At 40.1% G+C, this 123542-nt stretch overlaps 1 protein-coding gene, 46 non-coding genes and 21 pseudogenes across 48 annotated transcripts; 67 read left to right on the forward strand and 1 right to left on the reverse strand.

Moving 5' to 3' along the window:
* The first annotated feature begins 12535 nt into the window (after positions 1-12535).
* LOC139942928 (aldehyde dehydrogenase, dimeric NADP-preferring-like) lies at positions 12536-43901 on the forward strand. 2 transcript variants are annotated; one of them, XM_071939750.1, is made up of 15 exons: positions 12536-13046; positions 14785-14854; positions 16024-16167; positions 20709-20804; positions 22684-22819; positions 25349-25434; positions 27943-28106; positions 29301-29478; positions 31081-31133; positions 32603-32729; positions 33798-33868; positions 35471-35586; positions 36229-36358; positions 39006-39141; positions 42921-43901. In XM_071939750.1, exons 1-15 carry the CDS (start codon positions 13042-13044, stop codon positions 42930-42932), a joined length of 1524 nt encoding a protein of 507 aa, XP_071795851.1. In that variant the 5' UTR covers positions 12536-13041; the 3' UTR covers positions 42933-43901. The 2 variants fall into 2 exon arrangements, with proteins under 2 accessions (XP_071795851.1, XP_071795852.1); XM_071939751.1 differs by lacking the exon at positions 12536-13046 and adding an exon at positions 13053-13251.
* Positions 43902-66231: 22330 nt separating this feature from the next.
* On the forward strand, positions 66232-66350 carry LOC139943564 (5S ribosomal RNA). The gene has a single exon (XR_011786858.1). It is a non-coding gene; the product is annotated as a 5S ribosomal RNA (ribosomal RNA).
* A 77-nt stretch (positions 66351-66427) lies between these two features.
* Positions 66428-66546, forward strand: LOC139943562 (5S ribosomal RNA). Its single transcript, XR_011786856.1, has one exon. It is a non-coding gene; the product is annotated as a 5S ribosomal RNA (ribosomal RNA).
* A 77-nt stretch (positions 66547-66623) lies between these two features.
* LOC139943544 (5S ribosomal RNA) lies at positions 66624-66742 on the forward strand. Its single transcript, XR_011786839.1, has one exon. It is a non-coding gene; the product is annotated as a 5S ribosomal RNA (ribosomal RNA).
* Positions 66743-66822: 80 nt separating this feature from the next.
* Positions 66823-66941, forward strand: LOC139943555 (5S ribosomal RNA). Its single transcript, XR_011786849.1, has one exon. It is a non-coding gene; the product is annotated as a 5S ribosomal RNA (ribosomal RNA).
* A 77-nt stretch (positions 66942-67018) lies between these two features.
* LOC139943549 (5S ribosomal RNA) lies at positions 67019-67137 on the forward strand. The gene has a single exon (XR_011786843.1). It is a non-coding gene; the product is annotated as a 5S ribosomal RNA (ribosomal RNA).
* An 80-nt stretch (positions 67138-67217) lies between these two features.
* LOC139943508 (5S ribosomal RNA) lies at positions 67218-67336 on the forward strand (annotated as a pseudogene).
* A 79-nt stretch (positions 67337-67415) lies between these two features.
* On the forward strand, positions 67416-67534 carry LOC139943546 (5S ribosomal RNA). Its single transcript, XR_011786840.1, has one exon. It is a non-coding gene; the product is annotated as a 5S ribosomal RNA (ribosomal RNA).
* Positions 67535-67611: 77 nt separating this feature from the next.
* LOC139943537 (5S ribosomal RNA) lies at positions 67612-67730 on the forward strand. Its single transcript, XR_011786832.1, has one exon. It is a non-coding gene; the product is annotated as a 5S ribosomal RNA (ribosomal RNA).
* Positions 67731-67807: 77 nt separating this feature from the next.
* On the forward strand, positions 67808-67926 carry LOC139943507 (5S ribosomal RNA). The gene has a single exon (XR_011786818.1). It is a non-coding gene; the product is annotated as a 5S ribosomal RNA (ribosomal RNA).
* An 80-nt stretch (positions 67927-68006) lies between these two features.
* Positions 68007-68121, forward strand: LOC139943520 (5S ribosomal RNA; annotated as a pseudogene).
* An 80-nt stretch (positions 68122-68201) lies between these two features.
* On the forward strand, positions 68202-68320 carry LOC139943538 (5S ribosomal RNA). The gene has a single exon (XR_011786833.1). It is a non-coding gene; the product is annotated as a 5S ribosomal RNA (ribosomal RNA).
* A 77-nt stretch (positions 68321-68397) lies between these two features.
* Positions 68398-68515, forward strand: LOC139943577 (5S ribosomal RNA; annotated as a pseudogene).
* Positions 68516-68595: 80 nt separating this feature from the next.
* On the forward strand, positions 68596-68714 carry LOC139943566 (5S ribosomal RNA). Its single transcript, XR_011786860.1, has one exon. It is a non-coding gene; the product is annotated as a 5S ribosomal RNA (ribosomal RNA).
* A 77-nt stretch (positions 68715-68791) lies between these two features.
* Positions 68792-68910, forward strand: LOC139943559 (5S ribosomal RNA). The gene has a single exon (XR_011786853.1). It is a non-coding gene; the product is annotated as a 5S ribosomal RNA (ribosomal RNA).
* An 80-nt stretch (positions 68911-68990) lies between these two features.
* LOC139943511 (5S ribosomal RNA) lies at positions 68991-69109 on the forward strand (annotated as a pseudogene).
* A 79-nt stretch (positions 69110-69188) lies between these two features.
* On the forward strand, positions 69189-69307 carry LOC139943554 (5S ribosomal RNA). The gene has a single exon (XR_011786848.1). It is a non-coding gene; the product is annotated as a 5S ribosomal RNA (ribosomal RNA).
* A 77-nt stretch (positions 69308-69384) lies between these two features.
* On the forward strand, positions 69385-69503 carry LOC139943550 (5S ribosomal RNA). Its single transcript, XR_011786844.1, has one exon. It is a non-coding gene; the product is annotated as a 5S ribosomal RNA (ribosomal RNA).
* Positions 69504-69582: 79 nt separating this feature from the next.
* Positions 69583-69701, forward strand: LOC139943568 (5S ribosomal RNA). The gene has a single exon (XR_011786862.1). It is a non-coding gene; the product is annotated as a 5S ribosomal RNA (ribosomal RNA).
* A 77-nt stretch (positions 69702-69778) lies between these two features.
* LOC139943551 (5S ribosomal RNA) lies at positions 69779-69897 on the forward strand. The gene has a single exon (XR_011786845.1). It is a non-coding gene; the product is annotated as a 5S ribosomal RNA (ribosomal RNA).
* An 80-nt stretch (positions 69898-69977) lies between these two features.
* LOC139943509 (5S ribosomal RNA) lies at positions 69978-70096 on the forward strand (annotated as a pseudogene).
* Positions 70097-70175: 79 nt separating this feature from the next.
* On the forward strand, positions 70176-70294 carry LOC139943547 (5S ribosomal RNA). Its single transcript, XR_011786841.1, has one exon. It is a non-coding gene; the product is annotated as a 5S ribosomal RNA (ribosomal RNA).
* Positions 70295-70371: 77 nt separating this feature from the next.
* Positions 70372-70490, forward strand: LOC139943556 (5S ribosomal RNA). The gene has a single exon (XR_011786850.1). It is a non-coding gene; the product is annotated as a 5S ribosomal RNA (ribosomal RNA).
* A 77-nt stretch (positions 70491-70567) lies between these two features.
* LOC139943540 (5S ribosomal RNA) lies at positions 70568-70686 on the forward strand. Its single transcript, XR_011786835.1, has one exon. It is a non-coding gene; the product is annotated as a 5S ribosomal RNA (ribosomal RNA).
* Positions 70687-70766: 80 nt separating this feature from the next.
* Positions 70767-70881, forward strand: LOC139943521 (5S ribosomal RNA; annotated as a pseudogene).
* Positions 70882-70961: 80 nt separating this feature from the next.
* Positions 70962-71080, forward strand: LOC139943539 (5S ribosomal RNA). The gene has a single exon (XR_011786834.1). It is a non-coding gene; the product is annotated as a 5S ribosomal RNA (ribosomal RNA).
* A 77-nt stretch (positions 71081-71157) lies between these two features.
* LOC139943578 (5S ribosomal RNA) lies at positions 71158-71275 on the forward strand (annotated as a pseudogene).
* An 80-nt stretch (positions 71276-71355) lies between these two features.
* Positions 71356-71474, forward strand: LOC139943567 (5S ribosomal RNA). Its single transcript, XR_011786861.1, has one exon. It is a non-coding gene; the product is annotated as a 5S ribosomal RNA (ribosomal RNA).
* Positions 71475-71551: 77 nt separating this feature from the next.
* Positions 71552-71670, forward strand: LOC139943560 (5S ribosomal RNA). The gene has a single exon (XR_011786854.1). It is a non-coding gene; the product is annotated as a 5S ribosomal RNA (ribosomal RNA).
* Positions 71671-71750: 80 nt separating this feature from the next.
* LOC139943512 (5S ribosomal RNA) lies at positions 71751-71869 on the forward strand (annotated as a pseudogene).
* A 79-nt stretch (positions 71870-71948) lies between these two features.
* LOC139943576 (5S ribosomal RNA) lies at positions 71949-72067 on the forward strand. Its single transcript, XR_011786869.1, has one exon. It is a non-coding gene; the product is annotated as a 5S ribosomal RNA (ribosomal RNA).
* A 79-nt stretch (positions 72068-72146) lies between these two features.
* On the forward strand, positions 72147-72265 carry LOC139943535 (5S ribosomal RNA). The gene has a single exon (XR_011786830.1). It is a non-coding gene; the product is annotated as a 5S ribosomal RNA (ribosomal RNA).
* An 80-nt stretch (positions 72266-72345) lies between these two features.
* On the forward strand, positions 72346-72464 carry LOC139943517 (5S ribosomal RNA; annotated as a pseudogene).
* Positions 72465-72543: 79 nt separating this feature from the next.
* LOC139943565 (5S ribosomal RNA) lies at positions 72544-72662 on the forward strand. Its single transcript, XR_011786859.1, has one exon. It is a non-coding gene; the product is annotated as a 5S ribosomal RNA (ribosomal RNA).
* A 77-nt stretch (positions 72663-72739) lies between these two features.
* LOC139943575 (5S ribosomal RNA) lies at positions 72740-72858 on the forward strand. The gene has a single exon (XR_011786868.1). It is a non-coding gene; the product is annotated as a 5S ribosomal RNA (ribosomal RNA).
* An 80-nt stretch (positions 72859-72938) lies between these two features.
* On the forward strand, positions 72939-73057 carry LOC139943526 (5S ribosomal RNA). Its single transcript, XR_011786821.1, has one exon. It is a non-coding gene; the product is annotated as a 5S ribosomal RNA (ribosomal RNA).
* An 80-nt stretch (positions 73058-73137) lies between these two features.
* LOC139943525 (5S ribosomal RNA) lies at positions 73138-73256 on the forward strand. Its single transcript, XR_011786820.1, has one exon. It is a non-coding gene; the product is annotated as a 5S ribosomal RNA (ribosomal RNA).
* Positions 73257-73333: 77 nt separating this feature from the next.
* On the forward strand, positions 73334-73452 carry LOC139943569 (5S ribosomal RNA). Its single transcript, XR_011786863.1, has one exon. It is a non-coding gene; the product is annotated as a 5S ribosomal RNA (ribosomal RNA).
* Positions 73453-73529: 77 nt separating this feature from the next.
* On the forward strand, positions 73530-73648 carry LOC139943557 (5S ribosomal RNA). Its single transcript, XR_011786851.1, has one exon. It is a non-coding gene; the product is annotated as a 5S ribosomal RNA (ribosomal RNA).
* A 77-nt stretch (positions 73649-73725) lies between these two features.
* LOC139943574 (5S ribosomal RNA) lies at positions 73726-73843 on the forward strand. Its single transcript, XR_011786867.1, has one exon. It is a non-coding gene; the product is annotated as a 5S ribosomal RNA (ribosomal RNA).
* Positions 73844-73923: 80 nt separating this feature from the next.
* LOC139943515 (5S ribosomal RNA) lies at positions 73924-74042 on the forward strand (annotated as a pseudogene).
* A 79-nt stretch (positions 74043-74121) lies between these two features.
* On the forward strand, positions 74122-74239 carry LOC139943516 (5S ribosomal RNA; annotated as a pseudogene).
* A 77-nt stretch (positions 74240-74316) lies between these two features.
* LOC139943548 (5S ribosomal RNA) lies at positions 74317-74435 on the forward strand. Its single transcript, XR_011786842.1, has one exon. It is a non-coding gene; the product is annotated as a 5S ribosomal RNA (ribosomal RNA).
* Positions 74436-74512: 77 nt separating this feature from the next.
* On the forward strand, positions 74513-74631 carry LOC139943513 (5S ribosomal RNA). The gene has a single exon (XR_011786819.1). It is a non-coding gene; the product is annotated as a 5S ribosomal RNA (ribosomal RNA).
* Positions 74632-74711: 80 nt separating this feature from the next.
* Positions 74712-74830, forward strand: LOC139943529 (5S ribosomal RNA). Its single transcript, XR_011786824.1, has one exon. It is a non-coding gene; the product is annotated as a 5S ribosomal RNA (ribosomal RNA).
* An 80-nt stretch (positions 74831-74910) lies between these two features.
* Positions 74911-75029, forward strand: LOC139943552 (5S ribosomal RNA). Its single transcript, XR_011786846.1, has one exon. It is a non-coding gene; the product is annotated as a 5S ribosomal RNA (ribosomal RNA).
* A 77-nt stretch (positions 75030-75106) lies between these two features.
* On the forward strand, positions 75107-75225 carry LOC139943570 (5S ribosomal RNA). Its single transcript, XR_011786864.1, has one exon. It is a non-coding gene; the product is annotated as a 5S ribosomal RNA (ribosomal RNA).
* Positions 75226-75302: 77 nt separating this feature from the next.
* On the forward strand, positions 75303-75421 carry LOC139943558 (5S ribosomal RNA). Its single transcript, XR_011786852.1, has one exon. It is a non-coding gene; the product is annotated as a 5S ribosomal RNA (ribosomal RNA).
* A 76-nt stretch (positions 75422-75497) lies between these two features.
* On the forward strand, positions 75498-75616 carry LOC139943553 (5S ribosomal RNA). Its single transcript, XR_011786847.1, has one exon. It is a non-coding gene; the product is annotated as a 5S ribosomal RNA (ribosomal RNA).
* Positions 75617-75696: 80 nt separating this feature from the next.
* On the forward strand, positions 75697-75815 carry LOC139943510 (5S ribosomal RNA; annotated as a pseudogene).
* A 79-nt stretch (positions 75816-75894) lies between these two features.
* Positions 75895-76012, forward strand: LOC139943523 (5S ribosomal RNA; annotated as a pseudogene).
* Positions 76013-76091: 79 nt separating this feature from the next.
* Positions 76092-76210, forward strand: LOC139943541 (5S ribosomal RNA). Its single transcript, XR_011786836.1, has one exon. It is a non-coding gene; the product is annotated as a 5S ribosomal RNA (ribosomal RNA).
* A 77-nt stretch (positions 76211-76287) lies between these two features.
* Positions 76288-76406, forward strand: LOC139943542 (5S ribosomal RNA). The gene has a single exon (XR_011786837.1). It is a non-coding gene; the product is annotated as a 5S ribosomal RNA (ribosomal RNA).
* A 77-nt stretch (positions 76407-76483) lies between these two features.
* LOC139943563 (5S ribosomal RNA) lies at positions 76484-76602 on the forward strand. The gene has a single exon (XR_011786857.1). It is a non-coding gene; the product is annotated as a 5S ribosomal RNA (ribosomal RNA).
* Positions 76603-76682: 80 nt separating this feature from the next.
* Positions 76683-76797, forward strand: LOC139943522 (5S ribosomal RNA; annotated as a pseudogene).
* A 78-nt stretch (positions 76798-76875) lies between these two features.
* Positions 76876-76994, forward strand: LOC139943534 (5S ribosomal RNA). The gene has a single exon (XR_011786829.1). It is a non-coding gene; the product is annotated as a 5S ribosomal RNA (ribosomal RNA).
* Positions 76995-77074: 80 nt separating this feature from the next.
* On the forward strand, positions 77075-77193 carry LOC139943543 (5S ribosomal RNA). The gene has a single exon (XR_011786838.1). It is a non-coding gene; the product is annotated as a 5S ribosomal RNA (ribosomal RNA).
* A 77-nt stretch (positions 77194-77270) lies between these two features.
* Positions 77271-77389, forward strand: LOC139943573 (5S ribosomal RNA). The gene has a single exon (XR_011786866.1). It is a non-coding gene; the product is annotated as a 5S ribosomal RNA (ribosomal RNA).
* A 78-nt stretch (positions 77390-77467) lies between these two features.
* Positions 77468-77586, forward strand: LOC139943580 (5S ribosomal RNA; annotated as a pseudogene).
* A 77-nt stretch (positions 77587-77663) lies between these two features.
* On the forward strand, positions 77664-77782 carry LOC139943561 (5S ribosomal RNA). Its single transcript, XR_011786855.1, has one exon. It is a non-coding gene; the product is annotated as a 5S ribosomal RNA (ribosomal RNA).
* An 80-nt stretch (positions 77783-77862) lies between these two features.
* Positions 77863-77981, forward strand: LOC139943514 (5S ribosomal RNA; annotated as a pseudogene).
* A 79-nt stretch (positions 77982-78060) lies between these two features.
* LOC139943536 (5S ribosomal RNA) lies at positions 78061-78179 on the forward strand. Its single transcript, XR_011786831.1, has one exon. It is a non-coding gene; the product is annotated as a 5S ribosomal RNA (ribosomal RNA).
* An 80-nt stretch (positions 78180-78259) lies between these two features.
* LOC139943579 (5S ribosomal RNA) lies at positions 78260-78378 on the forward strand (annotated as a pseudogene).
* Positions 78379-79338: 960 nt separating this feature from the next.
* LOC139943312 (uncharacterized) lies at positions 79339-81483 on the reverse strand (annotated as a pseudogene).
* A 20467-nt stretch (positions 81484-101950) lies between these two features.
* On the forward strand, positions 101951-102068 carry LOC139943518 (5S ribosomal RNA; annotated as a pseudogene).
* A 70-nt stretch (positions 102069-102138) lies between these two features.
* Positions 102139-102257, forward strand: LOC139943524 (5S ribosomal RNA; annotated as a pseudogene).
* A 77-nt stretch (positions 102258-102334) lies between these two features.
* Positions 102335-102453, forward strand: LOC139943572 (5S ribosomal RNA). Its single transcript, XR_011786865.1, has one exon. It is a non-coding gene; the product is annotated as a 5S ribosomal RNA (ribosomal RNA).
* Positions 102454-113848: 11395 nt separating this feature from the next.
* LOC139943485 (uncharacterized) lies at positions 113849-117426 on the forward strand (annotated as a pseudogene).
* The last annotated feature ends 6116 nt before the right edge of the window (positions 117427-123542 follow it).

Raw genomic sequence — 123542 nt, forward strand, 5'->3', positions numbered from 1 at the left:
TTGCTTCTACGGTTACATATCATCAGTTGTGATCCATCGATAGGGGCGACCTTTATTCAATCAATCTAACATTTATTTCCACATTTACATGGAGGCATCATCCTAAACGCCAAGGCTTGTGGTGGATGTGCCCGTTACAACAATATAAAACCAAACGGTAGATACTGTTACGGTAGATAACTGCATGCATAAAGGCTAACCATGGTTAAACAAGGTATATATAACGCCATTGTCATGTCAAACCCGCATACATCAGCAAATCTAGTACGACAACCTTTAATAAAATCAACAAGAAGGGTGTGATGGTTCTATATAAAAACAAAACACTTCAGTCTGAATCTTCAATCCGTAAAAAAAAAACCAAGATTGTGATAGGCCTAGAGTATTAATTATCTAGTCCACAACGAACGGTGTATTTTTGTGTATTTAACATTAATAGCATCGTTAACTTGTCATAATTGCTATGCACAGGTGCTTGCGAAAATCCCCCGGAAAATGGCCGAATTATTTGTTATATTATAGTCAATAATTTCATTAAGGTCCATTTGTTGTGTATTTCCAACAAAAGTCACAACTTGTCCCTGGGACATGGACGCCAATATTTTGAACATGTCACGTATTCAAATAAATTGACGTTTATACAAATGTTCCAGTTTCTCTGCAATGAGCCACACCCCCATAACCTCGGTTGCTAATAAGGGAATCAATGTGTGGTGAAGAGGTTTTCAACTAGTGGTTTAAACCCGCCGAGGCCTGGTTCTTGGTAATTTTACCGAGACGAAGTAAATTATCAAGAACCAGGCCTCGGCGGGTTTAAATCACTAGTTGCAAACCGATTCAACAAACACACTTTGATTCCCATTCATAAATACCTTTTCGGTCAAAAAACATCAACACTTTTTGGTAAAAAAGTACAATGAATGCAAAAATTATAATTATTCAATGAATTCTTTCAACACAACACCCCTCCAGCTATGAAAGGGTAAGGCCCTCGGGTAAACAACTCCTTATAAGGAGATTGCTGTGCGCGTCGCGCGTATCGCGTGATGTGGCACAACTGTTTCAGCCATTTCTCTCGACCAATAGGAATGAAGAAACTGTCTTATCAGCACATACACAGGTGCAAGCTCGCGTGTCACGCCCATGTTTCAACACTTTTTACCGGTGTTATATCATCCGTTCAAACACCCCCACGTGATGCCCTCTCGCCCAATCAGAATGGATAAACTGCTTTATTTATTAATGTTTTTTTATTAACTGCAGAAGATCTGGTCTCCATGGACTTATAATGTGTTGGATACCTCAGTCGGCATGTCATTATAACCCATGACAGAAACACCTTTCTTCCTCAAACCATTCCGCCAGACTATTACTTCATAACATGGACATTTCTGAATATTGCCGTATAATATGATATAAAAAAAACCAGGACAACGTAGGCCTAACTCGTATTATGATACGGTTATAGGTCTCCGTGACTACTTCTGCTTTTATAAAAATTCAGTTATGTGCACATTAAATAGATTATTTTAACCGGGGAGCGGGGCAAGTATATAGGGCTGTTATAATGTATGAACCATTTGGTGTTTTTATCTTATTATATAGGGAGGGGTACGAAGGGGGAAAGTTTTCTAAAAAGGGGGGCTCCGCATCGGCTCGCCCCGCTGGTTATGCCACGTTGGGCTGTCTGCTTTCAAATTGGCTTGTGACAAACAAGAACAAAGAAAAGAATATAGCGGGGAATGGTAGTGTTTCACTGCAGATGATTGTTCCTGACAACACAAACCAGACATAAAAGTAGACTTTGTTGAACTAATTTATATTAAACATTGCTTTTCATTTAACATTAATCGTGTCTGTTTTTGGAGGCGCTTCTTGTCTAATTGTAACGAAATTTCCGCTTTTTGACAACCCCCGTCCGTTAGTTCGTCGTTCTGTCACCGTCTAGTTGAGTGCTTTTTGATTTAAAGGCAGTGGACACTATTGGTAATTGTCAAAGACCAGTCTCCTCACTTGGTGTATCTCAACATATGCATAAAATAACAAACCTGTGAGAATTTACCAAACGTGTACCTTCCCTTTAAAAGGAACAGCTTTATTGGAATCAAATTACATACAAAGTAAATAAATAATAAATGCAAAGAAATATCAGTGTTCATTTTATTATAAACTTGTCATTCTTGTGATAAACTAATGTAAAAAGATAAGCTTTTAAATACAGTTTTAAAAGGCCAAGCATCAAGTGTGTGGCCACGGCATCTTGAGCCTGTCCCGTGCCCAGCATGCAAGAATACAACTACTCGGTGCTGGTCAAGCCAGCGGCTCAAAGGGGCTGTCATTCTTCTGAGCAGATTTTTTATCTTCCGGCCACCAGGATGGGTATATGACAGTAAAGGTCCTTTCAGAACTACAAGTCTCCCGAGTCCTGAAAAATCTACTCCGGGTTATAATATAAACAATGAGATGTTTGTGTTACTCCGATTTGACTAATACACACATGGGAAAGGTAGTCTCAAAATACGATTTCCCTGTCTCGGTATGTCAAAATTGACTCGGCTACGTATTAGCCTAATCAATATAGCTAGTTATTTTACAGGATACAATTGTCTATAGCTTCATTCCACAATAACCCGGTTTCAATTCCTGCGAATGCGATGCGTATTTGACGTGAACTTGACGTCACAACTTTGTTTTCGCTGCGATATTCGCAAGAGAGTTGATAGTAGACCAGCCAAACTTTAAAAAGTGCTCTAGAAAAAAAAACCACGGCATAGTTTGTTAATGGCTGGCATCCATGCTAGGTGTATGGAGCATGGGCTCGGGAAGACGATTGGGGTGGATGCCCAGCTTGATTTTGAATTTTAAGGTCATTTTGGGGTAAAAAGGTCAAAAAACGTCAAAAATCAATATTTTCAAAATTTGCGTCAAACGTGTTCACATTTGATAGATCTATCCATAAAAATGTATTTTTAACTTTATGTTGATACTACAAACCTATGTAATTAACGTATACACTTTGACCTTGTGCACAAACGTATAGCAAAACGAAGTGTAAAAGTGTGATTATCTTGAAAAGGGTACATTTTGAGTACACCAATTGTTTTTGCACTCCCCTTCCCCATTGGTGCATATATTGGTTTCAAACAACTTTTTATGAAAGGTAAATATACCCAGGCAGTTTTTGAGAAAAAAAAAACAATTCAAATACCACCTTCATGTGGGGTCTTTACGACTCATTTTAAGGTCAAAATTTCAAATTAGGCAAAAAAATTGCATTTTTGAAATTTTCACAAAATTTGACCGCAAGTAATAGATCTATCCATAAAATGTATTTTTAAGTTAATGTTGATATGCCAAACGTATGTAATTAACGGATAAACTTTGACCTTGTACACAAACGTATCGCAAAGCAAAACGTTAAAGTGTGATTATCTTGAAAAGTGTACATTTTTAGTATACCAGCTTTTTGTGCACCCAATGGTGCATTTATGTGTTTCAAACAAATTTTTTTTTAAGATAAATGTACACAGGCAGTCTTTCGAGAAATAAAATTCTCAAATACCACCCTCGTGTAAGGTCATATTGAGGTCAAAAAGTGCCAAAAATGTCAAAATTTAATTTTTTTATTTTTTTTTTCGCAAAATTTTACCCCAGGCGGCAGATCTATCCATAAAAATAGTTTTATCATCAAAATGACATGCCAAGTCTGTGAAATTATGAGTTAATCCTTTGTCTTGTACACAAACTCATAGGAAAATTAAATCTGAAATTGCAATTTTCTCAAAAAGTGCGTATATTGAGCATATTACAGTGTTTTTGCACTTTCTATCCCAGCAATGCATATAAATGTTTAAAAACAACTTTTTGGTGAAAGGTCAATATACCAAGGCAATCTTTAGTTTAAACTAAATTCATATTACACCTTCCTCATTGGTCAATTGAAACAAGAAATGCGTATGCTGATTCATGCAATTACTGTATAGTTTGACTTGCTCAAAAAATGCGTGTTTGTATCAAAGTTATTTTAACACTCCTAATCTTTCCAAGTACATGTCCGCAGTTAAATACTCAACTTTTATTAGTGAATTTACAAAGTTGAACATTCTTTTTGCAGTTAATTGTTGTTTTTTCCTAGGTAGGCCTATATATTGTACCTACGATGGGGGTATGGGGTATCGTGCAGTGATACATTGTATACTTTCTTATATGGAGTGCCATTATTCAAAGCAAACTCCAGAGCTACATGTAACCAGGCACACCGAAACCACTACAGCTTGACATACTTTTATGCCAAGTTTCTTTGAAGAAAGAATTCTCACTACTCTTCAGGCACTAGCAGACAGCAATGACAATCTCATCACTTTGATCAATCAGTTTGTGGACATAACACAGGTCAGAAACATTCCATCATCACAGTTGCCCGGCCACTACATGTATACACCTCAGGAAGAAATGAACTTAAACGGGCAAGTCCAAAGTTTGAGATTTAAATCTTTTTCAAGGGAGGACTATTGTCTGCTTAAACAAATTCAACAAGCACTCCAGAATTCCAAACTCCCAACTGTGGTCTCATTACATTGTGATGGTGGAGATTGAGATCCAGGACTCGGAAAGACAGATACTTGATCACCAATCTGGGAGCTTTTTCCGCAATGCTGCCGTCCCCATCATCTATGACCACAGTAACTTTGATCGATAGGGATGTGTTCATCTGGCAGATATGAAACTCCTCAAGAAGACAGAGATGTTGATGATATTTAGAAGCTTCCATAAGAAACCGTAAGATTTGATGTGTTCCGACTAAACCAAACCTTTGCGAAGACGATGACACAGACTCAGATACTGTGAGAGAGATACCACTGGTATCTTTGACAACCAAAGACATTGCACCAGTTGATGAGGTAAAGTGATCTTCTAACAACTCCAGATCATGGAACGCAGTATATAATAACCATCTGGAAGCACCGTCTGCTTCAAGAAACTGATGGTTTTAGTGACGCCCTGAAGAAAACATTACGCAAAAACTTTCTCTGATCTGTACAATGCAAATGTTTCAACCAAACGAATTATGTACGGTACAAAAGCCTATCAAAACGGACAGAAAGTTACTGCAACAATTGCTCAATGCTGCCACTGGAACCTACAACCTGGTCTTGATCGCTAGATTGGAGAGGGCTCCACCAAGGCAGTGACACTGTCAAAGAGACTGGGAAAGAAAAAGCCAATTCGAAAGTTCATCGATAGACCGGGGTTCCACTCCTACACGTCATGTATGGGCTATTGAACAAACCTAATCTCAAGTTCTTGTCAGACGTTTTTGTAGAAAGGGCAAGGGTCTACTGGAAAGATGAGGAATAGTACAGGCGGGGGTTCCTTTATGTTACAGAAGCCATGGTCCTTTAGGAGAGATGACGTTTTTCAGGTGGAGAAATGTCACTTTAGTGTGTTCAAAAGCGTCAGAAACTTGGAAAGAAATGCACATTAATTACCCAATACTTGCAGTAACTGAGAGACTTGCCAACCTGTAAGGCAGCTTACATGCTCTCACATGCCTCTTCTACATGACAATTGGGAAACGAAAGTCTCCGAAAAGCAAAGTTAATATGTGTCAAGGGAATCGGCCGTAATTGAGAACTTGTTCTCATTGAGCAGTTTGGTAACACTTGTGCACCTTGGTATAAAATTATCAACCTTGTCAGGCTCCAACTCTTTGGTAAATAAGGCGAAGAAGTGTCTGGAGATGTTACCGCCAACAAGAGATGCACTGAAACTTCACATAGCATAAACAAGGAATACATGGTGCACAGACACACATGAGCTTAAAAGAAAGAGTGGGGTTACCTGCAAGACTACCCCTATCTCAGATGCTTGATTTGAGCTAGTTTTATAAGTGTGCAAATCTTGGAAAGATTGGGAGTGTTAAAATAACTTTGATACAAACATGCATTTTTTGAGCACGTCAAACTATACAACTACTATATCAAACTAATTGCATGAATCAGCATACGCATTTCTTGTTTCAATTGACCAATGAGGAAGGTGTAATATGAATTTAGTTTAAACTAAAAACTGCCTTGGTATATTGACCTTTCACCAAAAAGTTGTTTTCAAACGTTTATATGCATTGCTGGGATAGAGAGTGCAAAAACACTGTAATATGCTCAATATACGCACTTTTTGAGAAAATTGCAATTTCAGATTTAATTTTCCTATGAGTTTGTGTACAAGACAAAGGATTAACTCATAATTTCACAGACTTGGCATGTCATTTTGATGATGAAACTATTTTTCTATGGATAGATCTGCCGCCTGGGGTAAAATTTGGCGAAAAAATAAAAATACATTAAATTTTGACATTTTTGGCACTTTTTGACCTCAATTTGACCTTACACGAAGGTGGTATTTGAGAATTTTATTTCTCGAAAGACTGCCTGGGTACATTAACCTTTAAAAAAAAATTGTTTGAAACATATAAATGCACCATTGGGTGCAAAAAAAGCTGGTATACTAAAATTGTACACTTTTCAAGATAATCACACTTTTACGTTTTGCTTTGCTATACGTTTGTGTACAAGGTCAAAGTTTATTTGTTAATACGTTTGGCATATCAACATTAACTTAAAAATACATTTTATGGATAGATCTATTACTTGCGGTCAAATTTTGTGAAAATTTCAAAAATGCAATTTTTTTGTCTTATTTGAAATTTTGACCTTAAAATGAGTCGTTAAGACCCCACATGAAGGTGGTATTTGAATTATTTTTTTTCTCAAAAACTGCCTGGGTATATTTACCTTTCAAAAAAAGTTGTTTTAAACCAATATATGCACCAATGGGGATGAGGAGTGCAAAAACAATTGGTGTACTCAAAATGCACCCTTTTCAAGATAATCACACTTTTACACTTCGTTTTGCTATACATTTGTGCACATGGTCAAAGTTTATACGTTAATTACATAGATTTGTAGTATCAACATAAAGTTAAAAATACATTTTATGGATAGATCTATCAAATGTGAATAAATTTGATACAAATTTTGAAAATATTGATTTTTGAAGTTTTTTGACCTTTTTACCCCAAAATGACCTTAAAATTCAAAATCAAGCTGGGCATCCACCCTAATCGTCTTCCCGATCCCATGATCCATACATCTAGCATGGATGCCAGCCATTAACAAACTATGCCGTCCAAAGTGTAATTTTACACTTTGGCTGGCTTACTATGAGCAGCTCAACTCATGCGAGTTCGAGTTATTTGTTGGGAATTTGTGATGTGATTTCAACATTCGTATATCTCATTTGCATTCGCAGAAAGTATGAACCGGGCTTTAGAAGAAAATCGTTCCCTCGAAATTTTTGAATTGTTCCCTCGAAATGGATAATCAGCTGGGTATTGTTTCATTGAATACAATACACACATGATTCTTCTGTATCGGATTAATGGAGACACAACTCTGTATTTGGTCCAGACTGCCTTTTCAACTTCTGGGGAGTTATATCTTGACTTTGGAGAGGACGTCACCATCGGCATTTGATGTGATTGAAACGTCTGCTTTGGTTGGCTTGCCCGCAAATCCCCCATCCCCCACCTGCCGGCTGGATCCGGTCGGACAGAACATCACCTTCAATTACGTGGAAAGGTAAACCAAACCAAAACATTTCAATTAATAAGACTGACAGAAAACTGACTAAGAGGCAAGTCCATCTTTTTTAAAGGCTTAAGCCCGGTTCATACTTCCTGCGAATGCGAATGCGAAGCGAATCTTGACGTCACAAATTCGCAACGAATAATTCGCAGCAGTTGCCCTCTGCTCTACTCCCTTGCGAATAATCGCTGCAAAAGGAGGGTGTGACGTCAAATTCCTGTCAAATTCGCTTGGCATTCGCGTTCGCATGAAGTATGAACCGGGCTTACCAGTGGTTTTTATTATTTCATTTACCAGCCCAACCTCGACGCTCGGCAATGACAACATTAAACAAAGCAAAGCAATGGCCTCACTAAACAACAAGGACGGAACGTTTTCCTTACAATCCTTGCGAGGCTAGCTTTGATAAAAGTGTCGAGATTATAATTCTATAGCGACTCTTGAGTGGAGTTCAAAAATAGCATAAAACAAAATGTCCTTTCTGTTGAAGTTAAAGGTATGTCCGCCACTACGTACTTTCGTTGTTTGTGTCGCTTCCTATTATGTATATTGCAGACTAATTTGATTTGTAGTTCATGGTCCTACAGACACATTGAGATATACAATTATTCTCGAAAGAATGAACACAATCATGATTACTATTCCGTGTGTTCACAGTACTGGGGTACTCTTATTGGACGTTTATTAATGAACTTTTGTTAGATTCTTTTGTTCAATTTGCATATAAAAGTACGTTCTCTGATATTGTTTTATAACTTCATGTGTGAAGCTCTAATTGAATCAGAAATTATTCACTTAAAGTTATACAAATAATATGGCATTGGATGCTTGGAAGTGAAAAAAAAAATTCATAAGAGAGTTTTAATAATTTTTGTATGGTGTTTGCCCGGTACTTTTGGCAAGTTCAGCTATACACACACTTTGATATTTTTGTTTGCTCTATCTAACTAAACGGAATTGCCCTACAATATTGTCATTGAAGTAAAAAGCACACATTAATACAAAATACATTTTTGTTTGTCCACATCAGTTCCGGGTACTTTTTATTACTGGACATTAGTTTGTTTAGATTGCTAACAGCTTTTGAAAATTAAAAGATGTTAGCAATCAATTGTCTGTAATTGCCGTGAATTTTGACAATGGGTTAACTCAGTGTATCGAATCATTACAATGTTGTTATTTAACGTAACGCAAAAACAACCTAAAATGGATTTCAATTTTTAAATTGAAATCCATTTTAGGTTGTTTAAAAACGCTTCTTTTATTTCGTCTATTGAGCATTAAAAAAGGTTTGTATAAAAGCATAAGAGGTTATTTTTGAAGTTCATTTATGCTTTTTCTCAGCGGAATTTTCAAAATTCGAAAAAGGGAATGTGACTTTCCTTTCATGATAAACAGGGTATTAAAATCTGCATGAATTTTCAAGCTAGCCAACGACGGTAGTTCAAATACTTTGACTGAACAATGTGAATATTTTCAAAACTCACTTTTAAATATATACTGGATGTTTCTATGACAGAATAAGACGAAGGGGAAAATAACACTAATATATATAATAATACTAATGATAATGATGAACGAGCAATGAAATTTAAATAAAATGTATGATAAAATAGTATAGGATTAGCTTAATAATAGCCTGGAGGTGTACTTTTTCTTAAATTTTTACCTGTGTTTATTTCTTAGGGTATTTCGTATTGTTATGCGGCCTTGAAAAGCTTGCAAAGAGAGCGCAATATAATTAAAATAAATTATTAGTAGTTTTATTTTTAACACTAAGTAGACATTAATTTTTGAAAGAAAATAATGAAGAATAAATAAAATAAAAAACAGCCACATAAAAGTACCGCTCAATGTTACACCGTCTTTGAAGCACTGTGGAGATTGATTTCGGGTCGAGCTATTGGAATTATCTGATCCGTGAGTTCACTGTGCAGTTGCATTATCCAATTGTTGGCCTTGACTTCTGTGTCGGTGAGTTACGCATTATGTGATAACCATCATCTTTAACAATTCGGCAATTTACGATTGATTCCAGTTCAGTAAGTGGTTTCAAGTTACATGGATTAGGGATTTTCCCTTTGAATGCCAAAATATTGTGCAGAGGGGCCTACTCGGTCTCCGTGACATGGAGTTCTCCGGGATGAGAACCAATTCTTTCAGACTCAGGCAATGGTAAGTGAGCCTCTTATACACATGTCTCTGGAAATAGTTCTCAGACAAAGAAGATGAATTGGAAATCGGACGACTGGTTCGTTCAATCGTTTAGGGCCGGAGTATTCTATAGCTTGACACCTAGAAATTTACACCAGGGAAAGGAAAAATTAATTGTGTGAACCCGGCATAAGGGCAATCCACATGACGTTATCATGAAGAGGAAAACAGAAAGCAAGAACACTACATTGGTAAGAAAAAACTCATCCAAGTTCATATTTTCATAAAACTTACAATATATGTCTGAAATGTCATTTAAATAATATTAGGCATAATAATAACAATAATAATATGCGTTTAAAGCGTTTATAATACCTCGACGCTGAAAGAAGAATGTACATTGGGATTTGTTTAAATCTCTGGCACGAGAGGGCGCTGTTACAGTTCTATTTCTATTAATTTATTTTGATTATGTTGTCTATATAGGCATGGCGAGCCAGAAACAGTTCATGGTCTAGGCTATATAACATGGTTTGTAACGCAAGTATAACCACATTGGTTGGCCTATACGGACTTTCTGTGAATCAACTGTGAGTGATTGTAAAAGTTGTCTGGCATGGATTGTTGCTAATAATGGACATTATTTTGTTTCCTGGCCGAGGAAAATATTGTTACAAACGCCCTGAAAAAAAATGTATCTTGGATGTTTCTCTATTACAGGGATAGTATTTTCAAGTTATTGTAAAATGTTTTGACAAGTCTAATTATTCATTTCTAGATTTTTGGCCGCGGTGCGGATCGCCATTTTTCATCAAACTTGCAAACACCACCCTAAGGCAGGGTGCTGCATTTTATTGTGACTGTCTCGCCTGCCGGTGTCAAGGGATTTCTCTTCGCCGGAGACTCGGTGTTCCCCCCCCCCTAAAAAAAAAAATTGCGGTAACATCGCGGACCAGTCGAAACACAAAAATATGGAAAGCTTACCCCCGGTCAACTACTTTATGCATGTACGGTATACATGTCGTATCTCTATTGGAAATGAATGTAGGTGAAAGGTGAAGCAGTATCGATCCACACACCTGCAATTAACCTATACATCCCTACATTGGGAGATTGATTGCAGTATCGATCCAGATACAACACGGCTGGAGGTCAGTCTCTGGCGTTATTCAAGTGTGACGTCAGACGTTCAGGCTAGTCCCCAGTGGGAAATGGGAAAACGTAACATTGGCTGGAGGAGGAGGATTCACAAGAGGGCGCATCAGAAGAAGTGTGTGGAGAGTTAAAGTTGCACAGTTTGCCTTAGAGGAGGGGGGGACACAGAACCTCCTGATATTCATCTCACACATGCTGTATTTATTTTGTGCAATACCATATCTAACAGTCCGCACGCTGATATTGGTGATAACCACACTCACAGTTGCATAGTTTGGTTCAAGCCCGCGGACTGCACAGCCTCCAGAGTTATAGACTTCTCAAACATCGACAACTTTTGCCACTATGAGGGGCGGTGCACCTTCACCCAACCGTCACCCAACGGTGCGTCGTCGACGAGGCGTCGAATCGTGAATTGCACACAAGAAGTTCTATAAAACCGATCCCTCTCAAACAAGAAAATATTTGTTGACGACAATATCACTGTAAGGGCAGAAACTAGCTGAAGATCGTCCAAACATTCGCTTTACATTTTTTATTTCAATATTGGTAATACTCAAAACAAAAGCATTAAAAATTACTTGGTACGAGCAATGAGGAGCTGTTGATAATACAAAACATTGTGAGAAACTGCTCCCTCTGAAGTAACCTAGTTTTCGAGAAAGAAGTAATTTTCCACTAAAAGCACACAACTTCGTGAGACAAAGCTAGGTGTTTCTTCCATTTATTGTCTCCCAACTTCGACGACTAACTGATTTCAGTTGATTGATTTATTTTCAGTTGATTGTTTAATTGTTTTATTTGCTTCATTTGCTTCATTTATTTCTTCAAGTGCTTTCCCAAGTATGCCTACGACTCATTCTCCTCGGGCTGGAGGAACTTATGTGGTGCCCCAAATCTCATCCGTTGATCGCTGTGTGGGCCGAAAAATGTGATCAACTGCTGGGAAATAGTGTGATGAGTGGTCGATTTGAGTGATCAATGAATGATCAACGCTTAAAAGGAAACGTTGCTTAATGGATCGGACGAGTTGGTTTATAAAAGGCGTGAAACCGTTTGTTATAAAATGCATATGGTTAGAAAGATGTTTTTAAAGTTGAATATAATGATCCACACAAGTATCACTCAAAATTGCACGGTTTCCTTTACGCCGCGAACTAACAGGATCGGCCATTAATATGGGACGATTAATGGACGACCGTGTAAATCGACGAGTATAAAGAAAACCACGCAATTTCGAGGCATGTTTGTGTAAATCATTGCATTCTACTTTTACAACATCTTTCTAACCATATTCATTTTATAACAAACGGTTACAAACGCTTTCAAAGACCGAATCGACCGACCCAAGGCAACGTGTTTCTTTAAGACCTATATCGATTCGAATGTACAATCAATGTCTTGATGCGGAATTTATGCCTCCTTGGCGTTCCATCGCATTGACTGCGATTATTATTTTTTTTGTGCGTAATGTATGCGGATGTACATGTACATATGGAATAATGTACATGTATTAAATACGTTTTGGGGACTCTCCTCGGCTCCAGCCAGCCAGAGTGCATGCAGTGGTGGGATACGGGAGCAAAGCCTTCCCAGGGGTCGAAATTAAGTGTATTTCCATGGTAGTCAGCAGGGCTAGTGACCAATAATTTTTAGTAGCCCTGATTAGATTTTGGTAGCCCGAAAGACACATTATGTCCCGCGTCACGGCTCAAACTTTACAATACACCAATAACATAGTTCTTTATTGTTTGTGATGATGATTTTTGCATTATTTTTCCACTAGCCCGTCGGGCTATCAAGCTGGAAAAATGAGTAGCCCGGCTGTAAATCTGGTAGTCCCGGGCTAGCGGGCTAGTGGCAATTTCGACCCCTGCTTCCCTGGCTGTTTATTAACAAATTAACTGTCAACCCCTACTGTGTGTATGCATAGCTTGCTGTCTCGTTGTTTTCAGTACACTGACCTTTGCCCCTTCGAGTACCAGCAAATCGACCATCAAGAGCATGATGACGTAACACCAACACTCTGTTTATTGTGGGATTAAAGTATGTACCCCTGGGATTATACAGAGCAGATGGAGCATGCATGAGGTTGGTATCAAGTTATGGCGGAACAGTAGTGTACTGTCTGAATCAAACAAACTAGCAGTAGAGTGCTTGAGTGACGGTCTTCTCTCCCCCTCCGAGTTGTAAAGAAGGTAGCTAGCTCACCACACCACTGTCTGTCGTCCTGACCATCGGGCGACGTCGGCATCCCAAACTCAATTTTGGCGGATACGGAACAGAAAGTGTAACTGTAAGATTAAGAAATAAGAATAAATGTAATTTGTTTTGTTGACTGAACTTCACTTGTTCCGTTTTTTTTTTTCATTGCATAAAAATGTTTGTTCTTTCTGTATGATCACAATGACAATCAGTAAAAAATCACTTAAAAAAATTAATTACTTAAATTAAAATAATTTAATTTGTTAATATGCTCATAAGCAGTTTTGCTGATGTGATCATAGTGATATATGTGTACTGATGGAACACTACAGTAATAACACTTAACAGACAACCGGCTCGGCTAGATCCATGCCACCTCCATGTTACTTGACGTCCAGCCCATTATGAATGAATGTTCTTTAGCATGTGCAGGAAAATTTTCTTTATCCTGCCACAACACTTGTAACTAAGCACGAGGTCCTAATCCTGACGTTGTAAGTGTAATTCAACGAGTCGCAATCGTGTCATTTTTTACTTTTAATAAAATAAAAATTGAAGAAGGATGAGTGAGGATGGTCTGTACTTCTATTATTGCTCCCTACAACTTCTTCACTGGACACACTGATTGGATTGATACAGTTTTCGAGTGATCTTAAAGGCAGTGGACACTATTGGTAATTGTCAATAACCAGTCTTCTTACTTGGTGTATCATCATACATAAAATAATCAACCTGTGAAAATTTGAGCTCAATCGGTCGCCGTAGTTGCGAGATAATAATGAAAGAAAAAACACCCTTGTCATAGAAGTTGTGTGCTTTCAGATGCTTGATTTTGAGACCTCAATTCTACTTACTACTTACTACTTACGGTTTTAATGGGTATATTAATTAGGCATAGCCTTTGTGACCCCATATCCTATCTTTTCCTCCTTCCAGTGAGTATCCAGTTTTGACTTGAATCTAGCAACTGTTTTGGCATCCACTATAGCTTGTGGAAGGGAGTTCCATGTTTATTACTCTTTGGGTGAAGAAATTTTTCCTGCATCCAATGTTTTTCTTCAGGGATGGCTTGAAGAGCTTGAGAAAGTGACCTCTCATTGTGGTTATGTCTGCTGTCCACCTTATTGATGCCTTTTAACATCTTGAAGGTCTCTATAAGGTCTCCTCTTTCTCTTCTCTTCTCCAGGGAATACAGATCTAGAGCTTGCAGTCTTTCTTCATATGGGAGCTCCCTTTAGGGCTGGGACCAATTTGGTGGCCCTCCTTTGAACTTTTTCCAAGATAAGCTTATCTTTTTCCAGCCATGGGCACCATGATTGGACACAGTATTCCAAGTGCGGTCTAATGTATGTTTTGTATAGAATCCGGAAGCTGTTGGTATTGTTGTATTTGAACTTGAGGTCTCGAAATCAAATTCGTGGAAAATTAATTCTTTCTCAAAAACTACGTCACTTCAGAGGGAGCCGTTTCTCACAATGTTTTATACCATCAACCTCTCCCCATTACCCGTTACCGTTTTATGCTGATAATTATTTTGAGTAAATACCAATAGTGTCCACTGCCTTTAAAGCATTGAAACAGTCCGAGGTTCGCATTAATGTGTTAATTTTTGTTTTACCCTCAGACTAAACTTCAGTGTAGTAAGACAACCATCTATACAGGGAAACACAATGTCAACCGCTGAAGCACCCGTGGTAATTTTAAATTATTACTTTCTAGTGGTTATTATAATTTGCTTGTCGGTCCAGGACTACCATACAGCTTAATCAATGGTTCCGCAAAAACCTGATTTCGAGATGCCGTCAGAATACACAGGCTCCGCCCATGGCGCACGTGTGAGCAAGAACACGTAAACCTCTGTCCAATGCGCGTGTGCACAGCTCTGACGCATGCGCCAAGAATGTTTTATGCGCATGCATGTCAGACTTTCTTTGTCAGACTTTTGGTTTTGCAACGGGTTGTGATTGGTGAATATGCAACGGGGCGGAGCTTAATGGATCGGTCTGTTGGTGCACAATGGCTTCATGTGCGCATTCTTATGGATTGTCAATTGGATGGATTTTCATCTTTTAGAGGGCAAGTCCATTTTCATTTTGCCATTGGACACAGATTGGGAAAAAAAATTATACAAGTATAGGAAACTTTTGATGGGGCACCAAGGCCCATTGGGCAACATGGGTCATGGCCTCTCCATTGTGTTGTACATAACATTGTACAGCATTCATAAACCCTGTGCCAGCCAATTTCACAAAATAAGTTTAGGACAAGTAACCCCTCCTACCTTAGGATGGGTTCAATGCGTCCTACGTCTTTGGATGCGGAACTTTACTCGTCCTAAGTCCTAAGATTAATCCTAAGTTAAGAAGAGTTTGGTGAAAACGATGGCAGGGCACTTAATGTAAAAGAAGACGGGGTAACTCAGTTTATTAATATTAGATTACATGTACATGTTAGACTGAGGCTTTATCTAGTCGCCTACATATTCAGGGATTTTTTTGTAATAGTAACTTTCGTATATAATGTGTACCTTTCACACAAACCCTCAGAGCAAGATCACAGAAGATTGAGAGAGCAAGATCGCAGAAGATTGAAAGAGCAAGATCGCAGAAGATTGAATAAGCACTGCTGAAGTTATTCATAATTTGCAATCATTATGTTTTTTGTTTGGCACATTTAATACTTGCTGTTGGTTCAAGTGAGGCAAAATTGGCCTGGTAAGATAAACACAAAAGTAAAATAATTGCTTCATGGTCAACCCCTTCATTGAACTAGAAGTGGGTGACCTAGAGTGAACTAGAGTGAACTAGAGTGAAATTGGGAGTGATTGACCTGTTAATTACGTACTTGATGTTATTTTTGTTAGGTTGTGAAGCGAGCCCATGATGCCTTCAGAGCAGGCAAGACTCGATCCTTGGAATGTCGTAGGAAACTCTTAGAAGACTTACTTCGCATGATTACAGAGAAAGAGCAAGACTTTGTGGAGGCTATGCGTAAAGACTTAAATAAGGTATGTTCTTGAGGTATAAGACACTGAACACTGGTAATTGTCAAGCACCAGTCTTCTCATTTGGTGTGTCTCAACATATTCCATAAGATAAGAAACCTGTGAAAATTTGAGCTCTATTGATCGTCGAACCAACTTGCGAGATAATATTGAAAGAAAAAACACCCGTGTCGCACAAAGTTGTGTGCTTTCAGATGCTTGATTTTGAGACCTCAAATCTAATTCTGAGGTCTCGAAATCAAATTTGTGGAAAATTACTTCTTCGTTACTTCAGAGGGAGTCGTTTCTCACAGTGTTTTATACTATTTACAGCTCCCACGGTGTTAGGCCTATATACTACTAACAGCTCCCTATTACTCGTTACCAAGTAAGGATTTATGCTAACTGTTATTTTGAGTATGTCCACTGCCCTTCAATCTGAATACAATTAGGGCCAAGTAAAAATGCACAGTACATGTTTCTCGGCTTTGTGGATATTGTTTTTCACATTGTCAGATGATCAGCAGAAAAAAACGCAACTCCCTAAAAAAATTGTTTTTGCTGATCTTAAGTTTTGGACATTGACTGGTGATATGGACAAAGGGTGACTGCTCTATATTCCGACATCCCTATGTTCCGAAACCCCTATATTACGACACCCCTACATGTATGTTCGGACACCCCTACATGTACATTGTATATTCCGACACCCCTATGTTCCGACAACCTGTGTTAGCCATTTTTGTTAAAGAAAAACAGTGCGACTTAAAGAAACTACACCTGGCCGCAATTTAGTCTGTACTGGTACCGGCAACCTATCTTTATGTAGTCCCCAATAGAGTTAAAAAGTGTTTTTCTGCTATTAAGAAATAGCAACTTTGGACTTGTAGGACTTACTTATTTATTATAATTAATTGTTTAATTTTTATTTTACTCTTTTTTTGGGGGGGGGGAGAAAGAAATTACACATCGGCGCAATGAACGCAGGAGAGGGTTGGAATTTTATTAATTGAAGGCTCATGAAATGTTATCAACACGGACACGCATCTAACAATAGCAATGTACCAAGAATTTTATTGCCAGCTAATTAACTCAGGGAGCCGCACTCGTGTTTTATAACCACAAAAAAATGAAATGCATGGGTGATTTGGTTATCTTTATTTGATTCTATCACTTTTCAAAACAGTACAAATTCATCTTATGAATGTTCAAACCTTATCCCGGCCGATATTCACCGGGAAACCTGGCTGTAATTCAAGTTGTGTTTTTGTTATTGATCAACAGAGTAATAATTAATGTGCGAAAACAACTTGTCGGAACATAGGGGTGTCGGAACATAGGGGTGTCGGAATATAGGAGTGTCCGAACATAGGGGTGTTGGAATATAGGGGTATCGGAACATAGGGGTGTCGGAACATAGGGGTGTCGGAACATAGGGGTGTCGGAACATAGGGGTGTCGGAACATAGGGGTGTCGGAATATAGGGGTGTCGGAACATAGGGGTGTCGGAATATAGGTTCAGTTGTTGGAACGTAGGGGTGTCGGAATATAGGGGTGTCTGAACATAGGGGCGTCGGAATATAGGTTCAGTTGTTGGAACATAGGGGTGTCAGAATATAGGGGTGTCTGAATATATCATGTAGGGGTGTCGGAATATAGGCTGAATTGTCGGAACATAGGGATGTCGGAACTTGGGGGTGTCAGAATATAGGTGTGTAACCGGTCAGAGCAAGCTTTTTTACTATTCAGTACATTTATTTCAATGCTGTCATACAAACATAATACAATAATGTACATTTATGTTGAAATCAAACAAGTAACATAGTATGAGGTATGATTGGTTGGGTACACAATACTTCAAAAATAAGCAGCAATTTAAAGACAACTCCAAACAAACTTTCCTACTCTAATTCCTAAAAATACATGTTTACGCAATGAAGACTGTTTACATTTGTGATCTTATCATAAGCAAGCAGTTATCTGAAGCGATTATCTCGTCCTCTAGACCAGTTTTGCCAGTCATTCTTGCATTGAAATTGGAATTTGTACCGAGCTTGTCAGCTGGCCCAGTGGTACATGTGGCTGCATACTGGTCTGTCTACCAATTTGTGTATTTACATGATGTAATTGTTATTTCTGTGCTTCCAAAGAGCCTTATTTTCCCATCAATAATGCGGTTAGTATCCCTTGTTACAATGAAATGCAGAAAGTGAGCATTAAAAAGGAAAATTATTGTTTGTTTATTTAACAAGTAAGAACTTTAATCAAATTGTACTGCCGAGTGAAACACAGTTTGAACTCGATCAAGAAAATTATGCTGTAGGCCTATTGTTACAGGATGTAATAAAACGAGGTTACCTTCAAAGTGATTACACTAAAAGTTTTTATTGAAAAAATCTTCATTGAAAGAAATCAGCCAGCAACCTTTCGTCCATACCAAATGGAAAACAGACTGTCCAATCAATTCTGCTGATAGTATCCCTTAATACAATTAAGTGCAGAAAGTGAACCAGTTACCTTAAAAAAAAGGAAATTATTGTTTGTTAATTTAAGAAGTTTGAACTCTAATCAAATCTTACTGCCCTGTGAATCATAATTTGTACTAAATCGGACCAAGTTAACTCAGATGCAAGTCTTTGTTGCAAGATTTAACAATGCAAGGTTATCTGTAATTGCCGCCTGGTTTTATTCCATAGAGATTTTTCAATGAAAAATTAAAGTGTAATCACTCTTAAGATTTGTTCAATGGTAATAAAGTATAATCAGTGTAAAGTGATTACACTTTAATTTCCCATTTAACAAATATCCATGGCATAGAACCAGGCAGGAACCCTGTGTATACAAAACAAACAACAACAACTTTCAGTATAAATCCAAACAATTAGGCCCCTACTAAGAACACCATTCTCGTCTTTGTACATTATGGTCATTCCAAAGATATACCCAGATAAATTTACTTTGCTATTGAAACTCCTCTGCCTCGGATGAAGTAGTTGTATGGGACAGAAGCTCATGCATTATTTTTGGTAATTTGTTTAGTCTTCTGCGATTGTATAGAGCCTTCGTTTTTGCACTGAAAGAGTTTTTCATAAATACCTCACACAGTTTCGCTATTCCTATTGGTGGAGAGCACATCTTGTGGTTGTGTATAAACCTTTGTTTATGACCAGTAAAAAGTGTTGAAGGGCGTGACACGGAGCTTCGTTTCGGTAAAATTATCAAGAACCAGGCCTCGTTGGGCTGAAACCACTAGTTGAAAACCTCTTGTCCACACATTGATTTCCTTATTTAGAGCTTCAACTAATATGGATTCAATGAAAAAACAAGAAAGTTTTAGAGAGGGGGAAAAAGCCTCATTGGTGTACAGTGAGTATCATACGTACAATGTACGTGTCATACAGAGTAGCATTTCGTCATACTTGTCATAGCCTTAAACAATGTTGTACAGTGTTTATATCGGGGATTACAGAAATAGCTTCATTTGCATACCATGATTAAGTGTGTTCAAGAACGTGCAGATTGTCTCTTAAACACTGTGTACAATCATGGAGGTTAAAATCAAGAGAAAATATTAGTAAGACACTGGTATAAGGTTTTAAAACATGTGGCTTCTTTGGTTATCAAGCAAATGATCATTAGGGAGCAGTTCCAAGTTACATTTCATGAAATTTTAAACAATGTGAGTAATGCTCTATGGAATATTTTGCTACAAACTGCAATAACCCAAAATGTTGGGAAAACTTGTGTAAATAATTTTGTAAACATAATTTTCTTCATATTTTGTTGAGTAATGGGGATCCAAATGTTACTGACATGCCACACTTTGAAAACAAAAACAAACAACTTCCCTCGATTTATTTATTTATTCATGCCATGTATTCAGGAGATGACAGGGCCGTTATAGATAAACCTCTTAATTCTTGCCCCTCCCCCCCTCCCCCCTCCCGTTATTAAATGACAAGTTCCTTCTGAAGGCTCTTGCGCATGAACCCAATGAGGACCAAAAAATAAAATTTCATGTGTGTCAAATCATGTGTCTCTCACTTAAGATTGAACATAATTGTTAATTGATGGCAAAACTGAATTTTTATAATCAAGATCTATGGGTTCGAAACGAGGCTATGTTTTGATCTTTTCATCCATTGTGGTATTAAATCACAGATGAATTATCTAGAGCAAATTTTCTTCAATACTTGGCACTTGGTTGTTGTCTTGGCACCCTTTGAATCTATTTATTTTTCTCATAAAGTTAGCCTAGAGACGATGTGACCTATGTTTACATTCAAACCGCCCTCTGTTGACAAAACTCTGTTTCGCCGGGCAAAAAGACGCGTAGTCATGGTCAGATTGCATGTACACTTTTTAGCTGGCTGCCAAAACACAAAGGTTTTGCGTGGCGGTATGCTATGGTTATGGTTTTCGAGTGACGTCAGAGGTCACATCGTCTATACTGAGTAAAAATATCCCTCTATGCAACTAGCCTCAATAATAAAGAAGTATTAGGTACAGTGTCCAGTAGCATATAATGGTTGTAAATTGTGTTTCTTTTTTATTTTCTACTCCAGCCTGAGTTTGAGAGTGTTTCTTATGAGATAGACTTTGCCAAGAATGATATCATCGATGCACTGAATAACCTGGATAACTGGGCAAAACCACAGCAGGTAATTGCTATAATTAGTAAATGGTGTTTGAAGCTATGCATTGTGTGAAGAATGAGAAGTAATAACTATAAATAAGGGAATAAAAGGGTAGCGATGAGTTATTAAACGGTCGTTTAAAACCGGCAGGATCGTTGCCGTGTGATTGAGGCCCGAGCCGAAGCCGGGGGCCTTCATCGCATGGCAATGACCCTGCAAGGTTTTAAATGGCAGTTTAAGAACTAGTCACTATTTTATTTCCATTCGTTAATGCTATTTTGGTTAAAAGGCGTAATCAAGTAAGATATTCTGAAAATCATCCGTTTTCCAATGTGCATGAGCTTTGTTTGTGCTTGTTGCAACGTTATGACTGAGACAACAGTTTTCGGATCAGTTCGTGCCAGAGTCTTGTTGCAAGACGATTCTTGTTTCCTTTCACACACAGCGCACCAAGACTAGCGCATAGTATCCCAAAACAACCTTTTATAAACAGAGCTCCAGCTTGTCATACTCAACCATTTAAACACCCCCACGTGGCGTGCTCTCCACCAATAGGAATAGCGAAACTTTCAATAATACCCCAGACAGTTTCGCTATGAGAGCGTATCATGTGCTCAGGTGTTTAAACAGTTGATATTGACCAACTGGAACTGTTTATAACCGGTTGTTTTGGGGTTTTCATTTGTGTGGGTTAACCCACAACCTCGTTCCCAGGGATGATTGAACTCCCCGCACCATTTTAGCCCATTATAGCCCATGGACACAAGGATGCATTACGAGCACAATCCGAAAACTGTCTCATAAAAATGCACCACACGTACAGCAGAGTTATGCGTCAGGAAACAGATATGTTTTTACAGAGTTTCTTCCTTTATCATCCTTTTAATCCAAGTTGGCATTTATAAATTGGAATAAGGATAGTGACTCATTCTTAAACGGCTTTTTAAAATCTTGCAGGGTCGTGGCGTGTGATAAAAGTCCTCGTCTTCAGCTCGGGTCTTTATCACACATTCACCACCTTGCCGTTTTTAAACAGCCGTTTAAGAACGTCGCTACCCTTTTATTCCCTTAATAGTAAACTTGCGCATAAAACCATGTATAATACTCTTTGAGGGAGTGTTTTGGCTCTGAAAAAAACCCGGTGTGGTCTCAAGGTTTCAAACAATGTACTCTGCTTCGTCTTCAGGAGAAGACGGTATTCATGGTTGTACTTCCAAGTTTGCTACAGTTAGTGTTTGTACAGTGTACATTAAATCAACAACTCCAGATAATATACCATGATTCAAAATAGTTCTAAGCTGGAAGAAAAGTGAAACAACAAAATGATACTTTGTTCTTTTAAAGTTGCCAACTAAATGCACTCCTAGAAGTTATGTACATTAAGTATTTATCCAATCTCTTTATACAATCACATTCAAGAGCATAATGGTCTATGACATTGAACCATGGAATCAAATAGAAAGAAGGAAAATGTGTTGCTAAGAAAATAGTTTATGTAGCTGTTGAACTAGGCCTGTAACAGTGTAAAAACCGGCTTCACAGCGTGGTAAAACTGCCACTGTTTTGAAAGGTCTCTTAAAAATATCTGACAGATTGACTTGAGCGCCACATTGCATCTTTGCGCACTGACACTAAGTAAAGGCCCGGTCCCACTGCAGCGATAACGAGACTGATAAAGAAAACGACGCAAAGAGAATGCATTCTATTGGTTGAATGAGCTTGTGCGTGTTCTGCGTGGAGCAATTCAACCAATACAATACGTTCTCTTTGCGTCGTGATCGTTATCATTTTTGTTATCGCTGCGTTGTGATTCGGCCTTAATGAGGAAGAAATATATGTGGCTTTTGTGTACCATTGGTGGCTGTTGTTTGTGTTTGAGAGCAACTTTTGTTTTGTTCTTTAGGTTGAGAGACCGCTTCACATGATGGGCACTCCAGCATACATACAACACCAGCCCTATGGAGTGGTGCTAATCATTGGTGCCTGGAACTATCCATTCCAATTGACTGTGCTGCCACTGGTGGGAGTTATTGCTGCAGGTATGTCAAATACTTTATACAATATTTGGTATATTCAATGATAAAATGTCTTACCATCTGAAAAATAAACAACTAGACCTCAGGTAGTACCAACAAAAGGCAAACACTGATGGGTGACGCCACTCTACATATTTATAACCGCATTTTGACAAAATACACGATCAAATTAACAATACATTTTGGGGCATGGTTGTCTTTTGCGCAAAGCGCTCGCCTCTAACCAAGGTGACCCTGGTTCGAAACCCGGCCATATGTGAGTTGAGTTGTGAGTTGGTTTTCTGCTGAACCAAATGGGTTTACCAGACCATCAAGTTTTCCTCCCTCGGGAAAAAAACAAATATGTTCTCTCTGCTGTGCTCCATGGTCATAATGGGTTGATGTGGCTGGCTGCCAAAGGCGCCCTTGCATGCCTGCTTCTCATCCTTCGCAATTCAGCTATTAGCTGGGAGTAAGGATTATTAGCCTCCCTATTATTATTACTATTATTTAATATTTTGGTTGCACAAAAAATACTGGCAGCTAACTTTATGCAGTGCACATGTATTACTTAGGGAATAACAGTTTGCGTACCCGGTTTTCACTGTGTGGTAATGACCGGGTTGGTGGCTGGTGCTGTTAACGGACCGAGCCGTCGGCTCGGTCCGTTAACAGCGCCAGCCACCAACCAAGGTCATTACCACACAGTGAAGACCCGGTCCGAACACTGTTATTCCCATTAATAAATACCTTTTTTAGGGAATTAAATGGCTAAAATTGTCCAAAGTTTATGACTTTTCTCTCGGCGCTACTTTCAGTCATATTCAGGGGCCATAATTGAGCTTTTGATGGTTCCCATCTCTTTCGTGCGTTAATCACATTACTGATCTTTGAGACCAGTGACTCTTTTAAATAATGATCTGTTCAGCGCCTTCACTGGGGTCAAAGGAGGCAAAAGATTGGACGATAGCTGTTCTTTGTGCAATAAAATGCGCGCATGAGCTCAGCGTCATCAGTTTATACACGTGCACCTGTTACACGCGCGCACTCAACATTGATACATTTTCCACGGGCGTACGCGCAAGTGCACAAAGTTGCATTGAAACTAACATGGATATAAATAAGCATACGATACAATGCAACGCGCAAGGTTTACACAATGTATGCTGATTTAGGGGCCACTTATTCGCTATTTTCCAAAGCCGGTCTTTATACCACCGTTAACACTCCCAAACGTGACCGGGATTTGACCAATCAGAGACTTGAAACCGTCCAAAGTATTTATTAATGTATTCTAATGACTCAAATGGTGGTATGGTGCACATATGTGCTTCATATCTGTGGATCAAGTCATTAGTATTCTCACACAAGGTTTCTTCTCTCCCGTTATACATGTTATACTGCATACATGTACATACAGCTCTCTTGTATGGTCAGTCCAGCATACTTTTGTCATAGCAACCAATTCTAACAAGAAAACATTTACAAAAGTCAGGATTGGCAGTATGTTTTTTGTAAATGTTTTCTCGTTACCTGTTTGTCTTGTCTCCTTGTTTGTAGTTTGTCTGTCTACACGTAGATCATCTTCTACTAGCCTCGCCCTAACCTGACGGCCTCATACTTGTACTCTCCTTATTTGGAACATGCTTAGTTAAAACATAGATTAACCACTTTTCCTCCATCTTCTGGGCTTATTTTTTTGCCTAGTAGTATTAAATAAATGTTGACTTAACTTGACTGCTTGAGTTGAATGCACTCAAAGAGCTCTCTATAGACCGTAACATCATGAAAGGTGCCTTTACTCTGGCCAAATTTAAGGTAAGCAGTACAACGGGTGACTGGCATTTTTCTGTCCAAAGCTATCAAGAATCTTTCCTAGACCATCCAATGGATGGCTTGCTGCGTTCAGTTCGCAAGACATAAATTAAGCGTTCAAGATCATTTAATTCAAGATTCTTAAAGGCAAAGATCACCTTTGGTTTTTGGGACAGTTTGTTTGGTTTATAACCATAAATAAAACTAACATGTGTCATTTCAAAAGGTCACGCTTTTGAGATATCCCCGGAAAATAGGGAACGATAATGTCCATGTTGAAAGAATAATGTTCCTTAAAATGCTTTTTACAGTTGAAAGCTGGTGAAGGATTCTAACCACAAGTTTCTATTGCCATTAATTTTCAATGTGATTGCCAAACGTAGGCCTATACCTTCCCTTCTCAGACACTGGACACAAAGGTAATTGTGAAAGACCAGTCTTCTCACTTAGTGAGATAATAATGATAGATTACCCCATGTCACAGGAAGTTGTGTGTTTTGAGATGCTTGATTTAGAGATCTCAAAATCGAATTCTGAGGTCTCAGAATCAAATTCATGAAAAATTACTTCTTTCTCGGAAACTACGTTACTGCAGAGGGAGCCATTTCTCGAAATGTTTCAGCTATCAACAGCTCACTTGTTACCAAGCAAGTTTTTATGCTAATTATTATTTTGAGAAACAACCAATGATGTCCACTACCTTTAATGTCAGCTCTTATTTATTTGTTTGTCTTGTAGGTAACACTGTCATCATTAAGCCATCTGAGATTGCACAAGAGTTTGCAACAGTATTGGCTAAAGTAGTGCCTCAGTACTTGGATAATGTAAGTTAAGCATACACTATTCAAGTCCTTCTTAACAGAAGATTTAAACTAGACAGTTCTGTACAAATGGTTTATACTTGGATTACAAAATCTTAAGTTATACAAAAATGAGTTACAAATGCGTTGTAATACATGTATCCTTGAGCCTTTTGTGTGAAAGCAAGTTTGGACATTTTGTAATTTATCCAGGCATCCAAGTAAGAGCAAGAAACTATGTGATTGTGACTGACCAAATAAAGTGATGTTTTTATTCTCTCTGAAAACTTGCTTTTTAAATGGTCACACCATTTTCGAGACAAAAACATTGGAAGTATTAAAAAAAATACTCCATACTTGTTGTGCTAACCTTAGCGAAATCCCAAACAAACTGTGAAAAAAATGTGATAACAGTTTCAAAGGTTAATCCTAGTGCTTTAAGGCAGTGGACAGTATTGGCAATTATTCAAAATAATTATCAGCATAAAACCTCGCTTGGTAACAAGTAATGGGGAGAGGTTGATAGTAAAAAACAGTGTGAGAAACGGCTCCCTCTGAAGTGACGTAGTTTTTTGAGGAAGAAGTAATTTTCCACGAATTTTATTTCGAGACCCTTAAGTTTAGAATTTGAGGTCTCGAAATCAAGCATCTGAAAGCACACTCAACTTTGTGTAACAAGGGGTACATGTTTTTTCTTTCAAAGTTATTTGCAACTCCGACGACCAATCAAGCTAAAATTCTCACAGGTTTGTTATTTTTTGCATATGTTGAGATACACAAAGTGAGAAGACTGGTCTTTGACAATTACCGATAGTGTCCAGTGTCTTTAATATCTGCAATAGAATTAGGCACATTTCCTGGTCCTTGGGAAAAAAAGAATACCAACATTGTTGAGTACAAGAGCTAACATACAGTACATACTGTACATGTCTATGCACACATGGTGTAGGCTGTATCCCTATTGAATCACATATTTTCAGATGTTTTAAAGGGTATAAACAAATTTTAAATCAGACTAGAGTAGGAATAAAATCATGTCTGCATTAACATGGCTGGCTTGGTGTGTATCACAGACTCTGACCCCCAAAAATGAACTTAATCTATGTAGTGGGCATAACATGTTTGGGAAGCACTTCTCTTTTTATCTCTGAGCCGGAGTTTCGATTGGGGTATAAGATTCAAAGTTCAAAGGAGTCAGCGCTCTTTCTGAATTGCTTTTTCTTCTGTTTTTACCTTTATGTAGCCGAATCTGTCAAACTTGAATGAAAAACGTTCTTTACATGTGACCATTGGCTTTAAATACTGGTTTTTATATCCCTTTATCAGTGTTCATCAATTTTTTGTAACACCAACCAAAATACACATTTGTATGCCTACCTGATAGATTATTGTGTGGGTGCTCTATATATTAGACATGCATAAAGGGCTCAGACTTTACACTGAAGCACTCCATGCATAAGTCCCCAAGGCCATTGATTTCAGACCTGGGCCAGTAAGCTCATGAATCAATAAGTCTGGCAATGTTTTTGTTCAATATTGACTTTCAGTCTGATCAGACTTTCAGTCTGATAAAAGATTAAATTCTGTCGAGTGTTGAATAAAACTTGCCCTTAAAATAAACGAGACAAATCTTTGTTCTGTGCTTGTTCAAATTGAGCAGTTCAACTTTTGTCTTGGGACTGCAGGACTTGCAAAAAAACATCTTGTCCAATAAAGATGTTGAGCTACAAGCTCTGTATTCTTGTGGATTTTCTCCTCAAGTTCAATCTCTACATACAACTTCTTTGAGAAAGTTGGCATATTAATGTTATTGATCATACCCCAGAGTGAAATCTGCAACTTTGATTGGCTATTCATAAATACCCCAGACAGTTTCGCTATTCCTATTGGTTGAGAACGCGTCACGTGGGGGTGTTTAAACGGTTGATAAAGACACAACCAGAGATGTTTAAAGGAACACGTTGCCTTGGATCGGACGAGTTGGTCAAAACAAAAGCGTTTGTAACCGTTTTTTATAAAACGCATTTGGTTAGAAAGATGTTTTAAAAGTAGAATACAATGATCCACACAAGTTTGCCTCGAAATTGCGTGGTTTTCCTTCTACTGTGCGAACTAACATGGTCGGCCATTTATGGGAGTCAAAATTTTGACCCCCATAAATGGCCGACGTGTTAGTCGACGAGGTAAAAGGAAAACCACGCAATTTCGAGGCATGTTTGTGTGGATCATTGTATTCTACTTTTACAACATCTTTCTACCCATATGCATTTTATAAAAAATGGTTACAAACGCTTTTCAAAGACCAACTCGACCGATCCAAGGCAACGTGTTCCTTTAAGACCGGCTAGCTTTGCGTGTTTTGAGTCTCGGTGTCTTTATCAGGCTCAGGCTAAGGCTGGCGCCCTCGTCTTATAAAGACTCCTCAACTATAGTCTGTACCACACCTAGTATCATTCAAAGCAGTGTGGGTGATTTTGATCAGCCAGATAGTAGTAAGGTTAATTACTAGCTGCATTTCTTTTGTCATTGTAGGACTGTGTTCAAGTTGTGAATGGTGGGGTTGAAGTAACCACAGATCTCTTGAAGGAGAGATTTGACCATATATTATACACTGGTAGCGGTGTGGTTGGGAGGATCGTCATGGAGGCTGCGGCCAAACATCTTACTCAAGTTACTCTTGAATTGGGAGGAAAAAGGTGAGCCATTGTTTTTAATGTAGAGGCATGGGAAGGAGGTTACCATCTTATTAAACAGAGATGTTGAGTAACCACATTTCACTGGACTGGTTAAGAGCATTTAGAGTTCCTGTTGTGATACTTGTGTCCTTAAACTGTTAAAGGATTTGGGTACTTTTTTGTAACACAAAACACAATGTCCCCAGATAATGATAGTAGAAAGCTTACCTTACAATATTATTTGCTGAGGTGCTGTTCCTAGTTTTTGAGCAATGAGTAAACAATGTTACGAAAATACGTTTTACATGCTAAAAATAATTTTCGACTCAATGACGTCTTATTTTCGTCTCATTTCGTGACTTGTTTTACTCACTTCTTAAAGACTACAGCACCTCAGCAAATCATATTTAAAGGGAAGCTTTCTACCATCATTAACTTCTAACTTTGTATGTTTAATGTAAATCTGTGGACATTGTGTTTTGTGTTCTACAAAAAGAACCCAGACCTTTAAGCAAGACACTTAACCATTTATTGCTTCGTCCAGTTGATCCTGTGTGTTGTGTAATGCAAGTAAAAGAACACGGTGCACTTATTGAAAAGAGTAGAGGTTTGCCCCAGTGTTTGTAGTCTGATTGGCAGCATATTGTCTCAAGCACAATGTAAACTAACCCATGGCGCTATATGTAAAGGGAAAAATGTCTCATAATGTACTAAAAACGTACACATGTAGCTCCACATACCTTGTACTGTTGTAGGGGAAAAAATGAATCTTGGAGCGTCATAAGTGTCACCTAGTGATGGACTTGAGTGCTACATGTATAGGGCCTAATAAGAAGCCACTATTGTTATTATTGGTACTGCATAAGGGAAAACAATTAAGCTGATCATCGTGCGCAGACAATTTACACTTTGTATTGGTTTAGGAATTGGTTTAGGAAGACTTGGCTTGTGTTTGCTTGGAACCTTTCCTGAAACCTACACATATGTTGTTATTTTTTTGATAATAAAATATTATATATTTAATGGGAGACTTTGGGACGCTAGGTGGCAGCAGACTTACCTGTTAAATTTACATTGTTTACATAGCTCTGAGTGTGTGCACATGACCGAGAACAATGGACTACCTTGTTAGTCTGCTGCCACCAAGCGTCCCAAAAGTCTCCAATTGATACTGAATATTGATTGTGTCTTTTTTGAATTGTTTTTATGTTTAAGTCCCTGCTTTATTGACGACGATGTGGACATAAACACTGTTGCTCGTCGCTTGTTGTGGGGGAAGTTTATGAATGCTGGACAGACGTGTATTGCACCTGACTATGTGATGTGTAAACGCTCTATGAATGACAAGTTGCTTAGTGCAATAGTGGAAACAATTAAGGAGTTCTACGGAGAGGTGAGTTAATTATTATGGGGTCAACTGATTACAGCAATTAAAGGCAGTGGACACTATGGTAATTACTCAAAAATAATTATCAGCATAAAACCTCACTTGGTAACGAGTAATGGGGAGAGGTTGATAGTATGAAACATTGTGAGAAACTGCTCCCAAATTGCACGAACAGCACGAACAAAACCACTTTGTGCACGATCGCCCTGAAAAAAAAATTGAGTTTCAGATATGCGTCTGGGTATTTTTCGATCTCTGATCGGTGCCTTATACCACGTAAACTTGATTTCAAGTCTGAGAGTGCGGTAATTCATCTGCATCAGCCACGCAGAATTCCGCCATAGATTTGCTACCACGCTCTAACTCGCTCTCATGACAGATGTTTATTCACGAGAGGGTGCTGTTTCATCCAATAATATATCAGGACTGCACGATCACAGACTTGGAACCAAGTCTAAATACCACGCTGTTGTCAAAAATGTAGTCAGGATGCCCTGCGACACAGAGAAAAATGCACGCGAAAAGCCATTACGAAATAGCCGTCTTCAGGGTACCAGTCGCTGCACACAGAAAAGGTAGGTGATACAGTGCATTGAACGGTGGTTTATGTTCGTCGTGAAGTGTTTTTCGAAATGTTTTGTCCGGGCGCAATATTTTTTTGGTATTTGGTATTTGGTATTTTGAGAATTCTGTCCGGGCGCAGCGCCCGGACAAAACCGCATGTGGAGAACCCTGCTCTCCATAAATTGAGCGTAACACTCTTTGAGAACCACTGTGCAAGAGTTTTGCATCTCTTCCTCCCGTTTCCATGACTGGTTTTCTTTATTCAGTTCAGAACACTACAAACATGAGTGCTTCACCCTCTTAAAGCCATTGGACCCTTTCAGTACAGAAAAAAAAAAAAGTTCACAGATTTACAAATAACTTACAGGGTTTACAGAAGGTAGTGGTGAAAGACTTCCCTTGAAATATTCCATGAAAGGCTTTACTTTTTGAGAAAACAGTAAAACAATGTCAATTCTCAATTGCGAGAATTACGGATTTATTTTAAACACATGTCATAACACGGCGAAACGCGCGGATACACGGGTGGGTTTTCCCGTTATTTTCTCCAGACTCCGATGACCGATTGAGCCTAAATTTGCACAGGTTTGTTATTTGATATAGAAGTTGTGATACACAAAGTGTGGGCCTTGGACAATAGTGTTTACCGAAAGGGTCCAATGGCTTTAAGTTTCACCGCTAAACAGCAATCCAATCATAATTATCAGTGAAACATTTCCATTTACATAAACGATGATTGCCAGTTGTTATATTACAATCAGAAGAACGGATTCGTAGTTTACTCAGTGTTGAAGTTTGCTATATTGTGATTTCCATTTGACTGATGTGCTTCACGCATTTGGTTTAACCTGGTTTTCATTTTGTAAACGATCTTACAATTTGGCCCTTTGCTGCTAGGATATTTTGGCCTCTGGCCTGCGTAATATTTCATCCCTGATTTCAAATCAAATCAAACAATACAACAGTGTACACAGATTAAGTTATGCTGATGTCAATGTCTTTTTCTTAATTGGTACATGTATGTTTAACATTTCATCTGCACAGGACCCTAAGACTTCCCCGGACTATGGGCGAATGGTTAGCGACAGACATTTTCAGTAAGTAACAATAATTTGGCTGAAAATCCACGTGTAAGTTGTCTATTTATGTGGGAGAATGTCATCATTGCAGGCCTTTTGCTATACATGAAATTATGAACTAAAAAGCTATCGGCTGTTTCTTCACCTTTGTCTCGATATAACAGTGGACAACCACCAACCAAGATGACTAAGATGTCTGCAACCAAGAAGGGAGTTGAATCTTGTTAAAAGAAGTTTCTCTCTCTCTCTCCAGTCTGGCGGTGTGAATTGCGCTGCAGTGGTCATTGCAAGTTTACGCCAATCTGTTGCTGATCTTGATGCAGCTTCCATACCTTGACCAATCAAATTCTTATTAGTATACCTTGGTAACTAGTTGTGCAATGTTATTGGTCAAGAACCAATCACGCAGCTTGCAACAAATACGCATGTACCCACCCTTGTTTCTGAACGTTTCGCTGGGTCATGGCATGTGTTTAAAATAAATCCTTTATTCTCGATATTGTGAAATGATAATTGTTTTAATGTTTCCTCAAAAAGTAAAGCATTTATTTAAATAATATTTCGTAAATCTGTGAACTTTTAATTTTTGTTCTGTTCAAAAAGTGTCCAATGGCTTTAAGAGCATCTAGTAATTACTGACTCGTCCTTTTGTTAATAGATTTATTCACAAGTTACTTTTCTTGTATAACATTTACTTGGCATGTCCCCTTCATTGCATCTGATTAAGTAGTTGTTGCCATGAAAGCTTATGCAGTTTTTTATGTTCACTTGTGATAAGTTAAGCCCCGGTTCATACTTCATGCAAACGCAAATGCGAAGCGAATGTTGATGTCACAAAATTTACAATGATTACTCACAGCAGTTCAGCTCTGCTAATCTCACTTGCGAGTATCACTGTGAAGGGATAGTTGTGACATTAAAGGAACACGTTGCCTTGGATCGGACGAGTTGGTCAAAACAAAAGCATTAGTAACCGTTTTTTGTAAAATGCATATGGTTGGAAAGATGTTTTAAAAGTAGAATACAATGATCCACACAAGTTTGCCTCGAAATTGCGTGGTTTTCCTTCTGTGCGAACTAACATGGTCGGCCATTTATGGGACTCAAAATTTTGACCCCCATAAATGGCCGACGTGTTAGTCGACGAGGTAAAAGGAAAACCACGCAATTTCGAGGCATGTTTGTGTGGATCATTGTATTCTACTTTTACAACGTCTTTCTACCCATATGCGTTTTATAAAAAACGGTTACAAACGCTTTTCAAAGACCAACTCGACCGATCCAAGGCAACGTGTTCCTTTAAATTTACGTAAAATTCACTTCGCAATCGCAGGAAGTATGAACCGGCTTTAGTCAGTGCTACCTTCAGGACTTGATGCATTATGCCTGTATAATGTAGCCATAGTGTGTATAGCTGTTGGTAATCCTACTTCTGCTTTATTAGTAGCAATTGACCCTAACAGTATTAACCCTGTTGTATAACTTAGGCGAGTTCTCAGCCTGACTAAAAACAGCAAGATAGCAGTAGGTGGTGATAGTGATGCATCTCAGCGCTATATTGCTCCAACTATAATAACCGATGTAAAGGATAGTGACCCTGTTATGCTGGAAGAGGTATGTATAATATTTTAACACATAAAGGCGTGCAAGGCTGGTTCCTACATGTTCTTTTGTTTCGGTCTAAGTTTTCGTCCTGGATGACAAAATCAGTACAGACTTGTTGGTGATTAGTTGTCACCTCTTCTTGTTCGTGCTGCACAATTTTGACAAGATGAACATTAAATAATTATGAAGCTAGTTACCGTATTTAAAAGTTTACAGTGATAATAGTGTAATGGAAAGTTGCTTATCTTGCTAAATGCATTTTAAGATAACAAGGGGGAACAAACCTATGCTAATTTGAATAAAAAAAAATTACAAACCAATTCAAGCAAATATATTAACTCTTGCATATCTACTGATAATATTTTTATAGTACAATGTCCCAGACAAGGATGTGTGACGAGTCCTGTATTTGGTGAAAATGGTGCCAGTATCGCTAAGAAGTGTGATTGGTGTAATATGCCCATGTACATGCATAAAGTTCATGCGACCTTGCATCATCCTTGGATCTAAACACAGCCATTACAATTAAACAGGAATTTGAGATTATGTACAATAGTTAACTGCATCCAACATGTCCAAGTGACCTATGAAGCTTCACATCTACGATCTTGTTCACATATACATTAGGTACTGACCTTATTCACAACACGCAGCAAACATACGCGCACATCTCCTGTCTGCAATTTTGTGTGTCAAAACGTAGACAAAAGGAATGGACTCCCACAAAAGCAGAAAATGGTAGACGTGCATTGTTCGGAGGTATGTAAACATGTGTACCATTCTTTTGTGCAAGCTGTGACACACAAAATGGCGGACAGGAGATACGCTTGTACAAAGTACAGCCCCTAAATTGCCATCGATGCTCGCAGAGGTAATGAGCGTGTTATTACCCCTATTGAGTGCACACGCCTCGTTGCAAGCGAGTGAAACGGGGCTTGTTAAGAACCGTCTTCACCTGGTTAAAAGGATCTATTGAAGTTTTGATAAGTTTATATGGACAAGTCTTACAATATCTGTCCGTAATGATCTTGATCCTGATCTTTAACACAATATTTGTTATTTTTCTTTGTTTGATAGATCTTTGGGCCTGTACTTCCAATCTTCAATGTGCATAATATAGATGAAGCCATTGACTTTATTAACAGCAAGTGAGTATTGCCATCGAGTAAGGCAAAGTCGAATATAGGCAAACCAGTGTATGAATTTGGTACTGTGTGTTGTTTCATATCGATGAACAACTCTTTGCAGTTTCCACCTTAAAGACACTGGACACCAAGGTGCAAGAGGATAATGGAAGAAAAAAACTGCTGTTGTTTTATATGCTTGAATTCGAGACCTCAGCTGAGATCTCGAATTCAAATCAAAATTTCTAGTGAGAAATATTTTTTTCTCAAAACCTCGGTTACTGCAGAGGGAGACGTTTCTAACAATGTTATATACTATCAACAGCTCTCCCTCGTTACTAAGTAAGTTTTTATGCTAACAGGTATTTTTGAGTAATTACCATAGTGTCCAGTGCCGTTAACAATAATTCACTAGCTTAATGCCAGTTAAAACAACCAAGTGGTCTTGCTGACTCTATCAGTATTGAAAAACATCTTTTAAGTACAGACTAGCGTACAAGTGAAATGACAAGCTAAATAATTGGTCATGCTGGTCAATCTGACACTAAAAGAATTTATTGGTTAACTTTGCATCATTTAAACAAATATTGTACATCTACAATTGGTTACAATCAAGTAGATAATTATAGATACACAATATCAAATGAACTGCACTGATTTATCAAATACTCACGCACATGAACTGCTTAGCATTTACTTAATATTTGTTATCTATTAATACTCTTTGTTTTTCTTCAATGTTTTTTCCATTCTTTACATTCTCATTAATAAATAAAGCGCATACTTTAAGCTTTGTAGCTCTGCTGTGCTACCTAACTTGCATGGGTGAGATACTCACCTTGGTATAAGATGGAAGTTGTTTTTATTTCTTTGGCTTACTTTACCTGCTCTGATACTCTGACTTTCTCATCAGTTTACTAAAAGAAATACATCAGCTATAAGGAGTAGGTAGTGAAATTAAAGGTTATACAGGTTGTCAAGTTTGCTACAAGATTACATGTTAATATAAAACATTCAGGTGTCTTATCTCGAACTATTGAAAGGTGTGTATTTTGTTTCTTTGATTTTGTTTCGTTGAGAAACAAAAACTACATGTAAAACTAGCATTTGCATTAAAAACCAACATTAATATGGCTTTATCTTGTTTTAATATAGAGCTTATAAAAACAAATCTGTTTTATATCACTGAAAATTACTTTGCAAGCGTCACCCACCTGGCTCTCTTTTTAAAGATTTGGTCTTATCATAGTTATTACAGCCAAGTTTTGTCAAAAGACATGCAAGTCCTACCATTGTAACTTCATCCAACTTTGGAACATCCCATAGACCCCTTTACACTATAAATAGGAAATAGCAATGCATTCTGGGAAAATATGCGATAATTGGGGATGCACATGTACGTCATGGATAGCCTACATGTAAATAGCTTAGTTGCAAACTGCCCCAAACTGCATCATAATCACAACTTCTGCCCTATCTGTAAATGCTACTCAGCTCACATCGTTCCAACTAGTTTTACATAAGTACATCACAGTGTAAAGAGCTCATCAGGCGTTAAACTCTGGCTTAGTTTTTGTCTGTTACATTTATTCAAACTTTATTTTGTTTTGTTTTCTATAATCATAGGTCGAAACCCCTAGCACTGTACGTCATGTCCAACAGCAAAGCTGTCATCAAGCGTTTTACTGACGAGACAACGAGTGGTGGGCTTGTATCTAATGACGTCTTGCTGCATGCAGGATGTAATACAATTCATTCAGTACTTCAATATAACTTGCAAATCTATTATGTCTGTATTACACTCGCTTTAGACAGGTGCGCTAGAGTTGCTCCAAACCATATAGACCAGGAGCGACTCTTGGTCGCACCAAATAAGTATTTGTTTCAGACAGGCAAACTTAAGCTAAAACTTACATTACAAGAAATGTTGTTCTTGTAATGTAAATTTAGGCACTCCAGAGCCCTTCCGAATGACTGCAACAGTTGATTTTTCGACTTCCTCTAGTGCACCCAGTAGCTCATACCTGTCTCATAAGTCAAACTTTTCATGTACCGAATTCAGACTTTGGTTCGGCGCGACTCAGGGGCACCTGTGAGAACTGGGTGTTTAATTAATCGCTCTTTGTATATTACTGTACATGGTTTTCCTTGCCTACATGTAGTTCAGCACAGTTAATGCACATTAAAAGTCCTCGTGAAAGTAAGCAACAACAATTTGTCAGTTACGGATTACCAAACATGAACACTTAGTATAGAATATGGTTGTGTGCTTGTGTCGAGATTATAATTCGTATATAAGTGATTTATTTGATTACTGATTTGTGCACTTGGATAAGATCACAATTCAAAAAGACTCGTGATTGAAATTGTGCTTTTATTTACAGTGACCACTCTACCGTTTGGTGGTATTGGTGCCAGTGGAATGGGATGTTACCATGGCAAGTTCTCCTTTGATACTTTCTCACACAAGCGGGCATGTGTAAATGCTAACCCAGGAATGGACAAACTTCTCAGGTGGGTCACACAATAACATTTCAACTTCAATAATAACAGTGGCTTCTATAATGCTCAAATCTGTCATTCAGTGACGCTCATTGTGCTCTTTCATTAATACCCCTATAGTCACTGTGCCATTTATTTCATTCATTGAACGATGATATTTACATCGCTTTGTTTCATTCAACCAATGTGAAGTGAATAAGCCTTTTTGAGGTATGGCGGACACAATGCTACAACACTGTAAAATTGTAAACTTGTGCGTATTGCAGAGATTCAAAATCTAAAATGTGTAAATTGGATAAAAATTTCTGATATTTCCCCAATTTATGCTTCCAAATTCGCTATTTTTAAAGTCGAAAAACTCGAAAATCGCCGTTAAAACCATGGAGAAACTAACACAATCCCGTCTGGTAACGTCAGCGATCGCGCGCGAATCACAATGCATGTGCCCTGTCTAACTAATTGCCATAAACTTTTTTTTAACGTTTTGAATTTTGTTTGCATGAATGTTACAATTGGGCTAGTGAAACTTTTTTGTGTGCAACCCAAAGTTTGTTTGACCCCCAAACTAGTCAAATATACAGATTCCATATGTTCACCTCCAGTGACCGCAACAAATCAGTCCAGGTTTGTCCCTGTTTCTGGCTGTGAGGTTGGGGTGGTTTACTGCGTTAAGTGTCCAAAACGTCACCACAAAATTTTTCAGATTTTTTTTTCCACACCTTCATGGTTGCATCTCTGGTATAGACCATAGAAATAGAACGTATGTTATTCAGTGAAGTGCACATTTTAGGCGACGAGGCGTTTACACGTAAACCTAATGACCACCAACATGGTGAGAGGGCATCAGTCATGGCGTGTGACGCGCTTGATCACGTTCGCCATACCTCAAAAAGGCTTATGTTAAAAGTTCTGCAGGAAAGCAAAAAAAGCCCGTTGTTGCTAGGGATGAAACTTAAAACATGATCACAAATTCTGCTAATTTCATATAATTGAGGTAAACATTGTATTTGTGTAGGGATTATATATTCTTTCTATATGGGCAATAAACCAGGATTTTTGCATTATCTCATTTTTTCACTTATTAGTTATTTTATATCCAATTTTATAGGATTAAACCAATCAACTGGTTAAGAAAACCAAAGTTCAGCGTTGCCTTAAAATTTTGCTTAGTTAATGTGGATCATAAAAATGCTTTGTTGCTTTGAAGGCAAAGTATACCTTTGGTTTTTGGAACCATTCAATTGTTTTAATCCTATATGGATGTTGATAAACGTGTAATACAATACACTAACTGGTGAAGGTTTCTTTCAAAGGTGGTGGTGTTATTGAGATATTGCCGATCAAGCCAGAACAAAATATGACCATGCAGGAAGAATAACCCTTGATAGGAATATCCATGTATAATACAAATTCAAATTTTATGGCTTAAAAGCCAGTTTGCTTTTAAGTGCAATATTTCCATTTCTTCTGAACAAATGTTTCCATTTCTTCTGACCCAGTGTTTGTGTATTGCCATTCATTTTAAGGGCGATAACCAAACATACACCTTCCCTTTTACATAACATACACAAGTAAAACACTCATTGCTTCTTCTCTCTTAACCTTTTTAAAGACACTGGACACTAGTGGTAACTTTCAAAAACCAGTCTTCTCACTCTGTGTATCTCAACATACGCATAAAATAACAACCTGTGAAACCAAACATACACCTTCCCTTTTACATATTATACACAAGTATACTCATTGTTTCTTCTCTCTTAACCTTTTAAAAGACACTGGACACTAGTGGTAACTTTCAAAAACCAGTCTTCTCACTCCGTGTATCTCAACATATGCATAGAATAACAACCTGTGAAATTTTTAGCTCAATTGGTTGTCGAAGTTGCGAGATAATAATGAAAGAAAAAACACCCTTGTTATACGATGTTGTGTCCTTTCAGATACTTGATTCCAAGACCTCAAAATCTAATTTTGAGGTCTTAAAATCAAACTCGTGGAAAATTGCCTTTTCTCGAAAACTAAGTTACTTCAGAGGGAGCCATTTCTCACAATGTTTTATACTATGAACAGCTCCCCGTTACTTGTTACCAAGTAAGGTTTGATGCTAATATAGATTTTGATTAATTACAAGTAGTTTTCACTGCCTTTAAAGGAACATTACAGAATTGGTAAGATCACAGATCGTGAAGATCACAGATTTACATAAAACTTACATGGTCTAATGATGATGATAGTAGAAAACATCCCTTGGAATATTTCTGTCTGAAATGTCATATTTGATGAGAAATAAAAAATCTAACTTTGCGTTTGGAGTTTATCGCTCAGTGAGCGTTTTATTCATTTTTATTTTGGCATCGACGCAATGCAAAATTTGTAATCGATTTTTCACTATTCTCTCGAGACCCAGATGGTCGATCGATTTCAAACTTCTACAGGTTTGTCAGTTTATGTATATGGTGGATTACATAAAGTGCTTCGGTGCCAGCAACTGTTTTGTTAGCAAAAACAAATTCTGTAATGTTCTTTTAAAGGTAAGCATGGTAGGCATGATGGAACGGGTACAATTTCATGTATTAAATATCTAACTTTTGCCGCCATGATATAAAATGTAAACAAAATAACTCCACCACTAAGACTATGTCATTTCTCTTTCCTATAGCATGAGGTATCCACCTTTCACCACTGGGAAGCTAAACATGATGCGATGGATTCTGGGGAAGAAGCGTAAGAGTGGATTATTTGGATGGGCTGTTGCCGCGGCTCTCATTGGTGTCTGTTCAGTCGTCCTCTTCATGGTAAAAAATTGCCTCCTGGAGGAAATATTTGATTTTTCGGGGGATATAATCACGGATTCACTAGTTTGGGTATACCCACATAAAATGCATAATAGACACTCTATACCAGTAAACATACTTTTACAGCCCTGTGGAAAAACAAAGCTCATAGGCTGCTCTGGTGGGATTTGAACCAACCTCTGCACCCACTTCTTGATTCTCTTACCTGTTTAACTTACCTGTGCATATTTGTAAGCAGAGGCCTCAGTGCAATATTCAAATGCCACACATCCACAAGCCTGTGAAAATTGTGAGCTAAATAGTTCATGGAAGTTGCGAGAAAATGATGAGAGAAAAAAACCATTGTTGAAGAATCTGTGTAGTTTCAGAAAGGAATAAAAGACTTCTGGCTAGAAGTCTTTTATTATTTACATGAGAAATTACCTCTTTCTCAAAATCTATGCTACTTCAGAGGGAGCCGTTTCTCACAATGTTTTATACTGTCAACAACCCTTCAATGCTCGTTACCAAAGCAGTTATTAGCTGTTCCGACCTACCGTGGGAACAGGTTTTGTTTTCGTTGAGATTTTTATTATTTTTATTATTATTATTATTAATCTTTGTTTCCGCCTAAAACCCCATAGCATTTGTACACGTTCAGGCATGAGAATCTTCCGGATTTTTCCGGAATTCCGGATTTTTCACTTCAAAATATGTGGTCTCCGAGTTCAATGTGAATTTGCTATAAAATTCGGGGGGTAGGTTTTGGGGGGTATACATTTGGATTTCTCTAATCCCTCTTCTTTAGTCAGACAATGTCCAGTTTACCTTTGTAATTGTTCTTATCGCGGATCCACACGTACGGCGTTCATGAAAAAACGGCACCTAAACAATAAATTGCCGTCCAGCAACTGGCTCAGTTTACGGCTTGTGGTCTTCCTGGCATCGCGCATGCATAATGGAGCAGCAGCGACCGATGTATAAACTTGCCGCATTCCTTGGTTCGTTTATAGTGGTACGGTTCAATAATGTTTGCGTGTAATGCGCTTGCTGCTGCAGCAAAGATAACACGTGTGGAGACTTTTGAAAGTCTACTGAAAAAAACAATGCACGTGTTTGCACCATGTGTACTGTGTACGTGCAGGTTTGTACACGAACCAATGAGCGGTGCGGCACGAATCTGAGATCGCCGGCAGGCCATGGGAAACTGGTACCTGTTATTGCCTCACAACAGCGAAAGATATATTGGGAACCAGCGAACACACTGTGCGTCCGGACGACGTGCTTTCTTCATTGGTTCTATTTCTATGTTGGGGTCTAATCTCAACCTCGTTCCAGTTATACCCTATGCTGAATAACAACCTCTTTCTCAAAAACACATCGCTCTCGCCAAGTATATAGGCCTATATATATTTTAAAATGTGCGTCGCCGACGGATCGTTAAAATCACAAACATTTAACTGCAAAAGAATTTCTTTTACACAACCGAATTTCAAATCAAGAATGGTTGTTGGTGAGAAAAAAAGCATTTTCAAGAGCAGAAATAAGGGATAATTTTTTTTTTTTTTTGTTCCTTTCTTTTTCCGGAATTGTAATAAAATCGCAGGCGAACCCAAAATTGTTTGAATTGTGTGAGCTTTACATTTTATTTTCCCTTAAACCTATTATAAAAAAATAAAAAAGGAAAAATCACACAAAAGTAGCTCACTTCTACCTGGAAAAATAGGTGCCAGAAATGCATTAGAGACCACCACAGAGCTTCTAAAATAGCCAGAGCTCCCAGGGCCCTTAAGCGGGCCCTGGACCCCGGCCGTAAGGGACTTCGCGCTGCGCGCTTGTGTTGTGTGCTTCGCACACAAAAATGATGGAATATTGACATTTCCAATCAACTGAATTTTTTCCTTTTTTTTTATCATCACCCATTCTCATGCCTGCACGTTGTTTGTTTATTCCTAATCTCCTAAACCATACGGTCAAAAGTTAAATCATATATCAAATGAAGCTTAGAACATAAGCTTAATTCCTAATGTAAAAAAGTTAAAATTCTTAAATAATTAACCATGTGACCATCATTTGCATGTTTAATTAGGAAATCTTTGACTGTGACCTCACTTGACCTCTACTTCCGGGTCAACCGGAAGTGGGACCATATCTCAAGAATTACACGGCCAATTTTTAGACTGTTTGTAGTTGAAGACTCCCTGGGGATTAGAGATTAATTTTGAAAAAACATGACCTCAAGTTGACCTCTACTTCCTGGTCAACCGGAAGTGGGACCATATCTTCATAGATCATTGAAGCACATAATCCAGGCAAAACAAGGAATAGCTTTGTGTTTGTTCACAAACACCTTATGTCTAGTTATTATTGTTATTATTCTTTGTTTCCGCCTAAAACCCCATAGCATTCGTACACGTTGTTTGTTTATTCCCTAATCTAAACTATAAGGTCAAAAGTTTAATCATATATCAAATTGACGCTTACTACATAAGCTAATTCCTTATGTAAAATTTTTATAAAATTCTTGAATAATTAACCATGTGACCATCATTTGCATATTTAATTAGGAAATCTTTGTAGCACCATATCTCAAGAAGTATACGGCCGATTTTTAACCTGTTTGACTTCTGGAGATTAATTTTGAAAAACTGTGACCTCAAGTTGACCTCTACTTCCAGGTCAGCCAGAAGTAGGACCATATCTCGGGAGTAAACAGACGATTTTTAACCTGTTTGCAATAATATACTCCTTGGGGATTGGAGATTAATTTTGAAAAACCGTGACCTCAAGTTGACCCCTTTTCCAGGTCTACCGGAAGTGGGACCATATCTCAAGAAGTACAAGGCCTATTTTTAGACTGTTTGTAGTTAAAGAGTTTGAAAACCGTGAACTCAAGTTGACCTCTACTTCCGGGTCAACCTGAAGTGGGACCATATCTCAAGTACTAAACAACGGATTTTTAAACTTTTTTCAGTTTAAACTCCTTAGGCATTAATTTTTGGGTTTAAAAAACTGTGACCCCAACTTGACCTCTACTTCTGGTTCAACCGGAAGTGGGACCATATTTTAAGAACTACACAACCGATATTCACCTATGTTTAGTTAAAGACTCCTTAGGCATTAAAAATAAACTTTGACCCCAACTTGACCTCTAAGTGGGACCATATTTTAAGAACTACACAACCAATTTTCAATCTTTTTTTCAGTTATAGACTCCTTAGGCATAATAGTGACTTTGAAAATATCATGACCTCGTGTTGACCCCTACTTCCGGGTCAACCGGAAGTGGTACCATATCTCAAGAACTAAACATTTTTCATTGAAGCTTATAATCAAAGCAAAACAACACGGAACAGCTTTGTGTTTGTTCACAAACGCACACCTATTGTCTAGTTAAGTTTTTTTTTTTAGTGTACCTTACAATTTGCACTGACCAATATTTGTATCTCAACTGTTCATTTGAGTTAGTAGCCTTGTTTGGTTGAATTTAAATTGATGGCAATTTATTACTGTTGTCCAAAAGTATGCTATACCCTTGATCATATTAATGAATGGCTTTTGTAATCGAGGGCCTCTGTGCAAGATTGAAATGCTACACAGTTTTGAAGAACACTGTTTATAGCCACCTTTTCTGTATCCCATTCGTAACTGTTCGTTTGAGTTAGTAAAGGCCCGTGTTGTTGAATTTTAATTGTTGGCAATTTCTGTTGTCCACACGTATACTATATGCCTTGATCTGATTTGAGTTGCCTCATTAATAAATTTACATTTGTATTATCTTTTTGCCCCCCCCCCCACAGGTTTTAAAGTAACATCCGGTGTGTGGTCACACAGAGAGCAACATCCAGCACCAATGTCGTACAATCTGTTTAGTTTTGAAACTGTGACTGGTAACCATCAAACAACTTTCAAACGTTTTTTGACACAAGGAGTACTCTTGTGCATGTTTGCACTGTTAATTTAAAGGACAGGAAACGTTGGAAGCGTAAGGCATATGGTTTTTGACATAACGTTAAAGCATTGTCCAACCAGGCAGCCATGTGATAATTAATTATCTGTATGAGCCAGTTACCTTTCTTAACCTCTAGCCTTGGCCAGCATACTCGATCGAATTGACTTCATATGTGCATTATATATTTTAGCCAGGGAGCATGCTCTTCAAGCTAGATTACCCTGGGCCTTGTAACACTTGTTATGAAAAAAAATAAAAAAATTATGTGCTTAACAAGAATTTTGACATAATTTTAGGGGCCGTAGTGGGTTTTTCAAAATTTTAAAGTTTTACAAACTAGGACTTTTCAAGAAACCCGCCAGGTCATACTAGTCAACGTACCAAGTTTTTTTAAATGTTAACGCAGAAGTTGTACAACTTGTGTTTTCCCTAAAAAAACACATTGATAAGTAAGAGAAAGATGTATATCTCATATCTTATCAATGTATTGACTGTTTTTATGTCTCAACATTTTGCTCCACAACTAAATAAGAATGAAACGAATAAACAGTACTGCATAACTAATCCCTCACTTTTAATTATTAAACTAAAGTGCTACATTTATAATTGTCCATTTAAATTAAATTTAATTTAATATAAAAACTTACCAAAAAGTGTTATGTAAATGTCTTTGGGTTGTGCTTACACTCTTCCAAATTGTGTACAACCAGTACAAGTGATTTCTAATGAGGTTTTATGTAGAATTTCTATATTGGTTATTTATTGTAAAATTATATAAAAAGATGAAGTAACGTTTTAATAAAATGGAGTCGGATTTCTAACAAATTAAGATGAATATTGTGAATACTGCTCTCATTTTGTCTGTTGGTTTTATGTCAGTGGGTTTAACTTACACATTATTCTGTTAGGTTGGTTTGCTAATTCTTGTACTATCTCATTTCTGAACAAGATTGCGAGATTATGGTATACATCTATACACCGAGTTCAATTCAGTTGAAACTTGAATTCATTTCAATACTTCATGAAAATAGTACAAACTACAGGGTGTTTCACAAAAAAGTATACATTTTTGAAAATGTATCCCAAATGGATTTTTTTATTTTTATTTTTTATTTTTTTAAATCTGTCACTAAGTATATAGGTACATCAAGGTCATAGTTTTTTAATTTCTACCAAATCGATCCTCGGCTGTTCCACATGAGTGAGCACTAGCTAATTACTTTTGTAAGATTTTAATTGGCTTGCGCACAAAAGTTCAAAGATTTACTCCAAATCAAACACCTTGGTAGGGAAGGGTGGTGTATGTGCTTTACTGCTCACAAATTTTCAATGATGTGACATGACAGAATGTCAAGCTTTGGTATAAACTGCTTGTCATCTCTGTACATTTCAACATTTATGCACCGAATTGAGTACTTTTGTAACATGGTTCATCCACCGTACACACAACAGAGATCCTTTCTGGTATCAGAGTACCATCATACTATAACAGCGTCTCTGCAGTGCTTCAAGGGTTCTGACAAACATTCGCTGTTCAACACGAGTAACTTTTAACAAAAATGTTGTGAAGTACCAGGGGCCTTATTCATGAAGCCTTCTTAGGCCTTAGTAAGCACTTACGTGTTACTAGTTTGTTCTTAGCGAGTTGCGTCATATTCACGAAGCACTCGTAACTTCAATCGAGTGCGTAAGTCCTTACAGTGCTATGTGGGGTGTTTTCGGCTTCGTAGCGTTTTCTTAAGCCCTTTTTCAACATTCCTGGCCAACATTTTTGGGTGAATTGAGCTTTATGTGAAGGACAACAACTTTTAGTATGTTCTACAATCCTTGCGAAGTTTTCTCAAACACTGCGACATTTTTGAGAAGGTGCAACCTATTTGTTATATATTTTTAATACATTTTTCTTGATTTATATTATTTTTGTTTCATCATTTTATATATTTACTTTTTCTTGTTTGTTTACTTTTTTTTATTCGTTTATTTTATTTTGTATTTATTATGACTATTTGTTGTTATGGTTATTTGTTACTACTATTATTGTACTTTCTTATTTTAATTTAGTTGTGTATTGTGAATTACTGTTTTGGTTTTAATTTAGTTCGTCTGGTTGGTGTTTCTGCTCTTGTTTGGTTATGCGGGGTTTTAAAGTTGTTTAGGGTAGTTTCTGTTCATACAATTATTTTACTTGCCATGATTTGTGTTTGAATAAAATTGTACTGGTAGTATTGATTAGTAACAACAACTCGATAGTTCAGCGGTAACCAACTACATTTTGTACTCTCATTGCATGTTGGTGTCGTGTGAAAGCTTGCGAAATCTCTAAATGTCATCCCAATGCGGTGGACCGCTTTGGTAGTTCTGAGGACGTTTCCAACACAGTTTCTCAGCGGAATTTCTGCCAAGGTGTTGGCCTTTCTTTTCAGCGTTGCATACACGATGTGGACTGACGTCATGCGTAACCTTCTGACAACATACAAAAGGTACGTCCTGTGGAGGTTTCCATAACGTTGTCGAAGTTGGTGCATGCCCATAAAGTACCTTGTTTTGATATGCAAGAAAATAAGGGGGACTGCAATCCCTAAGCACCGAGTCAATGTGCGCAAAATGTAGGGGGCGCTGTCCATGGTTTTAACCTTGTGCTTATAGACCTTTTCGCAAATACACGGTGTGCACGCGTTTCCCTTAGAGCCGCAGTGCATGCTGGTCTAGCTAGTGACCAATTTGATCACTAGCTAGACCAGCATGCACTGCGGCTCTATGTGATCCAGCCATGGGTGCGTTTTGGCGGCGGTAACCAAAAAGTGTTTCGGTTGTTGGTCTTTGGTTCTGCTGTTCAGACTGAACGATAACCGAGTTGTGAGCTCGGTTAACGTTTTGGTTATGACGTCAGAAACAATTATTGGATACAGCTGCCAAAACGCACCCCAGGTGGAGGTAGGTTTTGACAACGGTGTCTTCATTGGCGCATGCGCTTAAATTTGAGTCTTATGCGCATTACAATGATGAGCAGGGGGGGGACGGACACGATATTGCGCAATTCTTTCCCCGATGCTGCGTGAACGTACCATTATAAAAATAGGGGTGTTTAATTTTACACTGACACGAATGGATAAAATTAGATAAAAGTAAGGCAATATTTTACCAACATTATATATGTATAGTTTATTTGTCAGGTTTTTGGAGTGGAATAAAATGCAAATATTTGACAAATACCCAGACAAGATTTTGAAAGTGCATTTGTCCCTCCAGCATTAAGCACATGGCCAGGCAACAGCACCGTACCGTTAATCAATGTATAATGTTGCTTTGAACGAAAATTTCGACACCCCTAAACAGTGCCACAAAACGCGACGAAACTGAAAAATTGTACCATTTTTCAATTTCTTGTTTAAATATATAGTTTTGTAGCATTGTGCAATTTTTAGGAAAAATCCACCCGTTCTACCCAATCGATTTTTATGAATTTCAAAATGTAACATTCGAATTAAATAGTAAATTCCGTTAACGGTTTCATGTATGGACCAGTCGGCGTCCGGAATTTGTGTGTGTAATTGGTATGGTATACCGAGCAGTCAGGGTGACACACAACGGCTGCGTTCCAGTTCAAATTGTTTGCGTGACGCACGTTTATAAAACGGTAGCGTAAACGTTCGCGCAACCGGAACGCAGTGGGACCAATCAGCGCGCATTGCTGCGACCTGACTGCATGAATAGAGATTCGACTGCATGCTACGGCAACCTCATGAATGAGACGAGTATCAACGTTGATGGCGCCTTTTTCTTTTGCCGTGTCCGTCCCCCCCTGATGATGAGGAAACAGACTTGACCAAACGCCAAAACTCACTGCGCCCGCGCGCATCTTCGAGTGGATACATTTTATTGTTGAAGTGTGCATCACTAGCACTATTGCAAGTCTAAACTGGCACACTGCCAATCCAGACTCCGCGCCCTATTTTACGACAAGCGGGAAATAAACATTGAACCAACCACACCGCAGCATTGAATGTATGTGGCACTGTTGCGCATAGGCTGGATGGGGAGCTGCCGCACTACTACTGCTACTAGCATAGCCTTGCTCAAGGCAGTCGAATTATTCACTCCGAAAAAAGACCGCCGCTGTATAAAAACCCACCCGTATTCACTGTGCGTAAAACCCACCCGTATTCACTGTGCGTAACATCGCACGACACAATGCCCCCGTACACTATCCGCATGCGGAGGCCGTCAGGCCGACAGCCTTGTAGGATCTGTGTTGAAGCCTCTGACCTCATTACTATAATAAGCGAAGTGTTCCCACGGTCAGCTCATTACCATAATGCCCGCGAAAGACGAGACATGTTTACCTCACACACCACCACCACGGACGCATGATAGGGTCCAAAGGTCGTGATAAGGGAAGTGCGTGATTGGACGTCAAAATGAATAATTCATTTGCCTCACATCCTGTGTTGTCTGATAGGTCTGACGAACGATATACATATTCATGAGCTGCATACTAGCATATCCTCGAGCCCCCCCAATTTCGTCCACTATTGGAATTTTTTCAATACAACACATTAAAACGGGAAGATACAGATCCGACAAGGCTGTCGGCCTGACGGCCTCCGCATGCGGTTAGTGGTGTACGAGTGCGATGACTTGTGTGAACAGTATTCGTGCGATGTGACAGTGTGTATACGGGTTGGTCATTCGGTGTGATCGCACACACCATGCACAGGGTATACGGCGGGTGGGTTTACAGCTGCGTCTTTTCGGAGCGAATAATGCGACTGCCTTGAGCAAGGCTACTACTAGCACTACTTGTACATGCAATCTTCTGTTCATCTCAGCTCCTTTCCAGGTATGAAAAGCTCATTTATTTTTGCATTATTATCCAATATTTTATACTCAAACTGAAGTGTTAAATGTAAGGAGTTATTTAGTTACTGTTTTGTTTACCTTTGATTTAAGGTAGCATGTTAATTGTTATGTTGTCAGGGTTGTATATTCAAAACTTGGCGAAAGTTTGAGATTATAAAAGACTGACACTGTGTGTGAGTGTGATTGTGAGTCATCGTATGGTGGCCCTGAAGGGACACAGCCAGTCGCGAATATTTTCGCGACGTCGCGAATATTTTCACGACTAGTCGCGAATAATTTCGCGACTTCGTATATTTATTCACGACAAGTCGCGAATATTTTCGCGACGTCGCGAATATTTTCACGACTAGTCGCGAATATTTTCGCGACGTCGTATATTTATTCACGACAAGTCGCGAATATTTTCGCGACGTCGCAAATATTTTCACGACTAGACGCGAATATTTTCACGACTAGTTGCGAATATTTTTTACGACGTCGTGAATAATTCTGCGACTAGTCTTGAATAAATTCGCGACTAGTCGTAAATATTATTTCAGTAGCTTGAGTGTGTAATTCTTACACGGCACGCGTAGAGAGCCAAACTATGAAGATTGTAGCCACTCAGCTATGTGTATGGGGCCCATGTTTTATCCAGTAGAATTGTTATCGAAGTTCGAAAAAACAGTGTCTGATTTTCATCAATATTTCGGGGGTTTTCAAGGTTGAATTACTCCAAACCCAAATAATTCTGAATGCCAAAGGATTAATCTTTCAGTTAAACTTGGTGGGGGATTACATGATGCGTTGCACCCTGCCGTGACGGAACGAACTCGCGTTTCAAGTTGGAAATAACAACGCAAATTGCTCTAACATTTCAGGTAAAATTTGTCAAATTTATTTGCTGAAATTGTCAACACATTATAATTAAACTTATCATTGGGTTGTTTGTAAAATTTACCTCGGGTGACATATAACGTTATGTTTTATCTGAAGAGTGAAAGTGCCAACGTTTATTGCCTAGCATAGGATAGCCTACTCCTACTAAAGTACTAGTAAAACTATAACGTCAGGCCTCGTAGGCCTACCGTAAGGGCCATACGTCAACATTAGTTTTGTTTAAATAACCCACCATCGATTTGCAAGAGTCGGAACTCTCCTCCGGATCCATCATCGTACGGGACAGCTTTCAGCTTAGTCTTACTAAGCCGTCAACGTGAATACAGTAATTACACACTCAAGCTACTGAAAAAATATTCGCGAATAGTCGCAGAAATATTCACGACGTCATGAAAATGTTCGTGACTAGTCGTAAAAAAATTCGCGACTAGTCGTGAAAAAATTCGCGACTTGTCGTGAAAAAATTCGCGACTAGTCGTGAAAAAATTCGCGACTTGTCGTGAATAAATTCACGACGTCGCAAAAATATTCACGACGTTGTAAAAATATTCGCGACTTGTCGTGAATAAATTCACGACGTCGCAAAAATATTCACGACTGGCTGTGTCCCGTCAGGGCCACCATATCATCGTGACCATGGTCATCCACTGGTCCAAAGTTGGTCATATTCTGGGTCAAAGTGAACTATTTATCACTATTTGTCATTTTAACCAAAGGACATTGTGGCTTGTGAGTAGTCTTTGAAAGTGAACACTTTTATAGATTAGATTTTTAGTTTTATTCTTGACTTTCTATAGGCCTAGCAATGTCAGACCAAAATTTATTTTTTTATACAAGCAATACAATGATTCCCCTCATTTTGAAGCTCATTAAAAGACGAATCTTTCAAAGTAACATTTTTTTTTAATATGACCTTGAATATGCAAATTAGCGCTAATTAATAAAGCGCGAGTTGAGGAAACCGTCTCCAGCAATTTGTCTGCCTGCATTGCTATTTCCTTTCATTTTTAATTTATTAATTACAAATGCTTTCAAATAACATAATTATCCGGTTTAATTAAACTGTTGAGAGCAATCCTAGCCTCATAAGAACCCCAAATTGAGAATAGTCATGCCTAATTGTGATTTTATGCATAATAATTACGTTTATTATTCATGGTAGTATTCATATCCTGCTTTTTTACGAATATTTGGCTGTAAAATCGTCAGTGGATTTTTTATATGATGCATTGTATGCTGCAATTAGTTAGTAGTGCTGTTTAATATTAGAAACAAAGACTTGTTAGTTTCAGTTGCCAGAGAAAGCTGCATTATCTAATTTATCAGAAAAAACAGATTTTTGTGTACAGTATGCATTTTTAATCATAAATTTTAGAGATAAGGAGATGGTGATCAACACAACTAGTGCAGACACAAGTGATGAATGTTGTGATTCTCCGGGTCCTACTGTTCTTGTACATAGTGACAACCTTTGCAACAAAACTTACCAACATGACATTTTATCAACAGACTCTGATTCTGAAAATGAAGACTTCCCATTTCTCCTTGAAGACGATTTGTCTACATGGGCTATGAAATTCCAAGTAAAACATAATGCCGTGGATGGTCTCCTCAAAGTTCTGCAACAGCATGGTCATCCAGATCTTCCTAGTACTGCTCGCACATTACTTAACACAATAAAACATGTTGAAACTGATCAGAAATCGGGCATGGAATACATTTATCTTGGGTTGTCTGAACAAATTATAAAACATTTCAAAAAATATCCTGAGCACAACCAAGTCAATACAAAGGTTTTGGACCTGGCATTTAACATTGATGGTCTGCCACTTTTCAAAAGTTCACCAAAATCACTGTGCCCAGTACTGTGTGCAATTATGAATATGGAACCTATTGAAGTTTTCCCTGTTACGCTCACATATGGCAATTCCAAACCCACGGATTTTGATTTTTTTGACAGCTATAATAAGAGATTTAAATCATCTTCTTCAAGATGGGCTAAAGAATGGAGATGACCTAATTCAGATAACTGTTCACTCCATTTTTTGTGATGCACCAGCTAAAGCTTTCATCAAAAACGTCAAGCTGTACTCTGGCTACTCTGGTTGTGACAAATGTAATCAGCGTGGTGAGTGGAATGGACGAATGACATACCAGGAAGTCACAAATCTTGAACTTCGCACAGATATTTCATTCAGAAATCAGTCTAATGAGGAACACCATCATGGAGTTTCACCATTCAGTCAACTGCCAATTGATATGGTGAGATCTTTTCCGATAGACTACATGCACCAAGTTTGCCTGGGTATTACGCGAAAGCTTATCCTGGCATGGATGCAAGGACAAAGAGATGTGAAACAATCTAATACTCAAATAAAAGAAATCAGCCAAAGACTTATTTCTTTGAAGAGATGTATTCCAGATATCTTTGCTCGAAAACCAGGAGTTTGTTTGAAGTGGACAGATGGAAGGCAACTGAATATCGTCAATTTCTTCTATACACTGGCAAAATTGTGTTGAAGAATATCTTGAGACAAGATCTGTATGACCACTTCTTAGCACTGAGTGTTGCTGTGGCAATTCTTATTAATCCAGTGAGAGCGCGGATGTACACAGAATATGCACAGCGTCTTCTTGAGTATTTTGTCACAAAATGCCATGAATTGTATGGGAAGAAATTTCTAGTGTACAATGTCCATTCCCTAGTTCATTTAGTTGCAGAGTCTGAGATATATGGAAGCCAAGATAGGTGTTCAGCATTTCCACTTGAAAATCACCTGCAGAAAATCAAAAGAATGGTGAGGTCGGGTAAGAACCCATTGTCTTAAATTGTCAAACGTATCAGTGAGACACAGAGTCTTCAACCGTATACTGGAGGAAAGCACATCTCCACAAAGTATGCAAACAGTGCCTTCATTATGGATGGCCAACGCTGCTGTGAGGTTCTGGAAAGCCACGATGGTGAAGACCTCTTCTTGTGCAGAGTGTTTGAGAGAGCTAAGTCTTTATTCATACAGCCATGTGACTCACACATCATTGGGGCATACAAGGTTCGACTTCAACATTCACACATGGAAATCGTTCCAGCAGAGTCCTTACGCCAAGGTAAGAGGAGGGATGCAACACCACAAAGTAGCCACAGCAGAATACCAATTAGAATGCTTATCCAAGGACTTTTATTACAGACGGAGAAAATCGCAACAACATAGAGCTGTCATAGGGATGGACTACCCTCTGGCCCAGGGGATTATTCTGCCCCATATAAACATACATCAAAACGAGCAAAAACACAATCCAACAGGAGAACGAGGTAATTAGTCTGTAACATAGTCATCAAGGTACTTGGGAGGACGATGCAAGCGCGAAGAGCGTCGTGGTCCAAGGGAGGGTGTGTCCTGTGAAACAACTACTGGCAGTGGTTGGGGCGATTCAAGATGGGCCTCAGGTGGATAAGGCACAGACCAGGGTTCCTCAGGAGCGGTCGGAGCAGGTGTTGAAAGCTTGCTTGGTATGTCCGGAGGATCGGGAGGACTAGGTGTCGGGACGGGGTCATGGTCCTCAGTGTCATCCTCGGTGTCTGGGCTGCAGGATGGGGGTGGGACAACGTGGGACGAAGCGGGCACCTTATAGCACTCCGAGCGGTTCACGCGATAAGAAGTACTCATGAGTTGGTTGCCCACAAACTTCCGAACGTTACACCAAACGCCTTCGATGGAGACAACTAGGTAGCGATTGCGACTGCGTGTCTTGTTGCGGTCAGCATGGAGGTACACAACTGCCTCGAAGGGGCTGGAGGCACCATTGTACCCTTTGTATTCGGGATCAAAGACTTCGTCAAATTCAGCCATAAGAGATGAGAACAGTGCTCTGGTGTCGTCAGGCAAATTGTGGTCGGGGTCCAAGCTGGCGGAGTGTGAATGGAGTTGAGCGACGGCAGGGCGGGCCTTCGGAGTGACGTGAGAGGGCACACTTTGTTGTACTACATCGGGTGACGGAGAAGGGGTGAAGACGGGGCACACTTGGCAGAAGTGCTCATTGCGTTTGAGAACTTGCGGTTCTGTTGACGATTTGAGGATGCGGATTCTTCCAGCGACGGAAGTGAAGATGTCGGGGGGAGGCCACAGCCGCGATGACTGATCGGGTCTTGCCCTGGCTGTGTCCGTGCGAGGCTCAAGAGCAAAAAGTTCATCATTTAATATGTCTTTTGGTAGGGTTAGCTCAATGAACTCCCCCGGCCAAACCGTGGTGGAAGAGGTGGGTGCACGCAAAACGTGTGCACGTCGTACGGCATTGCTTGTCGAGGGCACCTTGGGCGAGCCATATGTTATTGCGGATCCATCGCCAAGGGTGATGAGACGTTTGGCAGGGCGGATTGCGATATCATTCACAGACATGAATGGCGTGCCGGCAAGGATGTCAACATCAAGGTTATCAACAACCAAGCCCTCGAACATGAAGGTATGGTTGTCGCGAGTGAGTCTGAGTCGAGTTTCACCAGTGATGGTGAGTGGTGAAGAACCATCAGCCTGGTGAGCAGATTGGGAGCTCTCGGTAATATGGGCACCCAGGCGCTGTGCTGTGGATGCACGAATCATATTGCCCGTGGCGCCCCTATCGATGGTGACACGGGTGGTATGATGGCCATAAAACATGTCCATGTAGGGGGATTGGTTGATCTGCACTCGGAATGAAGCAGGGGCCTCAACATGGGGAGATGGGATTGAGGTGCATGAATCCCCATCATGATCCGACTCAATATCTGTGGGTTGGTCATCAAATATGTCCGCAACTTGTCGGGCTCTCACGATGTACTTATGGTCATGTTCTGGTAAGTATGTGCATTCGCTGAGGAAGTGGCGGGTGTCACTGCGGCCGACTTGCTTGCAGAGAGGGCATGTCTTCTGGGGACGTGGCTTTGAGTTGGGAAGGAACCAGCCGCTGGGGGCAGAGGTAAAAGAAGCAGTACGAAGTGTGTTCCGTGGGCGAGTGGTGAAGGCTCGCATGGCCTTAGCATCGTCACTGTTATGCACTTCATCTAGCAGTGAGTCCAAGGCCTGGGAAATTTCCGGTTTGATTGAAGCTAGGGTGAGTGACCGTAATTCTGTCCCGTACCGTTGTTTGACAAATTTTGGTAAGTTGGTGTGGATAAGGCGGAGCCAAGTGAGGACAACAAAATTCTCAAGGGAAGGGGAGAGCTCCTCATCTTCAGTGACTTCTTCCCCATGGTGGGAGATTCCTCCATTGCACTGGAGCAAATTATCCTCAACAAATGCCATGAGGCGCTGGTATAAGTCCTCTGGGCGTTCATCCGGTTGGAGGTGGATGTCAGCAAAATCGAGTAAGTGTACGCCGGTAGACTGGAAGCCATAATGGAGGCGAATCACTTGCCAGATATTACAGATTGATGTGGACGATTTGATAATGGTGTTACGTGAGATAACAGGGCAATAATTTGCAATCTGGCCCAGCATAAGCTCAAGCATGTTGACTTTCTGTTGAGGTCTTTTACGTTGCGGCAAGGGGATGTCATCGGCATCATCAGTGAATCCACGGAGGGGAGAAGTTTTGGCCTTTTTCTCCCACTGTGAGCCATCGAGTAGAAACGGAACAAAATTCTGGTCGAGGGAGAGAGTGTAGTGCAAATTCTGACGCCAATTTTCGAAAGACTTCACAGTTTCAATTTTATTCAAGCACCACTGTTTTGGTGCCCGATGTGTGGTAGCCATATTAAGTAAGGCGGTGAGAATAATGGCTGGAAGCAAAATGTATGGTACGATTAGTCAAATGTATCTCGACTGCACTGCTGCTCACCTGTATCGTGAAAGACCACGTTGTGACGAACCGGAGATCTGTTGGAACGGCGTCGAGAAAACCACTTTTTTTCACCTTTATGGAAGCAAGGGACGTTTCAGAACGCTGCCACCACGCCAAAGTAAGAGGGATGCAACACCACAAAGTAGCCACAGCAGAATACCAATTAGAATGCTTATCCAAGGACTTTTATTACAGACGGAGAAAATCGCAACAACAAAGATGGCGATGTAAACAAAGACAAACCCCTCGCAAGAGGGCGCTATAACAACTACTGGCGTTAAGAAATCATGCAATGAGAACTGACTCAATTGAGAAGGAAGAGGAAGGAGATTTAATTTTTTTTGCAATCCTGCATGAGTGTTAATGTACATGAAAAGGTAAATAAGTGCGGGTTGAAGTAATGTTTAATCATTTGGAAATCATTGATATGGAATAATAGATCATTTTAACTTTTCACTTTAGAGAAGGCTGTGATGCCCACTAACAGTTATGCAGTGGTTGAGTTCTTAGAGGAGCAGACTGTGGAGGTGGTGCATTCCTCATGGATTGAACCCACAAAAGATGTAAGTAATTTTCTGATCATCACAATGCTCTTTCAACCCCTCTTTGAGAATGCAGTGTGTTTATGATTCTATATGTATGCCTTCCTCTGTCAGAGGATGGGTGGCTGCCAACTCAACTAAAAATCTCCATGCGATGGCAATCTTGTACACAATGTTAATGTGGTGTGAATAGAAAGTTCAGTCCATTTTTGACATTATCCCCCCAGGTTGTTCCATCGACTTTGCCCTGAAGCATTGTTTACCCTATTTCTTCCGCACTCCACTGTGGCACAGGTCAAAAATAGATAGATGAGTTTTTTACAGAAGATGCTTAGCAGGAGACGTCCTTTGGGTGCAATCTCAGCAAGAATTGAGTTATTCATTCTTGTGTTCTTGTATTTGACGTGAACACCACATTTCAACAAGCATGATTAAACTCGATATAATAATGCATTTTGCAGGGTATCGAATGCTACTGGCCAAGAAGCAATGCGTCCAACAAGGCAAAGAAAGGCGAGATGCCGGACAAGGCATTATGGACAAAATACAAAATCCGTATCTTCTCTTCCCCAGGTAAAAATTATTAAAATAAAATGACCCCCAACACTTGTCATAAATGTAGGGTTTGCAGATATGCCATAATTCTATATTTCGTTTTTTATGAAGCTAGTATCTAAATTAGAAGTTAAATTTGTATTTTCCAAACTTACATGTCTGTATTTTGAAGAAAACCATAACTTTACCAGGTCTCACCCGATGAAAGTGATGAAACATCTTTCGGGGACTTTGGGCTTTCTGCACTCTAGGCCAAATAATGAATTAAAATGACTTGAAAATATGAGCTTGTTTGGTTATCATTACGAGAAATAGTGGTGTGAATTGTACACATTTGAATGGTACAAAATTATCACGCCCATGGTAATTTTAGAAATCACAGTTCTTTAGCTATTTTTTCCCAAAATGACATTACACAAACTTGAAAACCACTTTTAACTATTTTTCATGGTGATCACACTATATTGGCAGAAACCTATGAGAAGGCAGTACAACATGCCTCACGTGCTGTTGAAACCTCCAACTTGGAATCGGCAGATGACGAGATGCAGATCAGAAAAAAGAAAAAACCGATACGTTATGAGACAGAGAGAGATGGTAAGTACCAGCCTCGCTCCCATGGGCAGCGTGCCGTATCGATACCTCTCGTCACTAACCCCTGGTAGGGATGTACTGAAAAACAACACTAATTGGCTCTCAATGGTGACTACTTTGCATGCATGTTTGTTAAAAAACATGTACCCTTAATTGTGGCTGTTCAGTAATGTTTTTTCACTTTCATTTTTCTCAAGCTGAAACTTGAACATTTTGTTGTTATTCTTCACTATTATAATGTATCAATGCATACACTTTACTAATAGTGTTTATTGCCTTTAAATTATGCCAACAATGCAACACAGAAGTCAATTAGCTGTTTGGACAAACATGAGCTGTGAGGACAAAAGAAACAAATTAATTGCTTGACCTCCCTGTTAGCTAATGTGGAAAGGGTCTATGAATCAGTTTTGACTAATAAAACTTTCTTTTTCATTGTGATTGTCATACTGGTAGCGGTAGATCTGTAGTGTTTAACAATAACAAAATAATTTTATATGTTCAAGATGAAGCTGATGATATCGATGATTTGGGATTACCTAAGAGGGTTTTCACAAAGAAGAACGCTTCCTCTACATCAAAGTCTTCATGCCCTCGACTGAATATTCCGCCACCACCACCATTCAGTTTAATGACTCGTGGTAAGCGCTTAATTTTCAACTGTTTTTCTTCTGTACTGCAATCGAATGCACTTGGATCTAAACTCTTGAGGAAATTTTGAAACAAATTTATACGAACTGTTATAAAACTATTCAGCCAGGCTAATGCTCTTGTCTCATCCGTAATATTTTGTGCATACTTGCGGTTTTAATATGATTTTTTTAAATTTCAGTTGAATCAGCAGATCCCGGATTGGGGACATCACGTATGAGCACTCCCAAGCGAGCCAAAGTTATACCTGTTGCAACGTTTCCTTTAAGTTCTGGTAAGTGTTTAAAAACAATTTTGTCCTGAATGTTAAGGGAAAACACAGCTGTTTTTGCTTGTACATCAACTCTTTTTACAGACATCTCCATGCACCTCCATGCAACCATGCGAAGCGCATGCAGCCATCCACTATCAGTCAAGCTCACGAAGTGTTGGTACAAACATGCCCAGTCACCTGGGTCCAATTTCAAATAGCTTAAACGGAAAATACTGCTTAGCAAATTTCTTTGCTAAGCGAAAAATGGGTGGGGCACCAGTTGCAACAGTGTAAACTTTATGGTATTTTGGTTGGTAACTCAGTCTGTTGCGTCAGATTGCCAGTGCCACGAGAGGGGTAGGGGGTGAGGATGTAGTTGATGATATTCTCCCAGAGCCACTGCATACCCAGAAGGAACTAGAGCAACTGTCAATTCAGCTCAAGGAAAAGGCGTTCAGGGACAAGCTTGAAAGTATAGGCCCTCATACATCTGCTTATAAATGAATTTTTAAATGAATTCAACCAACCAGCTGCCTGATAGTGAATTTGTGTGCACCACCTTACAAATTTTTAAGTGTTTGCGTTTCACAGACGATCTGACATCTGGTTGATGGTATGTGAGCGCATAGCCCATACGAAATACTCTTATAAGAATCTTATAAGATTCTTATAAAAATCTTATAAGATTCTTATAACAATCTTATAAGAATCTTCCAAAATCCTGAGAGCATTATTATAATATTCTTATAAGATTCTTATAAGATTCTTATAAGATTCTTATAAGTATTTTATATGCAAATTAGTTAGTTCTTATAAGACTCTTATAAGAATCTTATAAGAATCTAAATTTACTAAATTAATTTTACTCGCGGACTTGAAAACACTCTTATTAGAATCTTATAAGATTCTGAAAAGAATCTTATAAGAATCTTATAAGAATCCTTACGCTTAATTTTGTTTTAAGAATTCACTTCAGGTTGGCAAAATAGTGAGCTTAAAAGTGAGACCTAATGTGAGGACAAACATTCAGACAGTGGCCCTTCGAAGTTAACATGAAGATTTATTCTCATTTTTTGTAAAACATACATGTAACATATATTGTTTGAACAAGTTAATGTACCTGAGCTGCAGTGTGAAATATAATGCATTGCAAAGTACGACATGGCTAAGAATAATAATAACAAAAAAACACGTTCAAGTAGAAAGAATTCAGTGCTTTTGTCGACAATCTTTGGCATAGTAAAATGGCAAGTCTGAATCTAATGAAACTATAAAAACAATATTGGCATATTAATCTTTAAAATAATAAACCAAAGACGTTGGTTTGAAAGACCGACTAAAATTTTGAAGATGGCAAAGAACACAAAAATAACAATTGGCATTAATTGAGTCAATTTTGGCACAAAATGGTGAGTTGCTGGAATACCTTTACAAATATTACAAAAAATTGCATTGTAAGAACAGTTTATTTAGTAACATGAAGACTTTATGACTTTGGCAGCACACTGCACGGTTTTAAAGAGCCGTTTTAGGACCTTGTCCCTATTCTTTTATTCCCTTAATAATAAATGGCATTTGAGTTGTAGCACAAAATGGTAAATTGCTTCACCTATAAAATATTACCAAAAAAATTTAAAGCAAGCTTATTGCAAACTTCTGACCTGAGATATATTTAGGTGTTGGGTGGGCCTGGAATTTTGATCATGCTATACAAATATTTAACGATTACAAACCAAAACCCAAGAACAATCACGATGCGTTTTACTTGTGTTGAGACACTCCACCTGAAACAAATACATACAAAAATTAAAAACATTTCACCTAAATTTTGTAGTATAAGAGCTCTACATTGAAAAAGATTGTAGCCAGCGGCGTAACTAGGGTAACTTTTCAGGGGGCACAATCTTTTCTAGAGGGGCACTGCTAGCAACTGTACATTGCATTTGCATGAACAGCCTGAACAGTCTTCAGATTTCAAATGGGGGAGGCATATGGGAGGTGGGGTGTAGGGGCCTTAAGTTACGCCACTGATTGTAGCTGTTGACTAATGTAAAACTGTTTTTAATCGCACCGCGACTCTGACATTTCATCTGGACAATTAACATACAATTCCACTTGGCAGGATTGTTTCGCTTATTATATACTTTACTTTTGATCTGGGACTGTGTTCACTTTTAAACACTTCACATGAATCACAAGCTACTCTGATCCTTGGGGTTTAAGTTGAAAAGACGTCACACTTACGATCTAGGTTAAAGTTTCAGCTTTATTTCACATAGATGATTTCATTAATGGGGGGGGGGTTATAAGTGTATGTTGTCCTAGTGTCAGGCAGTAAATCTAATACCATTACCTGCTAACTTTGCCTTATTTCTAAGTTTCTTCCTGACATCGGAGCACTGGCAGTTGACAACCTGGATAATCTCCCTCTCAGAATATTTAGGGCACCTGTCATGAACAAACTGTTGTGAAAAAAAACCAAAGGATTGCATGAAAGTGTAAACATTTTGAATGAAAGTGAAGCTCTCATGAATTGGCAGGTATTTGTTGGGTAAAAGATGTACAGTTCACATTTGTCAAGACTGTGTAATTTTCTGTGCGAAAATAGGACAAATGCTTCAGCTTGGAATACACTTTAATTCAAAATTCTAATGTTACAAACATTTTGGCTAGGTCTGGTTGAATTTGTTTGAGAGTGAACTGCAAATACTCCATACAATACCTTTGATAGCTTTGAGTATGTGAACAGGGAGACCAGGCCGCTCCCTGCTACCCTCAGCACAGCTGCTTGCTAGCTTGTCTCAGAGAATAGAGCCTGGAGAAGGTTTCTCACAAGCTTTGCTGGTGCTCCCTTTGCTGAGGAGATGCAGGAATCTCTTGTCACCTTCTTCATGAGAACACCTCCCACGTCAACCAACTCATCATTCCTAGAGGCTGGAGCAGGGGCTGGAGCAAGAACAGGGGCAGGAGCAGGGGCTTGAGCAGGAGCAGGGGCTTGAGCAGGAGCAAGGGCTTGAGCAGAGGCTGCAGCAGGGGCTGAGGCTGAAGCTGGAGCCGAAGCAGGAGCTGGTGCTACGGGTATAGGGGTTCGAGCCTTGTCCCCAACACATGAAGATAAAAAAATCAATAAATTGTTTTGTTTATGGAGACAACAGATAGTCATTTAGTTTTGAGCATTTACACTTCTGCATTAACCGATGTTTGAGCTGTTTAATGACATCGTCCTTCTCTTGTAGTTTTCTTCGAAGATCTTCATTCAGGTTTATCTGTTCTTCCAAGGCAGAATCCGATCGATGATCTTGTGTACTCCAAGCTGAAGCATCTGAAGCATCTGCCATCTCTACATCGCTGTCAACATCGAGTAGGGATCTCATGTGGAATCCGTAAATGCTAGATAATGGCATGGCTGTGCCACTGCCATCACATGTTGATGGCATTACAACTGGCATTGCTAGTGGCTCCTCCCCTTGAAATTGTTCTTTCAACAGTTTATCAATCATCATTTCCTGAGCGGCTAATGACGCAGACTTTTCCTTCGCGCTTTCGGTTTTTTGCTTTTTTGGTTTAGAAGCTGGGAGATGGTGGGTTCCTTTATTCTGAAAACATAATAATGATAAGTCGTAAGTTTGATGTTTCACAAAATTACAAATATTTCCAAATATTTTTGATAAAATTTTGCACAAATGTAAATGACTTTGATAACTTTGCCTTGGCAAATTTTCATTAAATTAGTGCAATAAAAACTTAAAATAACAAAATTCCCATTGAGCACTTTGTACAATGTATAACATGATCCGAGGCTGCCTTGCTTAATGGTTTGCATGTAGACTGAAAATGCTGGGTTTTTTTTAGGTTTTTTTCCTATCATTTAGAAAATTATATTAATTTTCCTTCTCATCCGAATCATCTCTAAAAGTATTCTATTACTTTGCAGTAAGAAGGTAATTGTGCATGTACTAGCATTTCATTAGAAAATCACCAATGACGTGTACTATTGAAAGACTGAAAAGTATAGAGTACCTTCTGTAAACTACAAAAGTACAATGTTCATACCTCTTTGACCTTGGCCTTGGGTAAGTTCTTTTTGGAGGGGCTCTTTCGTGGACAGGGTTGATTTTGGTGAGCTTTTAACAACTGACTGAGTTGCTTTAATGCATATTCCTTGGTTACTAACAACAATGGAAAAATAAATAGGTAGAGACAATTTATTTAACTAAAATAATAAATAATGAATTGTTGACATCAAAAACATGACTGCACAAGAAGAGGAATAAACGGTGTACTTTCAGAACCTGTAGCAGAAAATTTATAAACTACATTAACATGGGCATATTTGACAATGTTAGTACTCAAACCATAAAGCAATACCAGTTGTTCAAAAATAATGATGTTGTATATACAGCATATGCATTCTACTTATCTACTTGTAGCACTGAGAGGAAGGGGAATTGTATGGTATGATATTTACCTGCAATGACGATAACCTTTGCTTCGTACATATTCCCGTCACTCCATTTCGCCATGCACTTGTCACCCTCTTCTAACACAGTTTCTTGCAAAGTTTCTCCACTACTCTCATCTTCCACTTCTGTGGCCTTTAAAACTCCACTCAGTTGACCGTCAAAATACCTGACTACTGTCCACTTAACTGAAAAAAAAGTTTAAAATTTTTAATTCAATTTTAATATTTAAATGTGACGTTATTATTAATATTACAATGATGAGAATGAAATGAGGCCGGAAATGAGAAGTTTACATTGTTTAGCCCTAGACCCAGTAACTGGGGCGCTGTACTCCTTTTTTTTTTAATTTTGACTTCATCTGTCGTACGACAGATGACAGATGAAGTCAAAATTTAAAAAAAAAGGAGTACAGCGCCCCAGTTACTGGGTCTAGTTTAGCCCAGTCTTTCAATATTAATAAGGAGACCGTCCACTTTAAAAAAAATAAGTTTGTGAGGATTATCCTCTCGAAAATTGTGGAAATAGGTCAGGGCTTTAATTTCGAGGGAAATTATTGATGTCTGTTCACTAAAAGATTGACCAGAATTTTCTGTCATTGTCATGTCTTTGTAAAATTGTAGGGACTGTCTGTGTGTGTGTTACAGTGTGTCAAAAATTATGTTTTTTAAAGCAAAATTTTAATTAACAAAAATAATAAAAGGCCCTTTAATTGTGAGTAATACTATATGAATGAGTACAATTTAATACTAAAAAATAGTTATCAGGTTATTACCGACTTATTCCCATAGTCCGTATTTACGGACTGGCCGCGCTGTGAGTATCATGAATAATACATAAACTTTCGCGGAAGCGGACCAATCAGGTGCTTCAATTTACGTCCCATTGATGCACGTCGCACATGTGTTGTACTTGTAGTGTTCCACGGCCGGCCGTGTCTCGCAATGCAGCGGTTTGGCCGTCACCTAGCTCTGCAACACGGTTACACACCTATATTCCGACACCCCTATGTTCCGACACCCCTATGTTCCGACAACTCAGCCTATATTCCGACACCCCTATGTTCCGACACCCCTATATTCCGACACCCCTATATTCCGACACCCCTATGTTCCGACAACTGAACCTATATTCCGACACCCCTATGTTCCGACACCCCTATATTCCGACACCCCTATGTTCCGACACCCCTATGTTCCGACAAGTTGTTCCCGCACATTATTACTCAATTGATCAATAACAAAAACACACTTGTATTACGCAAGGTTTCCCAGTAATTTTCGACCGGGATTAGGTTTGAACATTCATAAGATGAATTTGTACTGTTTTAAAAAGTGATGGAATCACGCATGCATTTCATTTTTTTTTTGTGGTTATACACATGAGTATGGCTCCCCGAGGTAGCTGGCAATAAAATACTCGGTACTTTGCTATTGTTAGGTGCGTGTCCGTGTTGATAACATTTCATGAGCCTTCAATTAATAAAAATTCCAACCCCTCCTGCGTTTATTGCGCCGATGTGTAATTTCTTTCCTTTGCCCCCCCCCCCCCACCACATTTTTTTTTAAATAATAATAATAATAATCATAATAATTTGTTAACAATTAATAACAATAAATAATTCAGTCCTACCACCCCCTCCATTACTCAGTCCTCTTCTAAAGAAACCGAATATTTGTAATAGCAGAATCTTGTTATACAAATTAAACTCCTTTATGGGACTACATAAAGATAGGTTACCGGTAAGTTCATGAAGAAACTACACATGTTCGCAATTTAGTCACACCGTTTTTCTTTTTAAAAAAATGGCTAACACAAAATATTGGTACAGGTTGTCGGAACATAGGGGTGTCGGAACATAGGGGTGTTTGGGTGGTTGGAATATAAGGGTGTCGGAACATAGGGGTGTCGGAATATAGAGGTGTCGGAACATAGGGGTGTCGGAATATAGGTTGAGTTGTCGGAACATAGGGGTGTCGGAACATAGGGGTGTCGGAACATAGGGGTGTCGGAACATAGGGGTGTCGGAATATAGAGCAGTCACCCTGCAACACGGCTACGTGTTTGAGTGAGCGCATGGTGGAAAATAGAATGTTCTGCGTTGGGATCGAAGTCCATTCGTCCATTATTTACCAATTTTTAGCAGGGCGGCCAAGTATCAGTGTCATGGCGTTACCATAGTTAATATATTAATATAATCCTACCTCCATGGTATTACTATTACTAACTAGTCTGCATGGTGAATGTAAAAATTGTGTTTGTAAAAAAAAAATTAAAACAAAATGTTAGGCTACTTACGTTCGTCGTATTGGTACGTCCTGACAGACCGACGTCCGAGGTTCTTGGATGTCATCATAGTTGGACTTGGATTGACTTTGAGTTTCAGATTTTGGCAGAGCTAAATCTGTACTTAATTCTGAATGACTGCTATTGCTAATAATATGAACCCTCGAAAGTACAGCCTGCAGTACCTAATCTGACCTGACCTAATCACAAGATGTACTCCAAGAGAATTTAACTATCAATGAGAAAGTGAGCTAACGCACGGTTCAAAGGTAACTGAAACTTTGAAAGGCGCCAGCGGCGAAAGTTTAAACGTGTGTCACTTGCGGTCAATACAAAGGATTCTGGGAAGTCATGACGTCATATAAAATGAGCTCACACTTTTTAATACGGTTTCAAATATTCAAAGTAAATTGTGACCATACTCTACACTCCCTCCCCTAAAAAATATTATCTCATAATAATAATGATTAAAAAATTAAAACAATCAAAAATGAAAAATAAAAACCGTACAATAGCAGTCTGGCTGCCGACATGCTGACTACGGATTAGACTGGTTCCCATCCCAACATAGTCTCCAGACGTCCGTCGATCGCAGAAGAGACGAATACCAGTCTAGGCCCACTCATAACAGTTGACGGGTAGGAGTCGTCGACTAGACCACGCTCATGTACACACATTTGCTAACGAAATCTCATTCATTGCATTGCTTTCGATGCGGTATTTTAATTTTTTGAAAGGAAATTAAAGACTAAAATTTAGTGTAATCGGCCAGAGTGGTGGCACCCTGCAGAATTTTAGCCAACGGACGTGATAGAGGAGTAGGTAGGAGAATATAGCAGGACATGATGGATTCTGATGAAAACAATGGTGAGTGTACTACTACTACAGTCTACACATAACATAACTACGGTACAGTTGAGTACGACTACGATACGAGGGAATTCGATACGAGCCCACCAGGCATTAGTTTTTGCCGAGGGGGAGGATCTGCACTTGCATGGAGATGGTTTGGGGCCCGGCTCCCGATCAGTTTTTTACACTTCTTATTTATATTAAACTTATACACTTGTCTTGCAGACTCTTATTAGTCTTAGCATGGATGGAGGAGTATCGGTATCAATCATTTTCTGATCTGGGGATACAAAATCTGGTAAATAGATTTGAAAATGAGATTGAGTAGGCTTAATTGAAACTGGGTCTGGGAAAACGGTAATTTCCTTGAAATTCAAGTGCTGGAAAGTGCTCCAGCACAGCATAAATAATTAATAAGTGGGTAAAACAAATTAATAATTTGAGGCTTGACAGTGACACTGACACGGGTTTGAACTTCAGGCATGTCAGGTTGGTGGTAGTACATCAAATCTTCACAAGTTGTCTTCACTTGTATTCCTCCTTTGTGTGTTTAGAAGTTCAGAGAAAGAGAGTCAGCACATCCTACAAGCGTTACATCAAGTACCATAAACATGATGAAAGACATGAAGGACCTCATACTATGGATAAAGGCGCTTATGGCATTTCTGCAGCATCATCATCTTTAGATTTAAGCCAACGTCCTAAAGCTAGTTTAAGTCCCAACACTTGATTATATCAATGAACATAGAGAAGATAACTCTACTGAAGGGGAATTAGCGCTGGTAACTTTTGACAATCAAGACCCATTCCTGGCATTTGATGATACAGAAGACGCATGGGCATTAAGGGACCCATATAGTAAAAGTACAGAAACTTTTAACCAAGAAACGGTATGCTTTGTATGCTTTCCTTTACCTCGATCTTCATCATTCACTTCTGATGATGAACAAGATAAAGATCCTACAAAGGCAGCTGATGAAGAAGCCACAGTGAGCGAGAAAGACCCCCTCTCTGACAATGAAGCAGACCTTCAGGCCCTATGGACTAATGACATCAACCCAGCGCCTGCTGCTAATGAAAAGGATTCAAATTGGTAAATAATGTTTAATGGTTTTTTTATACTTAAATTGGAAATTATAGTGTGTTTGTTAGGTGTTCGGCTCTTCAGCTGAAAACCTATTGTTATTGTTATTTTTGTTTCTTTCTCTTCTTCTCCCTGAACCATCTCATCATGTTTTTGCAAAAAGTAAAAGATGTACAAATTTGAAACTTGGCGTCAGGCCCAGTCAGTACTTGGATGGGAGACCTCCTGGGAATAATGGATGCCGTAGACTTTCCTTTTTTTTACCTCAAGGATACAACTTTTGTTATTTTAGACTTGACACTTAAGCCACTGCATTAATTTTAGTTAGTGTCTACAGCCATACTACGCTGAAAACACCGGTTCTCGTCTGATCACCGAAGTTAAGCAGCGTCAGGCCCAGTCAGTACTTGGATTGGAGACCTCCTGGGAATACTGGGTGCCGTAGACTTTCCTTTTTTTCCTCAAGGATACAACTTTTGTAATTTTAGACTTGACACTTAAGCCACTGCATTAAGTTTAGTTAGTGTCTACAGCCATACTACGCTGAAAACACCGGTTCTCGTCTGATCACCGGAGTTAAGCAGTGTCAGGCCCAGTCAGTACTTAGATGGGAGACCTCCTGGGAATACTGGGTGCCGTAGACTTTCCTTTTTTTCCTCAAGGATACAACTTTTGTAATTTTAGACTTGACACTTAAGCCACTGCATTAAGTTTAGTTAGTGTCTACAGCCATACTACGCTGAAAACACCGGTTCTCGTCTGATCACCGAAGTTAAGCAGCGTCAGGCCCAGTCAGTACTTGGATGGGAGACCTCCTGGGAATACTGGGTGCTGTAAACTTTCCTTTTTTTCTCCCTCAAAGATACCACTTTTGTAATATTAGACTTGACACTTAAGCCACTGCATTAAGTCTAGTTAGTGTCTACAGCCATACTACGCTGAAAACACCGGTTCTCGTCTGATCACCGAAGTTAAGCAGCATCAGGCCCAGTCAGTACTTGGATGGGAGACCTCCTGGGAATACTGGGTGCCGTAGACTTTCCTTTTTTTCCTCAAGGATACAAATTTTGTAATTTTAGACTTGACACTTAAGCCACTGCATGAAGTCTAGTTAGTGTCTACAGCCATATTACGCTGAAAACACCGGTTCTCATCTGATCACCGAAGTTAAGCAGCATCAGGCCCAGTCAGTACTTGGATGGGAGACCTCCTGGGAATACTGGGTGCTGTAGACTTTCCTTTTTTTCCCCCTCAAAGATACCACTTTTGTAATTTTAGACTTGACACTTAAATCACTGCGATAATTTTAGTAAGTGTCTACAGCCATACTACGCTGAAAACACCGGTTTTCGTCTGATCACTGAAGTTAAGCAGCGCCAGGCCCAGTCAGTACATGGATGGGAGACCTGCTGGGAATAATGGGTGCCGTAGACTTTCCTTTTTTTTACCTCAAAGATACAACTTTTGTAATTTTAGACTTGACACTTAAACCATTGCATTAAGCTTACTTAGTGTCTACAGCCATACTACGCTGAAAACACCGGTTCTCGTCTGATCACCGAAGTTAAGCAGCGTCAGGCCCAGTCAGTACTTGGATGGGAGACCTCTTGGGAATACTGGGTGCCGTAGACTTTCCTTTTTTTCCTCAAGGATACAACTTTTGTAATTTTAGACTTGACACTTAAGCCACTGCATTAAGTTTAGTTGGTGTCTACAGCCATACTACGCTGAAAACACCGGTTCTCGTCTGATCACCGAAGTTAAGCAGCGTCAGGCCCAGTCAGTACTTGGATGGGAGACCTCCTGGGAATACTGGGTGCCGTAGACTTTCCTTTTTTTCCTCAAGGATACAACTTTTGTAATTTCAGACTTGACACTTAAGCCACTGCATTAAGTTTAGTTAGTGTCTACAGCCATACTACGCTGAAAACACCGGTTCTCGTCTGATCACCGAAGTTAAGCAGCGTCAGGCCCAGTCAGTACTTGGATGGGAGACCTCCTGGGAATACTGGGTGCTGTAGACTTTCCTTTTTTTCTCCCTCAAAAATACCACTTTTGTAATTTTAGACTTGACACTTAAGCCACTGCATTAAGTCTAGTTAGTGTCTACAGCCATACTACGCTGAAAACACCTTCGTCTGATCACCGAAGTTAAGCAGCGTCAGGCCCAGTCAGTACTTGGATGGGAGACCTCCTGGGAATACTGGGTGCTGTAGACTTTCCTTTTTTTTTTTTTCAGAGAAACAACTTTTGTAAATATAGACTTGACACTTAAGGCACTGCATTAAGTCTAGTTAGTGTCTACAGCCATACTACGCTGAAAACACCGGTTCTCGTCTGATCACCGAAGTTAAGCAGCGTCAGGCCCAGTCAGTACTTGGATGGGAGACCTCCTGGGAATACTGGGTGCCGTAGACTTTCCTTTTTTTCCTCAAGGATACAACTTTTGTTATTTTAGACTTGACACTTAAGCCACTGCATGAAGTCTAGTTAGTGTCTACAGCCATACTACACTGAAACACCGGTTCTCGTCTGATCACCGAAGTTAAGTAGCGTCATGCCCAGTCAGTACTTGGATGGGAGACCTCCTGGGAATACTGGGTGCTGTAGACTTTCCTTTTTTTTTTCTTCAGAGAAACAACTTTTGTAAATATAGACTTGACACTTAAGGCACTGCATTAAGTCTAGTTAGTGTCTACAGCCATACTACGCTGAAAACACTGGTTCTCGTCTGATCACAGAAGTTAAGCAGCGTCAGGCCCAGTCAGTACTTGGATGGGAGACCTCCTGGGAATACTGGGTGCCGTAGACTTTTCTTTTTTTCCTCAAGGATACCACTTTTGTAATTTTAAACTTGACACTTAAATCACTGCATTAATTATAGTAAGTGTCTACAGCCATATTACGCTGAAAACACCGGTTCTCATCTGATCACCAAAGTTAAGCAGCATCAGGCCCAGTCAGTACTTGGATGGGAGACCTCCTGGGAATACTGGGTGCTGTAGACTTTCCTTTTTTTCCCCCTCAAAGATACCACTTTTGTAATTTTAGACTTGACACTTAAATCACTGCATTAATTTTAGTAAGTGTCTACAGCCATACTACGCTGAAAACACCGGTTCTCGCCTGATCACTGAAGTTAAGCAGCGTCAGGCCCAGTCAGTACATGGATGGGAGACCTGCTGGGAATAATGGGTGCCGTAGACTTTCCTTTTTTTTACCTCAAGGATACAACTTTTGTAATTTTAGACTTGACACTTAAGCCACTGCATGAAGTCTAGTTAGTGTCTACAGCCATACTACGCTGAAAACACCGGTTCTCATCTGATCACCGAAGTTAAGCAGCATCAGGCCCAGTCAGTACTTGGATGGGAGACCTCCTGGGAATACTGGGTGCCGTAGACTTTCCTTTTTTTCCTCAAGGATACAAATTTTGTAATTTTAGACTTGACACTTAAGCCACTGCATGAAGTCTAGTTAGTGTCTACAGCCATATTACGCTGAAAACACCGGTTCTCATCTGATCACCGAAGTTAAGCAGCATCAGGCCCAGTCAGTACTTGGATGGGAGACCTCCTGGGAATACTGGGTGCTGTAGACTTTCCTTTTTTTTACCTCAAGGATACAACTTTTGTAATTTTAGACTTGACACTTAAGCCACTGCATGAAGTCTAGTTAGTGTCTACAGCCATACTACACTGAAAACACCGGTTCTCGTCTGATCACCGAAGTTAAGCAGCATCAGGCCCAGTCAGTACTTGGATGGGAGACCTCCTGGGAATACTGGGTGCCGTAGACTTTCCTTTTTTTCCTCAAGGATACAAATTTTGTAATTTTAGACTTGACACTTAAGCCACTGCATGAAGTCTAGTTAGTGTCTACAGCCATATTACGCTGAAAACACCGGTTCTCATCTGATCACCGAAGTTAAGCAGCATCAGGCCCAGTCAGTACTTGGATGGGAGACCTCCTGGGAATACTGGGTGCTGTAGACTTTCCTTTTTTTCCCCCTCAAAGATACCACTTTTGTAATTTTAGACTTGACACTTAAATCACTGCGATAATTTTAGTAAGTGTCTACAGCCATACTACGCTGAAAACACCGGTTTTCGTCTGATCACTGAAGTTAAGCAGCGCCAGGCCCAGTCAGTACATGGATGGGAGACCTGCTGGGAATAATGGGTGCCGTAGACTTTCCTTTTTTTTACCTCAAAGATACAACTTTTGTAATTTTAGACTTGACACTTAAACCATTGCATTAAGCTTACTTAGTGTCTACAGCCATACTACGCTGAAAACACCGGTTCTCGTCTGATCACCGAAGTTAAGCAGCGTCAGGCCCAGTCAGTACTTGGATGGGAGACCTCTTGGGAATACTGGGTGCCGTAGACTTTCCTTTTTTTCCTCAAGGATACAACTTTTGTAATTTTAGACTTGACACTTAAGCCACTGCATTAAGTTTAGTTGGTGTCTACAGCCATACTACGCTGAAAACACCGGTTCTCGTCTGATCACCGAAGTTAAGCAGCGTCAGCCCCAGTCAGTACTTGGATGGGAGACCTCCTGGGAATACTGGGTGCCGTAGACTTTCCTTTTTTTCCTCAAGGATACAACTTTTGTAATTTCAGACTTGACACTTAAGCCACTGCATTAAGTTTAGTTAGTGTCTACAGCCATACTACGCTGAAAACACCGGTTCTCGTCTGATCACCGAAGTTAAGCAGCGTCAGGCCCAGTCAGTACTTGGATGGGAGACCTCCTGGGAATACTGGGTGCTGTAGACTTTCCTTTTTTTCTCCCTCAAAAATACCACTTTTGTAATTTTAGACTTGACACTTAAGCCACTGCATTAAGTCTAGTTAGTGTCTACAGCCATACTACGCTGAAAACACCTTCGTCTGATCACCGAAGTTAAGCAGCGTCAGGCCCAGTCAGTACTTGGATGGGAGACCTCCTGGGAATACTGGGTGCTGTAGACTTTCCTTTTTTTTTTTTTCAGAGAAACAACTTTTGTAAATATAGACTTGACACTTAAGGCACTGCATTAAGTCTAGTTAGTGTCTACAGCCATACTACGCTGAAAACACCGGTTCTCGTCTGATCACCGAAGTTAAGCAGCGTCAGGCCCAGTCAGTACTTGGATGGGAGACCTCCTGGGAATACTGGGTGCCGTAGACTTTCCTTTTTTTCCTCAAGGATACAACTTTTGTTATTTTAGACTTGACACTTAAGCCACTGCATGAAGTCTAGTTAGTGTCTACAGCCATACTACACTGAAACACCGGTTCTCGTCTGATCACCGAAGTTAAGTAGCGTCATGCCCAGTCAGTACTTGGATGGGAGACCTCCTGGGAATACTGGGTGCTGTAGACTTTCCTTTTTTTTTTCTTCAGAGAAACAACTTTTGTAAATATAGACTTGACACTTAAGGCACTGCATTAAGTCTAGTTAGTGTCTACAGCCATACTACGCTGAAAACACTGGTTCTCGTCTGATCACAGAAGTTAAGCAGCGTCAGGCCCAGTCAGTACTTGGATGGGAGACCTCCTGGGAATACTGGGTGCCGTAGACTTTTCTTTTTTTCCTCAAGGATACCACTTTTGTAATTTTAAACTTGACACTTAAATCACTGCATTAATTATAGTAAGTGTCTACAGCCATATTACGCTGAAAACACCGGTTCTCATCTGATCACCAAAGTTAAGCAGCATCAGGCCCAGTCAGTACTTGGATGGGAGACCTCCTGGGAATACTGGGTGCTGTAGACTTTCCTTTTTTTCCCCCTCAAAGATACCACTTTTGTAATTTTAGACTTGACACTTAAATCACTGCATTAATTTTAGTAAGTGTCTACAGCCATACTACGCTGAAAACACCGGTTCTCGCCTGATCACTGAAGTTAAGCAGCGTCAGGCCCAGTCAGTACATGGATGGGAGACCTGCTGGGAATAATGGGTGCCGTAGACTTTCCTTTTTTTTACCTCAAGGATACAACTTTTGTAATTTTAGACTTGACACTTAAGCCACTGCATGAAGTCTAGTTAGTGTCTACAGCCATACTACGCTGAAAACACCGGTTCTCATCTGATCACCGAAGTTAAGCAGCATCAGGCCCAGTCAGTACATGGATGGGAGACCTGCTGGGAATAATGGGTGCCGTAGACTTTCCTTTTTTTTACCTCAAGGATACAACTTTTGTAATTTTAGACTTGACACTTAAGCCACTGCATGAAGTCTAGTTAGTGTCTACAGCCATACTACGCTGAAAACACCGGTTCTCATCTGATCACCGAAGTTAAGCAGCATCAGGCCCAGTCAGTACTTGGATGGGAGACCTCCTGGGAATACTGGGTGCTGTAGACTTTCCTTTTTTTCCCCCTCAAAGATACCACTTTTGTAATTTTAGACTTGACACTTAAATCACTGCATTAATTTTAGTAAGTGTCTACAGCCATACTACGCTGAAAACACTGGTTTTCGTCTGATCACTGAAGTTAAGTAGCGTCAGGCCCAGTCAGTACATGGATGGGAGACCTGCTGGGAATAATGGGTGCCGTAGACTTTCCTTTTTTTTACCTCAAAGATACAACTTTTGTAATTTTAGACTTGACACTTAAGCCACTGCATTAAGTTTAGTTAGTGTCTACAGCCATACTACGCTGAAAACACCGGTTCTCGTCTGATCACCGGAGTTAAGCAGCGTTAGGCCCAGTCAGTACTTAGATGGGAGACCTCCTGGAAATACTGGGTGCCGTAGACTTTCCTTTTTTTCCTCAAGGATACAACTTTTGTAATTTTAGACTTGACACTTAAGCCACTGCATTAAGTTTAGTTAGTGTTTACAGCCATACTACGCTGAAAACACCGGTTCTCGTCTGATCACCGAAGTTAAGCAGCGTCAGGCCCAGTCAGTACTTGGATGGGAGACCTCCTGGGAATACTGGGTGCTGTAAACTTTCCTTTTTTTCTCCCTCAAAGATACCACTTTTGTAATTTTAGACTTGACACATAAGCCACTGCATTAAGTCTAGTTAGTGTCTACAGCCATACTACGCTGAAAACACCGGTTCTCGTCTGATCACCGAAGTTAAGTAGCGTCAGGCCCAGTCAGTACTTGGATGGGAGACCTCCTGGGAATACTGGGTGCTGTAGACTTTCCTTTTTTTTTTCTTCAGTGAAACAACTTTTGTAAATATAGACTTGACACTTAAGGCACTGCATTAAGTCTAGTTAGTGTCTACAGCCATACTATGCTGAAAACACCGGTTCTCGTCTGATCACCGAAGTTAAGCAGCGTCAGGCCCAGTCAGTACTTGGATGGGAGACCTCCTGGGAATACTGGGTGCTGTAGACTTTCCTTTTTTTCCTCAAGGATACAACTTTTGTAATTTTAGACTTGACACTTAAGCCACTGCATGAAGTCTAGTTAGTGTCTACAGCCATACTACACTGAAAACACCGGTTCTCGTCTGATCACCGAAGTTAAGCAGCATCAGGCCCAGTCAGTACTTGGATGGGAGACCTCCTGGGAATACTGGGTGCCGTAGACTTTCCTTTTTTTCCTCAAGGATACAACTTTTGTAATTTTAGACTTGACACTTAAGCCACTGCATGAAGTCTAGTTAGTGTCTACAGCCATACTACGCTGAAAACACCGGTTCTCGTCTGATCACCGAAGTTAAGCAGCTTCAGGCCCAGTCAGTACTTGGATGGGAGACCTCCTGGGAATACTGGGTGCCGTAGACTTTTCTTTTTTTCCTCAAGGAAACCACTTTTGTAATTTTAAACTTGACACTTAAATCACTGCATTAATTATAGTAAGTGTCTACAGCCATATTACGCTGAAAACACCGGTTCTCATCTGATCACCGAAGTTAAGCAGGATCAGGCCCAGTCAGTACTTGGATGGGAGACCTCCTGGGAATACTGGTGCTGTAGACTTTCCTTTTTTTCCCCCTCAAAGATACCACTTTTGTAATTTTAGACTTGACACTTAAATCACTGCGATAATTTTAGTAAGTGTCTACAGCCATACTACGCTGAAAACACCGGTTTTCGTCTGATCACTGAAGTTAAGCAGCGCCAGGCCCAGTCAGTACATGGATGGGAGACCTGCTGGGAATAATGGGTGCCGTAGGCTTTCCTTTTTTTTACCTCAAAGATACAACTTTTGTAATTTTAGACTTGACACTTAAACCATTGCATTAAGCTTACTTAGTGTCTATAGCCATACTACGCTGAAAACACCGGTTCTCGTTGATCACCGAAGTTAAGCAGAATCAGGCCCAGTCAGTACTTGTATGGGAGACCTCCTGGGAATACTGGGTGCCGTAGACTTTCCTTTTTTTCCTCAAGGATACAACTTTTGTAATTTTAGACTTGACACTTAAGCCACTGCATTAAGTTTAGTTAGTGTTTACAGCCATACTACGCTGAAAACACCGGTTCTCGTCTGATCACCGAAGTTAAGCAGCGTCAGGCCCAGTCAGTACTTGGATGGGAGACCTCCTGGGAATACTGGGTGCCGTAGACTTTCCTTTTTTTCCTCAAGGATACAACTTTTGTAATTTTAGACTTGACACTTAAGCCACTGCATTAAGTTTAGTTAGTGTTTACAGCCATACTACGCTGAAAACACCGGTTCTCGTCTGATCACCGAAGTTAAGCAGCGTCAGGCCCAGTCAGTACTTGGATGGGAGACCTCCTGGGAATACTGGGTGCTGTAAACTTTCCTTTTTTTCTCCCTCAAAGATACCACTTTTGTAATTTTAGACTTGACACATAAGCCACTGCATTAAGTCTAGTTAGTGTCTACAGCCATACTACGCTGAAAACACCGGTTCTCGTCTGATCACCGAAGTTAAGTAGCGTCAGGCCCAGTCAGTACTTGGATGGGAGACCTCCTGGGAATACTGGGTGCTGTAGACTTTCCTTTTTTTTTTCTTCAGTGAAACAACTTTTGTAAATATAGACTTGACACTTAAGGCACTGCATTAAGTCTAGTTAGTGTCTACAGCCATACTACGCTGAAAACACCGGTTCTCGTCTGATCACCGAAGTTAAGCAGCGTCAGGCCCAGTCAGTACTTGGATGGGAGACCTCCTGGGAATACTGGGTGCTGTAGACTTTCCTTTTTTTCCTCAAGGATACAACTTTTGTAATTTTAGACTTGACACTTAAGCCACTGCATGAAGTCTAGTTAGTGTCTACAGCCATACTACACTGAAAACACCGGTTCTCGTCTGATCACCGAAGTTAAGCAGCATCAGGCCCAGTCAGTACTTGGATGGGAGACCTCCTGGGAATACTGGGTGCCGTAGACTTTCCTTTTTTTCCTCAAGGATACAACTTTTGTAATTTTAGACTTGACACTTAAGCCACTGCATGAAGTCTAGTTAGTGTCTACAGCCATACTACGCTGAAAACACCGGTTCTCGTCTGATCACCGAAGTTAAGCAGCTTCAGGCCCAGTCAGTACTTGGATGGGAGACCTCCTGGGAATACTGGGTGCCGTAGACTTTTCTTTTTTCCTCAAGGATACCACTTTTGTAATTTTAAACTTGACACTTAAATCACTGCATTAATTATAGTAAGTGTCTACAGCCATATTACGCTGAAAACACCGGTTCTCATCTGATCACCGAAGTTAAGCAGCATCAGGCCCAGTCAGTACTTGGATGGGAGACCTCCTGGGAATACTGGGTGCTGTAGACTTTCCTTTTTTTCCCCCTCAAAGATACCACTTTTGTAATTTTAGACTTGACACTTAAATCACTGCGATAATTTTAGTAAGTGTCTACAGCCATACTACGCTGAAAACACCGGTTTTCGTCTGATCACTGAAGTTAAGCAGCGCCAGGCCCAGTCAGTACATGGATGGGAGACCTGCTGGGAATAATGGGTGCCGTAGACTTTCCTTTTTTTTACCTCAAAGATACAACTTTTGTAATTTTAGACTTGACACTTAAACCATTGCATTAAGCTTACTTAGTGTCTATAGCCATACTACGCTGAAAACACCGGTTCTCGTTGATCACCGAAGTTAAGCAGAATCAGGCCCAGTCAGTACTTGTATGGGAGACCTCCTGATAAAACTGGGTGCTGTAGACTTTCCTTTTTTTTTCTTCAAGGATACAACTTTTGTAATTTTAGACTTGACACTTAAGCCACTGCATGAAGTCTAGTTAGTGTCTACAGCCATACTACGCTGAAAACACCGGTTCTCGTCTGATCACCGAAGTTAAGCAGCGTCAGGCCCAGTCAGTACTTGGATGGGAGACCTCCTGGGAATACTGGGTGCCGTAGACTTTCCTTTTTTTCCTCAAGGATACAACTTTTGTAATTTTAGACTTGACACTTAAGCCACTGCATTAAGTTTAGTTATTGTCTACAGCCATACTACGCTGAAAACACCGGTTCTCGTCTGATCACCGAAGTTAAGCAGCGTCAGGCCCAGTCAGTACTTGGATGGGAGACCTCCTGGGAATACTGGGTGCCGTAGACTTTCCTTTTTTTCCTCAAGGATACAACTTTTGTAATTTCAGACTTGACACTTAAGCCACTGCATTAAGTTTAGTTAGTGTCTACAGCCATACTACGCTGAAAACACCGGTTCTCGTCTGATCACCGAAGTTAAGCAGCGTCAGGCCCAGTCAGTACTTGGATGGGAGACCTCCTGGGAATACTGGGTGCTGTAGACTTTCCTTTTTTTCTCCCTCAAAAATACCACTTTTGTAATTTTAGACTTGACACTTAAGCCACTGCATTAAGTCTAGTTAGTGTCTACAGCCATACTACGCTGAAAACACCTTCGTCTGATCACCGAAGTTAAGCAGCGTCAGGCCCAGTCAGTACTTGGATGGGAGACCTCCTGGGAATACTGGGTGCTGTAGACTTTCCTTTTTTTTTTTCAGAGAAACAACTTTTGTAAATATAGACTTGACACTTAAGGCACTGCATTAAGTCTAGTTAGTGTCTACAGCCATACTACGCTGAAAACACCGGTTCTCGTCTGATCACTGAAGTTAAGCAGCGTCAGGCCCAGTCAGTACTTGGATGGGAGACCTCCTGGGAATACTGGGTGCTGTAGACTTTCCTTTTTTTCTCCCTCAAAAATACCACTTTTGTAATTTTAGACTTGACACTTAAGCCACTGCATTAAGTCTAGTTAGTGTCTACAGCCATACTACGCTGAAAACACCGGTTCTCGTCTGATCACCGAAGTTAAGCAGCGTCAGGCCCAGTCAGTACTTGGATGGGAGACCTCCTGGGAATACTGGGTGCCGTAGACTTTCCTTTTTTTCCTCAAGGATACAACTTTTGTTATTTTAGACTTGACACTTAAGCCACTGCATGAAGTCTAGTTAGTGTCTACAGCCATACTACACTGAAAACACCGGTTCTCGTCTGATCACCGAAGTTAAGTAGCGTCATGCCCAGTCAGTACTTGGATGGGAGACCTCCTGGGAATACTGGGTGCTGTAGACTTTCCTTTTTTTTCTTCAGAGAAACAACTTTTGTAAATATAGACTTGACACTTAAGGCACTGCATTAAGTCTAGTTAGTGTCTACAGCCATACTACGCTGAAAACACTGGTTCTCGTCTGATCACAGAAGTTAAGAAGCGTCAGGCCCAGTCAGTACTTGGATGGGAGACCTCCTGGGAATACTGAGTGCCGTAGACTTTTCTTTTTTTCCTCAAGGATACCACTTTTGTAATTTTAAACTTGACACTTAAATCACTGCATTAATTATAGTAAGTGTCTACAGCCATATTACGCTGAAAACACCGGTTCTCATCTGATCACCAAAGTTAAGCAGCATCAGGCCCAGTCAGTACTTGGATGGGAGACCTCCTGGGAATACTGGGTGCTGTAGACTTTCCTTTTTTTCCCCCTCAAAGATACCTCTTTTGTAATTTTAGACTTGACACTTAAATCACTGCATTAATTTTAGTAAGAGTCTACAGCCATACTACGCTGAAAACACCGGTTCTCGCCTGATCACTGAAGTTAAGCAGCGTCAGGCCCAGTCAGTACATGGATGGGAGACCTGCTGGGAATAATGGGTGCCGTAGACTTTCCTTTTTTTTACCTCAAGGATACAACTTTTGTAATTTTAGACTTGACACTTAAGCCACTGCATGAAGTCTAGTTAGTGTCTACAGCCATACTACGCTGAAAACACCGGTTCTCATCTGATCACCGAAGTTAAGCAGCATCAGGCCCAGTCAGTACTTGGATGGGAGACCTCCTGGGAATACTGGGTGCTGTAGACTTTCCTTTTTTTCCCCCTCAAAGATACCACTTTTGTAATTTTAGACTTGACACTTAAATCACTGCATTAATTTTAGTAAGTGTCTACAGCCATACTACGCTGAAAACACCGGTTTTCGTCTGATCACTGAAGTTAAGCAGCGTCAGGCCCAGTCAGTACATGGATGGGAGACCTGCTGGGAATAATGGGTGCCGTAGACTTTCCTTTTTTTTACCTCAAAGATACAACTTTTGTAATTTTAGACTTGACACTTAAATCACTGCATTAAGTTTAGTTAGTGTCTACAGCCATACTACGCTGAAAACACCGGTTTTCGTCTGATCAGCGAAGTTAAGCAGCGTCAGGCCCAGTCAGTACTTGGATGGGAGACCTCCTGGGAATGGGTCATCCCCCCCTGCAAGTACTTATCCTGGGATGAGGAATCACCAAAATTTGGTGATCTAACTACTTACGCATGCGTCGTGTGCTTATACTCGCCCCTAGTCCCTATTGATTTATAAGCCCGGTAATCCTAAAAACGTATATTTATGTGCGTTCTAAAGTTTGTAAAACGATAATTTCAATATCAGAGATGGTTTTAAAGTCAGTTTGAGAATTGATTTTGGGTCTTTTTGTAAAGAAGAGAAGTTTGTTTCCCCCAAAATTTGACATATCCTATTGTCATAATACAATAAAATCACACATAACTACATGGCATTATAGGTCAGTTATAATTGTGTCATCTTTCTTTTAATTCTTGTTTTCTGTTGGCAAAGTCAAATATTCAACATATAAATGTGCAAAATTACATCATCTGCACTTTTCTTTCTTTAACATGGTTGACAATGACAAGTATTATATAACAATAAATGTGTAAAATGACAGAATTTGACCACAGGGTATCCTTACATTTTTTTTAATGATTGAAAGAAGTGGACATCGATATCATTGTTTTGTTTTTGAACTATAAGTGAGGATATCCAATACTAGTGAATGCGTCTTACTCTTTCACTTACTTGTTTTGATGGTAAAACACATAACTATACTTAGTTACAATTATGTCATCTATCTTTATCTTTGTTGGCATTGTCAAATAATAAATATAAGTATAAAATGACAGCACTTGCATTAATCTCTTTTTCTTCGAAAATGAAAAATACATGTATTATATAAAAGTGTAAAATTACAGTACTTTTATTGTTCTCTCGTTTGAGATTGACAAGAACACATAAAAAGCGGGTTTTGAAAGTATTCCATAAATGACATGCTTGACTTAAAAAATACCCTGTTAAACATACACATTCACATTATTAAAAAAAAAAGCGATTAAAAAGGCAACAGACAAGAAAGTCAACAACTCCGGCATTGGAGGGAGTGTTTACTGGAAATCAGTGTATCACTACTAAAGTTCTTTCAGCAAATACTTAGCTTGAGTTATCTGCACTTTATTGTTTAAAAGCGTTTTTCTCCTCTGCAGCTCTTCATCAACTTCTCGCTTGAAGTGTTCAAAATCATTAAACACTCTCTGAAATCCTGGAGTTACAGACTTTCTTGTTGTTGGGCAGAAGGTGAAAATCTTGTGCTTGCTGCCCTCTGCTTTTTCCTTTGAAGGTGTGTACCGCTTTCACAGTCCCCCACACTGCGGTACTTGACAGGCAGCGCAAGGTTTTCTGGATGCCTTCGGGATCTGAGGTTTGGGCTTTGGAGGTGGAGGTGGTGGAGCTTGGAAGGTGAATGGCATACCTGCTGATTGCTTTGTTAAGTTGACTGACTGTGCACTTGGCTGTGATGGCACAACCAACAAGATAGGTGCACCAAATGCCTTGGACAAGCTGGGTTTGGGGCTAGTGACTGTAGCTTGGACTTGGTGCTGGTTGATGGATTGTTAGGTGTGGTTGACATGCTAGTCTGGCTAGGGTGGGGCTCATCATCATCAAACTCTAAGCGCCTCTTTTCACCCCGTCTCCTTCCAAATTCAGGTGGCTTGCTGGAATATTGAACTTGCGTGTGGGAAGGTGGCGGGAGAGAAGAAGGGAGGGTAGCAGCTTGCGGTACAGGGGCACTGGATACCACTCTCCGATGGGTTTGGACTTTTGGTAGAGATGTTGCCAAGTAGTTTGCCCTCTTCTCCTGTTTATTAAGAAAGCTGGGGATGGACTTGGCGTTGATGTTAGGCAATGGTATGGCCTGCTCTGCCAGGATGGGGTCATCTCTTACCCTGTCAACGATACGCTTGTATTGCCCCTTGACTATGTTGGCTACTTTGGTGGGTGATGACTTTGCAGAAACTACGGGTCTGTTTTTTAACATCTTGATGAGTAAATAAAGGAGACGCGACTCTTCATTTATGTGGGCTGCCTGGGCATATCTCATCCAACCAAACTTGGTCTTCTGTGCTGCACTTGTTTTTGCCGAGCTAGCACCCAAACATCTGCCAAAAATGGTATACCCCCATTTGGACTCGTATTTTTTTACAAAATTACGCGCAGATTTTTCATGCTCATGGAGCTGTCCTGCAGCTTTAGTGATCTTCTGTCGAAGATGAGCTGGGATGATGTGGGCGTTGCTGTCATCTGCCAGCTCAAGAAGTAATAGGGCTAGTCCCTCAACTTCCTCATAACCAGGTAGATGAAGGTGGCTGGAACTCATCATACCATCCTCTAAGGCTGGACTAACCTCCGCTTTTACACCCTCTTCACTGCCAAGAAAAGCATGGTCAGTATTCATGTGATCAATCTGATCTTCAGATTCTTCAGAGTCCAGACCCTCCACACCCTCATCATCTGAAACATCTTCCTCTTTGTTGTCATCTGTCTGCTCCTTGGCGTCTTCCTCCTCAGCTTTTGACTGTTCTTCATTCACTGCAGAAGAGAAAATGACAAATGACAAAAAATACATGTATGAGACCATAGTCAAGTTGTGTGGATTTCTTGTGTTGAGCTCTTCACTCTTCATCCCTTGTGTCCTAAACAAAGAAACAGAATAATCAATAATCAATCATAGAGACAGGAAAACTGACCTTTGTGTTTGAAATTTACCAGTTGAATACTGTTTTTGCATTTTTTACTGTTATCTTATTCGAATGTGAAGACAAAAATTGCAGACATGATGTTTATCACTTTACATCTAAACATGTTAAACACAGGCTACAATGTCTATTATTTCCAAACACAAGTTGATACAGTTTTCATAGGGCAAGAAAGGGTTAACAAACCTTTTTCCATGTAGTATTCCTTGGATTGGAAGTCTCTAGATTGGCAGAAGGCGTACTCGACTCCAAGTAGCTCTTCCTCAATAGGGTTGTCATATCTCTCAGGGTAGGGCATGGGAGCAGAGAAGTTTGGCTCAAAGAGATGTTCGTCACCGAACAAGACAGACGACAGTGAGTTGAGTTTCTGGATCTGGCAAGGATCAACAATGGTAGTTAGTCGGCCATGTCCCCCAGCTACCTTGAGTGATTCCATCCTGCTATTCCACTGCACGGCAAATGAGATGAGGTAGACCTGAAGAAAATGGATAAAAAATCAGAGATAACAATCATAAATGAGCATAGAAAGCTAAAAAGCATTATATTACAAGAACAAACATTACCTTTTTTCTTGGACTAGTGAGTAAATGAAGAAAAATAACTTACACTTTTCCTAGACTTTAAGGAAAGGAGCTCATACTAAAACTTTAGCTTAATTTTATATCGTATCATTCTTATGAGGCAATCCCATGCACACTTTTGACTCTTCTCTATCTACTCCAGGATATAGACTAGTGGAACAGTAATCTTCAATGAGTTGGCCAATAATTTAAATGTTGTTCTGAAAGTAATAATGCTAAACAAAGTTTACCTGCCAAGGCATGATTCCACATCGTTTTGATGGTATGGCATTGTGCATGTGGCTGTGGAGACCTTCCAGTGAATTGCTGCCCCTACGACATCTGTAGTAGTTCAGTTTCACACCGTTGAGAGTCACAGTTTTTTTGGCCACATACAAGGGGATGTTGGGTGGATCCTACAGAATGAAAAAGGAATGGTTCATTTAATTTATATAGATATATATATTTTAAAGTCAAAAGGGGAGATGGCCTTAGCTTTCAATCCAATCCGGACCTTCGTCAGAGGCATAAACAAGCACAAACATAAACATATCCATTTCTTATGCTTTATATATGCTTCAAATACTTCTATCTCTGGACTAACATACCTAAAAAAAAACTTGACTTCCTTGTTGTTTTTCCAGTAATGACAAAGCACAGAATCTATCCTTATGTTGTGGCAGACCTTCCGTCCGCTGCAGCCTGCAGTTGTAATGGGATGTATGCCCATGTGTATATCTTAAGCGTTATTTATTTGTTTTTTATTGAAGAAAAAAAATCAGAATTCCTTGCAAACTCACCTGCATGCAGTTAAGATGTTTGCTAGCAGTAATCCAGTGGCTGTCAACTGCCTCATGGGATTTGAACAGAGGAATGCCATCAATGTCAAGACCAGCTGGGCCCTTGAACTCTCGTAGGATGACCTCAATTGCACTTGCACTCTCCTGCAAAATAAAATGAATAGAAATGAATATTATTCTCTCTTCAAGTACTGCATTATTGGTTCTTAAAGCAAAGATATCAGTTAAACCTGTTGCACAGAAAGGTAACCTGCATGTATATGGGTCTTTATTCTTTCATTTCAAAGAAATTACATTTCCAGGAATATTCAATAATTTTACATAACAAAGGTTTTACAAAAAATCAACAATTCTCATTTCATGGCATATACATGAGACAAGCTTTATTTTATGCTGCAACTTTCATATGCTATAGTTCAAAATATGAGGTTGACACCTAAATGAGCCCAACAATTGGTAGGTAGCCCATGCTTAGATATCTGTAAATTTATACAGAGCTTTTTATGCAATATTAAACCTGAAAATCTGCTGACCTGCACACCACGTGTTACTCGACGGACCTAGCACTTCCACTGATGATGCTTGATGAAGGACATCATCTAAATTCATCTTCTTATCAGTGTACTTGGAGTACAGCTCCTCCTCACCCTTGCGGATAGCTTTCACCAGCTTCATGATGTCTTCCTTGTTGTAAGCGAGTATGGCACCAGCAAGAGCACTAATGAAGATGCCGTATTTTGCATGACTCTGTTTTATCATAACTGTCCCATCTGTGAAGCCAGTGTCATATGTCCAGCCTTACCACCATTCCTTCCTCTGCCCATGCAGTCAGTAAAGAGGGACTCCAGCCATGCTGACCCACTGGCACTAGAATAAAAGAGATATATTTTGTATTTGTAATTACTACAAGTGTAATTGAGCTTGATGAAAGACTTTCTAAGATATTGTGGCGGTCTCTCTCTCGACGGCACACCCAGCTTGCCTTCAGTCGACTCAACGAGCGGTAGTTGAATACAACTTGAGGGGCAGGTCCGTTTTGGGGCAGTCTACCACCAGGCGCTCTAAGCTCCTCCCTAACCTACACACCTAAGACACCTCCTCACACCCAGCGGGACCGATGACGGGGTTGACTCAGTTAAATAATTGTTAGAAAACACATGAGTTGTACCTTTCACTTCTTTTATTCCCTACCAGAACCTTCAAAATAGGATGACGCCTACATAGGTATAATTACTCGTAGTCTGGTGATTTCACGTTAATGCAACAGCTTAGATTGTTTATTGGTAAATAACTGAATTACTGGCAAGAATAAACCTTGAGCACGGGAGGAGTATGAAATAATAACCACTTACGGGAACTGTACGCCTGTAGGGATCTCAGAAGGCAGATGCGTCGGCACGATAGAACAATGGTGCTAACACCACGCAAACAAGACAAGCAAGACCACGTTGGCGTCACTGACTCGTGCTTATATACCCCGTGCGGCCCGGACAGTGGACGTTCTACACGCCCGCGTCTTCAACAGTGGAAGAAGTCCTGTTACCACTCAAGTATCTAATATGGGATACAGTTTACGGAAAGAGGGCGCCGTATGTTTCGCTACATAGCCACGCTCCAAGATTGGTCAGTCCCTGACCTTTAATCTGACAACCTATAAAGGCAAAATACAAACTCTAGTATAAAACTCTTTTATACAATCTTTAACTAGGCGTCATCCTCAACTTTACATCACTTCCTCTTACTTCATCTAATAGGCGTAACATTAACTTTAGTGCAACAATGAAAACTTTGGTTAAAGCAACAAATAACCTTTTACTCAAAATGGGCATAGAACACTTTGGAAAAACAATTAACTTTAAGTTAACGAGTAACGGACTCCTAAGGCTCCTCTTCTCCCGGCAGGTTCACCAGCCACTCCCATCAGAAAGTTGACATCAAAGGTACGCCTTGTCTTGTCCTTCGTCAGTTTCACTCCGTCCTTGTATACGCACCTGGAGGCTGTCTCTGTTACCTTGCTGATCCTCCCCAGCATAACTTTCTCCAGTTGCTCCTGAAATGGGGGTTGACCGGCCGTTACCACTTCATTGTTTGGACCTCGAACTAGGTGACGAATGCGACTCACCTCTGGTACTACCCCAGACCCCTCTGATTTTTCCACGGGTATCGGTCGCAAGAACACCATCTCTTAATCACGCTTCACCTCACCACAGATGGTCTTGCCTTCCTCCCCATAAAGGTATGTCTCTCATATCTCCCTCACCCGAACCGCCTGTCCAGGTAACAGCTTCTCCGGGAGCATGGTTTGTGCCCAGGCCGGGATTGACTTCTCTCCTGGTGACGACTTGCTGTTTCCCTTTGACTCTACAGGATCCCCTTTACTGCCCCGGAGCATCTTCAGCATACCCAATGCTTTCCCAGTGACCACCTGTCTAGGTGCCTTGTCTGTCGGTGGTAGGCTCTCCTCGTCCCATACCATAGGTGTAGGAGGCAGATGTAGAACGGCCAATTCCGGACTTCCTCTACTGTCGTAGGTACCTCCTCCTCTACTGCAACTTCTGGTGCGTCCACGATCAGTGCGTCATTCACAGACAAATCCTCCGGCATCTCTTGCGTGCAGGGGGTCGGATCAGTCACCACCTGTCTAGGTGCCTTTTTCCCAGCAGATGACAAATCCAATGGTAGATCAGGCGCTCGGGATAATGTACACGGTTGAGGTTTCTTCACCCTTTCTTTCTTGGCTTGCTCACCCTCGGCAGTATTCAGCCCACGTTTCTTCGATTCTGTACTCTGCACATCCTCCTTCGTTGGCTTCTTAATGGACGGGCCTTCTTAGGTGGAGTTTCTCTTCTCTTGCTACTTCTCTCCGGGGACCTAGGTGACCTGGGTTGTTCTCTACGGGTACCACTACTGCGTCCTTTCTGGTCCCGCTCTTCATAGGTCTCGCCTTTAATTCGCTCCATCTCCCCCATTTTATCTGGATGGCGTTCTCTGTAATGTGCCCAAAGGTTGTCATTTCGGCCGTATCTGCTGGGACACCGCAGGCACCAGTAGCGGAGTCTTGGACTGTGCTCTCCCTTCACATGGCGGTCCAGGCACTTCTTGAGCATCTTCATCTGACATTTAGGGCACTCCACCTTCTCTTCCTTGTGCTCCAATCCCGCCTTTTCCTTGTTTCTCCCCATTTCTCTGCCTGGAAGAGAAACAACACAAAATAGCCACGAGTTACTTCACTGCTACTTTTACTCGCCACTCCTACTGCTATAAACTCCTATGCCTATACTGGTTGGTAGGCCTAACTACCCCTTCTTATGACTATCCCCTACTTCATGAAACACTGCAGGTTTCTCCTCCAGCTTCCTGGGTTTCGCCTTGTTGGGTGCGTTGTCTGTACATCGGCCTGCTGTTCTGCAACTTCTGGCAAATCTTCTGTTGCCGAAGACTCCTGTATAGGAGCAGGTCTCTCCACTTCATTCAGGGTTGTTACATCTTCCTGTCATGCAGAGGCAGTCGACTGAGATAGTGTAACTTTTCCAACGCCTACACTTGGATTTCTAACGTCTCTTTTCTCCTCCTCAGACCTCACTTTACTCATAGGCAGAACAATCTCAAGTTCCGGTTCTTCGGGTACAATCCATGACTCTAAGGCCTCGCCCTCGTAGGGTTTCAGACGATCGTAATGGATCACTTTCATCCGTGGCTTACTCTGGATTCGGAATACTACTTCAGACAATTTGTCAAAAATCAGGTACGGTCCCTCCCATTTACGCTGTAGCTTAGGTGACAGTCCTTTAGTTTTCGCTGGATTATGCAGCCAGACGAACTGCCCCATAGAAAGTCTTCCCTCAACTACACGCCTGTCGTAGTTTCTCTTCTGGCGCCTAGCGCTTTGTTTACTGGATGTTCTCCCTTAGCCTCACCACATAGTCAGTTGTGATTTCTTCATTCTCCTCCGTAGGTAGTTCAGTTGTCAAATCAATTGGCAGCTTAACTTCGCCGCCTAGCATCAGCATATTGGGTGATTCGCCTGTGGACTCTTGAGGCATTGATCGGTAGGCGAAAGTTGCAAAAGGGAGCTTTGTATCCCAATACATACTGCCTAAACTTCTTCAGGAACGCGACCACTGCTAGAAGCTCTCGCCGGGTCACGCAGTAATTACGCTCCGATTTACTCAAAGCCCTACTAGCATAGGCGACCACCCTTTCCAGTTCTTTCAATACTTGGGAGAGCACGGCACCTATGCCTACACCACTCGCATCAGTGTCGAGTATATAATCTCCATTGGGTTTGGATACGCCAGAGTAGGCGCTTCTTGAAGGCACATCTTCAGTTCTCGAAATGATTTCTCTGTCACCTCGTTCCATATGTAAAGGGCGGGCCACATCTGCAAAACCTTTGATAAAACGTCTATAATACGACGCTAAGCCTAGGACACTTTGGACTTCTTTCACGGTTTTAGGCGCATGCCAGTCCCTCACCGCAGTAATCTTTGCCGGATCTGTTGTTATCCCATCACCAGACACTATATGCCCCAAATACAGGACACTCTTCTTCAACAGCTCGCACTTCTTTGGCTTAAGCTTCAGTTCCGCTCCTCTAAGGCGCTGAAACACCGTCTCTAGGCGGGCGAGTTTTCCTCTAGCGATTTAGCAAAGACAATAACATCATCGAGATATACAAGTAGTGTTTCTCAACGAAGTCCAGCGTGAACTCTCTCCATCAACCTCTCGAATGTTGAAGGGGCGTTGCAAAGCCCGAAAGGCATTACACGCCATGAAAATAGTCCTCCACGCACCACGAAAGTTGACTTTCTCTTCGCTTCTTCATCCAACTCCACCTGCCAATAGCCCGATGCCAGGTCCAAATTGGAAAACCACTTCGAACCTGACAAGGTGTCTAGCGAATCGTCTATTTTCGGGATTGGGTAGGCGTCCTTGATGGTTACACTGTTAAGGGGCGGTAGTCAACGCAGAACCTTTTGGTGCCGTCTTTCTTTTTCACCAGGACTACATTATGCTCAATGAGGCCACCTTGAAGCATTGTCTGTACTTGAGCGCTAATTTCCTGTTGCTCCTGGGTAGGATAACGTCTTGGGCCCTCCCGTATAGGTCGAGCATCGCCTGCCTCTATGTTGTGATGAACAAGACCAGTTCGTCGGATGTCTATATCCCCCTTTGAAAATACATCCTGATAACTCAGAAGCAATTTAGCTATCCTGGCGTGATACTCGGCGCCTACTCCTTCCTTGCTTCTCCAGAAAAGGTCTTTTAGGTGCTCTGGGATGTTATTGCTGTCACCGACTTCGGGCGATCCTAATTGTCTTTCTTCAACCTCATCCTCGCCTACTGACGTGAGAAACCCTGCCATTGTTCCTCTCTTTAGCACGCACTGCCCCCTTCCGGGATTTAGCACCCTAACAGGCAGTACCTGGTCAGTAGCGGTCACCAATGATCGTGCCATCACCATGCCCTTGTCAGCAATTTCTGCTCTCTCCGCTGGTTCCAAGATGCCCAGGCCAGTCACCCTCACCTTCCCGGCTACCTGCCCAGGCACAATAGCCTCATGTCCAGGTGGTATAATAGTCGTTTTCTCTACAATCACTCTAGCACAAAACTTGTAGCCGTTGGTGTCCGTGCACCTCACTTTGCCAAACATTACGTCCAATAAGAGAGCAGTTCGCCCAACTTGTACTTTAACCAAGGCGCTCCCAATGGTCTGCAAAAGGCTACCATCGGCCGTTCGCACTCTGGAACCTACGGTCCTCAATTTCGGCCTTTTCTCTGACAGAATTTCATTGTGGAATGTGGACGACAGAACTGTGTCTGTGGCGCCTGTATCAACCAGAAGATTCACCTTCTCTCCCCTCACTATACCTGGGACGTACAGGCCGCTATTAACCCCTGCCGTCCTCGGAGACATACATAGACCATCGGTGCCTGCAGTCTCTAATTTCTCTCCTCCACATCTTTTTTCACCTGTTGGCCCTGGTGTACATCCAGCCTCCCCTCGGACCCCTGGGTAGGCTGTTGGTCGTTTCCCTGATACTTCGCTTTGGGACGGCTGGGCAACCGCAGTTCCTGGCAGAGTGCCCCTTCCCATGGCACCTATAACAAATAAAAATCTCCTTTTCTGTCCACGTCTGCTCTATTGGGCCTATCGCTGGCAGGCGTGCATCTCCATCTGAGCCTTCATTTCTTCCTGTGTCTTAAGCATGTTCTTCTCCATCCGACGGAATTTCTCACTCATTTCCTTAAAAACGGCATCAGGATTTTCCTCCAGTACCCTGGCGAACTTCAGTTTCCTACCCTCTCGATTTTCTTCTATTTTGTGGAAGTTTTCTGTTGCTAGTGCAGCCCTCACTGCTTCTTCTAGCGTAGAAGGGTTAGTGCGAAAAATACCTTCTCTAATTGCCTGACTCTCAATTGCGTCCGAGAAATGCCCCGTCGCTAGACGATCACGGCCCTCATCCGTCAGCTCTGGGTCAGCCAGGGCCGAAAGCTCCTTAATAGATTGGCCTATTTCTTGAAGGGTCTCTCTGGGGCCTTGTCGTATGTGGCGCAACTCCATCAAATGATTTTCAGCTAGGCGCCCTGGTCCAAACCTCTTCTCAAAACTGCCCACCAACTCGGTGTATGTCTGTTTACCTCCATTACAGGTGCCACTCCCAAGCACCTTTAGTGCAACGCCCTGTAGACTCGCCGCTAGAAACACCTTAGCCTGGCCCTTCGTCCACTCATTCACCGACTTGCACGCCTGGAAATGCTGTAAATAATCTCTCAATGAAGTCTTCCCGTTTTATCGGTCGGGAGTGATGTTTCGTCGCCGTAAGGTAGCACCACTTCCGGTCTTGCTTGTTCATCTTTGGTAGTTCCCCTAGACGAGGGCTTTCTGCCTGAACAGGCGTCATCTTTCTTTTGTTGAGGCTCCTTGTAATCCCCAGCATCGCTAACACAGGTAGATATCAAACTGCTTAAGCCCGTCAGTCCTGCAGGACGGGCGTCCTCCTTCAGACTGTTTCCCAATGTAGTTCCGGTCAGCGACATATCATTCTCCGTTGCAGTACCTGGAACCGTAGTAGGTGCTGGTGTACTTTGAAATCTGGCCCGTGGTTTTGGCGTTGTTTGCCCCTGTTGCACTGAAGTAGGTGTCAGTAACTGCATACCCGAATTTCCCTCCCCAGTGCTCATCGACGCCTTCAGTGGCGGCTGTCCTAAAGAATCACCGTAGCCTGAATCATTCTTCATGTCACTCGCCTGAAGATGCAGCTTGATCATCCGTAACTCCGTCTCAAGCAGCCTACATCTTTCGTTCACTGTGAAGTCCTCAATACTTTGTCTGTCCAACACTGAATTTACCAGCTCTTCATCGAGGTTTATCAGTAGATTTTTCGCCATCCCGCCTTTACAGGTGCTCTCTCCTATTTAGGTGGCGATAAGTGTATAACGTAGGTTCTAAGATTCGCTTCAGCACCTATCCCACTTCTGACACCTTTGTGGCGGTCTCTCTCTCGACGGCACACCCGGCTTGCCTTCAGTCGACTCAACTTGAGGGGCAGGTCCGTTTTGGGGCAGTCTACCACCAAGCGCTCTAAGCTCCTCTCTAACCTACACGCCTAAGACACCTCCTCACACTCAGCGGGACTGATGACGGGGTTGACTCAGTTAAATAATTGTTAGAAAACACAAGAGTTGTACCTTTCACTTCTTTTATTCCCTACCAGAACCTTAAAAATAGGATGACGCCTACATAGGTATAATTACTCCTAGTCTGGTGATTTCACGTTAAAGGAACGTTACAGAATTGGTTTTACCAATAACATAGTTGCTGGCAGTGTAAGCACTTTATGTTACTCATCATATACATAAACTGACAAACCTGTAGAAGTTTTAGATCGATCGGCCATCTGGGTCCCGAGAAAATAGTGAAAAACCGATTACACTTTTGCCGCTAAATCATTCGAATATCCATGCACGGTCCAGGCTTGCAAATTTCCATGGAAAGATTTTTGAATGTCGCCCTCATGCGTTTCAGCACGGACAGCCGTTGAAATACTCATTCGTACTCAGGGTTTTGCGAGTTGGCCGTTTGCGGTTGTGTACTGAAAGGTCACCGAAGGTTCATCTGCATTAATAATGAGGCCCTCCGTCACACGCGCGGTGTGTGCGTGTACAATCATGTATGTGTGGTTAACATCATAGAGCTCTATATCTTTGATACATACACAGCATCAGCATACTCTTTTACTACTTCAACTTGAACAGGGTTGATGGTGCTCACGGCCGGGGGGGGGGGACACTCCATCATAAACAATTGTATTAATAATTATCCTTGTAACGTAAATGAAAAAGTGCTGTCGATGAACATGGAGAAAAACCTGTTAGATAATTTATAACAAAATGATAATTATGAAGTTTATTTTCATACATTTGTGTCGTGTCTAATAAGATAAAACAAGAGGAATCACTCACAGTAAGATAATAAAAAAAAAATTAAAAATGGAGCAACCAGTCAGTCAGGCCTTTAGTTCAATATGAGCAAGGAGTAAACCTTACCATTTTAGAATCTTCTTCCACGATTGACCAAATAATCATTGAGGTACTGATCCATGATATAATAGACCTAATAGCTGCTTTATTTTATGTAACTGGCCCAAAACTACCCTCTCGTCGGAGGGAGTTACGGACCTACAGTGCCATCACTCATGAGCTCTATGTATGAGCTCCTCAATTACAAATGAAATGAAATTTAATCGTGTCCGTGGAGCTATACCTACATTGTATTTTAGAAGGTAAAGTACATGGATTATGTTAAAACGTAAACAACGACAACAAATAATACTGGGATCATCACACAATATGACGGGCGCAAAGCAACCCGGGCGGGCCGCGACTACACAGCCGTCGGGCGGCATTGTGGCAGCCGGCGAGCCCGGACGCATCCCTCCACACGGAAACTATTGCCATTCTAAAAAATCTGTCTCTTTGTCTTGGCTAATTGTTCTGTTTCGAGCAACAAAAACAGGGAAAAAACTTTGGGCCAAAATCAAGGTTGAAAGGGGGGTTACGACAAGTGGTTCTATAACTTGGTATACTGTACATAGCCTATATATTGCCTCAACAATGTCTTTTGACAGTGGCAATGGCAGTTTTATCCTTATCGTGTAGGCTCACGTGATTCATTTATTTCTTTGTAATTTTTTGTATTTACACACTTATTTTTATTAATCCATATCGGCTTTCTCAACCATGGGTCTTGAGTAGAGGTAGAATGTGTGTTTCTAGTAGTAAGTGCATAACAGGGGGTTGGTTCCATTATAATATAAATTTCCTCGAATAAAGAATGGAGGGTAGTATATATATAGCATTAGTTTACAGAAGATATTTTTTTTTAGTTAGCAACAAACGCAGCTACACATCACAGTACACGCGCCTGTGAATGAATGTTGTATATTATTGCACAAAACAGTCGTCCTAGCTGTATCTCGTGTAGTAGCCTACAAACTAAAATGAGTTCGAATTCTTCACAAGTGGTTCATGCCGATGAAGAAGTGTGGTCACCTGAATTGGAAGGACAAAGTCAAGTAAGGAATCGATGACATAAATAGCCCTCTCCCCCAACCCAGTGTTGTGTTTATGTGAAATCTAAGTTTCCGACTTTAGGAAGAACGAGATGCAATTCGTACACATCTATCCATGCTTACTCAAGCACCATGAATATGAAAAATCCAAGGATACAATGGCCCTATAGAGTGTAGTCTGGCTAGAAAAAAACTCAGATTTCAGAAGACAAAATAACTAATTTGCCAAAAATAAGTTATTATACTATATCACTAGTCATGATGGGCTCATGTGTGCGCGTTATTTGTGAAGTGCGTGCGTGTGTGCATGTTTGAAGTGACCGTTATTCATTTTAACCTTGTGCTTTTCTACACTGATCCAATAAACCTCTCAACCAAAAAGAAATCGAAAAATTTATGTTTGAGGTCCAGCTTTGTAATTGTTGCAGTCGCATATTAGTAAGCCTTCACATCATCTCAAGCTATTTATACGCAAAACTATTTCTCTGTAGATACTTTTGATGATACATACTTTTATTAAATTATTTATAAACAGATAGTAAACTTTCAGACTGAACTGAATTATTTTCTTTTTAATCATTGAATATAAAAAGTCATATCATGTCTTTAACCTACAAACAACCAGAGGAAGGGAGGGCAGAAGAAGTGAGCAAGGCAGGGGAAGGGGGCAAGGCAGGGGAAGGGGCAATGCAGAAGAGCAAGGGGACAAGCTTAGGCACAGTAAGGGGACAAGGCAGCACAAGGTGAGAGGCATCATCAAGAGGGGGGAGAGGAAGGGCAGCCAGGGGCACTAGAGGCAGAAGGGTTGCGGCACTGCAACCTCTGCCACAAGCCCAGGCCGTCACTGTTCTTCGTGAACAGAGGCAGCAAAGATTAAGGGTAAACATCAATTTAAAATTAATTCACTAGTAGTGGTACATAAGTTGGGCAACTTTTTATTGACATTTTAAATTCCTCGTCAATTATTTACTACACAGAGAGGCCTATGATAAAAAAAACATGTAAACAGAACAAATTCACTACTAGAATTCTGGGATTCACCCCCCCCCCCCACCCACCCAATCATAACTTTCGTTCTGGCTCTACCATGGTTGATAAATCCCTCGACAATCAAACTGTAGAGTTACATTAATTAATGTTCACACCTAAGAACAACAAAATCCAAGCTCTTGTTGGACTTGATTACAATCAATTCAATTGTCAAATCTGTCAAATAAATAATTAAATACCAATGTTAAACACATCAGCCATGACTGCTAGCAAGAAATGTGGGTACACAACTAGCGCAGATAATTGAAATGCACAAGTTTGTTTTGAAGGTAAAACAAACCCACATGTACATTGTATATTTCTATTGAAACTTATGATTTTGTAGACTTGCAGACTTTGGACCCCTTTTACTTGCAAACCAACCACATCCAAGACTGTGTTTATTCAACATACTGGGACTCATGTACACAGGTGTACATAGATGGATGCTGTAGGTAGTGACAACCCTACAGCACGAACTGCATGTATACAGCTCATAAACCTGCACAGATTCAAAATAATTCAAATCAAAATAATTAAACATTGCCAATTTCTAATTACGCAGGAGGGCATTGCAAATATATGTCAACCGAAGGAGTTCGGCAGTTGCTGCTGCAAGCTGCAGAGAGAAGCCTAGGTCTCATCTTCGACATTTTGCATGAGCAACCAGAGCAGCCAGCCCAACCTCGGCCTGCTCAAGTTCTAGAGTGGTGTACGTACTTGTACACATTGCCGACCAATGCCAACAGATGAGGAATGTATTTGTTGCAGAAATACTTATGGGCATTGCCTTTCTTTACATCCAGTATGTACATTTAGCAACTTTCAATCAATACTGCACTTTAAAGGCAGTGGACACTATTGGTAATTACTCAAAATATTTATTATCATAAAACCTTACTTGGTAACGAGTAATGGGGAGAGGTTCATAGTATAAAACATTGTGAGATCTAAAATGATCCAGTGTAGACCCGACCATGTGAAGGCAACCTCATCTTCAAGTTGTGCAGCTTCTTCCTCATCCTCGTCGGCTATTCCGTGGACTTGTTCAGCATGTGCAACCACTTGAAGTCCTTCACAGCTTTTTCTAAAAAATACATGGAATAATGTCAGCTGTGTATAGAATAATGCCAGCTGTGTATGTACAACAAAAGTAATTGCATACCGGTACTTTAGTTTAAAAAACAAGACAAAAAACTGACCCTATTTTACATGACATCACTGGCTTCACCAATTCGTCATCTTGTAGGGTTATATCACCCTCAAATTCCTGGGGGTAAATAAACTGCCCATCAACCTTGTAGTTGACACTGATGCTAAATTTGAAAAAATTAAGATTACAAAAATGTCATGAAATGTACTCTAAAGTGACGTATTTTTCCAGAAAGTGGTAATTTTCCCCGAATTTGATTTGGAAACCTAAGAATTTGATTTAGAGGTCTCGAAATCAATCATCTGACGTCCGAATGCACTCAACTTTGTCTGACAAGGGTGTTTTTTCCTTCATTATTATTTTGCAATTTCGACGACAAATTGAGCTAAACTTTTCACAGGTTTGTTGTATGTTGAGAAACACCAAATGAGAAGACTGGTATTTGACAATTACCAGTGTCAAGTGTCTTTGAAGGAGATTTGAAAAGATTAACTTTATTATTTGCAATGCGAAAACATAGAAGTAAAATTAACTTACAATCCAGAGGAAATGGAGTCACTGTCATGATAGTCTCTAGTGATTTTGTCTCCACAGGTGTTGAACTTGAAACAGCCATTGGTAGGCCTCTAGATGTGGAAATAAATAAGATAGCTTTAATTAATATTGTCAGTGAGTGACTGAACACATTCGATACAGAGGCCAGTCTTATTGTCTAGATTTTGTTTTTCAAGGTTCCCTTAAATTATAACATTATAATAAATAAAAAAGGGAAATAAAAATAAAATCATGAATTCACAGGGGTTTCAGAGTGCTAGTGAGTATTGACGGTGAAGATTTTCTTAATGAATCTTTTCTTTTTTTCTCGATATGATGTGGATGATGTGAAAGGTTTGTTGGATTCTAAAATACAAAATACTCACGTCATAGGGCTGGAACTGGCGGTGCTGCTTCTTCTCCTCGATGGTGCATGTTGTTGGCTGACGACGTGTTTATCCAGTAAAAACGTGGCCAACCTACTAAGTACTAGCACACGACATTTTCATTTCTACTGATATTCGACGCCATCTCTGCATAACGGAAACTGGAAGCTTCATCGATGTGTTTAGCAGAGATAGCGGCTTTTTATGGTCTTTGTTATAATTATTTTGCTTTTGATCTTTTTTTTTTGTTTTTTGGTACGATCATCCATTGTTGCTGACAAATATTGGTTGATCGCATCGGTAGTCCCCCCCCCCCAGCGCGCCGAGTGTGGATGGAGTGTGCACCAAAAGTATTCAATGGGCCGTGCGTGTGTGTACTGGATGGGGTGCACGAGTTTAAGTTTGTCTAGTTCCCTGACCACATATTCCTTGACCTCTTTTAATGTAAACATAAGTCAGAGATTTGGGGTGTGGGAGCCAGACTACGTGTATGTACACAACACAACCTCGTATGCAACGGTGGGTTAATTTGGCGCGCTCGAAAAAGTTTTTAAAGTGTTATAGCCGCGGCGAGATCGATCATCATTCAGAACGACGTTTACTGCGAACCATAGAAACCGACCGATTGCGAATTATTTACGTGTGCCCAATTGAGTGAAAAAATAGCTTATATTTGTCGTGTGAGGGCAGTATCTACGAAATTGATTCAAAAAAATGAATAAAACGCTACCGGAGCGATAAAGTCCGATCGTTAAATTACTTTTCTTTCTTTCTCATCAAATATGGAATTTCGGACGAAAATATTTCAAGGGATGTTTTCTACTATCATCATCATTAAACCGTGTGTTATGTAAATCTGTGATCTTAGGAATTTTTAACGAGGTTTTTTCTTACCAATTCTGTATCCCCCCTTTAATGCAACAGCTTTGGTTGTTTATTGGTTAATAACGGAATTACTGGCAAGAATAAACCTTGAGCACGGGAGGAGTATGAAATAATAAACACTTACGGGAACTGTACGCCCGTAGGGATCTCAGAAGGCAGATGCGTCGGCACGCTAGAACAATGGTGCTAACACCACGCGAACAAGACAAGCAAGACCACGTTGCCGTCACCGACTCGTGCTTATATACCCCGTGCGGCCCTGACAGTGGACATTCTACACGCCCGCGTCTTCAACAGTGGAAGACGTCCGGTTACCACTCAAGTATCTAATATGGGATATAATTTACGGAAAGAGGGCGCCCTATATTTCGCTACAATAGTTAGACATTTTGTCCTCTCATAGTCAATGGTGCCTTGTTATGTTTGAAAAGAAAGATCACAATGACATTCACATTGATTCGCGGTTGTCATTGTACACGCCCAAGTACAATCCAATTTGATTTCAAAGTTGAATTCTAACTTTTATAAAATGGCTTACAAATGCTGATCTGCATATGAAACTGCGTGCTTTCATATTAACTGCAATGCTTTGATGGTTAAAATTTGAACATGCTGTAAATAAGAAGTACATATAAGAAGTCAACTCACCTACAACAGTTGTTGTCTGCATAAATGATCTTGGGAGAAGGTGCATTGGCACGCTTAAATCGGCTGACTAACCCACGGGCCATGCGCTCATAGCAACCTTTTGATTCGTCTGCCACCACCACTGTAGTCAGGAACTGGCCCCATTCATTCAGGACGCTGGTCACATACTGCATGGTGCCTCTCCCAGCCCCGTATATTTTCTTCAGGATCTGGAAATTTACATGTAAATCAAAACATTTAAAAAAAATACACTCACTCTTAATTTAGTGTAAGTGTAGAGTGCCCTGCTGTATGAAAAAACAAAGACAAGTTCATGTCAACAAATGCTCATCAGATGTAGACCATTCCTAGACTTGGCAACATATAACTTTGGCTCCCACAAAGTAACTCCACTTTTACTCTAAAAGTGACTCTGAAGTTCTGTACTTTAAGGCATGGGGGTTAATATTATGACTCCCTTGCCTGTATCTCCAGTCTTTGATTGAAGTTATTATTCAGCTTTTTTTTAGCAGCGTCACAAAACCTAGCCACATCTTGTTAGTATATATATACCTGTCTGGTTCCATCGATGCATAGAATCTCTCCAGTCATGCTGAGGATTGACGCTCTGTACACGTGCATCTTCTCCATCTCTAACATCAGGTGCGCTCGACGAATGACACGAGGTGAAGGTAGAGGGCTTGGTCTGATAGGAGGAGTGTAGGTGATGCCAGTGTAGGGAAGTATTCCTCGCTGTGAAGAAGAACTGCTTGCAGTGTGAGCTTGGTACAGGAGTGTCTGATACAGGTCACGTCTCTCAGCGTACCACTCATCATGACCATTTTGTGTCATCCGTTGAACCTTCGTCATTGAGACTGCATTCAGCCTGTCCTGAAGAAGAGTAACAACACTCTTGTCAATGGCACGCTTCCCACAGACAACAGCTGGAAACAAGCTTTCGATAGCCGGAGCTAACTTCATGAGAATGTTAGGGCTGTATGCATGCCATACATACTGAAGTGGCTGCTCGTCATTACTAGCATCTTGCCGGCGAGCCAGCATACATTCGTTGCATTTCAAGCGTTCAGTCAGTAACGTGTAGTTGTATCTCATACCACACACCTGCCTAGCAACATTTCCATAGCCACTCTTAGTCAAAAATGTATTAGGCGGTGCAGGGCATCTGGCATTGGGGCACTTTTTTTTGACATCCAAAACACCAACAGGCCTCCAAAACAAGACAGGCGTGGTGAAGAAGGACAGCATTGTAGGCAGCGATCCCCGTTTTGTGGTTGTTAGTGGTGGAGGGTTGAATTCCATCCTCTTCTTGAAGAGCTGTCTGGTCATGGTAGTTCCCTTGGCAGTTGTGTATCGTCTTGCAGCTTCAAAGATTCCATAAGGGCCATCGGACTTGAGCCAACAGACATTTGGTGCGTACATGCCTTGGTCCCATAGTAACTGCCATCCTTCTAGCACTGCGGAGTCATCCAATCGTGACTGTGATGATGGCGTTGGCCGGTCGTCCTGTTCTGTTGATGAAGATGCATCTTCTGAAGGAAGTAGTTTACCGACGGTAATTATCTGGGTAACCACAGGAACCTCGGACTCAAGGAAGTGTACTCTCTGAAAAGTAATCAAGAGCACCAACACACTGATAAAAATACCAAGTCACAATAATTATAAAAAAAAACCAAACCCACCTTTTTGCTCCAGTTGCAATGTCAGTCAGGTATCATACATGAAACAACTTGCACCGTTGTGTTGACTACCAAACAATGGTTTCTTCTTTGTCAATTGCTAAGATAATCTAAATCTTCATCTAACATGTTAGAATACTCCGTCCGATGTCAGAAAAACACCCTTTCTTCAGTATATAGGTTTGAATCCATGGTCATATCTTTCACTGCATTGACTTGAATAATATCAAGATTAATTAATCAAGAACTCTTTTCTTATCTGATGATATAAAATTACCTGCAGCGGCCAAAGGTTCTTCATCTTTAAAATAATCAGGATCAGGGTTGGTGTTGGTGATACTTCTTAGACGTGCTCGCTCTTCTCTCTGTTCCCTTTCCTACAATTGAAAACATGAGGGGAAAATATAACAAATCAAAATTTAAAACTACTCACTCAGTCAACTCAGAAACTGTGAAAATTAGTGAGCAGAGCAAGGTCATATGGCAAGGATTTGCACCTGATTTCGTTTCAACAGGATATGGCCTTACCTTCTGACGTTGGTCAAAGTCAAGGTCAAGGTACCAAATCATTGGCGTACTCCAATAGGCACTCCTTCTGCCACTTAAGACGAGGTGTTGTCTCTCCGTGCTGCTTGTACGCTTCTAACAGCCACACCGACCAACCAATGTCGTTTTCCATGACCCACTTGAAGGTGCAACCTGTGTATTTCCCGAAAGTCAATACAATGTTTGATCTCCATAGATCATCGCCTGTGACCTTGGCAGCTTTTTCTGCGGTCTTAGTATCCCACCAGATTTTGTCTACATTCATCTTCTGCTTTATAGCAAACTCTGTAGCTTCTGAAGAACATTTCAGTCGGGCTTGTCCAGTTTTGTACATTGGTATTTTGGGATACAGATTTTGTCGCATATGCCTTTCCAATGATTGGGTATGTGCCAATGTTTTTTGGCAAATCGAACAAGCCGGCAATGACTCTATGAAGGTTGCATCATGCGTTTTCATGTGACGAGCCAAGTTGGAGTTGTTGCTGAATACTTTACTACACTTGGGACAGGCCTGAGACTGTTCCATGATGACCTGTAATTAACCAAATCAAACACTATTCTGGATCATGATCAAGGTCATAATCAACTCTATGTTTATCTCACATGTATCTGTACATAATTTCTGTGAAATCTGAGTGTTCCAAAATGAGGCTGTGAATTGCAAAACCCTGTCCCTGTAAAATCTAGGCATCTTCTTGGGTGTATATTCCAGCCTTTGTGATGCGATACCGTTACCGTACCAGTACCAAATGTTTCTTACTGATTTGTACTTACACATGTACGGTGCCAATCTTCTGCAGATCCTGAAACCCCTAATCTTACCGGGTACATGATGCACGCAAATTTTTAATAAACCAGCTAGCGATGGATTCGAACCGTCAAATCTCAGACAAAGCCGAGATTCCACCAAAGTCTAGGTTTGTTGGTTTATTATACATTTGCATATCAAAATGTACACGTCACATGAAGTCATGCAGTGATGATGAGAAATGAGAGCATGTGATGAAGATGATGACTGACAGACCATAATGGCTGAGGGATTACTGGATATACCTCTCAACCTCAGTCTGACACTAGTAAGCTTATACATGTTACATCTACTATATTAATAGATTGCTCCTGCATGTTCGATGGTCCATGATTAGTATGATATTCTGAAATTATGTAAAACACAATCCAAATTTAATGATTAATTCACTATCAATTTCTATATTAAATTCATGAGACTCACGAGAAAAGTATTAAAACATTTGCATAAAATAATAAAAAGTTAGCATATCTTTACATACACAAACCTTCAAGGTTGACATGCTTGCAACAACGGTATAAATGCAACAGCGGTATAAATGCAACTGTACACAGCGTTGACGCCGTATCGTAATGAACGTATACTATCAATCATCATGATCATCTCATAAAAATAGCGACACTCACAGCCCAACGAGCAGCTATCTTTGATGCTTTTTTTGTCTTTCTTCTTCCTTGTAAAGTGCAGCCTTCAAATGGTTGAAGATGTATGCACTGCGTGTGAGCGCATGTGTTGACTTGGGCAACAGGAATTTGTGTCAGGTGCAGATAGAATTATGTACAGGTGCGAGTAAAAAGCTGGAGATGAGGTTTACTTCAGTCGGGGGTCCCTTAACGCCAGTTTGAAAGCGTCAAGGGTCGGGTACGCCGCAGGATCAACTGGGAGGTTGTTCCAGTCCCGGATGGTGCATGGGAAGAAGGAGCTGGCGTAGGCTGAAGAGCTGGTATGTGGGATTGTGAAACGAGAGCCATGGCCTCTTGTTGATGTGGTTGAGTGTGTGAGAAGGGTGTTCCAAGGGATGTCGACCAAGTTGAAACTTATTTTGTACATCATTTGAAGGTGGCTTTGGTAGCGACGTTCCTGAAGAGAGGGCCATTCTAGGTGATCTAGCATGGAGGTAACACTGCTCGTTCTTCTATAATCTCCCATGACGAATCGAGCTGAGCTTCGTTGGACTTGCTCTAGCTTCTTGATGTTACATTGCGTGTGGGGATCCCATGAAGTTGCTGCGTATTCGACTGCTGGTTGAATAAAGGTGGTGTAGACAGCTTCTTTGATTTTCTGGCTGCTGTGGCTCAGATTGCGGGAGAAGAAAGCCTTGGTGCTAGTGGCTCTTTTTAAGATGTTGTCAACATGGGTGTTGAAGCTTAGCTTTGGATCAAGGTGGACTCCCAGGTATTTAGCGGAGTTGACAGCCTCCAAGGTATGCCCATGGATGGTGTAAGAGGCAGGGACAATGATCCGCTTGATGGTGACTCTGACTACTTGGCACTTTGTTGAATTGTAGCGCATCAGCCACTTCCTTTCCCAGTCTTGGAGGGCGTCGATATCTTTCTGGAGGCTGATGGTATCGCCAATTGAAGAGATGGGTCTGTAAACAACAGTATCTTCTGCAAACAGCCTACAAGTAGTTGTTGAGCTTGAGAGGCAGTCAGGCAGGTCATTGATGTACACTAAGAAGAGTAGAGGGCCGAGTACACTGCCTTGAGGAACTTTAAAACAGTAGTACGACATAAATAAAAATCAGTACAAAGTGGCGATGGCTATACAATACCTAAAATACACTTACTCAGCTTGAATGTCCTCAAAAAACGACAGATTTTCTTCGTGTTGTTCTTGTCACAGCATAGCGAACTCACGCGACAATGGAGGCTGCCATCTTAGTTGCGAATTGACCCGATTGAAGAAAGGTCAACTGGCTCAACATTTGGTCGCTGATTAGTCCGTTGAGCAGAGGCCTTGCTCAACATCGCTCAAAAATTGGTCTGTTGAGGAAAGGCTGTGCTCAACGTGGCTCAATGATTGGCTCATTGGTTATAGAATAAGTACTTGCATGGGAGAGCGCCTGGGAATACTGGGTGCCGTAGACTTTCCTTCTTTTTTTCTTCAGAGAAACAACTTTTTGTAAATCTGGACTTGACACTTAAGCCACAAGTGTAGTTAGTGTCTACAGCCATACTACGCTGAAACACCGGTTCTCGTCTGATCATTGAAGATAAGCAGCGTCAGGGCGAGTCAGTACTTGGATGGGAGACCTCCTGGGAATACTGGGTGCCGTAGACTTTTTTTCACAGAAACAACTTTTTGTAAATCTAGACTTGACACTTAAGCCACTGCATTGAGTTTAGTTAGTGTCTACAACCATACTACGATGAAAACACCGATTCTCGTCTGATTACGGAAGTTAAGCAGCGTCAGGCCTAGTCAGTGCTTGGATGGGAGACCTCTTGGGAATACTGGGTGCCGTAGACTTTCCCTTTTTTCCTCAAGGATACAACTTTTGTAATTTTAGACTTGACAGTTAAACCACTGCATTAAGTCTAGTTAGTGTCTACAGCCATACTACGTTGAAAACACCGGTTCTCGTTTGATCACCGAAATTAAGCAGCGTCAGGCCCAGTCAGTACTTGGATGGGAGACCTCCTGGGAATCCTGGGTGCCGTAGACTTTCCTTCTTTTTTTCTTCAGAGAAACAACTTTTTGTAAATCTAGACTTGACACTTAAGCCACTGCATTAAGTCTAGTTAGTGTCTACAACTTTTTGTCAGTCTAGACTTGACACCTAAGCCACTGCATTAAGTCTAGTTGGTGTCTACAGGCATACTTCTTTTTTTCTTCAGAGAAACAACTTTTTGTAAATCTAGACTTGACACTTAAGCCACTGCATTGAGTCTACCGAGTGTCTACAACCATACTATGATAAAAACACCAATTGTCGTCTGATCACCGAAGTTAAGCAGCGTCAGGCCTAGTCACTGCTTGGATGGGAGACCTACTGGGAATACTGGGGCCGTAGACTTACCCTTTTTTTCCTCAAGGATACAACTTTTGTAATTTTAGACTTGACAGTTAAACCCCTGCATTAAGTCTAGTTGGTGTCTGCAGTCATACTACGCCGAAAACACCGGTTCTCGTCTGATCACCAAAGTTAAGCAGCGACAGGCCGAGTCACTACTGGGTGCCGTAGACTTTCCTTCTCTTTTTTTTCAGAGAAACAACTTTTTGTCAATCTAGACTTGACACTTAATACATCCGTGTTGTATTTATCCAGTATGGGCAGTTGTGTTACCTGTGTGACGATAGCTCCATGTAGCCCATGTTTGGACTAACGTCTTACTACTAGGGCTATAAGCTCCAGTGTGACATGATCTTGGTGTGACGTGTGACCATGGCTAAATCCAAACACAGGGACGTCCTTAATCCGTCGCAAACACGCACAGCTAGGTTTGGGGGGTCGTGTCCGAATTAGCGGCTACAGCTAGGGCTATGGCTAGATTTACGTGTCATCATGCGTTGAGGTATTGGACGCCCTTAGCAACACACTTAGCAACAGCCGTAGCCGTAGCCATATCCGCCAGTTCGGATTGGGCCTGAGGTACACGAACAAATGAGAAGTGCCTGACTAAGCCACACTCAGCCCTCCCCGCTGATAGCAATGATGTTACTATTAATTAAGTCAGGGAGTTATGCAATTACCCAAATGGGAGCGCCCTCTATCTATTTACCTATCTATCCATTTATCTGCCCACCTCCTAGGAGACTGAGCCATTTCAATAAACCTTAAAGATTGTCCTTATTAATCTTTAATTTTTGTTTGCTTACACGTATCCTAACCGTACCAATAAAACATTCTTCAGACTCATATGCCGCAGATGATGCTCGATCAAATAAAATATACAACATCAAGAAACAAAACGTTATTATTTTGAAGATTTTTACCAAGTAAGAAAACCATGGAGGTAAACAAATCAGTTGCAACGACGTTTCAAAACAACAATCGAGCAAAGAAACAAACAAGGGGTGAAACAAACAAAAAACAACCAAACAAACCAACAAACACCAAAACAAACATATCAAGATTACAAAAATAAATACGTTTGTTAATTTAAAGAACCAGATTGTCGGGTCGCGATAAAATCTGACATGATTGTGTTTTCACGAAAAACTTGTTTAAATAATCTTTGGCGTTTTGTTTTCTGTCTGTGTTCAAAGTAAACATAATATTACCACACAACAAAAACTGTTACTTATGTTAAGTATTTTTAATTGAAACATTAATTGTTTAAAACATCAGAAAAAAAATAGGCGCAGCTATAATCAAACGACACACAAACAAACACGAAGATGTCTCAGACAGAAAATTAACCGGCACAGGGTCAACTTTTCATCATAGTTTCATCCATGAGGAAGGAATTCACAAACGATGCCTCGTAACATCTTAAAGACCTTTTCCATGCACCTGTTTTCTGTAAGACAGTAATTGTCGTTGATATTGGTGATGATTTCTTCCACTATTTCGTAACACACACAAAAAAAAGGGGGGATTATTGGAAAATCAGTTGGTCTGAAAAACACAGAGCGTAGTTTGTATCTAAGCAGTTTGTTCATGAAACGTTATTATGGAAATTGTATCCAATTAACTTCCTTATGTTATCCCCATTTGATTATACGTACTAATTTTTCAACAATGATATATATCGCGCCAGTTACAAATATTTCGCGTACTGCTTATGCAAGGGATTCAATTTCAATTTGAAGCATTATTTCAGAGTTTGTCGCAAGGAAAAATATTTTTTTCAGTATTTATTTGTGTTGCCATTTTGGAATTTTCTGCCGATTTGCTTGGTGCAGTGATCATAGGATTGAAAGGAAAGGGGAATTGATTTTTATTTTTCAACTTAATTTATTAAACAGGTTCACGTACATTTATTTGCATCTTTGAATATTTTGCTATTTTTTCAAATTTACAGAGAAAATCGTCATTATAGTCTGAAAATTGCTCTCGAATCCAGGTTTTAAACCGACAAATTTTTGTTTTACTAATTATAAGGTTGTACGCTTAAGTTGAACGAAATTGTCAAATTAAAAAAAAAAAAGTAAAATATATTATCTTACACAACTTTCTTCTCTATACACAATATCTGCTTACCTCTGGTGAAATTCGTATTGTTTCTGGGGCCGTTTTTTTTCTTTCCATTATTGTGATTTAAATTTAAAAAAAAAAAACAGTAACCAGGCCGCTCTTATCCGTACGCAATAAGATCAAACAAGCATGACCTTGTTGATGGTGATACCACAGAGCAACAAAGTGTGCAAGGGAAATTAAAAGTAAAGTCTGGGGACAAAAAGAAAGAAAGTATTTTCCAATAAACAAAGTATTTTAAATGATGTTATTGACAGACTGAATCTTATGGTAATTTTTTTTTTTTATATCGTTTTCATCCTTACAGTTAATTAGATTCTCGTCATCTATACGATTGTTTCCTAATTCTTTGGAAAACTTGTATGACGTGCAATTTATTTAATTTGTGGAATACAATACTAATCGTTTGGACAGAGGCCTTCGTTTGGACAGAGGCCTTGCTCAACTATATACGCACCTTCTGGCCCAGATGCTGAAGTCAAGAAAATCAAATCATTCAATTAATAAGCTCTCCAAAAAGGCCGAAGAAAAATGTTATAGAATGTACTCTTTTTAACTCTGTAGGGAATGATTATATAGAAGTAGTTTTTCACATTGCAAAACAGTCGTTTGGAAAACTTCTTCAACAACGAAACACTTAAAAGTTACTCCGTCCGGTATTATTTTTACTATAGCCAATGCAGTTAAGCTAAATTATTTTTAGCTGTTCCGACCGTCCGTCGGAACAGGTTTTGTTTTCGTCGAGATTTTTATTATTTTTATTATTAGCTGTTCCGACCGTCCGTTGGAACAGGTATTGTTTTCGTCTAGATTTTTATTGTTTTTATTATTATAAGCTGTTCTGACCGTCCGTCGGAACAGGTATTGTTTTCGTCGAGATTTTTATTATTTTTAGCTGTTCCGATCCAGTCGGAACAGCTATTGTTTTCGTCGAGATTTTTATTATTTTTATTGATAGCTGTTCCGACCGTCCGTCGGAACAGGTATTGTTTTCGTCGAGATTTTTATTAGCTGTTCCGATCCAGTCGGAACAGCTATTGAAAATGTTTTCCCTGTTTATTATAAGCAGCTCTATAAAACTGAGCCACTCAACCACCAGAGAAACGTCACCTTAATAAAATCTCTGCTTTTGTATTCCTGTCAAAAAGTTTTTGTTTGTCACGGTCTAATTACCGAACGTAACGCAAAATACTGCTTTACAAAAAGTGCAGAAATTGAGCAGAACATCTGGATTCACAACTTGAACATGAGGCATGGTTAAGCTGCTTTTGTGTTTAAAAAGCTATTATGTAGTTTGGTCCTGGGCCAATGGCTTTTAAAGGAAAGAATCGCAGCGCTTACGTAATTAGGGAACTGTGCTTACGCTAAGCGTATTTTACAGCTTAGCAGAGAATTTGTTCTTCACGTCACAATTCGCATCAAAAAATTTGCTACAGTTGACTAATTGTGCTCAACTCCTGCGAAACTTTCACTGCGAAAACAGTGACTTAAAAATTTGATTTGCATTCGCAGGAAAAACTGTGCTTTACTTTAGACAAAAGTAGGCAGGGGCGACTAGTGTGCTTAGTGTTAAAGTCGCGACTACAAATTATTATTTGAGTCGCGACTACTGTTTTTCTCTACTCCAGTTATAATCGTGTCCACACATCAACTACAAAATTTGTCTTGACTACCTGTTTGGTGAACCAGTTGTGTTGCTTAAATTAATATTGCCCTTGCGGCATAGCGGCACAAATCTTGAGAATCTGTACTTAATCATGACAAGTGTCGTAGTTAGGTTTGAAGTGCGACTAGTCGAGTAGTAAAATTCACTAGTCACACCCATTCGCAACATAACTAATATTGCCTTTGCGGCACATAGCGGCACAAATGTTGAGAATCTGGATTTTACCTCGACAAGTGTTGTAGTTAGGTTTGAGGTGCGACTAGTCGAGTCATGATGGGAACTTGCTTAATGAAAAAGATTCAGTGCTCTGCAGAAGAATTGAATTCTGCGCTTACGTCAAGCGAAATAGACTGCTTATTTCACAGCTTAGCAGGGATATTTTTGCTTGTGCGCAGGGAAACTTATCATATGTAATCTTTGCTTTGAACTAATTGCACAGATAATTCAGCGCCTGCACAGTAAGCGGAGAATGGTGGTTGTATAATAAATGGGCAGAGTTTGGTTGAAGCAGACAGAGCCATAAAACTGGTTGGTTCTATAGGGGAAATTATAGCTTGACATTTTATGACAGTTTTGGGCTCTGCGAGGTACACATATAAACACAGAGTGGATATGTGTTTGTACTTGTTTTATGCCTCTGAAGAAGGTCCGGATTGGATCGAAAGCTAAGGCCATCTACCCTATTAATTATATAAATACAGAGTCAGATACAGACATTACCGTGCAGAAATCGTGCAATTGAAATGTCTCATTAGAGCGCCCCCTATCGGCAGGAGTTGGAAAATAAAGGAGTATCCTACAAATTAATTATGTGTTTTTAAACACGTAAAATAATATCAAATGGAAGCTTAAGGATGTTTAGCTTAATTCCTATCATAAAACATATTAAAATTCTTTATTAATTAACCACCAGTGACCCTCATCTGCATATTAATTAGGAAATCTTTGCAGCATCATATCTTAAGAACTTCACGGCCGACATTTCAACTGTTTGTTCTTAAAGACTGCTTGGGGGTTGGAGATTAATTTGAAAAAACTGTGACCTCAAGTTGACCTCTACTTCTGCGTCAACTGGAAGTGTCACCATATCTCAAGAACTATACAGCAGATTTTCAAAATATTTTCAGTTATAAACTCCTTAGGCATAAAATATTAACTTTAAAAAACCGTGACCTCAAGTTGACCCCTACTTCCAGGTCAACCGGAAGTGGGACCATATCTCAAGAACTATACAACAGATTATCAATTTTTGTTCAGTTATAGACTCCTTAAGCATTCACGATTAGTTTGAAACAACTTTGACCCCATGTTGACCTTTACTTCCGGGTCAACCGGAGGTGAGCCCATATCTAAAAAAGTAAAAAGCTAATGTTCAAACTTCAGTTATAGACTCTAAGGCAATAGATATTAGCTTTGGAAAACTGTGAACCCAAGTTGACCTCTACTTCTGGGTCAACCGGAAGTGGGACTATAAATCAAAATCTACACAACCGATTTTATAGTCTCCTTGGCATTGCAGATTAATCTTTGGTAGCTGTTGGCCCAAGTTAACCTTTACTTTATACGTGTCAACCGGGAAGTAAGACTTTATCACAAGAGCTACACAACTTTTTTGAAACCTTTTTTCAGTTATATATTCCTTGGGCAATGAAGCACATAATCCAAGCAAAACAACACGGAACAGCTTCCTGTTTGTTCACAAACACTTCATGTCTAGTTTATTATTTTTTTTTGGGGGGGGGGTAAAAAAAAAGTAATAACTATTGATAAGAATTTGTTGATAAAAAATTTGAGGTGTTCAAATTATGATTTTATGACATGCTGTTCAGGAGATATGATTATTTAAGTGTCAGATTTTTTAAGGTTCATGCAGGCTGTTGAAAAAGTTGAAAGATGAAGGCCGGCAAAATTCAATTATATTTTGGGGATCATCAAGGGGGGTGAATGGTTCCCCATTGGCAATGTTAAAAAATTCATGGCACCCAAGGTGAAAAATCCAGTTGAAACCAGTTGAACAGTCAACTGGTTTCAACTGGGTTCAACTGGAATTAACTGGTGTCCAACTAGTACCAGTTGGATTCAACTGGTTTGAAAAAAATCCAGTTGTCAGATAATTGATGGTGCGTGACAAAAAGAGTAGCTGTTCATTTTAACAATTTTTAGGTGTTCGGGAACACATCTTTGCTTTTATTTAGTTTTTTCTTCTCCTATAAATAGGTTCGTTTTGAGTCTATTTCCAAGGCGTTTTGAACCAACTTTTTATTTCCGGTTAGTTAGTCTAATCTCCAGTCGTCATCACGCATAGGGCCCCAACCACAAAAGCTATTTTGACAATTTTTACATCAAACGAAAGGGCTTATTCTGTTTTCAAGGCGTTTTCAACAAAGATTTCCCTTCCGTTAGTTAGTCTTTTATCCACTCGTTATTATGGATAAGTTCCTATGCCCACATTTATTTTTTCTTCTCCTATAAATAGCTTCGTTTTTAGTCTATTTCCAAAGCATTTTGAACCAACATTTCTTTTCCGGCTAGTTAGTCTAATCTCCAGTCGTCATCATGCATAGGGCTTCAACCACAAAAGCTATTTTGACAATCTATTCATCATATAAAAGGGCTTATTCTGTTTTCAAGGCGTTTTCAACAAAGATTTCCCTTCCGGTTAGTTAGACTTTTATCCACTCGTTATTATGCATAAGTTCCTATGCCCACATTTATTTTTTCTTTTATAAATAGCTTCGTTTTTAGTCTATTTCCAAGGCGTTTTGAACCAACATTTCTTTTCCGGCTAGTTAGTCTAATCTCCAGTCGTCATCATGCATAGGGCTTCAACCACAAAAGCTATTTTGACAATCTATTCATCACATGAAAGGGCTTATTCTGTTTTCAAGGCGTTTTCAACAAAGATTTCCCTTCCGGTTAGTTTGTCTTTTATACACTCGTTATTATGCATAAGTTCCTATGCTCTCAACCACAAAAGCTATTTGGACATTCTATACATCATATGAAAGGGCCTCACGTACTTCACAAAAATGGGTGATCTTCTCTTGACCTTTTGACCTTTTAAAACCGGAAGCTTCATTTTAGTCTATTTCCAAGGCGGTTTGGACCAACATTTCTTTTCCGGTTAGTTAGTCTAATCTCCAGTCGTCATTATGCATAAGGCTCTAACCACAAAAGCTATTTTGACAATCTATACATCATATGAAAGGGTTTTAAAGGCATTTTCAACAAAGATTTCCCTTCCGGTTAGTTAGTCTTTTATCCAGTCGTTATTATGTCGAATAAGTTCCTATGCCCTCAACCACAAAAGCTTTTTGCACATTCTATACATCATATGAAAGGGGTATGTTGGTGACCTTCTCTTGACCTTTTGACCTTTTAAAACCTGAAGTGCCTGTAAAATGCTTTGAAAAGTCATTATTTAAAGCCTTTTAGGTTGAAACGTACACTTTTTGATGCGTTTTCCATAAAATTATTACACATCAAGAAGACTGTTGGTTTTGATTTCTTTGTAATTTGACGGGATACTTACAATACTCGTCTCATTTATTCAAACACTGACCCAACAATAGCCGAACACCTAGTGTTTGTTTCTACAAACACTATACACTAATTCAAAGTTTATTATTTCAAAAAATCATAACTTTTGATCTACATGAGGGATTTTTACAATCAATACATCATCGGAAAGGGCATTAAAAACTCCGTAAACGCCTCACAGACATGATTTTGTCTTCCGGCTCAAAAGAGACGTTGAAAATTTCAAAATTCATGTTTAAAGAACAACGTAAATCCCCCATTGGTATGTGCGTAAACACTACACTTCGGCATACACACAACGTGTAGTGTATTAGCTGTGCGGGAGAGTCACGCTCCAGTGATCATTCAAAGAGCGCGAAAAAGCTTCACGAATAGTCTTCGTTCAAGCCATTAAAACATACATGACCCTTACAGTCTTTTCTACAGTCGTCAATATTTCCTAAGTTCATATTTCCTAAACTACATAAGCTATTTTGACAATCTATACATCATATGAAAGGGCTTTACGTACTTTACAGAATTGGCTATGTTGGTGAACTTTCGTTGACCTTTTGACCTGTTCAAGCCGGAAGTGATTGAAAAATGATTTGAAAGGGCGTTGTTTTTTTGCCTTTTAGGTTGAAATATACATCCTTTGATGCTTTACCATCACAGCATACAGGTCTGGCAAATTTCTGGTTTAAAACAAATATTACCGATGATGTCACCAAACATACACTTTTACTAGAGTAATCATGTTGTTTTGACAGTTTTTACAATTTGAATCATTTATTACAAATCTTGAGAACAAAGCAAGGTGTAATATTTGTTATTTAATCCAGGCTTTTATTTTGTATAAACAGCTTCGTTCATAGTATGTTTTCAAGGAGTTTTCAACAAACATTTCCCTTCTGGTTAGTAAGTCTCTTCTCCAGTCGTCATTATTCACAAGTTCTTATGTCCTCAACCACAATAGCTATTTAGACGATCTATAGGCCTACATCATATGAACGGGCTTTTTCGTACGTTGTCCGTTTTCAAGGCGTTTCAACATTCAACCAACATTTCTCTTCCGGTTAGTTAGTCTCTTCTCCAGTCGTCATAACTCATCAGCTCCTATTTCCTTAACCACTAAAGCTATTTTGACAATCTATACATCATATGAAAGGGCTTTACGTACTTCACAAATATGCGTTACCTCTTGGAATTGTCGCTTTGTAATTTCCACTAGGCTTGTATTATTGCACTGCCGGTTGCCGAAAACCTTGTTTTTGTTATGACAAAAACTTAAGTCTAGTTATTAATATTCTTCGACCCCACAGAGGCAAATTAAAATTACAAAATAAAATATATAAATTTAGAAATTTTGAGAAACACGATTGAAATGAAGGAATGTCGTCTCGGAGGACGGCTGAGAGAGGAGACTTTTGTAATAAATTGTCGATTTATTGTTTTTGTGTGGAAAATGTAATACTAGAAATGATGTCCTTTGTGAATTAAAACAGGAATGTGAATGAGTTTTCTTATGGGAAATTGCAGATGCGAGCTGGTTGCCTGTAAATTGCCGTCTGTGACAATGTAGGGAAAGGGGAAAAAATATCTGTTTAATATGGACATTATATGCAAGTTCCACATTTATCTCGGTACATGACCCTGTAGTTTGACGATCAACATGGTCATGGTGTGCGTTGATAATATAATTCTATCTCCATGAAAAAGAAAGTTGAAAATAGTCCTAAAACGTCCATTAGAATTTGTCTTCACTGTCATTCTGCGCTGGTATAGCTAGAAAGTTAGCATTATTTGTACTGCATGAAGCATGCAAGCCGAGACCTTTCTAACCAACTGCAGACGGCACTCTCTGCCCGAAGCCTGAGTAGGAGCAACGACCGTTCACAATAAAATCGCTATCTTTCATAAAATAGTAGTCGATTTCTTGTTTCAAACGCGTGAGGGCGACATTCAAAAATCTGTCCTAGGAATTGTGCAAGCATTTGAAATTCACACGACGTGCACGAAGAACGGGATTATATAGCTGTTTTTTCACTTTTATCTCCTATACCAACTGGCCGATTGATCTCGAACTTTCACAGGTTGGTTATTATACGTATATGTTCGATTAGAAAAAGCGCTGCGAAGTTAATAACACTTCCACCTATTGTACACACTACAGCAGACTGCCTTTAAGGACAAAAACACGAAGATCGTGACACGGCGGACAAAAGCACCAAATTTTCACCAAAGTATCAGTTTGTCCCATAGATTTCAAAACAGTCATACTCCAAAAAATCTGAGCATGAGATGACCTTTAAACTACGTCATAATGACGTCACTACGTCTTTTAATGTAATAAAGCAAACGGAAATACCATGGTTAATTTTCTACATGCCAATATTATGTTTCTTAGGCCAATGAATTTAACGAGGACGGTATTAGTTTGTAACAAGTTAATATCCTTTATGGTGACTATGTTGATGCTAAAAAAAATTGCAATGACCTTGACCTTATTATGACGTAATGTATTCAAAATGGCAGTCATTTCCTTTAAACAGCATAACTTTAGTTGTGTAATGCCGGATGCAAGTGATTTTAGTTGCGAATTATATGTATCACTATCTACTGCAACGACTATCACAGCGGCTCAGCGTGACTGGCTCTGCTTTGCAGTGGATGAAGTCATACCTTAGGGGTCTTGTCAAAACTCATCCTGGACAGACCACAGGACGAGGCTCGTCCGATGTCACATTTTTGTCGGACGGGCCAAAGGATGGGAGTTCATATGGAACAAGGTTCCACACGATGAAATGTGTACTCCCGTCCGATACACAGTGCCCAAGGCACCCCACTGAGCGCTCTGCGGTTTCACTGGCTCATTAAACACTAGATAAACAAACCTGGGGTTTGTGGTTTGGGACAAGTCTGGACTGACTGTTTGGAGGTCACTGTAGGAAAGATTATACTAGCATAGCTCATGTAAACCATTAACAGTGTTTTATTCCCCATTCCTAAATTGTATAAGTTTATAAAAATTAAACTAATGAAAACTATAAATATCAAAAGAAAACTTTTTGCAATATTGGTGAAATTATCCACCATCTTGCTAAAAGAAACACGGATGCTAATCATGGCCACCTGTTCATGCACAGGAAATTCCCTTCAAAGATTTGTACCCTTCAAAAAAGGACCATAACACTCCAAACTTGTTGGATCGTGGGGTGATGTTTCCAAGGTTATTTATTGTCTAAATTACTTTCAGGATAATTTCTATTCAATCACGATACATCAAAAGGGGGTACATCATTGTAAAGGTGCTGTTTCATAACATGGATTTCTCAAATACTTAGATTTTAATCTAAAGATTTTAAAAGGGGTTGTCCCACTAGATAATTTAATAAGCTTTTATTGACACAGAAGAACAACATAGACAATAAAGACAATTGCAAATTTGTCCACAGACTGAAATCAAACGTTGAAACCCAACCTGTTAAAAAGTTACAAATTGAAATGCATAGAGAGCTTAAGATATAACCGATTCGTCTGTAGTAAATTACTCAAGGTCATTGAAGCCCAGTGTGAAACCGCAAACTGGCCCTCGGAGACCCCCTGCTTGTTTTCTAGTAGATAGCAATCCTAACACTCTGCGGTTTGTAAACAAACTATCCCTGGTGAAGGCCAGACACTGCAAGCTCGTCCTATAGCCCGTCCGATAAATTAATCACTACAAAGGAATTGAACATGGGACAGAAACCTGGTCCTGGACGGGTGCCCGTCCGTTGGCTGTCCAGGATGAGTTTTGACAAGGTCCCTTACTGACACGTCTCAAACGGTGTGCATTGCTCAAAGCAGATCTGAATCCATGCCCCTAGACTGTGGTGTCCCTCAGGGCTCTGTTCTTGGTCCTGTTCTCTTTACGACATACACTACCACTAGGTGACATCGCTAGACATCACAACGTCAAGTTTCATTTATATGCCGACGATACCCAGCTGTACATATCCTTCATTCCTGGTGTAACCGCAGATGAGTCCTTCAAGCAGATGCACGACTGTGTCAGCCATATTCAAACGTGGATGAGTCATAATTTCCTGCGACTGAATGCAGAAAAGACACAGGGATCGCGACACGACCATGCAAAGTTTACTTCGCAACAGTTCTCAATCAACAACCCAGTTCTGTCCGCTTCCAAAAGTGTACGCCATCTGGGAGTTGTGTTCGACAAGCTGTTCAACATGGAATCACACATCTCAAGCAGGTGCAAAAGCGCTAACTTCCATCTTCGCAACATAGCCCAAATTCGCAAATACTTGTCTCTGGATACAGCTGAGAAAGTCATCCATGCTCTGGACTCCTCCCGCTTGGATTGTTGCAATTCGCTCTTGGTTGGGCTTCCAGCTACGTGTACTTCTCCTCTCCAACGTGTTCACAATTATACCGCTTGAATCGTTATCCAAGCCAGAAAATACGATCGGATTTCGCCAGTCCTAAGACGCCTACATTGGCTCCCCGTTGCAAAGAGGATCACCTTCAAAATACACTCCTTGTGTTCAAAGTTCTGCATGGACAAGCCCCACAGTATCTTTGTGAACTCATCTTCACTAAGCACAGCAGTCGTGCTTTACAGTTTGCTGGGTCTCACTTGCTGGTAGAGCCAAGGTCTAGAACAATTCGCTCCTGCCCAGTCTCACTTCGCCAAACAACATCTCCCAACAACTTCAAGAGGGAACTGAAAACACACTTGTTCACTGAGACTTTTATTGGGTTTCATTATGTTTTGTTTATTCTTCATTTTCTATTGCAGAATGTTTTCATTTTGTGTAGGCGCCTTGATCGGTTTTCTGGACAAGTGCGCATTATAAATCCATATTATTGTTATTGCTATTGCTGTTGCTGTTGCTCTTGCTGTTGCTGTTGCTCTTGTTCTTGCTACTGTCTCGTCGTCGTCGTCGTCGTCGTCGCCATCATCAATGTCAATGTCAATGTCAATGTTTTGTTATTGTTATTGTTATTGTCATTGTCATTGTCAATGTCAATGTCAATGTTTTGTTATTGTTATTGTTATTGTTATTGTTGCCTGTTGCCTGTTGTGTTACAGTTTTTTTTTTTTTTTTTTGGGGGGGGTATACATTTCTTGTGAACATCTGGTATGATTAAAGATGCAGAAACATTGACAATCGGCATTCCTGTCCTCAATCATTTTTGTAGGGCCTAACCACCATCACCATCAGCAAGACGGTGAGCCGCTACAATAGTGTTAAAGATGGTTTGATTCCAATTACAGATAGCAGCAAACATGTTTGCGTTGCTAAAATTAAGTTAGGATCAAAGCCATCAGCTATCGAGACTAACAACAAGGAGGCTGAGCCCGGCTATAGCTTAGTTTGGGACAATGTGCAAAAACAAACTACTATGAGACACCAAAGTCGTGATTGGGGAAACCAATTCCGAATGTGGGCACTGACCTTTGCTGCCCGAAATAGGGTATCATTCAGTAGCGACAGCAACAAGTCCGTGATGAAAGCAGAAGAGATTCCATTGACAAAGTTTCTCCCTTGTGAATCTGACTGGAGTGACCTTAAAGAAATGGCTTGTGTTGCTGTTGAGGGGATTCTGAAATCTAACTTTTCATTCTTGAACCGGGTTAAATGTGTTGGTGTACCTCCACACAGATATGCTCAAGAGATGTCACAGAAAAGTGAAATTGTGAATTTGGGCGTTGTTGAGGAAAATCCCTCAAGTACTCCTGAAACAATTCGAATAATGGAACTTTGTTCCAACAGCTGGTGAAAAAATGTACCCAATTATATGTTTTTGGGATGGCCTTTCTGTGGAAAGGATGGTTGACTCCAAACGAGCCAGGGCAGGAGGGGCCACTGCTAAAGATATATTGGAGGGACTTGTTCAATGTCCTCAGGAATTTCACAGGAGCGGGCTTCTTTTTCAGGATACAATAAAGAGTATGTTCAAGGCTAATAGTGCATCTGACAGGGGTACTCTTTATCAATTGAAGCAGGATTTTGGTCACAAGACAGTAAAACAAAAGGTAATGGACAATTTCAATCATTTTAAAGATTTCCTTGAGTTTACAACCCATGCATGTTGCACGAGTTTGAAGAATCAAGATGAACCTCCTGAAAATTTTCCTGACCATGACCAAATGGAACAAGCTGAATGGTTGAATGATTTGGCTTTGAAAATCATTGATTCATTTGGCCTGCTTTTCCATTACAAGATGTTGCTATAGCTAGTCGTCAAGACAGAGATGAGATTGAGGGAGCTCACATCAGCTCATCATATATCGACGGTGCAGTTGAAGATGGCTGCTGCAAGTGTGCAGAAAACGCGGGTGAGGATATGGTTCGCTGTTGTAGCAATGAGTGTGGGTGGTACCACTACAGTTGTGTACATCTTTCTGAAGTTCCTTAGCAAGACTGGTGGTATTCTCGAGAGTGTAAGGCTGAAAGATCTTACATATTCTCTGTCCTTACTCTATGCATATACTGTTTTTGTCACAAGAAGACTGGAAAGGAAGATGATATGATCCAGTGTTAACTTTACTCAAAGAGTGGTACCACCTAGACTGTGTTGTAGCACCAGACAGCCTTCCAGACAAGTGGTTCTGTTGTATTGCATGTGAGCAGCGGGGTGCTGATGAATTGGTTAAAGATGGCGTCTTAGAATATTCGAAGGCCTTGCTGTTTGAAGGACTGTGCCATATTGTCTTCTAGGAGGCAATCCGTCAAGGAGATGGTCCAGCCATGATAAGCCATTAGCGAATCAATAGTATTCAGTTCTGGGACTACAACCACTATAAATACTTAATTCTCACACATAATATGCCGGCAGGAATTAATGGTGTCTTTCCATCTCGAGTTGCAAATGATGTCATTTGGAACCGAGTAGCCAATTTGACAGGTAGAGAAAATGGCAACATTGGTCTTGATCTTGTAAATGAGTTTCTTAACAGGGACTACAAGGAAATACTTAAACACTCCCGGGGTGTTTACACCAAGGAACAAGTGCAACGATGTTGTCTACTAAGTGGAGCTTTTGGGCGTGATCTTGATGACATATTTCTTACTTCAGTAGCTGGGGGAAAAGGTTTGCCACCCAGGCACCAAGGTGCAAAACTGCATCCAGCTATTCAGGATTTTGTAGTCGGCTACAAGGATGATTGTGTTTTTGTACCAGGTCGACATCATAGCTCCTTTCCAGATTACAAAAAATCTGTTCATGTAAAGTCCCCTGAACAGTTCGAGAGAAAACTGATCCGTCTAGGCAAGTGTATGGACTCCTGGAAAAACTTTGTTTACTAGAAACATCCACAAACAGCCCTCTGGGATGTTGAAATTCTTTTCAAAGTGTTTTTCCTTGCATTCATGTTTAGTTTTGTAAACATTTTAAAATTCAACATAAGTAACATAAGTGCCTCAAGTCATGTACACAGCTTTTTTATTTGCATACTTTCAAGAGGCTTTATTATTGATGCATCATGAAATGGGACACTGGCACATTTTACTTTATGAATAGTAAAATCATACAGTTACCAATACAACAGTATAATCAAGCCCCATTGGCATATAGACATGTATTTTGCCAGGTTGTCTTTTATTATCTTACAGGCAGGACACACTTCTGGCAATTGTGAAAGATCAGTTTCCTAACTTGGTGTATCTCTACAAATTCAACAAACGTGTGAAAATTAAGGCTGAATTTTTTATTATAAAGCTGAAACAGATTGTAAAATAGCAATTAACATAAGTGCATAGAATTGTGTGCTTTCAGATGCCTGAAGCCTTTCTTAGACTTAAATTTTGTGGTATTACCTCTTTCTTTTAAACTACCTTACTTCCCAGTGAGTCTTTTTAACAATGTATTTAATTTGAACAGTTCTTCAGTGCTCTTTACAAATTCAGTTTTTATGGTCATGAACTTGTGGAGTGACGATGACCATAAGTTTGTATAACCCGCCTTTAAGAATAATTTGACACAACAATTAGCTGAACACTCAGTGTAGGGCCTACATGTTGCCATAGTTTGTACATCTATACATGTTCATGAGTGTACATGGGTGTGCTCTGACATTACATGCAGTGCAGCATCTGCACAACTTATCAGTGACAATAACAGAATCGTGTTTTTTTTTATTGCAAGTGGGTCAACTATGTTCAACTACTCCCATTCAATTTTTGTGGGTATGTGCTTATTGAAACTGGAGGATTACCAATGAGTATTTCTGACACCAAATGTTGTACAAATACCTCTGATAAATATCATTAGATATTATACAGTGCATGTAGTTTAGTTGTATTCAATATGTTTATTACCACCTGATAAATATACACAGACACAAGGATTTGTTGTTGTAGTGAACTCTGCCAAGAGTTAATTTATTCCGTACTCTGAATTCCGTGGTAAAACGCCAATTCATAATAATATAAGGGATTTCCCTTTATTTAATTCCATCCAGTGATATCCACTCATAAAGAAGTATACCAGTTCCCATTATAATACACTTAGCGACCAATTCGCAAAGGGTCCCAATTCCTCACTTTGCGAACGGTAAATTTCCAATCCGCAAAGGTTCCCACTTTTCGGCGATTTGCCAAAGAAGGTACCAGACTAATTACAATTATTATAATTATAAATGCACTCATTGACTGGCGAAAACTCCGGGTCAATGAGGTTCCCACTTCCAGCGAGTTGCCAAGAAGGTACCAAATTAATCTACTTCTTTATATACAATCACATCATTTTATTACCACCATATTTATCCATATCAATTCACATAAATTAATTTACCACTTCCTCACAGGCTACAATTCCTATTAGCTACTTGTTCATAGGAACAACCTAAACTTACCGCCAAAGCAAATTTTGATATAAAAATTTGCCCAAACACCCCCCCCCCCCACTTTTTTTTGTTTTTTTTTGTTTCCACAACTTTCTCCGAGTGTGAAGTGGAGAACCTCAACCCGTCTGATAAATTTTGATGGAACCAAATGAATCATGTCTTGCCAGTACGCACCTTCCGGGAAGGGTTAATGAGATGGGGGTGTTTTATAACATGTGCGTTTTGCATCTCCCGAAGTATCTTCTTTGCATACATATTTAAATCCCAAGTGCAGCGTTTGTCTGCCCTCCTTTAACTTTACCTTGATACTTCGCCCTTAACAAAATGTCTGACCAAATTAACCGTGTGTTGGGTAGGATGTTCCTAATTACCTTTAGGCTCTCTTTACCCTATGTCTACTCTGTCCCGATTTTCCTTCAAGATATCTTTGGTCCCTAGATACAACACTATTGTCGTCGGGACCTCGCCTTTTGCCAGGAATCTCCTGAGCCTAGTCCCAGCCGTCCAGGCGTGCCCCAGACACGCCTTTCCATGTCACTGTACCTCCACCGTGCCGCTGCTGTGGCGAATTATACTGTCCCCGTACCCACGTTCTTGCATCGGATTGATGAACATCTTTAGGCTCACTTTTACCCTATGTCTTATCTGTCCCGAATTTTCCTTCACGATATCTTTGGTCCTTAGATGTAACACTATTGTCGTCGGGACCTAACCTTTTGCCGTATCTCCTGAGCCTAGTCCCAGCCGTCCAAGCGTGCCACAGACACGCCTTTCCATGTCACTGTACCACCACTGTGCCGCTGCTGTGGCGAATGATACTGTCCCCGATAAACATCTGTATAAAAACAAATTCAAAGAAAAACAGCCTGGGTAATCTGTTCTGACCAATATTTTATCTTGTCAAAGTCTTGTATGTAGTTGAAAATGTTGTACACAATTTGTTAACAACCAACTCAACATTCACCAATCTTGTAAATGATTATTTATCTTAAACAGCAATAATATGCTAATTAAAGAAGCGGTTGTCTACACTGCTTATTTATGACCTTGCTACAAGCTACCCCCTTTTAGACAATTGAAAACATTAAGTCTGGCCTAATGTAGGGTTCAAGTGCTCCAGACTTCCATCTCCCCATACTTTTGATTTGTTCCTCCCGAACCCCAAACATATCCTGCAACTATGAACTGAAAAGGGTGTGGGGTTTACCTGATGGCCTTAATCCCTGCTTTAAGATGTGATTAATTTGTCTGGCTGACATAGGGTCCCCCCTCAATGTACAAACAGTTCAGTATTGGCATTCCTGTCAATAGAAATGATTGAACTTTACCCACTTGATCCGTTTTTGAATATCTTAGAACTACTTGCAAATTCCCTTCCTGATTAAAGGAAATATCACCAATACGCAACGCCCGGGAACTTGCCATCGTGAGTTGTAAACTCACTCACCCTGTAGAATAACCGAAAAGGGCAACCAAGAATGCTGCTTTTAACAGCAGAGCTTCATATGCTGATTATACTTTAAGTCAAATATGGTATGTCTGCAAGCTATGCTGCAACCGGACGAAGATGTCTGCAAGCTATGCTGCAACCGGAGCAACTGATTCCTTTGTAATCATTCATCTTCTCTTTTCATCTTCACACTCTTCTACGTTTGCATCGAACATTTTTGTCTTCACTGTAAAAATTACACCCTGTAATTGAACCTATTTTTTAATCATGCATCTTGTCATTTCATGTGTATGCTCTATTACATTTTAATCCAACATTATAATGTTTGTTACTTTTTGTAACCACTTTACGAACTGTTGTCTTCACTGCCAATAATTACACCCTGTAACTTGAATAACGGGATCACTCGATCATTTTTAATCATGCGTCTTCTCATCTCATGTACATACTCTGTACGTTTAGTCCCACATTATAATGTTTGTTACTTTTTGTAACGACCGAATTTTCATCTTCACTGACAATAATTACACCCTGTAACTTGAATAACCGGATCAACTGATAATTTTTAATCATGCGCCTTTGTTTTTCATATACGTAAGCTTTACGGTTTAGCCCGCCTCCATTGTTCGTAACATTTTGTACCGACATTTTTACGACACGTGTCATTGCCATGGAACATCAGAGCTGTGTTGACCGCCAGATACGAAAAACCAACCGATATTGGAAACGTACACCTGATCTATGCAAATCAATGCTTTCAGGTTCAAGCTAGTACTGAACTCCCTGCTAAGCTATGGTAGCTGCTAGCGTTACCGATGATACTTAAACTATATAATGACTAAGAAAAGACTAAATTAACAAAGCTTTAACGTGTATATTGATAGCATAGCCAGATAAGCCTTACCCTGGGTACCGCACCCAGTCCTATTCAATGTTCCCGCCAAACCATTGAACCGTGTAACTCTTTATACATAACAAGTATAAAGCAGATTTATACTAATTCGCCACAGGACCCAACCGAATAATTCAATATTTTGCAGACTGGCGGTAAAATACTAACCAGACTGCTCAGCACTGGAAATGTAATGGAACATCTTGAATCTTGCCAAGGGTCCAAGCCTCTACAATCCTCTTTCATCTTAGAAACAATGAAACTACCCGTGGGATCCTCCTAATTGTGCAATTTATGAACATATGAAATATAACTGCAAGCAAAGAGAATCACACTTGATTCACCAACTCAAGACAGTCAAACCCTTTGGACTAAACATAAACACTGGTGTTAAATAACTTCCCGTTACCCCCACTTCACTTCTGCGTGAGAACTATAATGTTGTTTATATTCTGTAACTCAAGTAAAAATTAATTTTTTAAAGTTGTCCTATATATTTGTTACTATAACTATCTCATGTAAGTAACCCCCCTTCTTTTTTCCACAGGTCCCTCATACCTATTTTTAATACCATCGTACCTTTGATCTTGCTTTTCTCTATTAATTGACCATTGTTAATTGCATCATGATGCAACTTGTTCTCTTATTCTACCCTTCCATGTTTCCCTGCATTGTTAACGAACAATGCATTTACCACTTTTATGGCCCAGTAATCCATCCTTTCATATGAAACCTCCTTTGTCCTCGCCACTTTACTCGTATTGGTTCATAGCCACCAATTGTTTCTGAAATAGAAACTTTGATTGGCTGTTATTTTCCCGCTTCTTTCTTTCCCGCTTCTTTCTTCATTTAATCCATTTTCCCTCTCTTTGTCTATGAATGGATATGTATTTGTTTGTACTTGTTTTATGCCTCTGAACTAGGTCCAGTTTGGATCGAAAGCTAAGGCCATCTATACCCTATTCATTAAACATATGAAATACCAGATACGTATGTACCAATGGAAGAAGATGCAAAGGTCTTTAATTTTAATATTATGCAATAGGCTACCCCTTGATTTATGGAAGCTGGCCATTTAGTGCCTAATAATGGTCACTCTGCTTTTTAAGATCACAGCGAAATCCACAAACTCGCTATGAATAATCTTAAAATTTTTAAGGTTAGCGGTAGGCTATTTGTACTATACTATAGGGTCACTCTTCTTTATAAGATCACAGCGAAATCCACAAACTCGCTATGAATAATCTTAAAAATTGTAAGGTTAGCAGTAGGCCCTCGCCCAATTCGCTACAAACCGATATCAATGGATTAAAGGGAGTTGATGGTTAATTCATATGCTGCATGTTACTCGCCATCGGTATGCTTCAAGAGCCCGCTGTGCAATCAATGGACCCCAACATGATACTGCTCCCTACTGTACTTATTTTGCACCCTGCATTTGAAAGTTGGGCACCACCCAGTTCTATTGAAGATGATGTCCCTCCTAACCTACTACATGCCCCATCCCTGTTATGTATGGAATGTAACCCTGAATATTGACTAGAGTTTGCCAAGTTGTACACTAAACTACTAGGCTTACTTATTCCTGATTGGCCTGACTGACACAAACTCTGACTAACTTTCATATTAAACGGCAAGCTGCCAGAAAAATTATGATTGTCCGCCCTTTCTTGTCCTTGTGTATACCTGTACTCATGCTTTGAGAATGTTGGTCCGTTATACCCCGAGTTACTCGTGTTACCTACTAGCGTTACTGTTGGGGCTGTACTTGCCCCAGCATTAGGTCTGAAAATGTAGGGACTCACCCGATTGGCCCGGCTAGTAAGCCATCGGCTTCACCACTCTCTGTAGCCGCCTATCTTCGCCCTCCTCATCAGGTATCACTTGGATTTCTTCAATGCGGTTCCCACTTCCAGCGAGTTGCCAAGAAGGTACCGAATTTTGCGAAACTATACAATCTATCTTAAATCCTCGGTGGCAGAATACTCAATGACGGTTCCCAGAAAGACAAGCACCCTTTCCCCAAATGCATTGCTTTGGTTGGTTGAAAAGAACAATGGAACCACGTCTGAATGCGCCCTGACAATCCCAATCGCTTATAGTCCCGACTGTGCAACCTGACTATAATTATGCATATTTCCTGGTGTTAAATTGGTTAACTGCGTTACGCATTAAACCCTAATATACACTCTCAGAACGTTGGTTAAAATTTTTAACCAACTTGGATACAATTTTA

The sequence above is a fragment of the Asterias amurensis genome, chromosome 10, assembly GCF_032118995.1.
Source record: "Asterias amurensis chromosome 10, ASM3211899v1".
NCBI lineage: Eukaryota > Metazoa > Echinodermata > Asteroidea > Forcipulatida > Asteriidae > Asterias > Asterias amurensis.

What these genes read in the sequence shown, in the direction of transcription:
- LOC139942928 (XM_071939750.1), top strand. An exon ending in GGTGGGAGTTATTGCTGCAG is followed by an intron (nt 22,820 to 25,348) that starts GTATGTCAAATA and finishes TTTGTCTTGTAG; the next exon opens with GTAACACTGTCATCATTAAG. An exon ending in TGCCTCAGTACTTGGATAAT is followed by an intron (nt 25,435 to 27,942) that starts GTAAGTTAAGCA and finishes TTGTCATTGTAG; the next exon opens with GACTGTGTTCAAGTTGTGAA.